Source organism: Arvicola amphibius, chromosome 12, assembly GCF_903992535.2.
Source record: "Arvicola amphibius chromosome 12, mArvAmp1.2, whole genome shotgun sequence".
NCBI classification, from domain to species: domain Eukaryota; kingdom Metazoa; phylum Chordata; class Mammalia; order Rodentia; family Cricetidae; genus Arvicola; species Arvicola amphibius.
In genome coordinates, this window is record NC_052058.2 from 138,269,082 (window position 1) to 138,381,490 (window position 112,409).

The window sequence follows — 112,409 nt, forward strand, 5'->3', positions numbered from 1 at the left end:
GAACAGCTGAGACATCCAGCCTGTGTACCGAGCAACTGCTGGATTCTCAAACTTTCCACTCATAGGCGACCACTGTGGGATTAGCTGGACCACAGCCTGTAATTCATTCTAATAAATCATGTGTGTGTGTGGAGAGAGAGAGAGAGAGAGAGAGAAACAGAGAGAGAGAAAGAGAGAGAGAGAGAGGGGGAGGGAGGGAGACAGAGACAGAGAGACAGAGACAGAGACACAGAGATGATGATGTGGGACTCCCCTCTGTATGCTGTGAAGGTGTTTTGTTAAATGAATAAAGCTGCTTTGGTCCTATACTATAACAAGGCAGACCAGAGCTAAGTAGGAAAACTAAGCTGAATGCTGGGAGAAAGTAGGCGGAGTCAATGAGACACCAGAGTAGCTAGATGCCCAGAGCCTTGCTGGTAAACCAAGAGCCTGGTGGTAAAATATAAAGTATTAGAAATGGGTTAATTTAAGATAAAAGAGCTAGATAGAAATATGCTTAAGCTATTGGCCAAACAGAACTGCAATTAATATAGTTTCTTAGTGATTATTTCAGATCTGGACAGCCCCGAAAAGAACAAGCAGTCTTCACCTACAGAGGAAGATTCATTCAATAAGTTCTGTTACTCTAGAGAGCCATGATTAATGCAGGGTTTGATGAAGATATCCCATTTAAGACTGAGTGCTCCACAGTCTCTCATTCTCTTCACACTGTTAAGTTGTGGGTCTCTGTGTCAATTCCCATCTACTGCTAAAGGAAGCTTCTCTGATGAGTATTGACAAATGTATCGATCTATGAGAATAGCAATACCTCATTAGGCATCTTTTTGGGGGAGGCATATTCAAGCTGAAGATTAGAAAAGCAAAAGAGTTAAGTCACTAGAGAAGTCTTACCTCTACCAAGACTGGGTGACTGCAGACTGAGCCCTGAGACTTTGTCTCCTCCAATCTTACATTCTCCTTTAGTGCCGGGATTAAAGATGTGTGACTGGGATTAAATCACACATCTTTAGATGTGAGTACTGGGATTAAAGGTGTGAGTCACCACCACCTAGATCTGTTTCTGCATTGTATCTTGTGTAACCCAGGGTAGCCTTGAACTCACAGAGATCCATCTGCCTCTGTCTCCCAAATCCTGGAATTAAAGTTATGTGACACCACTGCCTAGCCTCTAGTGGCTTAGTTTTACACTCTGATCTTCAAGCAATCTTTATTTATTAAAAATAAATAAAATATCACTACACTTTATCAATCACAACCATGTTCAAGAGTACAAATCTATTACATGAGCCCCTAAAAAAAAATCAATCTCATTCCAAAATACAATGATACATAACGGCACAGGATAAACATCCCCATCCCGTAAGAGAAGAATAGAAAAATCACAAGAAGTATTGGTGCAAAGCAAGAACGAAGTATAGCACGGCAACTATCAGTTCCTCCAACTTCTTGTTCAGCATCTGCAACACATGATCAACTCACATGGACTCCAAAGTACTTGGGGAGCTGGCCTCTCCAGCTCTGTGTCCTATGAGAGTCTCTCTCTTAACTTGGTTCCACTCCATCCCTGGAACTTTGTCAATGGATGTCTGTGTCAATGATCCTTAGTTGTTAACTTGACTACATATGGTTTTAACCAAAACCCAAGATGTTTTGTACACCCATGAGGGATTTTTCCTGTTTACATCACTTGAAGTAGGAAACACCACCCTAAGTCTAGCTTTTTTTTTTAACTGATTTTATTGAGCTCTACATTTTTCTCTCCTCCTCTCCCTGCTTCCCCCCTCCCCTCCAACCCTCTCCCATGGTCCCCATGCTCCCAATTTACTCAGGAGATCTTGTCTTTTACTACTTCCCATGTAGATTAGATCCATGTATGTCCCTCTTAGGATCCTCATTGTGGTCTAGGTTCTCTGGGATTGTGATTTGTAGGCTGGTTTTCTTTGCTTTATGTTTAAAAACTGCTTATGAGTGAGTACATGTGATAATTGTCTTTCTGGGTCTGGGTTACCTCACTCAAAATGATGTTTTGTTAACTCTACCTACCTAAGAGCATGGGAGATTTTTCCACTTTCTGGTGTCCTCTTCAATTTCTTTCTTCAAAGGTTTAAAGTTCTTGTCATACAAGTCTTCCACTTGTTTGATTAGAGCTACTCTGAGATATTTTATGCTATTTGTGGCTATTGTAAAAGGTGATGTTTCTCTGGTTTCTTTCTCAGTCCATTTATCATCTGTGTACAGGAGGACTACTGATTTTTTTGAGTTAATCTTGTATCCTGATACATTACTGAAAGTGTTTATGAGTTGTAGAAGTTCCTTGGTAGAATTTTTGGGGTCACTTATGTAAACTATTATATCATCAGCAAATAGTGAGAGTTTGACTTCTTTTCTTATTTGTATCCCCTTGATCTCCTTTTGGTGTCTTATTGCTCTTGCTAGGACCTCAAGAACTATATTAAATAGATATGGAGAGAATGAACAATCTTGTCTTGTTCCTGATTTTAGTGGGATCACTAGGAGTTTCTGTAGTGAGGGGCTGCAGGCGGCTTCCCGCCGCCCTGCTCTCGGCCACCGGCTAGCTTAAAACCCGAAATAACAACACACAAATTGTATTCTTTTAAACACTGCCTGGCCCATTATTTTCAGCCTCTTACTCACATCTTGACTAACCCATATCTAATAATCTGTGTAACACCACGAATGGTGTCTTACCGGGAAAGATTCAGCATGTCTGACCTGGTAGCTGGCTTCATCGCATCATCATCTAAGTGAGCGGTCTGTCTCACTTAGGAGAGGTGTGGCATCTGACTGAGCCATCTGCCTCACTTCCTTCTTCCTGTACTGTCTATTCCACCCACCTAAGGGCTGGCCAAGGCAGTTTCTTTATTAATGAATGAAATCAACACAAACAGAAGACTCTCCCACATCAAGTTTCTCTCAATTTAGTTTGATGTTGGCTGTTGGCTTGCTATATATTGCCTTTATTATTTTTCGGTATATTCCTTGTATCCCTGCTCTCTCCAAGACCTTTATCATAAAGGGATATTGTATTTTGTCGAAAGCATTTTCAGCATTTAATAAGATGATCATGTGGTTTTTATTTTTTTCAGCTTGTTTATATGGTGGATTACGTTGACAGATTTTTGTATGTTGAACCATCCCTGCATTTCAGAGATGAAGGTGACTTGATCATGGTGGATGATGGTTCTGAGGTGTTCTTGGATTCAATTTGTCAGTATTTTATTTAGTATGTTTGCATCAATGTTCATGAATGAGATTGGTCTGCAATTCTCTTTCTTAGTAATGTCTTTCTGTGGTTTGGGTATCAGGGTAATTGTAGCCTCATAAAAGAGTTTGGCAATGTTCCTTCTGTTTCTATTGTGTGGAACAATTTAAGGAGTATTAGTATTAGTTCTTCTTTTAAAATATTGTAGAATTCTGAGTTGAAACCATCTTATCAAGGGCTTTTTTTGTTTGGGAGGCTTTTGATGACTATTTCTATTTCTTCAGCAGTTATAGGCCTGTTTAATTTGCTTATCTGGATATAATTTTGGTAAGTGATATTTATCCAGAAAGTTGTCCATTTCCTTTAAGTTTTCCAGTTTTGTGGAGTATAGGCTTTTGAAATATGACCTGATGATTCTCTGGATTTCCTCCGTGTCTGTTGTTATGTCCCCCTTTTCATTTCTGATTTTGTTAATTTGGATATTCGCTCTCTGCCTTTTGGTTAGTTTGGATAAAGGTTTGTCTATTTTCTTGATTTTCTCGAAGAACAAACTCTTTGTCTCATTGATTCTATTGGGTTTTTTGTTGCTGTTGTTTCTATTTTGTTGATTTCAGCTCTTAATTTGATTATTTCCTGCCATCTAGTTCTCCTAAGTGAGTTTGCTTCTTTTTGTTCTAAAGTTTTCAAATGTTCAGTTAATTCACTAGTGTGGGATTTTTCCAACTTCTTTATGTAGGCATTTAGGCTATTAACTTTCATCTTAACACTGCTCTCATTGTGTCCCATAAATTTGGGTATGTTGTGTGGTCATTTTCATTGAATTTTAGGAAGTCTTTAATTTTTCCCTTTATTTCTTTCGTGACCCTTTGATGATTCAGGTGAGCATTGTTTGATTTCCATGTGTTTGTGGACTATCTGGAATTAGTGTTGCTGCTGAATTCTCATTTTCAGCCATGGTGATTCAATAAGATACATGGGGTTATTCCAATTTTTTTGTATCTGTTGAAGTTTGTTTTGTTACCGAGTATGTGGTCAGTTTTTGAGAAGGTTTCATGAGTTGCTGAGAAGAAGGTATATTCTTTTCTGTTTGGATGGAATATTCTATAGATGTCTGTTAAGTCCATTTGAGTCATAATATGTTAGTTCTCTTATTTCTCTGTTCATTTTTTGTCTGACTGACCTGTCCAGTGGTGAGAGGGGAGTGTTGAAGTCTCCCACTATTAGTGTGTGGGGTTTAATGTATGATTTAAGCTTTAGAAGTGTTTCTTTTACATATAAGGGTACCCTTGTCTTTGGGGCATAGATGTTCAGTATTGAGATTTCCTCTTGATGGATCTTTCCTGTGACAAATATGAAATGTCCTTCTTTGTCTCATTTGATTGATTTTAGTTTGAAGTCTATTTTGTTAGATATTAAGATAGCTATACCCACTTGTTTCTTAGATCCATTTGATTGGAATATTTTTTCCCAACCTTTTACTCTGAGACCATGTCTGTCTTTGAAGTTGAGGTGTGTTTCTTGTATGCAGAAGGATGGATTCTGTTTTCATATCCAGTCTGTTAGCCTGTTTTTATAGGTGAGTTGAGTCCATTTGCATTAAGGGACATTAATGACCAGTGATTGCTATCTCCTGTTTAGTTTTCATTGTTGGTGATGTTAATTTGTGCGTTTTTCCCTTTTTTGGGATTTGCTGCTATGAGACTATCAATTTTCTGTGTTTTTGTTGGTGTAACCAACTTCCTTGGGTTGGAGTTTTCCTTCTAGTATTTTGTGTAGGGCTAGGTTTGTGGCTAGGTATTGGTGAAATCTAGATTTGTCATGGAATATCTTGTTTTGTCCTTCTATGGTGATTGACAGTTTTGCTGGGTATAGTTGCCTGGGCTGGCATCCATGGTCTCTTAAATGTATGCATAATGCTTGACCACGACCTTCTGGTTTTCATTGTCTCCAATGAGAAGTCAGGTGTAATTCTGATAGGTCTGCCTTTATATGTTACTTACCCTTTTTCCTTTGCAGCTCTTAATATTCTTTCTTTACTCTGTATGTTTAGTGTTTTGATAATTATGTGGCTAGGGGACTTTTTATTTGGATTCAGTCTATTTGGTGTTCTATAAGCTTCTTGTATCTTCATAGGCATGTCTTTCTTTAGGTTGGGAAAGTTTTCTTCTATGATTTTGTTAAATATATTTTCTGTGCTTTTGAGTTGAACTTCTCCTTCTTCTATACCTTTCCCGATAAGTTTAACCCCCCCCCCCAAATACACCATGAATAAAGGTAATACTATCCCATGAACTGGATTCATGGCCAAACAAAAAAAGAAAGTGAGCTGAAAGCAGCATTCATCTCTCTCTGTCCTGACCGTAGATGCAGTATGACCAGCTGCCTCCAATGGCTACAGTCATGACTTCTATCTACATCATAACCACAGTAATGTTATATGTCTATGTTAATATAAGCCGAAATAAACCTTTCTGTCATTCAGTTTCTTTTACCAGGCAAAAAGCATATCACCTCAGAGTCTCTTGATGCTGAAGCACACTACATGATAGATTAAAACCAAAGACCAAGGGCTAGAGAAAGAGGTCAGCAATGAAGAGTGCTTGCTGCACAAGTAATGAGAAACTGAGTTCAAATACCCAAGACCCACATAAAAAGCCAGGTGTGGTGGTGTGGGCCTATAACCCCAGTGCTGGGGGAGAAAACGGACACTGTAATAGGAGGATTGCTGAGGGGATTGCTCACTGCCAGCCTACCTCTCGGTTCAGTGAGAGACTCTGACTCGAGGGAAGAAGACAGAGTCCTCTACCCCACAGATGCCTACAGGTAGGTGCACCCACAAACACAAATGCATTTACTACACACACACACACAAGTGATGATCATAGCTGGGTGGTGGCGGCACACACCTTTCAGTACTCAAGAGGCAGAGGCAGGTGGATCTCTGAGTTTGAGTCCAACCTGGTCTACATAGTGAGTTCCGGGACAGCCAGGGCTACACAGAGAAACCCTTTCTTTAAAAAAAATCAGCTGTATAGGGGTGAGATGATCCACCTAAGATAGTTATTGACAAGCTAACTGACCAATTAGGAGTATCTAAGTCCCTTTATTAGCCAACAACCAAGAGTGACCTTAGGGTCTCTAGATACTGAAGCTCAGGGGTACAGCATTTTTAAAGACAAAAAGCACTATTACATCAATGTTTGAGGGGGATCAGCAACATCTGCCCTTTTGCAGGACCTAATAGTGTTTTCCAGACACCACAGTACAATTACTTCTGATTTTCACCCCCTCTTAGTTATCTGAGTTTTATATATGGCCTTCACAAACATCAATTATTCTGGTTAATACATCTGGACCATGATCAGGGTCATGGACAGTCCCAAAAGCACTACCAAGGTATGTGACCATCGGAGGGGGAGGGGGAGGGGAAGGGGGAGGGGAAGCTGCCGATCATCTAAGCACAAAACAGAGTCGGGAGAAGAAGCTGTTGCCTTAGCCATTTCAGTGGTGCCTGTCTGTAACCACAGCAGTTGGGGGTCTAAGTTGGGAGGATTGCAGTGACTCACAGGCCAGCCTGAGCTTCAGTGTGGAATCCTGTCTTTGTCTTAGAATAAACAAAGCCAGGTCTGGAGATGTGATTCATTTAGTAGAGTACTTGCCTGAGCATGCACAAAAACTCCGAGTCCATTCCCTTCACTACATAAACTCAATCCAGTAGTTCTAGCGCTTGGAGGTGAAGGCAGGAAGGTGAGATGCTCAAAGTCATCCAATGGCTCCGCCATTAAGAGCGCAGACAGCTCTTTCAGTGAACCTGAGCAACCGCCTATACCTCCAATTTTAGAGGATCTGGCACCTCTGAACTCTGTGGGCATCTGCACCCATGTGCACAAAACCACATAGATATAAAGCTAATATTTTTAAAAAGATTTATTTTGTTTTTTTTTGTTTTTTTTTTTTTTGTTTTTCGAGACAGGGTTTCTCTGTAGCTTTGGAGCCTGTCCTGGAACTAGCTCTTGTAGACCAGGCTGGTCTCGAACTCACAGAGATCCGCCTGCCTCTGCCTCCCGAGTGCTGGGATTAAAGGCGTGCGCCACCACCGCCCGGCTTTAAAAAGATTTAAAGAGGGTTTTTCTGCTCTTGCCAAAGACCGGAGTTCAGCTGGAAGTCCACATGTCCACAGGTCCACAGCCGCTAGCTACAGGGAATTTCAGGCCAGAAGCCTCCCCGGCACCCACACACAGGTGGCATATACACTAATTAATAAGCTGTGATCAAAAATAAGCACACTAGCCGGGCGGTGGTGGCGCAAGCCTTTAATCCCAGCACTCGGGAGGCAGAGGCAGGCGGATCTCTGTGAGTTCGAGGCCAGCCTGGTCTACAAGAGCTAGTTCCAGGACAGGCTCTAAAAAAGCTGCAGAGAAACCCTGTCTCGAAAAACCAAAAAAAAAAAAAAAAAAAAAAAAAAAAATAAGCACACTAATTTGTGGAATTGGGCTCCTGGAAGTCTTTGGGGACAGAGGCCAAGGCTCTTCAGGTGTGTTGTTGATTCACTCTGTGGGCATTCATTAAATGTCAGGCTCCTGAGGTGTGTATTCGCTTGCTCTTGGTATGAATTTTGTCGCTGTTGTTTGTTTGTTTGTTTCAAGACAGGGTTTTTTGTATAGCTCTAGTTGTCCTGGAACTTGCTCTATAGACCGGAAGGACCTGGTCCACAGTCTCACAGATCCAGCCTCCCAAGTGCTGGGATTAAAGGCGTTCCCTGCCACGCCCGGCCTACAATATAAATATCATTTAAGATGTTTTACTTTTATGTGTGTGATAGAGAGAGAGAGAGAGAGAGAGAGAGAGAGAGAGAGAGAGAGAGAGAGAGAGAGAGAGAGAGAGAGAGAGAGAGAGAGAGAGAGAGAGAGAGTGCCTCTCGCGTGTTCTTATCTTTTGGACACAAAAGTCTGGAATCTGGGCTGTCCACACTCCAGGAACACTCCAGCCCGGAACCTAGAAGCAAAGACGACGATCGCAACGCTGGGCAGGGCCTTCGATTGCTTTCGTCTGGTGGTCGAGCTGCGCGCGGTTGCGATTGGTACTGCCTGGCAGCGCGGCGCGGTGCACTGTGGGACTCGGCTCTGGCGGGAGGCGCAGGCCGGTGGCCGAGGTGAGGGTACTCTGGCGGCGGCAGGATGGTGAAGCTGACGGCGGAGCTGATCGAGCAGGCGGCGCAGTACACCAATGCTGTGCGGGACCGCGAGCTGGACCTTCGCGGTGAGTTAGGCGGAGCGCGGGCTGCGTCCCGGCTCGGCGCGCGCCCGAGAGGAGCGGCCCCGCCGCGTGCGCCGAGGCCGGAGCCTGGCCCGTGGGCCTCCCGCCCGGGTCCGGGTCACCTCGCATCAACTCCGTCAGGGCCCTTTGGAGCCGTCTCCTACCCGCTCCAGCTAGCAGACACGGCCCCTCGATCCCTTCCCGGGTCCGTACCCGTTAGGCTTTGCCCGGTTCGTTCAGCAGCCTGAACTGTTTGAGGGCCAGGCAAATAGAAATTGGTGCATACAGGATGGCGACCGGCTGGTTTTTTAACAAGTTCGTTCATATGACACGTGAGGGTAGACTAGATAAAAGTGAAAGTTATCCTAATTATATACACTAATCCCCTTTTGGATTTGTTCATTTGCTTTTGAGTTAGGGTTTCCTGTCCCCAGAGCTGGCTTCAAACCGCTATGTAGTTCAGGGTTCTTTCGAACTTCCGACCTCTTGCCTTCACTTCCCGAGGTCCTGTTGAGTTGGTTTTAAAAAACAGCATTAACCGGATGGTAGTGGTGCACGTCTTTAATCCCAGCACTCAGAAGGTAGTGGCGGGCGGATCTGTGAGTTCGGGGCCAGCCTAGGCTCCTGTCGCGAATAAAACAAGACAACAAGAAGTAACACGGCCTAACATTGAAAGTGTAATTATCAACCTAACTTTTCAAGAGATGGCTTTGAAAGCTATTAGAGTTACCAGGTTTACGATTATATAACTGTGACCTGAGGCAACCACAGTCTCGGGGTACCGTTTGCTAACATCCCTTGCTGCCCTATAGGAAATCCTAGTACGTTTGTTTGTTGAAATTAACGCTCTCAGATAGAAGTCCGTTAGAGGAGCATCTGGACCCTTTTACTGTCTTGGCACATTTTTGGTCTCTGCTGAATCTCCGAAGACCAGGCAGCCTTGAGAAGGGTTATTTTGGTACCATATTTTTTTGGACTCCTTCACTACTGAGTTGTGTGCTAAATGTCTTTTCTTCCTCTGGTGCGCAGCTCGATAATTATGCCCGTTAGATACTTAAGGGGATGCTCGCAGTGTGATTTGTGGTTTATATAAACCGTTTTCAGCTCTGGTGCAGAGGAGAGTGGCCAGGATACATGAGGCTGTACTGTTGAGTTATGTGTTAACTCATCAGGGAGCCTAATAACTCAAGGACTTGAACAGTGTGAGTGACTGTAGGTGTTCTTATAAACAGTGGACACCAGTATTAGGAAGGATGCTCTTGCCCTCAACCTCGTCACTTCTACACAACCACACACTTCGTGGCACTAAAGACCCGTAACTCTTGTTTGTCGTTTCTCTTCAGTATTTTTGTGCAGTACTTGACATGGCACCGGTGCCAGTTTAATACTTCTTGAAAGAATACTTCGAGTCTAATTACCATCAAATACCCCTACTATTTTCAGAAACCTTTCGTTTATATTAATGTCTGTTGTTTGTATTTTTTTCCTTTTCAGGATATAAAATTCCTGTCATTGAAAATCTGGGTGCTACCTTAGACCAATTTGATGCTATTGATTTTTCTGACAATGAGATCAGGAAACTGGATGGTTTTCCTTTATTGAGAAGGCTGAAAACATTATTAGTGAACAACAACAGAATTTGGTGAGTGTCTGCTAGCGAGAATACTTTCTTCTCTGAAGTAGATGTTACAGTGTACCCTGAAGATGGTGTATTATTATTATTATTATTATTATTATTATTATTGATGTGTGTTAGTGCTTTGCCTATAAGTGTGTCTGGTGCCTGGTGCCTTCGGAGGCCAGAAGAGGGTGTTAGTTCCCCTGGAGCTAGAGTTACAGACAGTTGTGAGCTGCCACATGCATGCTAGGAATAGAATCTGGGTCCTCTGGAAGGACAGCCAGCACTCATAAGTTGCTGAGGCACCTCTCCAGCCTTTCCATGTCTCTTCTTACAGGGAGAAATGAATCGAGCACTTTTCCTAAAAGATTGGGAGATTAATGTGGGCATTGGTCTGACCTTACTGTTTACTCTTCAGAGATCTTTAATATTTGTAGTTGATACGAAACTTTGAATTTAAATTTAAAACATGTTGCTATGTATACATTTCAGATTTTAGAGCAGTTATCAACAGCATTGTGATAAAACAATTTCTAAAGGCCAGGTGTAGTGGTGCCCCCCCCCCTTAACCCTAATACTTGGCAGGCTGAGGCACGCCAGCTTATCTCCTTAGCAAGTTCCACCTGGTGCTGCATAGTGAGACCCTGTCTCAGTAAAGTCTTTTTTATTAAATAAAATCACTTTTCACTGAGATGCTATACATCATACACCCTGCTCTTTTTTTTTTCTTTGTAGTTGGCTTCTAGAATATAATTCTGTGAAATTAAGATCCTATTTGTTTCTTTGAGACAGGGTCTCACTATGTAGCCTTGGCTGGCCTGGAACCTGCTATGGATCTGCCTGCCCCTGCTAGCCAAGTGTTGGAATTGAAGGTGTGCAGTACCACTTGGCTTTATCAGCTTTATATAAAGATTGTATTAATATAGTTATTGAAGAAGATTGTTCATTCCTGGTACTGTTAGGGTCTATGGCTCTTGGGAAGAATTGTCAGGGGACTGGGATTGCAGAAGCTTTTATTAAGAAAAGATTCCAGGGGCTGGAGGCATGGCTCAGTGTTCAAGAGTACTGGCTGCTCCTTTTCCAGTTTAGAGGACCTAGGCTCTTCCCGAGACCAGCGTGGCAGCTCACCATTCCAGTTCCAGGAATTCAAGGCCCTTTTCTGGCTTCCACAGGCACCAAGCACATAATTGGTATTCAGACATAAGTGCAGGCAAAACACCCACACACATAGAATACTGAGTGGAGTTTTTAGGTAGAAGCCTTTCATGATTAACACTTTCTTTGGATGAATGTGTTACACCAGCTCTGAGAATGCAGAATCATTGGTTTTTGAGTTTTCTAGGCAAAAAGTTGCAAATTGGCTAAGTAGTTTTTTTTCTGCCCTGGAATCTCACCTTCCTTGAGGTGGGATGTGGGAGAGCTATTCTGACATACTTGCAAGGGTAGAGATAACTGTTAGCTTGTTTATCGCTTTCTTTGAGAGCCTTTCTATTTTTCTTTTAGCCGTATAGGAGAGGGACTTGATCAGGCTCTGCCCTGTCTGACGGAGCTCATCCTCACCAACAACAGTCTAGTGGAACTGGTAGGTTGAATGGCGGTAACTGTAAAGGGTAAGGATGCCTCCTGTTCCTTTTTTGCTTTTGGTTTTGGTTTTTTTCAAAACGAGTTTCTCTGTAGCTTTGGAGCCTGTCCTGGAATTCGCTCTGTAGACCAGGCTGGCCTTGAACCCACAGAGATCCGTCTGCCTCTGCCTCCTAAGTGCTGGGATTAAAGGCATGTGCCACCACCACCCGGCCCAATGATAGGATTTTTTAAGTCCACTATTCTTTTAAATGCATCGCCTATATCCTGTTTGCATTTAATGGTATTATTGGCATATCGTAGCTTGTCTTTGGAGGGGCACTCTTTGTCATCTGTTCTGTTTCTTTATATTGTGTATGTATGTATGTACGTATGTATGTATGTATGTATGCGTGTGCACTGTCTGTGTCTGTCATTCTACTTTCCCTTCAAATGCTTTACAAATCAGTTGCTATATATATATATTTCTATTCATAGTCAGAAACCTCAGTTTAAAGTCTACAATACCTTTACCCTTCTCAACTGCTATTCTTTTTAAATACAACATTTTCATTCTTCAAGAATTTAATACATGTGTACATGGTTTTGGTCGTATTCACTCCCAATTCCTCCCCTATCTGCCCCTACCTTCTCACAATTTGATTTCCTCCCCTTTTTGGTGATATAGGATATTTCTACAGTCCTGGAACTCACAGAGATCCTCCTGCCTCTGCCTCCCAAGTGCTGGGACTAAAGGCATGCACCACCATGCCCAGCCCCCCGCCCCCCTTTTTCTTAACGCATCATGTCCTATTTGTGCTGGCCATATGCTCTGGGGTTTGGAACCATCTACAGGAGAACGGTTGAACTGCCAGGACCCTTCAAGAATACTGACTCTCCCTCCTCCCGTTTCCCCAGCTGTAAAAAGTTCCTCGGGTAGAGGTGGGCACTTGTGAGCCCCTGCCCCCTTCCATGCTGGAATATTGACTGGCTTGGTCTTGTGCAGATGACCACAGCTCTCTGAGTTCATGAACAGTGCAGTGGTCCTGCCTTGTTCAGAAGACACTTGTATTGCCTGGTCTTTTCCCACCTGGAGCTCCTGCGGTCTTTCCACTTGTCCTTCCTCAATAGTCTGGGGGCCTTGGGAGAAGAGGTATGCTAGAGATGTTCCAGTGTGGCTTAGCCCTCCAGAAACACAGGCTCTACACTTTGGCCAGTCGTGAGTTTCTTCATAAAGTGCTATCCACTCCACAAAGAAACTTCTCTGATGAGGTCCAGGAACTGCACTACTAATCTGTGGGGATAGAAATACATACTTAAAGGGCAGTTTGATGCAGTGTCCACTTAGCAAAATATTAATAGTCGGGTCAGCTCTAGGACCTGTGAGCTGCCCAGCCTTGGATTTTTAGCCGGATTCATTATACCAGGCATGCATTTCCTTCAGTTGAGTGGATCTTAGATCAAATCAGAAAATGGCTGTTTATATCATTAATGTTTGTGCCGCTACTACGCCCATGGGTATATTTTGCCACATTGTCGTTACTGAGCTGACAGTATTCATAGCTGGGTATGACTGTTGGTGACATCTTTTCTCAGCAGCCTGCCTGGAATTTCTGGTACTTTGGAAACTAACCAGCTAGTAGGGAGCTTCCTGTTCAATATCAACTCAATTTCTCATGTCCTGTGCTGAGTGTTTGGTGCCTTCACCAACAGGGTCTTATCCTCAAGTAGGCAACCTAGATCAACTATTAGCCTATATTGTATTTTGAAACAATCCCTTAACTTTGTCACTCAGGCTGACTTGTAGCTCCAGGTAGCCTAGGTTGGCCTTGAACTCACTACAGTCTTAGCCTTCCAAATTCTGGGATTACAGTCATGAGCCACTACACCCAGCTTTAAAGCCAGTGCTCTACCAGCATACAGCTGGGGATGTAGAAGGTCCCAACAGGGGTCTTTCTGGAGTCAGTGCCTCTGGTGATATGTTATAGAATCAAAAATTGAATCTAGGACCTTTCGGGTGCTAGTTAAGCCCCCTATGAGCTACAAGCCTAGCTATTCTTTTTCTTAAACCCGTCAGCATGCTGTCAATATGTTCTGTACTGTGATGTATAACAGACACTTTTTATTGCTTTTGGAGTCTTTTTATGTTAGTGAGCCAGTTTTCAAGCTCTAGTGCTTCCTCTGGCAGCATGGAGATAACTGCTTGTTCTCTGAGAACTCTGTTCTCTCTCACTGCTTTTTAAAATTGTGACCCTCTTAGCAAAGGTACATGTCATCCATTTACGGCCACACTGACCTTCTCTGTCCTCCCAGTTTGTTTTATGTGTATGCTGCAGAAGTGAGTACTCCTGCTTCATCTGTGATGTTTCCCAGTGTCCCTCTTGAGTTATTCAATTTAGGTCTCTCAGGTTTTTCCTTCGTGTAGGACTTTGTCCTGGAAGGGACACAGTTTGATCAGCCAGGACTATATAGCAAGACTCTGTACCATGTGGGAGAAAAGACAACAAGCATGAAGATCCACATTGCTGTAGCCTTATCACACCCTATCTGGATCTCCCTGTACATATTATTGGAACATGCAGATCCTTGGGCAACTAGTCTCAAATTGAACATCTGTTGGTTATTATAGAGTTCTGTGGTTTATCATGCACCTTCTTGCCTTTCCTCTACTTTCTGCACAAATGCTGTGCAAGTCCTGTAGCTGGTATCCCTACTTATTCCCAGTATATAGTTTCTAGGAAATACCTTGTCTAGTTTGCTTGTAGCTTTGGATGATGGGTTTTTAGTTTTGCTATCTTTGTTCCATCATGGTTTCCAGGACAGTTTGGGAAGATGAAAATATGTAGCCCTGATTGACCAGAACTCAATATGTAGAATAGGCTGGCCTCAGACTCACTGAGATCTCTCTGTCTCTGCCTCCCAAGTGCTGGGGTAAAGACATGTGCCACCATGACTGGCCACCATAAATTTTGAACTATACTATTCACCTTGTCTTTTAAACTATTTGAAGAGAGGGGGCAGGGGAAGACTAAGATAATAGTGCCTTCTCTCAAAGATAGTATGCTCCCTGGAACCACTTGGGATATACTAACAAGAAGGGACATTTGCACCAGGTTTGGCGGCATATACCCATTATTCCAACACTTGGGAGAATCAGGATTGAAGATCATCCTAGGCTGCATAACAAGTTTAGTGCCAGCCAAGGCTTTAGGAGACTCTGTCTCAAACAACAAAACCCCCACCTTAGACCAAGATCTTGGCTTGAGGTTCCTGTGTGTAAATACCTTGCTCCTAAGTAAGTCACCGATGTTGACATTGGTTTTATTTTTGAATCATTGCTTAGTAGTCATTTTGAGATTGCTATAGGAAATCAATTTTTTTTTGTCTTCTGTTGAAACAAATGCTGTTACCACCAAGAGTTAAAGAAGTTAGAATGTATTCATCAGTTCATTAGGTGGAAGATATTTGGATAGTTGTATTGTATTATTATCTGACTAGGTGCCAGGGCAGTGAAAAAAATAAGTAAATGATAGTGTGGATACTTATTTCAAAGATGCTTGTCACTTCAAAATATCAGAATAGAAGCATGTCTATCAGCCTTGTTCTTACTTTGACCCTTATTTTATAGGGTGATCTGGATCCTTTGGCATCTCTCAAATCACTGACATATCTAAGGTATGGAAATCACTTGTTGTGATAGTTTGACTAGTGAAGTCCTTAACACCGCCAGGCTACTACTGAACTGCTCTTCCCTGGATGTTGTTTCCTGTGACAGTAATGTAGGAAGAGTGGTGTGCTTTCTCTTGATTTATAGTCACTACACTTCAGATGACTTTCTCAAATGGAGTGCTGTGAGTGAGATTGGCACTGTCCCTTTTTTATAGCATCCTAAGAAATCCTGTGACAAATAAGAAGCATTACCGACTTTATGTGATCTACAAAGTCCCACAAGTCAGAGTACTGGACTTTCAGAAAGTGAGACTGAAAGTGAGTACCGCACCCTGGCCGTGAGTCTTTACAGAGTGATCCTTTGTGCTTTCATGACCAGTTTGTAAAGTTGCTTAGTAAGTTTTTACCATTACATTGAAATTTATGTGTGAGAAAGAACACATTAAGTCGGGGTTGTTATTGTTTTTGTTTTTCTCATGACAGTTTATGGCAGGGCATTGTTGGCCGTTCTAGAGCTAGCCAGATGCTCGAACTACACAATGGGTTGTCTGCTTAGATGTGTCCCCAACAAGGAGTGTAGTATAGTCCAGCTGTGAGCAGCTCTGCCTGTTAAAATGGCTTTTCCTCTGTGGGAAGTGCTAATTCTCTGGAGTCCCTTGGGAGTCCCTCTTAGAAACTAGCAGGGTGGGGACTTTTTGAGAGCTTTGCCCGAGAAGGTTGGACCACTGTGTCTCCTAATTTAAAGTTGGCTTTTGGTGTTTTTACCAGCCCAGAATACATCAGGAGAATTCTCTTCCATGTTTTCTAAGGAATGCATCTAAATGCATGTGGTATTCCTATTTCAATTAACTCTGTGTGTGGTGTCGCTGTAGGAGCGTCAGGAAGCAGAGAAAATGTTCAAGGGCAAACGGGGTGCACAGCTTGCAAAGGATATTGCCAGGAGAAGCAAAACGTAAGATACGGATATCCAACTTAACTCCACTTCCCTTCAGAAACACTGTCTGTCTGGCAGTTTGCCTCTTAGAAAAATTAAACCCCAAACTGGTTAGTGTGGTAGTACATTTCAATGATGGTGCTGGCCATCCATGACATTGTGGGAAATTTCTACCCGGTCAGCAGAGCATATATTCTGGTTTACCATCTTAGTTTGGTATTAAACATCCTGCTTTCTCTATTGGAAGATGGATCGGGTGGTGTTTCTGAAGGAGAGAGTTCTTGTATCAGTTTGTTAACAAAGATAAGATACTACACTGGTTGAATTACTTTCAAAAGCTTTTGAAAGTAAGAGAAGCAGCTTGCACCAGTCAGAATGTAACGATTATATTCTCCTTCCCAAGTTTTAATCCAGGTGCTGGTTTGCCAACTGACAAAAAGAAAGGTGGGCCATCTGCAGGGGATGTGGAAGCAATCAAGGTAAGGATGTGTGTCTGAGTTGTCAGACTGGAGAGAGCCCAGATGGGACAGGACAGTGGGTGTCCTAGTGCTAAACACTGTAGATTCCATTATCTCATAGTTCGTAGGAAGACTCTGGTAATTCTAGTTCAGGAAAAGACTACATTAATGTGCCTATTTGACCAGACTTTGAATTAATTGCATGAACTAATCAAAGGCGTCTGTATGTGTCTCCTTCTCCCAGGGACATTTCGCTTCTTTGAGCAGGATTTGCTGGCTGGCACCTCCTGTTGAAGTATCTGTAGAAAATTCTAGTCTCCAGTAACAGAAATCCCAGCAGATACTTAGCTTGGATTTTAGGGCATGAAATGATTGATTGCCGCTTCTCTTTCATAAGAGCCTGAATCTCTTCCTAAATATTGAAAATTGATGGTGTATTTTCTAGGTTAATTTTGTGTGTGTGTGTGTGTGTGTGTGTGTGTGTGTGTGTGTGTGTGTGTGCTTGTTTTCATCCTTTAAAAACTGTGCAATTTTTAAAATCCTCACAAGTCATGTACTAAATTTAGATATCAAACTTCCATCAGAATATTTTTACCTGTATTTAGATATCAAAAAACAAAAAAGAGAAAGAAAAAGATCGAAATAAATTGTTCAAACATACTGAAAGTTAGTATCAGTTTTGAATTTAAATTTTAGTAATTTAATTACCACAAAAATAACACCAAATGTTCAATTCCTAAATTGTACTGCTCTCAAGTACTAAACAAGCTTTTTGAAAAGGACAACAGAATTCTAGCCACACTTAATGAATTATCCAAAGTGTTTGATTGGGAGACTTTTACTGCCCAGCCCAGGCTCCTTACAGGGCATTGTGTCTGTTTGAAGAAACAATCAGATCCTAGGTTGATTTAATATACCAGTACAGTTCTTCCCCCATCACAGAACCATGTGGTTGATGTTCTGTGGGAAAGTTGGTAGGAATTTCTGCAGTGTCTGCTGGGTGGTAGTCATCATCCTTCTCCCTTTTCCTGTGTTTTCCAGAATGCCATAGCAAATGCATCGACGCTGGCTGAGGTTGAGAGGCTGAAGGGCTTGCTGCAGTCTGGCCAAATACCTGGCAGAGAGCGCAGACCAGGTGAGAAAATGTTCTCCGTGGAATTCCAGAACATCACACTTGGAATGATTACAGAAGAATACCTGGCTGGCATGATGACCAGACCTGAAATCCCATATTCAGGAGGTTGAGGCCAGAGATTCAGGAGTTGAAGGTCGTTCTTGGCAAAAAAAAAAAAAAACAAGTTTTGAGATCTGAGATCAGCTTGAGCTACACAAGATCAAGACCTTTTGGGGGTAGGGGAGAAAATAGGAATGAAGGAAAGTAGTAGAAGTAGGGAGGGAAGGGCAATAAAGTTAAGCCACTGGAACATTTATGGGGGTCTTTTCAAGTTGTAGCAAAGCATTTTATAACATGGAAAGAGCAAAGTTCTAGAGGTGATTGTGAACTTCTAAGTCATATGCTACATAATGGACATCTTGGTGAACTGATACATGCATTTACAGTAGTGGTCCCATAAAGTAACAGTTTAAAAATTGCCTTATACTTTTACTGTATGTTGTCCAGGTTCATAGTTTAGAAAAAAATAATTGCCTTCACCATATAGGTAGTTGAAAAGCTTATACCATCTAGTTTGTGTAAGTACACACTCTGTCGTGTTCATCTTCACAAAACAAGATCTCCAGTGCTAAAATTCCTAGAACATAGATTCTTGTAAAGCAAGGTGTGGCTATTGTGGTAATTTAGTAGTTAGCTGCACAGGCTATATAAAGAGCCTGACCAGTACTGTCTTTGGGCAGGTTTCTTCATCTTAGGCAAGTTCAAGATAGGTACTATCATCAAAAGGTTTGGGGGAGGATTGTAATAATTGCACTTAGCACAGGGCAAGTTTTGGGTAGGTGTTAACTAGTGTAATGTTTGAATGCCAAGTTGTGTCAGCAAATTGAGCACTAGAGATACATTATTCAAATAAAGTAAACAGGTATTACACATTTTGATATAAGTATCCCTAGGGATCACTACCACAGCAGCTTCTCAGGGATCATTATCTTTGAGCTGTTTTGGTTTTAGTTTTGTGACCCACTTAGTTTAGTCATGGTTACTTGCATGAGCATGGGGCAGGGGTGTTTACTGGAACAAGGGCAGCTTATAGTGATTACATTCCTGAAGAAAACGATCTCCTGCCTCAGCAGCTATTGTCAGTTGCTCCTCAGGGAGAGGGTGTAGGATAGTTTTAAGAATGGTGACATTGTTGTGTTCTTGGGCCCCTGGGGACATGCAAGGCAAATTATTTCTGTAATAAGTCCAAGGTGTTTGCTCTTTTCATTTAGTAGCATTTGCACTGGTGGGGAAAACCTGGTGCCTCGGCAAGGAGGCCAAGTGATGTACTTGGTGTGTTCTTCCTTGCATCTGCTCCCAGTAAAATTCATGTAATTTCACTCCCTGTCCTAAATGAAGGAATAGAAATGATTTTCTTTGGAACTGAAGATAGAGTTAAGATATCATACTTAAGTCCCTGAGCAATCCTCAGCACCTGACAGTGTTTATTACCAATGATAAAATTGCAGATTCTTAAGCAAAAATTGAAGTTTGGAAAACTTGGGCTGGGATGTAAATCTGGTAGAACATTGCCTAATACACATGAGACCTGGGTTCAAACTTCATTGTTAGTAGAAGGAAAACGTAGACCCACTGGTATAATGTTGATATATTCCTAGTCTTACAAATGTTTCTGGAAAAGTGGGAATATTAATGAAATTTAGTTTTCATGATACCGTGTCATGAAATTACTCAACATTTGAAAGATCTACAAAACAGGGTAAATGAATTTTTCCAAATACTCAAGTGTCTGTATGTATGGGTACAAGATCTGTTCAGACTACAAGGTGGAATTTGAGCTGCAGGTATGAATGGAAAGAGTTCCTTGAGAAAACGTCAAGTTCACTTTGGGAATGTTCTGTGAGAAGTTGCTGTTTGCTTCTGACTGCAGATGTCACAGATAGACTTGAACTTCAGTAGTTTCTCTGCGTATTTGAACGAGGCAACACTGTTTTTAGAGACAGCGTCTCTCTACATAGCCCTGCTGTCCTGGAACTCACTCTCATCAGGCTGGACTAACTCAGACATTCATCTGCCTCTGCCTCCTGGCTGCTGAGATTAAAGGCATATACTACCATGTTCAGCATTTTTGTTTTGTTTTTTTTTTTTCTTTTTTTCAGAATACATTGACCCTCCAAAAAAAAAATATTTATTTGTTTGTTTGGTTTTTGGTTTTTTCGAGTCAGGGTTTCTCTTGTGTAGCCCTGCCTGTCTTGGAATTCAAATCAGGCTGGCCTTGAACTCTGCCTCCAAAGTTCTGGGATTAAAGGTGTATACCACTACCACTCTGCAACCAAAAATCTTAAAAAAAAAAAAAAAAAAAAAAAGATTCTGCCACAGTGCTCGCTTCGGCAGCACATATACTAAAATTGGAACGATACAGAGAAGATTAGCATGGCCCCTGCGCAAGGATGACACGCAAATTCGTGAAGCGTTCCATATTTAAAAAAAAAAAAAAGATTCTGCCACAGAAACACAATTAAAAACTTTGAGTGTATTTATTCACTTTTTGTTTTATTTATGTGTCTGGTGAGTGGACAGGTAATACAAAATTGACATGACTTAAGGTTTTATGGGTTTTTTTCCAGGTCCAAGTGATGATGGTGAAGAAGAGATGGAAGAAGACACAGTCACAAATGGGTCCTGAGCTCTGACAGATAGGCTCTCCAGGGACAAGTCTTGCTTTTTGAGCATGGAGTAACAGCTTTGCTTGTGTCAACAACATGGAATCTGTCAGCATTGCTGAGTGCTCAGAACTACTGCTGATAATTTTTTAATATGAACATCGGTATCTAAATGCCCATTTTCTACAAATGATAAAATAAAGGCCACTTTCTGTGCTGCCAAATTGTCTGCTGTGTGTTTGTGGTGAGGTATAAGGGCATGTTTAAGTTGGAAGTTTGGGAGTATCTTAGTTAGTGTTCCCATTACTGACCAAAAGGCAAGTTGGGAAGAGAAGGGTTTATTTGTCTTACACTTCCATATTGCTGTTCATTACTGAAGGAAATCAGGATAGCAACTCAAACGGCAGGAACCTGGAGGCAGGAGCTGATGCAGAGGCCATGGAGGGGTGCTGCTTACTGGCTTGCTGTTCATGACTAGCAGCCCAGGGATGGCACTACCCATTTTGGACTTGTCCCCTTTGATCACTAAGTGAGGCTCTAGCCTATCTGATGACTCTAGCTTGTGTCAGGTTGTTACAAAAGTACCCAGTGCAGAGAGAATGGGGTTTTTGAATATACATTACTTCCGATTAAGAAATGTTACAGATTCTTTGTAAAGGCAGGCAGAATTTAGGACTGGACAAATAAAACCGAACACATAAGCAGCTAACAAATTTTAAATGATTTTTAAAATTCTAAGTAGGAATGAGAATAATCTTTGTTGGTGCTACAGCACGAGCAGAATAGCCTTCCAGCCTGTGGAACAGACATGGGTCATGGCTCTCTGTGGGGCAGGTTAAGGCACCCTTCTCTTAGCATCTAGCTGTCTTAACTGCATCCCTTATTTAGGAAAGGCTTTTATTGTTAAATATCAGTGCCTTGGTTTCTCTACTCTGCCTTGTTCCCCTAAGAACAATGTCTCTCAGCCTGGAGCTAGGCTAGCAGCCAGTCAGTTCCAGCAGTCCTGTCTCCACCCTACAGTACTGGGGTTGTAGGCATTTTTACAGACCCAGCTTTTTACATGGGTTGCAGGAATTTGAACACAGGTACTCAGACTTGCATAGCAAGCATTCTTAGCCACTGAACCATTTTCCCAGCCCCTGATTGGTTTTTCAAACATCTTTGGTAATTCTGGATGTGACAAGCATATTAAGTAGTCTCTGGATGCTTTTCATCGATGGCTGACAACTAGCTGCTCTTGTAAAGAGATAGAGTGGAACTGGCTTCCTAGGCGTCTTGCTGAGGAGAATGGAGGACAATGGCTTGAATTCAGTTTCCTTCTGTGCTGGATTGGAGTCTGATTTGTAGTATCCTCGGAGGTTGCTGCTCCCGCAGCCCTTCTGTTAATGGACTGGTTCCTATTGCTCATAAGACAGATGAAGTGCTTGCTTCTTATGGCTGTGACTGTGGCTTTATGACAGTCATGCTAAGACTGCACCAAAGAAAAAACGTTTCTGTTTTCCATAGCTTCATTGAGTTCTCTTACTGGATGAGACTCCCATCTTGGTCAACAATCCAAGTGTTGACAAGTTGGTGTCCGGGGTAACTTAGAATTGCGCGTTTTTAACTAAAAGTAACTCGAGTTTGGCACCCAGGCCTGGCCTACACTGTAGTCCTTGAGAATGATGGAGGCTGCTGAGCATGCTCAGAACTGTGAGTACTGGATAGTTTAGTATTTGAGATAGGTGGGAAAAAGCACACCCAGCACACCATTGCGTCCTATATGCCAGTGTCCTGATCGAGGACGTTGCAAAGCTGGCCAGAGGCAAATGAGGCTTCCTCTCTTCCATCTGTGTCTCAGGACCCAAATATTGGTCGGGTTCACTTTAACCCAATCTATTTTCCCTAGAATCCAACGTTTTCAGTGAATAATTTTGTAGAGCATGAGTTTCTTTCAGGCTAATGTTGAGCGTGTGACAGCAGAAATTTGTGTCAACTGATAGTCACACAACAACTACAAGAATGGGTCCTTGGAGCCACATTAACATACTGACTTGAAAAGGTGTCTCCTAGTCCAGGCTGGCTTTCAAGGAGCTGTGCAGCTGAAACTGGCCTTGACCTCCTAATCCTTACACCACCACCTCCCAACAGCTGAGATTATAGGTGAGTCACCACACCTGCCTGACCTTGAATGTTGCTGCTTTAGCATTTGAACGTAATTGGTAAATGTCTTGGCTTTAAGGCTTGAATATGATCAACGAGAGTTGATTAATGATTAACCTGAAGCTTGATCTCTGGATCTACGTGGTACAACTGGTCTCCATACATATGCCCGCATATATATACAAGCACACACAGGAGCAGGAGGGGAAAGATGATTGACTTAGAGGACTTGTTCTCAAAGAGAACTTGGATTTGGTTCTCAGCACCAACACTGCAGTTCACAACCTTCTGAACAGCTCCAGGGAATCCAACACCTTCTTCTGGCCTCCGTGGTCACTGCAGGTGTATGGTGTACTTACATGCTTGCAAAAACACTTATTCAAGTGCCCACAGAGGGCCTAGAGAAATGGCTCAGAGGTTAAGAGCACTGGCTGGTCTTTCAGAGGATCAGGGTTCAACTCCCAGCACCCCTATGGCAACTTTCACCTGTCTGTATCTCCAGTTCCAGGGGATCTGACACAGACATGCATACATGCAGGCAAAACACCAATGCGCATAAAAATAAATTATTTTAAAAAATAAATAAAAAAAAAAGAGTAGCCGGGCAGTGGTTGTGCACGCCTTTAATCCCAGCACTTGGGAGGCAGAGGCAGGAGGTTCTCTGTGAGTTCTAGTTCCATGACAGGCTCCAAAGATACAGAGAAACCCTGTCTCAAAAAAACAAACAAACATACGCATAATGTATTTTATTCTCTCTCTCTCTCTCTCTCTCTCTCTCTCTCTCTCTCACACACACACACACACACTCTCTCTCTCTCTCTCTCCTCTGCCCTTGGGAATATCTCCCCCTCTTCCCAACTAGCCACCCCTTTTCTATGTGCTGGACTTAGTGAGTTAGGGTTGTTTAGGGGAGCACGGGCCCCTTACCGATGGCTGCACCACTGAAGAAATGTTTCTTTTTTTTTTTTTTTTTTTTTTTTTTTGGTTTTTCGAGACAGGGTTTCCCTGTAGTTTCTAGAGCCTGTCCTGTAACTAGCTCTTGTAGACCAGGCTGGCCTCGAACTCAGAGATCCGCCTGCCTCTGCCTCCCAAGTGCTGGTTTTAAAGGCGTGCACCACCACCGCCAGGCTTGAAGAAATGTTTCTTACTCCTCCATCAACTAGCAGTAGTAGAGTCCTGGGGGGCTCAGGTGGGCCTGAATTAGCACCTCCTCCTCTCAGTGGTAGGGTGTTGAGCCCAGTCTTGGGCAGATCTTGTGACATCTGTAATCGACTAGAGTAGCTGGCGTTCTATGCCTACTTCTCCTCAGAAAACTAACTAACCTACTCAGGACTGATAACATTTCTGCTTAGTTGCCATGAACCAAAATAATCCACCTAGCTAAATACAATGGCTGCGGAGATTCACCTAAGCTGAAAGAAGTACCCATGCAAGGATGTGGTTCTAAGAAGTGGCAGAGCTAGGCATTTAGTCTACATAATCAACAGTGGCCTTGTGATTGCTATTCACCTTTGTCCTGTTTCTGCAATTAACACCTGAACTTCTCAAGTGCCAGACCGGAGTGAGTGGGGGCCCTAGATGGTGAGCACTTGATGAAAGGGTTAAACGTAACACAGCTGAGACGTAGGAGCCGTTTCATAGAAACTGGAATAAAAGCCTAAAATCTATGCCCTCAATTCAAAATGCTTTCCATTTTACTGGATTATTATACTGCGCACATCTAAGTGCACTCTGGGATGCCCAAGGGTAACAAAGTGACTTTGTATATATGTTTTATTTATGTGGCTTTGTTGTTTTTGAGAAGGGCTAACTATGTAGCTAGCCTCTGTCTCTTGTGGTTTTGATTTTTGAGGCAGTCTCTCATTGCCCAGTGTGACTTTAGATTCCTGATCCTCTTCCTCACAAACATTGGGATTAGAAGCTTTTGCCACTATAGTCAGTGGATGCAGTGCAGAGCTTAAAACCCAGGGTTTGGACATGCTAGACAAGGAAGTACTTGACCTAAATGAGATACATTCCTAGTACTAATTTGTGTGTGTGTGTGTGTGTGTGTGTGTGTGTGTGTGTGTATGATTTATTTATTATGTACACAACACTCTGCCTCCATGTATGCCTGCACGCCAGAGGAGGGCGCCAGATCTCATTACAGATGGTTGTGAGCCACCATGTGGTTACGGGGAATTGAACTCAGGACCTTTGGAAGAGCAGCCAGTGCTCTTAACCACTGAGCCATCTCTCCAGCCCCTCTTTTGTATATTTTTAATGCATTATCTTTATGAATTACTAGCTTCTATTTTATATTGCAAAATTAAAGTGGAAATGATTCCTTTTTATTGGTGTTGTGTAAAACAATTGATTTTATTATGACATTTTCATATATGTGTATCATGTACTTTGATCATACCCACCCCACCTTTTTGCTTATTTGTTTTTTTGAGATAAGGTTTCTCTTTATAGCCCTGGCTGTCCTGGAACTCACTCCATCAACTAGGCTGGCCTCGAACTCAGAAATAAGTGCTAGGGTTAAAGGTGTGCATCATTAATGCCTGGCATTTTGTTGTTGGTGGTTTTTTTTTCCCACTCCCTTTTAAAGAAACTAAATGTTACTACTTATTTCATCATCATGATTACAGATGTTACGGGACTGGATAAACAGGCAAATTAAGCAACCTCCTCCCTCTTACCCAGATGTTTCTCTTGCATTTGTATGACGAAGCCTAAGTAAGTGAGAAATCATTTTAAACTAAGAGTAATGGTTTAAACTGGGGGGGTGTAGCTCAGAAGTAGAGCATAGGGGGTCCAATGATCAGTACCCCCAATTTTTAAACAGAGGCATCATTTTTTTACCACTAAGAGGAAAACATTGCAAATATAAAACTAATTCAGCAAATTGATGGCTATTGTCATATCCTTAACTGATAATATCCAGTCATCAATTTTCTGATTTGTATAGTCCATTTTCAAGGTGGCTGAAAATGTAAAGCAATTGCAGGCTTTTCTCTCCCACGTTCCATGAACACCAGTCCTTCAGTAGGAAAACCTGCTTTAGTTTTACTACTGTAGTAGGCTACTCGACAGGCTAACTTTATGAAGCAATGGCATTTTGGAGATTCAAAGTCCACAAAACACAGCAAAACTTCGGTCAGGGTCCTTTGACTGTGTCACATCATGGTGGGATGCATATAAATCTGGTTTCCTTTTTCCTGGAGAACTCCATACTGACTTCATATAACCCCGCAAAGGTCCCGCCTTTATACACCACGGATAAAATTGTTGCCTTCTTAATCCCGTTAATCTAAGACTTTTGGAAACTTGATTCCATCAGTTCCATTTCAAATCGTAGCAGTCTCCTCTATTGCTTTCCTAATATGTTGCTGGGAAGCATTACAAAACTGTGGTAATGTGTCACATAGTAAGAGTCTAAACATGTTGGAGTCATTAATAATTAATTAATCCTTCCCTTGGCATCGTGGTTCCTTATAAATAATTTGGGTCAGTGGAGTATTAGGTCGCTTTCCTCATGTTTGTAGAGGGGACCTGTGCTGCAACCCTCACTGGCCCTGTGACAAGGGCGGGATGCAAATCTCATCCCTACGAGGCTCCAAATCCCTTGCTCCCCGCTGTCCAATCAGTATCAAGTACAAGGTCTGTAGGAAATCAGTGCAAGATCAGTTATCCACTTCCAGAGCTTCTAAACGCCGCAGTTCCTTCCCAAAAGTCAAACGCGTTTCCGCCTGGGCGTTCTCAAGCCCCGCCCTCCAGTCACACCCCCTCTGTGATTGGTCGAGCGTCGAGACGAGTCGAGTCATGATAGGTCAGAACCGCCGCGGCCGTGAGCGCCACGTGTACAAAGGGCCGAACCGGAAGCTCCGAGCCGAGAAGAGCGGTGGGCCTGTCGTTGGCAGCGGAGGCCATGGAGCTCCCCGAGGAATCTCTGTCCGCGCGGCCGGCGCTGGAGACCGAGGGCCTGAGATTCCTGCACGTTACAGGTGAAAGGCGGCTGGGCGTGCGGCAGGCGCCGCCATGCTCGGTGGGTCGGCCTCCAGGAGGCCTGGCGTTATCGCCGCGGGCAGGCCGGGACGGCGGGCTGGGCCCGAGCGCAGCTTCCCCGAAGTCAGCCCGCTCTGGCCGGGCACTCGCGGACTTGGCTCGCTGGAGTCCTTCTAACACCTTCCTTTTGCAGTGACTTTAGTCTCCGGCAGGCGTTTTGCTCTGCGCAACCCTAACCCATTGCTGTCTCCTTTACAAAGTGTAGCTCCGGGAGTCTGGGTGGCCTTTGCTGTCCTGAATTGATTGGATAGACACATCCCCCCCTAGTCCTTCAGAACTCCGCTGCTGTATCCTGCACCTTCCAGACTGCCCCGGAGTGTCCTGGTGGTTGAGAAGTTTCTGTACCCAGCCTTTCCGGAATCCTTCCATTCCTGGCCCAGATAGTAACTACTTTAGGGGTCTGTTTTCTCAGCTAGATGAGAAGGTTCTGAAGGCGGGAGCTATGATTTATCTTTGCTGAATATTATTGAAAAACGGCATTCTCCGTTTTTTGAACCTGCTTTCTTTTTTGTCAGTGGGCTCCGTGCTGGCCAGCTATGGCTGGTACATCCTCTTCAGCTGCATCCTTCTCTACGTCGTCATCCAGAAACTCGCAGTCCGACTGAGGGCGTGGAGGCAGAGACAGCTGGACCGGGCTGAAGCTGTTCTGGGTTAGTGTCCTGTGATAGAAATGAAGGCGCCTGTAGCTTACCTGCATGGGTGGCAGCAGTTTATGCCTTTTAGTTTGGATGTTTGAAAGATTTTTACTGAGATGCAAAAATTTCCTAATGGCGTGTAGCATACTCGATGCACATCTTGTTTAGTAGGAGGATCAAAATGAAAACTTAACCGTTTCGTTGGGCTCTAGCTACATCCTTTGAGTTATTGTGAGTGACCAGAAACTCGGCATTAGGATTTTGCATACACTTCATTTTGATTTTTCCCAGACCTCTGATTTCTGCCAGGCGGTGGTGGCGCACGCCTTTAATCCCAGCACTCGGGAGGCAGAGGCAGGCGGATCTCTGTGAGTTCCAGGCCAGCCTGGTCTACAAGAGCTAGCTCCAGGACAGGCTCCAAAGCTACAGAGAAACCATCTCGAAAACAAAAACAAAACAAAACAAAAAAACCTGATTTTCACTTCTCATTTGGTTTTTTAAAAAAAACCTCAAAGCGTAGCCATTCTAGCTAGAAGCTACCTCAGTGGCTGTGCCCAAAAGAAATGTTAAGTATTTTATATTGCAGTATAACTAAAATACAGATCATCTGAATTACCATTGTACTGAGACTGGGGTGGAAAGCCTTGATTTACAGCTAGGCAAAAATGTAAACTAGGATTGGGTATGGGGCACACACCTTTAGTCCCAGCACTCAGGAGGCAGAGGCTGGCAGATCTGTATGAATTTGAGGTCAGCCAGGGCTACATAGTAAGTAAGTCCCTATCTCACAAAAAAGTAAACTGGGGTTGGAGCTGGGACTCAGCTGGTGGAGTGCTTGAGTAGCATACACAAGGCCTGGGGTTTAGTCTCCAGCACCAAATAAAAGTGGGCATGATGGCCAACTTTCGTTGTCCCGCACTGGGAGGTGGAGGATCAGGAGTTTAAGGTCACTCTTTGCCACATAGTGAGTTGGAGACCAGTTGAGGTTACAGGAGACCTTATCTCAACCGGAAGTTAGTTAAGCTGGGACATCCATATTCAATTCATAATGCTAATTGAAAGGACTTGTTTTTTTGTTGGAAGAGGATCTCACACCTCTTTTCATAGACCTGGGCTAGTCCAGTGATAGATGGAGATGCAAAGGCCTTCAGCTTTGCTTTGTGGACCGCTGGTCAGCCTAGAGATGGGGTGGAGTGAGATGTAAGGTGTATATGTTGTACAGTAGAGGCTCGCTCCGCGGCCATCACAGCACTTAGTGCTCCACTCTGAGTGTGCAAGGATATATTTCGTGTTGATTTTCTGATGTTTGAACCTCTCTATATTTATAGGCTATTTTATATGGAGTCATACCCAGTTGTTTTCTCTTGCTATTTTAGAACCTGATGTTGTTGTTAAGCGACAAGAGGCTTTAGCAGCTGCCCGTTTGAGAATGCAGGAAGATCTAAATGCCCAAGTTGAAAAACATAAGGAAAAACTAAGACAGGTATGAACTGGGTTGACTTAATAATTGTGTTGGGTTTTTTCTTTTCTTTGTTTTTTCAGGGCCTTGAGCACACTAGGCAAGGTCTCTATTACCTGTCGATACCTCTACTGAACTGTTCAAGGCTTAGTGCTAATGGTCAGTAAAATATTTGCTGTTATTTGCAAGCATAGAGCAGAGTCGTGTCTCATTAAGTTCCAGATGCATTTCATAGTCTACTAGGTCAGCACTGCCCATGTAGAGGAAATGTGCTGGCTATAAATAGGTTTGTGAATTCATTGCTACTGTGGACAGTGTTTGTGGGTGAGTGAGTGTACGTCTTTTTGGGTGGATATCAAGAATTAATTTCGTTTAGTTTACTGTTGGTCAGCATGCTTGTTTTGTACAATTTTGAACTGTCAAGGGAGAAATACTCTTGAAGAAAGGTATATCTTTTGTTTCTGTCTTGCCTTCAAGTGTTTTCTTAACAGTGTTACTCCACAAGACTGTGTGCTTGGGTCACATTGATGCCAGAGCTGGTGTAGATACCAGCCTGTCTACCTCCCAAGTGCTGGGATTCCAAGCTCCATATTTAGCTTTGTTTGAAGCTGGGTATCACATATGACTTAGTTTAGGGATGGTCAAGCACACAACTGTGGGTTTTAGGAGAGCAAGAAAACGCAGCGTAAGGCTTAGATAAGGATTGTGTTGGTGAAGGTGTGGACTAAAAGATGGGAATTTTGAGTTTGTTTTTTTAAGTCATGGATTTTTCATGGGAGGAAAGGTGGAAAGTGAGGGGAAGGAGGAACCAAGGATTGCTCTGAGCAGCCAGGGGATTTGCGCTGGTCCTCATGGGAATAAGACTTCTGTATTAGGTACTTCTGCTGCTGTGCTGGAATGGTGAGCAACTGGGGAGAAAGGGTTTATTTTGGTGTCCAGCCCCTGGGGGAGGACACAGTCTGTCATGGCAACAGGAACATGAGGCCTGCCTGGCAGTCAGGAAGCAGACAGGGCAGGAAATGGAGCCAGGCTATAAAACCTCAAAGTACCTCCAAGAACATACTTCCTCCAGCAAAGCTGCCCCTCCTAAAGGTTCCATGACATTTGTAAACATTGCTGCCAGCTGGAGACCACGTGTTCACATACTAGTGCCTATGGGTGACATTTATCATTCAGATGACATTTGTACACTAGCATTGAGCTAATCTGTCATTGTCATTTCCAGTCCGATCCAGAAGTTTTCAGCGCCTCTCTCATCTCCCACAAAAAGAACCCTCTGCCAGCTGCGAGGCGCCGGAGAATCTGATCTCAGAATTATCCGCCTCAGTCGTGTCGCTGGCTCCCAGAGGCATGTGCCTCTCGCCACATTGGCAGCTTCTCCTATTTCTGCATGGCTGTCCTTTCTGATGTGCTCTTCCCAGCTTACTGGGACCCAGAAGGAAAGAACATCATAAGATAGAAATGCACACCCTCCCTCCTGAGGCTTTTAGTCCAGTAGTAGCCTTCAGTTGATGTAAGCTAATTGCCAGTCTTTCCCTTAGTCACCAGCCTGACTTTAAAGTTAGGAATTAGAAACCTGTGGTATAGAAGCTCCACTGTCCTTGATTCTTACCCATTGCCTAAATAGTCTGTGTAATGTTAAATTTATTTAGGTGTTTTGTTTGTTTGTTTTGTTTGTTTGTTTAAGACAGGGTTTCTCTGTGTAGCTTTGGAGCCTGTCCTGGAACTCTTGTTGACCAGGCTGGCCTCAAACTCACAGAGATCTTCCTGCCTCTACTTCCCGAGTGCTGGGATTAAAGGTGTGCACCACCACTGCCCAGCTTATTTAGGTATTTTTTACAGATGTACTTTGTCCAGTATTTTATGAGCACATTGTGTGGGTCCCTTTGAATAGAAATGGAAATAGTATGTGCATGTTTTTTCAAATGCCCATCATATCTGCCTGGCTTATGGTTAGTTTAGATCTCTCATAGGTAATGCTAGAATTTATCTACTAAACATTGATTCTGGATGTTTATTATTTGTGTGTTGAGTCAACCATGTACATGCCGTGGTGTGCACTGGGAGATGAGAGGACAATTTACAGGAGTCAGTCTCTTCTTCCATGAGTTCTGGAGCTCAAATAGGTCATAAGCTTGTTTGCTTGTTCAGCAAGCACTTTTGCCTGCTGAACCATCTTTCTGCATCCCACCCCCCATTTTGTTGTTTGTTTTCTTATGATGGATTAGACTTTTTTTTTTTTGAGGCATAGGGTCTCATGGAGCCCTGCCTAGACTAGACGTCTGCCTCTGCCTCCCTAGAGCTGGGGATTCTGGGATTACAGGCATGCATTACCATGCCCCACTCAGTTAGACATTCTTGATGTAACTAAAAGTATAGAGTAACCTTTATGTTAAGAGGTAGTTGGTTCTTTCTGAACTTTCTGTACTTACAAGTGATGGAAGCTTGAAGGGTGCCATGGAGAAATTTGCAGAACATGTGCTTTTAAGCCATCTCATCATTTGTTCTTATGACATCACAATTTAATTAGGACCAGAATAGATTGCATTGGGTTTGAATTCTTTCAGAAGTGAGAGATTGCATGCCCCTGACATGCATGTTCACTGCAATGCTTGGTTGCTTGAAAAAAATGGCTACCGTCCCTGGACTAGGAAGCAGAAGCAAATACCATGTGTTTTGGATCCATACCTACCAGAGGCTTCTTGGGCAGCCATTGCTGAGTGTGGTTTTCTGCTGGGATTCATTTCCCTTATGTTTCCATAGTACCTAACTTTCTAATGCACTTGGCAATCTGTTGTCCTATGACCCAGTGCCTGAGGCACAGCAAGGTAGTGGTAAAACAGGCCTGCCAGCCACACACATCCATTACGGGTCATTTCTTCTGCGTTGCCAAAATGGACTGATAAGGGTGGGTTCAAATAATGGAATCATTGTTTCTTTTTCCACACTTAAAAAAAACTCTATGTACTTTTATTTTATGTGCATTGGTGTTTTGCCTGCATGTATGTGTGGGGATGCAGATGCACTGGAACTGGAGTTACAGACAGTTGTGAGCTGCCATGTGGATGCTAGGTTCTCTAGAAGTCAGTACTCTTAACTGCTTAGCCATCTTTACAGCCTCTTTCATACATTTTAAAACATTTAAATAAAGGTTTTTATGAGATAGGGTCTCTGTGTTTGCCAGGCTGGTTTCAAACTTACAGTTTTCTCATCTTCGAGCACTAGGGTTGGAGGTGTACACCATCATGCCAAGCCTGCACAGCAGCTTTTTGTTGTTTTTTAATAAAATGAAAGTGAGACGTGTTAGGAGAGAAGTTTGAATTAAGAATTCTCCAATGAGCATTTTCCCTGAGACTAGTAGGAGCTTATGAATGCTTCTTCTCTGTGTTCTTTGTGTGTGTGATTCTTTCTTAGCTTGAAGAAGAGAAAAGGAGACAGAAGATTGAAATGTGGGACAGCATGCAAGAAGGCAGAAGTTACCGAAGAAATACAGGAAGGCCTCAGGTAACTAGAGTTGAAGGCAATTAGCTGTGTAGAATACCGGGGCTTGGATTGGGTTTGTGGTTTTGTAAATTAAACCCAGACCATGGCATATTGAACTATACCCCCCTATCCCCAAATAGAATTTATTGATTCTTAAATTTGTGTTTGTTCAAACAGGAAGAAGATGGTCCTGGGCCTTCTACTTCATCTGTCACCCCCAAAGGAAAATCTAACAAAAAGCCTTTGCGGGGAGGTGGTAAGAACCTGGCAATGTGAACCATTTAGAAGTTTTAACACTTACAAGATATATTGTCTTTTTGTCTGTACTTTCTGTGTATGTGTGGTGTGTGTGCACTTCAGTCTGCCAGTGCACGTGCCCATGCTTATACACAGAGGACATTAGGTTCTATCAGTTTCCACCTCATTTCCTGAGACAAGACCTCTCCTTCATCCTATTAGTTGGTTCGGCAGCTGGGAAGCCTCAGCAGTCCTGTCTCTAAGTGGAAACACTGAGCTTACAAGTGTGTGTGCCGCTATGCCTGGCATTATGCATGGGTGCTAGGGGTTTGCACACAGGTCCTTGTGCTTGCTCAGCCCTTTTTCCCACTGAGCCAAATGGAGGCCAGCCTAGGCTACATAGTAAGGAAACAGTCTCTTAGTTTCTAGTCCCCAGTTTAGGGCTGTAGAGATAAGGGAGCAGATACAGAGTGCCTGTGGCTCTTCACTGAGCAATTAGGGTGATGGTGCTGGGGTGCAGAGTCTTTCCTGCTCCTTGATAGGCTGTGACAGGAATGTGAACCAGGATGAGAACAGTCTGTCCTACAGACGGTGTCTGGCAGACACTGTCTTGTCTTGCTCAGTGCTGCCCTGTTTCCTATGAGTAACTTTCTCAAGATAGAAATATGTTCACTCAGCTTTTCCTGTATAATATATGAAGGGATGCTTTAGGTGACACCACGGCAGCACGTCTTCATCTTGTCCCTGAGGGATTTTCCATATCTTGAAGGTGGGACAGACAAATGCAGGAATTAGCAATCTTTTGAGATTCAGGCTGAGTTTGCAGAAATGGAACAATTTATTATGTACCTCCCGTCCTCCAGAGCTAATTACTTTCATCCTGGCCTAACCAACACACATCAGTTTGCACGTGGTCTTGAGCTGGGGCCAACCTAAGCAACCTGGCTTAGCAAATGAGGAAACTAAAACTTAGGGCAAGATTTCATGGTAAGCAAGGAGCAGAACCAGCCCACATGAGACTGACTGTGGAGCCTGGGGCATTTGGCAAGGACCCAGTTATCATATTGGCTGTAAGGATCCAGTGTGGGAGAGAGAGATGGAAAAAGGATGTAGGTGACCCATCTCTGACTACTAGAAGTAGTGGAAGGTTCCATTCTGGTTATTTGGTTTGTTTTTTGTTTGTTTTTGAAACAAGGTCTTAGACCTAGGCTGGCTTCCAGCTCAATATGTAGCCAAGGATGACCTGGACCTCTTGATCCTCTTGCTTCCTCCTCTCAAGGACTAAGATCACAGGCCTGGACCATCACACCCTTTTAAAATGTTCTGCTTTGCTTTTGTTTTGTTTTTGAGACAATGTCTCAAACATAGCCTAGGCTGTTTTGGAAATCACAGTGTAGCCGAAGCTGGCCTTATGCAACCTCCTGAGTGGAACTACAAGTGTGAGCCCCCACATTTGGTCACTTTAATTGTCCTCAAAACAATTTCCATTTTCTGCAGCTTTAATAGCCTTTATTTGGATGTGTGCTTTCTTTTAAGTGCTGTAATTAGTGTAGGGTAAACGTCCAAGCCCATTTCTGTGTTTGAAAACCTACCAAACCCCTCCAGTTCCTGAGCATGAAATCCTACCAATTCCTGGGCTCGAGCCAAGCTCAAGCAGGACTGAAATCACACCAACCCCTACTTTGGAAAACTCCTCCCCAACAAACCCTGTTTAAGCCTGCCTCCTGTCCAGTCCCCTGCTGCTTCTCACCTGAGCAGAGGTAGCCAACTTCTTGTGTCTCTCCCAATAAATCTCTTACGTGAGGTTTGTTGTGTGGTGTGACTTTCTGGTATTCCTTGGCTCCCGATTGCCAAAGATGCCTTTCCCCTCAGAGATGCAACAGTTCTACAGAGGAAAACATTTCCATCAGCTCTGTAACACTTCTGCTAGGGAAACCTTCCCCCTCAGGGCTGCAACACTTCCTTGGGGAAGCCTTCCCCTTAGAGATAACACGAGCATTGGGGATTTCCCCTCAGGGCTGCAACACTTGTATTGAGGAAATTTTCCCCTTAGAGCAGAGCTGTAAAGCTTAAAATTAGAGGCTTCATATAGTTAAATCAGGCTATCAGGTAATTTCTGACTAACATTTTGCATGCCTCTCAAGTACGGGTATTAAAGGCTGCACCACAACTATCACCACCTTATTTTTAATATTAGGCTAAAGTCCCTAGGAAATGGCTATGAGGATGGAATCTTTATCCTTGCAGTGATTTACATGCTAGATTTGTGGTTAGAGTTTTAATATAGAATATTCCCTGATCTCCAGCCATCAAAATGGTTGTTTCCTTTTCACTTCCAGGTTATAATCCTCTGACTGGTGAAGGGGGTGGAACCTGCTCCTGGAGACCCGGACGCAGGGGCCCATCATCTGGTGGATGAAGCTAAGACTCTTGTTAGTGTCACTTGACATTAGCAAGGTGAACCCTTAACCCTCCACTCAATTGCCTTACGCACACTTTCACAGTGACTAGCCAAGAAGAGGTGGGGCTTATTTCCATTGTTAACTACCTGTATTTTAAGGGCTGTGGTCAGTATGAGATGAGACATTGCCATTAGGTCACACTCTACTTAGAGACGAGATAGCCAGTGATTTCATAGCTACTTGCTAGCTGGTAGGTTGAAGGCCTCTTGCTATTTAGCAGACTTTGTGAAGGAGGCCCAATGGTGATCTTTTGGGGGTAGAAGTCCTTTCTGATAGGACAGTCTCTGTGACAGAATGCGTTGAATGATGTCTTCCTTATAAATGGTGAGCCCACCAGTGAGGATTACTGATGTACAGTTGATGGGGTTTGCTTCTGTATATTTATTTTTATGTACAGAACTTTGTAAAAAAGAAAAAGTTAAATACTTGAAAAGTAACATTTTTAACATCTTTATTAAACTCAAGGAAATTTCCTTGTGAGCTTGACTTTGACAGACATTAAATAGCTTTTTTGTCATTCAGTCTCCAATTATTTTGCTTACTTCTCCTGGCTAGTGGCAGATAGTCTTGGTGATTTTAAAGTTGACAGACTCCTTGAGTTTTAGTTGTTACATTAGTAGAATAAACAAATAGCACAGAAGGCCATGGTGGTGTGTGCCTACACCCACACACTGGGGCCTGAGAGTAACTGCAAATTTGAGGCTAACCTTAGTTAGCTACACAGTGAGTTCCAGGCCCATCAGAGCTACAAGTACTCTGTAATAGACTGATAAGACATGTTTAAAAGGAGAACAGAAAAGCATGGTACTTGCCTGTAAACACTTCAGACACCACAGGATTGCCAGACTGGCCTGGGTAGCAAAACCCTACCTCTCCACACACCAACCCAACAACAGAGTCTTGCTTGAGCTCCCAAGACTTCCTTTACGCAAATGACTCATTTGTCCATGAGAGGACCTGCTGGGGATTTTTTGTAAGACTCTGATGATTACGTATGAGTGTATGTGTCACAATTTGACTGCTTTGTTTTTCAAGACAGGTTCTCTATTTGTAGACCTGGGTATCCCGGAACTCACTTTGTAGACCAGCTGGCCATGACCTCAGAAATCCAACAACCTCTCGCTTCCTGAGTGTTGAGCCCAGCTATAGTCTTTGATTTTTATATTATTCAACACTTGTTTTGAGTAGCAAAACTATTCTTAACTCGGACTAGTTTGGGCTTACATGGTGGATGTTGGATGCTCTTGGCATAGAATCAGTCATGGAAAGTAAAAAAAGAAACTAGAATGGCCTATTTGGCTAGTAGGTAGAAAGAAGTCTATAGGAGCAAAATAGTATGTGGTTGTCTGTCTTAACATATACAAGAAAACAAAGTCTTTGTAGGACTTTATTGGGGAGCTTGGTCTGGCAGTACTCATGTGGTAACGGCACTTGGGAGATGGTCAGGAGGATTTCTAGTAAAAGGACAGGCTGAGCAATGTGGAGGCTAAGAAGTCTTGAGGAAGGCTTGAGAGAAGAGTTGGGATGGGTGTAGCACTGGAATTAGAAACAAATAGCTAATTGACTTGGAGTCTAGAGGGACTGAGTTGTGTAAGTGGCTTTCAACTAAGCAGTAGTGTTGATTTGTAGTAGAAACTAAATAGGCGAAAAGGTCCTAGAAGGTTGTGGTTTTGTGTACTAGTAGGTGTTCTGGCAGGTTTGGATGGTGATATACAGAAGTAATGGAGTAACAATGTTACCGGTATACAGATAATGGGTGTTATGTATTGAGATGCCATCTGTATAATAGTTTGGAAAAGCACTTACCATGTCGTATCTGTAGACTTGGTTAATACTCTGCCTGTGAAGCAGGTAGTTTGGTTTTCAGGAACTGAAGCTTAGAGGAGTTAAATAACTTGCTCAATGCTAATCAGTGTAGTCTATTTCATCCTTGTGTTCTGGACCCAAAGCTTAAGCTAATCAAGGTGTGGACAGTGTAGTCCAGCTAAAGAAGCAACTACTCTGTGGAAATTGTGTGTCACAAGTTGAGGGCAGTGAGCACTTCAGATGGGTAGCCTGGCGTCACAAGTTGAGGGCAGTGAGCACTTCAGATGGGTAGCCTGGCACCACTCAAGGTCTGCCTGCTGGAGAAAGAAGGAACTGAGGGCAGGAGTACAAAGGCCAAAACCCAAGTATCACATGGAAGAGTGGACTGAGCCAGTCATAAAACCTGTTTGAAGCTGGGTGGTGGTGACACACACCTTTAATCCCAGCACTCAGGTGTTGTGGAATATAGTTGAAGATGTGTTACATCTGTTTATGCTGTGGAATATTTGTTTAATGATGCAGAGATGTGTTTCATATGTTGCAGTTGTTTGATTCTGTGAAGCTGTGTTACTCTGCCTGCCTAAAACACCTGATTGGTCTAATAAAAAACTGGAGAGAGAAGTAGGCAAGAGAGAGAAATAGGCGGGGCTGGCAGGCAGAGAATAAATAGGAGAAATCTCGGAAGAGAGATGGAAGAGCAAGAAGAGGAGAGGAGGATATTGGGCCAGTCACATGGCCAGCTGCGGAGTGAGAAGAAAAGATTATAGAATAAAAAGATAAAAGTCCAGAGGCAGAAGGTAAATGGGATAATTCAAGCTAAGAAAAGCTGGCCAGAACCAAGCTAAGCTAAGGCTGGGCATTCATAAGAATTAAGATTCCTTGTATTTATTTGGGAGCTGGGTAGAAGGCCCCCAAAGAATAAGAACAAAACCAACTATACTCATGAGGCAGATCTCTGAGTTTGAGATCAGCCTGGCCTACAGAGCAAATTCCAGAGCTACCCAGAGAAACCCTGTCTCAGAAGACAAACAAACACCCATTTGAAACCCAGCTGTGTGTTCTGCCTTACCCTCGTGCTGTCGCCACAGACCACCCTTCTCTTCTGCTGCTCTCCCTCACCTTCCTGACGACTCCAGTGCTGAGCAGTTGTAGACATGTTTACTGTTCAGTGGCTGCATCCTTCTGCGGGGGGGGGGGAGGGGGGGTCCACATGATAGTGTGAAAACAGGCCTTTGTTTTCACACTATCACTAGCCACTTGCCTTTTTTAGCACCCTGAGACTACAGCAAATGTCTGCAGGTGTGGATATGGTCCACTTTATTTTGAAACACCTAATTCAAACCTCAGAGGTCACTTCATACCTGCCTTGGCATCATCAAAGCATCCTGCAGACCCTGGAAGAGAGGGCATGAAACGAAGTGCAGAAGCCAGGATCTCACCACAGTGGCCTGATTTGGGCGGTTTGCCCATTGGCATTCCCTAATCATAAGCCGCCATAAGTAAAATAAGCGCTATCCCCAAGGGACTGTGGCTCATCTAGAAGCTGACTGGGCTGGTGTCATCCCTGATGGCTGTCAGCTGGGCAACAGGTGACTGGCTCTTGTGCTTCCCGGTCTGAAGCAGGCTAGGGCAGCCAGGGCTTGTTCATGTGGCAACTCGAGTCCAAGTTCAGGATGACAAAGTTTAATATTTTTTTTTGTATTTTAATTGTTTCTGTTATGTGTGTTAGCCAGTTTAGGAACAATGTACCACAGTGCATGTGTAGAGGTCAGGGTACAACTTTGAAGAATCAGTTCCTCCTTCCATCTTGTTGAAGCAGGGTCTTATATCTGCCACTGTGTATATCCATTCTAGCTGGCCTATGAGTTTCCATTTGATTCTCCTGTTAACGCCTCTGATTTCATTTGGGATTATGGATGCAAGCCACTATGTCCAATTTTTTGTGGGTTGGAAGGATCACCTTAGGTATTGGGCTTGCTGGGCAAGCATTTTTCCCTACGCCTTCTATCTCATCGCCCACATGCACAGATCTTGCTTCCCGTTTTGCTGCTATCCCATTGACTTAAGCAGTTCATAATTCGAAAGCTAGGAGGAGGCCAACACTCAGTAGGAAGACCTATAAAATCGCATTACAAGGAATAAACGAGGGGAGGGGAAAACGCCAATCCCAGCCAGATGCTGTTAGATGACCTTGTGCAGCCTTTCCACACATTCCTCAGTGTGAATCTGCCCCAGTCTGTAGCAGGCTAGCTCACCTTACAGTTAAGGCTCAGCCCCAAGATTTACAATCAAGACAATGGAGTAGCAATTGTGCATAACCCTGCTCTGACCAATACAGTATATTCCCAGCCTTCAAAGAACCTGAAAATAACCTTAAGTGAGGACATAGACTGGTTGGGATTTGGCAAAGGCACTCTGCAGGCAAGCAGGCCAGGTTTAGGCACAGTACAGTACTGCACAGTGATGTGCCTCACTAGAGACCCACCAATATTGTGAACCCAAGGACGGTTACTAGTATCTGCAGAAGGGATCTGTGGAAAGGGTCACTTGACAGACTTTCAGTAGACTGCCATCTGGCAGAGACCCAGGGAGAATGCCAGCATGTTCTGACCTCTCTCCCATCCACCGCTCTTCTGCCAGTGCTTTCCGTTGACTGATTCTAACTGAAAGCTATCCCCTGGGGATGCTGACATCTGCTAGGTTGGTTAGCCATCATTGCCTTTTAGACTTTCAAGAACATGCTGAAGTTCTGACTCCTACTCCCTATGGATATGACCTTATTTGGAAATAGGGTCTCAGTAGATGTAATCAAGTTCAAGGTGGACATGTGACAGAGTGGGGGTGACATAGCCACAAGCCCCAAACATTTGGCTGACTAGAAACTGAACAAGGAAACATTCCCAGCACCTTCACTGTGGAATTACCACATCTAGAACTAAGAGAATACCTACCCTTCTGTGGCTATAAACAAGTTCATTTCTGGTGATGTGTCACAGTAGCCAGAAGAAGTGACCCATAAGAAAGTTTCACTGAGAGCAACCCCCCCACATACCATGTTGCAAAAGACAGAGTCTGAGGGCTCAGGAGACATAAAAGTTCCACAGAATTTCCACATGGATCTTGCCAGGAGATGGCCTGAAAACATTCCTAAGGCCAATCTTACAAAGGCTATGCGCACCGATGTTCCTGAACAGCACTAGAAGCAAGGTTGATGTGAGGACAAGGAATAGACCCATGTCTGCCTGCCTGCTTTTGCTCCAGAAGGCTGACCTATGAGATGTGGTACCCCAGCCACACAGTCCACTTGGGCCAGCTCCTGAAAGTACTCATATGGCTCCTCAGCAGGCCTGCACTTCTCCAAAGAATGTGTTGGGAAGCTCTGGGAGCTGTGGATTGAGGCCTGAGTGTAAGCATCTCCGGTGAGGAATGTTGCTCCTGGTGCGTGCACTGACGCGCCCATGCAAGTGTTGGTGGAGTGCTGAGACCAAGCGTCCAATTCTTAGCAGCTCTGTGTGATTAGGCTTAGGTTGGGGGACCAGCAGGAGAGAAGAGAAAAACGCCTGCCCTGCCCATCAGTTAGTGTGCTTGCTGCTCATCCCAGAGAACTGAGTTCATTTCTTAGTCTTGTGTCCCGTGGCTTCTCACCCGCTGTAACTCCAGCTCCATGGGATCCATCACACCCTCCCTGACCCCAACAGGCACCTGCGTACGTGTGGAGGACACATACACAAAAATAAAACCTTTTTTTTCTTTCTGAGACAGGGTTTCTCTGTGTAGACCTGGCTGTCCTAGAACTCACTCTGTAGACCAGGCTAGGCTCAAACTCGGAGATCAACTGCCTTTGTCTTCTGAGAGCTGAGATTAAAGGTATGTGCCACCACACCTGGCTAAAACAAATCTTTTTATTTTTTTTTTAAAAAATGAATTTATACCTACTATACCACCCAATGCTAGCTAGCTATTTTCATAAATAGCTAAGGGACATGGATGCTCAAGTTCCTGGAAAGCATACATGTGACAGAAATGTTCACAGCAACTGTGTGTGTCACGGACTACATTGGAATCAATATAGACATCCAGGCACAGGTGAATGGACAGACGTATTCATTCACTGAGTGAAGTGCCACTTAGCAGTAATGGAATGATTGAAACACATGCTACAGCATCATGGACTTCAAAACTCTTACGCTGTGTGCAACAAGACAGGCAAAAGAAGTACACACAGATTCCATTTCTGCAAAACCCCAGTGCAGGCCCATTAAGTCATAGTGATGAAAACCGCATGAGGCTGAGAGAGGTGAGCAGAAGGGGTGGGGTTATAAAGGGGGAACAAGAGTTAAGCCTGGTAGAGCATTGAGAAACCTAAGGCAGGAAGAGAATGATCTCCAGGCCAGTCTGAGCTACACAGTAAGACGTTGGAAACATCACAAACAAAAGCCTAGATGTAGTTGTTCACACCATGATCCCACTGCTCTGAAAACTGAGCCTGAGAGAGAGGTTTGCCGGAAGTTCAAAACCTGGCTGGGCTATAGTGTGATCTCTAACCTCCCTCCAAAAAGGGGGGTTGTGGAAGAATAAATTTGGAGTGATGAATAAGTTCAGTGTTTCAATGGTTGTGATTTTGCTGTCGTAGCTACCATGGCGGTTTAAATGAGAAGGTCTCCATAGGTGTTGGAAGAACTGGTTCCCCAGCTGGTGGTGTTGCTTGGGTAGGCTTAGGAGGTGTTTGTTGGAGGAAGTATACTGGGGGTAGGCTCTGAAGTTTGAAGTCTCAAGCATTCCCAGTACACTCTTAGCTTTGTTCTTGATGCTCCAGCTCTCATGCCTACCTGCTACCCCGCCCCAACAGCCACGATGGACACCTTAGCCCTCTGGAACCATAAGCCCAAATAAATTCTCCCTTCTACTAATTGCTTCTGATCATGATTTATTACAGCAATAGAAAAATAACTAATGCAGTCACATACAGGTGATGAAATCTAAATGTATATTTTTAATTTTTTGTAGTATTAGAGATCAAACCTAAGGCCTCAGGCATGCAGGGCAAGCACTCTGCCCCTGAAGCCATACCTCTTAAATTATACATTTTAGCTGGGTGGTGGTGGTGCATGCCTTTAATACCAGAATTCCAGAGATTACTGTATATTGATGATACCTTGTGTGATTTGAATGAGCATGGTCCCATAGGCTCATATAATTGAATATTTAATGTCCGGTTGGTGGAACTGTTTGGGAAGGATTAGGAGGTGTGACTTTGTTGGAGGAGGTATGTCACTGGGGATGGGCTTTGAGATTTCAAAAGCTCACACCACTGCCAGTTAGCTCTGTCTCATGCTTGTGGATCAGATGCGAACTCTGAGCTACTGCACCAGTGCCATTCTTTTTTTTGAGACAGGGTTTCTCTGCAGCTTTTTTAGAGCCTGTCCTGGAACTAGCTCTTGTAGACCAGGCTGGCCTCGAACTCACAGAGATCTGCCTGCCTCTGCCTCCGGAGTGCTGGGATTAAAGGCATGCGCCACCACCGCCCGGCTACCAGTGCCATTCTTATCTACCTGCTGCCACGCCCTCTCCACCACCATGGTCACAGACTCATCCTCTGAGACTGTAAGCCCCTAGTAAACTTTAGTAACTTGCCTTGGCCATGGTGACTTGACAGCAAAAGTGGCTAAGACATACCACTAAAGTTGTCTTAAAATTCTCAGTGTCAAAATAATTGATGATGTTTCTGTTCCGATTGAACCAAGATGACATAAATGATTCTGCTGTTTTCAGCTGGTGTTGGATCCAGCAATCTCCACTTGGTTCCCTCGGCACCATGGAAGCTGGCACAGGAGCACAGCCGAGGTGGAGGTGCAGGAATGTGCTCTGGGAAAATACACCCAAACCCGAGCCACACAGCTTCTCAGTCTGCTTAAGTGGTAAATGTATTTATTTATTTATTTGGGTTTTCAAGACACGGTTTCTCTGTGTACCCCTGGCTATCCTGGAACTCACTCTGTAGTAGCTGGCTTTAAACTCAGAGATCCACCTTCCTCTGCCTCCCAGGTCATGGGATAAAGGCATGTGGTATCATCACCTGGCACAGGTAGTGAATTTATTATGACCAGATATTTTATAATTAAATACATATTTCAATAGTATAAATATTTGTTTCTAATATTAAAAAGTGACAAAAAGGGTTTATTCCAATTTTTAATTACATGTGTGTGTGTGTGTGTGTGTGTGTATGTGTGTGCGTGTGTGTCAAAGGATAACTTGGAGAAGTCAGTTTTCTCCTTCCACCATGCAGACCTGGGGCATGAACTTAGACCACTTGGTGGCAAGTGCTTTTACTCACTGAGTCATCTCACTGTCTCAAAGTTCTTTTTTTTAATTTAAAATGGTTATGACAAATGTTTACTTGTTTTTAATAAAAAGGTTCTTACAAATCAATAAAAGGAAACACAAATGTCTCATAGAGATATGAACAAATAACAAATGAGACAAGAGTCAAATGTGAGGAGCATGTACATGTCATAAAACAAACAAGTAATAATAAATGAATAAGTATTAAAAACTTAGCAGTGAAAACCATATTAAAATGATGATTGGTGGGTGTGGTGGTACCTGCCTACCATGTCAGGACATAGGCCATAGAGGCAGGACATCGAACATTTATAGTCAGCATTGGACTCACAGTGAGACTGTTTCAACAGAGTAAAAATAAAACGAAGTAAATAAAATGGCAATCGAATCTTATCACGATATGTATCAACTGGATATGTATGCCTTCTCCGTGCGAGCATGAGCAAACACACACGTTGCTGCCTGAAGAAAAGACATTGTCAAGTTCTCCCGGAAGCTTTCCTCTGGGAACCTCAGAAAGAGGCATGCTACGGCTGCCTGAGCTCACCATCTGGCTTCAGAACCTCACCCTAAGCAAAGGAATACACGAGACAGAAGAGGCACTTGACAACTGCTGGCATCAGGCTGGTGCCCGTCCCTTAAGCCAGCACTTCGAGGCCAGCCAGAGCCACACAGGGCTCACGCTCAACACACAAACAACAACAGCAAAAACAAACATTTTGGTGTGCTGGTGGTAGCAGAAAACATGAATTAACTATATAGCCAATAACAAGAGTAGATTATAGATCAAAGTAGAGTATATGTAAATTGCTATTTAAGTATCAATGATAATTTTAGGTGTGTTAATTTTTGGAAATTGGTACTATTATATTGCTGTTTGCTATGACATAAGTTCATAAATTCTATATTGTCAATTCCCCATAATATCCCATTTTATTAAGAATAGTTTGATCAGGCATAGTAACACAGACCTTAAGCCCGGTACCAGAGAGGCGGGGGCAGGAAGATCTGGAATTTAAAATCATCTTTCTCTACATAACAAGTGCGAAGACAGTCTGGGTTACGTGAGACCCTGTCTTAAAAATAAATGCCACACAAAAAGTTGTATGAAAGTGTGCATTGCAAAAAATAATTGCCATAATAAAAGTACTAGTTTCTGTTAAACATGAGGGCAATTACACACTTATCTTGCTACAAATGGTTAACAATAGAAAGACTATATGAGAAGGGGCAATATATGCATGCTTAATATCTGTATATAATATTTTAGTATATAATATTTTGTACTATTCAAAGTTTTTTCTTAAAAAATCTATTTCCTATTGACTGAAAAGTCTCACAAAGGCATGGAGGAGATGCATTAGTGTGTAACGTGCCTGTTGCACAAGCATGAGGACCCGAGTTTTGATGACTAGTACGGATGTGGAAGATGGCACGGTGGCATACGCTTGCAATTCCAGGGTAGACCTAAACAGGCTTCCACAGGCTTGCTAGGCAGCCAGTCTCGCTGAAACAGGAGCTCACAAAATACAAGGTGGAGAGTGACTGAGGAGGGCACACTGTCTTCTGGCCTCCACAAGCATATGTGTGGGCAAGCATGCTCACAGTACATGCATCCCACCCGACCCCAACCCCCCCCCCCCACACACACACAAGATCCAGAGGGATGAGAAGAAAGATTACTTTAGTGCAGTGGAATTTTGGGACTTTAGGTGTGCACAACTGCATTGGACTCATTATTTCAATATTAGTGAACTGTGTTGGATGGTCAGCAGTGGCCGCTGAGCTTCTGGCCACATCCAGCTTATAGTATTAAAGACAGGCTATCTTTTGATTGTCTTTGGATCTATGGAAGTATAGTATGTCATGTCAGGAGCCCACAGCAGAAGAAAGTGCCCACCTCATGCAGCCAGAAAGCAGGGAAAGGGAGAATCCAGGCCCTGACATCCCTCAAAGGGCATGCCTCCAACACTGAACTCACTCAGTAGGACCCTGCCTCTTCAAGGTTCTACCACCTTGAAATCTCACTAGGAATTCACAAGCAAGCATTGAACACACAGACCTTTGCAGGTTATTCCAGATCCAGACTACAGCACCCTTGTGGGGTCAAAGATGTTGCATTGCTGCTGGGGTTGCTGATAAATACACCTCTCTGAGCTTTCGCTCCATCTGCTCCTCCAGCTACACACTAACTGACTCCATGACTATCCAACCTCCAGAAGAAGTGGACTTTCAAGGCTTGGGGAAGGCACTCACAACCAAAAAAATGTGTGTGTGTGTGTGTGTGTGTGTGGCGCAACTGCAGCCATGTAATGTCAGAGATTTGAGATTCTGTAGCAAGAGACTCCTGCTATCCTCTCCCGTGTGCACTGTACTGCACCTTGTGTTCCCAGGAACACGGACTTCTCGGTAGCATCTATACCCATAGGTGATCCTTACGTAGGTTGATATTTTGCATTCACTGGGGGTTGAGAGGCTCATTGAAGAGGCCAGCTGTGGCTCCATACAATGTGGACAGCAGGATCAGTTGGGATAAACTTGCAGAAGCCAACTCCACCTCTCCAGCACTGTTAATTCAGGATGCAGGGGATACATTCTGACTGACAGCTTTCTAAATTTAAACATCTCTCAGTTTACGGTGTCAGCACAAATCCAGAACCAGGACATCGTTTTTGAAAATACTGGATTAGGCAAGATTAGGCAATAATTAAACTAAAATGAACCATGGAACATGTGGCTATTGTTCTCTCTCTGAGACAGAACATCTATAGTCCTGACTGTCCTGGGGCTCGATATAGACCAGTTTGGCCTTGAAATCACAGAAATCCTCCTGCCTCTGCTTCCCAAATGCTGGGGAATGCTGGCATTAAACTTGTATACCCCCCCCACCCCCAAAGTCCAGCTCATTGTTGTTTTATTTGAGACTGAGGATTAAAGAAACCTTGGTTGGACCAGATGGCTCAGTGAGTTAAGGTTCTTACCTGGAAAGCTGAGTAACCTGAGTTTGATCTCCAGAACCCACATGATGGAGCAGGGACCAACTCCTGTTAGTTACCCTCTGACCTCCACAGACACAGCTAAAAAAAAAAACAAAACACCGTCACGAGAACACAGAACAACACAGGAGAGGGCGCTATTGCCCCAAGTTTCAGCAGTGCTGGTGCCCTAACCTTTTTTTTTTTTTTAAATGAACGCGATACTAAGAACATTTTGGAAGACTTTCTTCTACCAGTTTTAAATCTCTAGTATTATAGACAGTTCAAGAATAAAGAACGAAGCAAAGGAAGGTGTGAAGTGGGCAACAGGCAGACAGAGATCCTAAATGGGAGTCAAGTCGTCCTTATTCCAATGCTCACAGGCAAGGGATTCTGACTTCAAAGTGTTTCCGCTGTTGTTTTTGAACTTTTTCATGTATATAATTAGACACATTTGATGTGAGACTAAATTTATATTTCATATACACTTCATTTACTTATTCTGAAAGCAATTCTAGGCAATATTTTAAATTTGTGTACAAAACAAAATTTCATGTTACAGAGTTTTTCACCTGTGGAGTTTCTCATTGTGTCAACAGTTAAGATGTTGCAGAGTTTGCAACATTTGGCCTTGAGGTCTTTCAGATTAGGGATGCTCACCTCCTGTAGGCACTTTAATGATTTAAGAAGTGGTGTTTCCCTACTGGTTTATTAAGGAAATACGAAGCAAAAATGCAATTTATTCTTTGCAGTTTCTGCTTTAGTTGATTGCTGAGAGACAGGAAACAGAAAGTGGCGATTCCCACTTGCAGCCATCAGGTGAAAGGTGAGAAAGATGACCTAGTCTTGTCGCGATGGATGTGTAGATCCACAGGGTGTGTGTAACGTGGGTGGATCAAAGGGTGTACTATACGTATTTTCTTATCTTCAGAACTGTACTTTAGATGTTCATAGATTCAGACAACTGCTGCTCAATTAGTAGCTCAAGCCTTCTTCTGCAGCTTATTAGGCCTCCATTAAAGCAGTTTGAGCTACCTTTCCAGAGTGGCTCCCTGAGCCACCCAAACCTGACCAGAACCGTGGTGAGCCTCTCTCTGGGCCAGCTCACCAAGCACAGCCATGGTTCAGCAGCTGAGCAGCGCTGGGGCTGAGATGCAGAGGGGAGGGGTGTCCTGTGGATAAAAATGTGTGAACTGTCCAGCTGTGGGAATTTATGACAACCAGTGTTTAGTCACTGGCTACAGAAGGATTAAGACTTTGTCATGAGGTATCTTCTAAAACACATTTAGGCTATTTGCCAAGCCTGTCTATGCACCACCATTTCCTAGTCATTCTCTCATTTTGCTAGCTCCCAGATCTCTCTCTCTCTCTCTCTCTCTCTCTCTCTCTCTCTCTCTCTCTCTCTCTCTCTCTCCTCTCTCTCTCTCTCTCTCTCTCTCTCTCTCTCTCTCTCTCTCTCTCTCTCTCTCTCTCTCTCTCTGGTACATATATATGCACATGCCCACAGGCTTGTGTGAAAAAGTGTGTCTCACAAAACCAGACACAGAACTCCTAACTAGACCAAAGATGCACGAGGCACTTGTGATGGCTAATCTTAGTTCTGTCCACTCGACTGTATCTGGAATCAACTAAAACCAAGAACCTGGGCACACCTGTGAGGGACTATCTTTGACTGGATCATATGAGGCTAGAAGATCCACCCTAAATCTGGGCCATAGCCCAGATAAAAGAAGCAAGTTTTTACTGTTTGCCTGCCCACCCTCACTCTTGGCATCAAGTTCATCTAACCTGCTGCTAAGGCATCCCTTTCCTGGTATTAGAACCTACTTCTCTGAGCCGCCAGCACTGACCAAAGACCAGCTAAGACATCCAGCCTCATGGAAGAAACAACCACCAGATTCTTGGACCATCCGTTGAAAGCCAGTCATTGTTGGACTAGCTGGATAAATCCCCTTTTGGCATATATAGATCCTATCCATTCTGTTCCTCTATAACCCTAACTAATGCAGCACTAAGGACAGTCTAGACAACAATGTTGGCTCCATTGGTGTCTGGAAGCTCTAACAAAATACGCAATCGTCATTTCCTGTCTCCGACTGGAAATGCTCCAAATAGAGTGAAATATTGAGGGAAAAAAAGGATGAGTATTGGGAATTGAACCCAAGGCCTTGTGTGTGATAGGCAGACACTGTACCACTCAGCTACACCCACAACCCTTTCTTTCTTTGTTCCTTATTTAAGTTTGAAACGGGATCTCACCAACTTACCCAGGCCTTGAACTGACACTCCTTCTGCCTCAGCCTCTCGAATAAGTGCCAGGATTGCAAGTGTGTGCTGTCATTCCTGCCTAGAAAGATTAATAAGCGGATGAGGCCCTTGCTCATCATTGTAACAGTAGTGTTAGTAATGAGGCAAAGTCTCACTGGATTAACTGATGTTATGTGGCCATATTAGCAGAATGACCACGACAGTTCTTCTTTGCGGGCAACAAACAGAACCCACTGACAGGACAAAAGAGGCATTTCTAAAATTTTTTTTGAAAAGATGACTATTTTTTTCCTGTTTGAGGCTTGAGGCCAGTAGGTGTGTCTTTAAAAAGTCCATACAGGGAACTCTGTCCGTTGTTTGAGGCATGCTGCCAAAAAAAAAAAAAAAAAAATTGAGGTATTTACCAAAGGTTTCCAAGAAATTGCAGCAAATCATAAGAAATGTTATGCCTGTTTTAAACAGGCAATCAATGTATTAGCAGCAGGAAAAAATGTAATGCATGAGAGACCAAAGCTGCAATTAATGAGAACATGTGATGTAGGCAGGGGTTGATTTTCATCACATCATAAAGAATTGCACTCAGGCAAACAGAGACATTGGGGAGCTGTCACTTCTGAAGAAATTCGGAAACCCTCGTCTAGAACCACGACTACAGAGCCCTCATGTGCTCCAGCGGAAAAGACTGACAGAGAAATAAGGGACTGTCAGATTCCGAGACTCCAAGCTTGGCCAAGTAGGGACTCAGTGTAGGACTCACACCCATTCCAGGCTGAACCTGCATCCAGCATGAGCCCCTGCTCAGGGGCATGTGTGCTACTACCAGTCTCCAAGAAGGGGCTAGCAGAATGGCTTAGCAGGTAAAGGCTTGCCACCAAGCCTGCTGACTTAAAAGTTCCGTCGTCAGGCCCCTTGTAGTGCAAAAAGAGAACCAACTCCTGAATATTGGTGCGTCCCATAGCACGGGCATGAACACACAAACAGACACACTCGAAATAAATGTACTAATCTTAAGTCTCCAAGGAGCAGCTCCAGCACACAGCTTCTCTACTCATCAGGGAACTGGGAATAAGATACTCCACATTCTTGGCATACTCCACCACACAGTTGTCTTTTCATTGAACTTGAGTTTACAAAATATAGACGTGTCTAAAGCAGGCTAGAAGAGACTGAAGGCATTGACTGTGTCACAGAGTTGAACATCTGTGTCTCGCCAGATTTGTGCTTTATGTAAATCAGTGTGAATTATGGGGCAGCTGCTGATTTTGGGGACTCTGGTGACTTCTTGGCGTTTGTGGTTTATGGTCTTTACTGGAATCTTTCTCTATGGTTTCCCAGTCTGTAATTCACGGCTGTGTGTTCTGTATTTCCCCAAAGACCACTGTTGGAATCCTGTCTTCACTATTTAATGAATATTTTATTCTTAGATGTGGACCATCTCCTACAGAGGGAGTCTGGGGAGGCAGGTAATGAACTATTTCTGAAATAAATCACAAGGGTCAAAGAAAGTGGCACTATCCAAAGGATAAGCAGGAGTAGCCACCATTCAGCAGCAGAGAAGAATCTGTGCTTTGTCATTTAAATGGGAATATTTCAGCCTATTCATCTATTAATCATGAAATGGAGAAACAGGAATAGCCCCAGACCCACGAATACTTGTTTTCTGTCTTTTTTGTTTGATTAAATGAGAACCTCTCAGGCTCTAGGATCGTAGTTCAGAAGGTAGAATTCAGTCAGGCCTAGCATACTAAACTCAGGGTTTGATCCCTGGCACCCTCTAAACAAGGATGGTGGCACACTGACCTGGAATTCAGCCACTCCAGCTGTATAAACAAGAAGATACAGAGTTGAAGATAATATTCAGCTTCAGCTAGCTTGGGGCTCTACTAGACTCTGTCTCAAAGAAGGACTGAGGCCCAGGTGGCTACTTGGATGTTATAACCCTAACACATTGGTGACTAAGAAATAAAATTGGTATTTACAAACATTGGTCATGCAGGTACCCCTAGCTGCAGTTTTTGTTTGTTTGAAACAAAATGTCTAAAAGTTAAGACTGGGCAAGTCTTAAAAATCCATTCAGCGAGCCTAACCTACTTGGCAACCTCTAAGATGGAGTGATCCTGTCTCAAAAAACGAAGTGGAGCTTCCCGAGGAACAAAACGCGTGTGCGCGCACTCATACACAATCTGTATGTTATAAATCGACCCCTTAAAAATACTGAGGGACTCAGGTGAGAGATACTCTCCATCTCGCTGCCCACGGGGACTCAATACAGGTGTTGATCATCTAACGTTAACCCACGCACCGACTCTTCCATCTCCTTTAAGCCCAGCACTTAAAGGAGGCAGAGGCAGGCGAGTCCACCAGTTCGAGCCCAGCCATTGCCACTCAGCGAATTCACGCGTCGCTCCCGGCCCGCACGCCCCAAGCGTTTCGAGGTGAACTGCGGCTGTATTCGCTCCGGCTCCGCCCGCAGCCCGGCGCGTACAAAGCTGCAGTGTGGACACCACGGCTGCGCTGGCCACGGAGCCGGGAGCTCGGCCTGGGGAGGGAAGGGCGGGCGTGGCGACTCTCGGGGCGCCTGAGGAGCCGGTCAACTCGGTCCACGTGCGGAGCCGGGCCGCGGGCGACGGGGGCGTGGCCGCGGGTTCCGGGCAGCCAGGGCTGGAGTCCCGCCCGCACCGTTCCAGCCGGTCCTCACCCACGCCCCTTCAGCCGGGCCGCAGACTGCGGGGCGGACGCGCTTTTTTTTTTTTTCTGGTTAAACTTTGTCCACGTGAACTGCCCCCCATTCACTTTTGCGCCAATCACGAGGCGCGGACGGATCCCGAGAGGGGCCACGGCACGCCGCCGGCGGGCCGCTTCATAACGCGCGGTGCGTGACGTTGAGGGGCTCCTTTGCAATGGCGCGCTAAGTCGGAGGATGTGCAGCTGCAGTGGCGGCGCAGGGCACCGAGAGGGCGGGCGCAGCGCGAGCCAAGCCGAGCCAGCCGGGGGACGCGAGCCGGAGGAGCCGCTGTCGCCTCGCGCCGGAGTCGCCGGCCGCGCGCGCGGGGCATGGTCCCCTCTTAAAGGCGCAGGCCGCGGCGGTACGGGCGGGCGCGCGGAACAAAGCGCCGGCGCGGGGCCTGCGGGCGGCTCGGGAGCCGCGATGGGCGCGGCGGGCCCGCGGCGGCCTCGGCGCTGCCCGGGCCGGGCCTGGTGGCGCTAGGGCGGGCTGGCCTCCGCGGGCGGGGGCAGCGGACGGAGGACGCGTGGAGCCTGCGGCGGGGACAGCGGCCCGGCGGGCGGAGGGACGCGGGTATGGCCGCGCGCGGCCGGCGCGCCTGGCTCAGCATGCTGCTCGGGCTCGTGCTGGGCTTCGTGCTGGCCTCGCGGCTCGTCCTGCCCCGCGCCTCGGAGCTGAAGCGTGTGGGCCCGCGGCGGCGTCCCAGTCCCGAAGGATGCCGGCCCGGGCAGTCGGCACCGCAGCCTGGCGGTGCGCTAGGCGATGCGCGCGGGGCGCAGCTCTGGCCGCATAGCTCGGACACGGAGGGCATCCCGCGTGACAGGAACTTTCTCTTTGTGGGAGTCATGACCGCCCAGAAATACCTGCAGACCCGCGCCGTGGCCGCCTACAGGTGAGCCCCTTTTTCGTGGACTCCATCTCCAGCATCCAGCTTCCCAGCTGGCGGGGTGGGGGGCGGGCGGCCTGAGGGTTCCCGGGAGGCTTCCCCGGACGAGGAGGAGGGCGAGAGCGACGCTCAAGGGCAAGACTTTGGGATTAGATGGATTAGCCTGGCTTCTCGGGGTGTGCCTCTCACCCGGATCCTCCTGCAAGACGCATAAGCTTTCTACGTCCAGGGCTTCTTTGTTAAAAGGAACGAGTCTCTTCTATAAGATGGTGGGGAAATTCAAAGCGTTGTACTTGTGATAGTGGAGGCAGAGGTTATAATTTGAGTCTCCAAGATAGGCACTTTGTCCTTGCAAAGGGAGAGCCCGCCTAAATTAACCTGGCTAGGATTCTTCCATGCCACGCTTTAGGATTTTTCAGTCACCCCTTTTTTTAGTGAGAGTGCCCACTCTGGTTTGTTAAGTAGAGAGAAAGAATCTTGAGGAAAAACAGCTTACGTGATAGATTCAGTCAGTGCAAGAGACTGCATTCTGATGTTCCCTGGCTCAGTTACAGAGGTGTATGCCAGTACATAAGGAACCGGGCCCTAGGAAACTAATGAAGTGGCTGCGATCTGTTCAGGATTAACAAAGGGATTAGCCAAAGTAGCCTTTAGAAAGGAGATGGTTTGGGAATGGAGGAGGGTTAGAAATGAATTTGCATTGGAGCGAAACTGAAATAGAAGAGAATTGTAGACGCAAGCAAAGGGATTTGGTGGAAGTGTGTGTGTGTGTGTGTGTGTGTGTGTGTGTGTGTGTGTATATACAGAAACCATTACTGTACGGGTGAAGTCTGGAGTTCCTCCAGGCACGGAATCAGAGACAGTGGTTTGAGCACAGATGTTCTGGGGCCGAGCATTTTGAGCAAGGCTGCACTAGTCGCTGTGTGTTTTCAATTTATAACCAGTACTTTGGTAAGTTTGGCTTTTAAGTCCAGTTTCTGGGCCGTTTTCAGGCAGCAGATGGTGAAAGGGAACGAGCATAGCCGGATCTCTCCGTTCTTTAAGCCAAGTGAGGGATTGAGGGGAAGGTGAAAAGGGTTGGAGAGTGACCAGAGGCTGCGCTTGAATGGCTTGCCCACCCTTTCTGCTGCTGAAGTCAAGAGGCTGTATTCTGGGTGCCAGGGAAGCTTAGAGTGCAGGTGGCTGCATATGGGCTAACAACATCGTTCAAGAGCCAGCAGGTCCAAGTTCTCTCCCAGATGTTCTATGACTTAATATCTCCATCAGAAGTCGAGGGCAGATGTGGCACAGGCATTTAATTTCAGCACTTTGGAGGCAGAGCAGGTGGATCTCTGTGAGTTTCAGGCCAGATGTGACTAACAGTGAGACCCTGCCTCAAAAAAAAAAAAAAAAAAATGAAAGGACACCCCCACCCCAGATGGCTTAGTAGGTAAAGGTGTTACTAAACCTCCCAACCTGAGTTTGGTCCCTAGAACGATCCCACATGGTACAAGGAGAGAGCTGACTCCTAAACTGTCTTCTTGACTTTCACAACTGTGCCATCAGGTACGTTTGCCCTTCCACACAACATATACACTATAGATAAATACATGTCCTTTCAGTAATAAAATCAAATTGAGGAAGCACCCACTAAATTGGTTTATGGTTTTGAAAATCTGTAAAACTGCAGTTTAGTGACAGATTACATGAAATCGAAACTCTGGAGACAATTACCAGAGTAGTTTGTTCTCATGGATTATATGACTCCTAGCCCCTCCCTAATACATTTCATGTTTATGAAGTCAAGATATACTAATCATTAGAATCATTATTCCAGCAGTGCCGGGAGATGTGTAGTGTACACTAGTCTGCTATTCTGTGATTGGCCAAGATCTCCCAAAGCCTATCATGAAGTGCAGTGTATGTGGTCCTTTTGGCCTCTTTTTTTTTTTTTTGGCAGTGGGGAAGTAGAAATGCTTTCTGAGCCAAGCAGTGGTGGTGCACATCTTTAATACCAGCGCTGGGGAGGCAGAGGCAGACGGATCTCTGAGTTTGAGGCCAGCCTGATCTCCAAAGCGAGGTCCAGGACAGCCAGGGCTGTTACACAGAGAAAATCAAGAGAGAGAAATGTTTTCTGTTTGGTTTCTTCCTCTCACAAAGAAGGAATCGTTTCCAGGAAGGAAACACTATACCCAGCAGTCATTTCTTCCCTGTAGTGACTTACTCTGTGTTCTGAAGAAAGCAGAACACAGGAAGGGCTTCTTGCTGGTCAGGGTCCTTGCCTGTCAACCCGGTAGTTAGATTGGCTAGCCTTAGGGAACTTTCAGGGAAGGCCTGAATTGGGAGGGAGGTTATTGGGTTGTAAGTTATTATTACAGTTGTACTGTTCTTTGCAGCCTGGGCCAGAAAGTCCACACTGAGCTCTTAAAATGTAACATCCATGTACGGTACAGTGAAAGTAGCTTGATTCTTGGACCTTGAGCACAAGGTGGAACCTGAGTTTGGAAGTGGGTGTGCTCAGTGTGACCTTTCTCCTAAAAAGTAAATTTTGTTTGTTTTTCTGTGTAGTCCAGACTAACTTAGCCTGAACCTTCCAGCCTCGGTCTCCTAGTGCTAGGAATTTGGGGCATGTGCCACCACACCTGGCTTATTCTTCCTCACATGAAAAACTCCCAGCATTCAAGAGGTGGAGGCAGGCAGATTAGAAGTTCAAGGCCAGCCTGGCTAGGTGAGACTTTGCCTTTAAAAACCAAACAAAAGCTCCTTCAGATTGTTGTCCCCATTGTCCCCGTCCTTCGATTTAACAAAACTGTTGGTTGACTTATAGATGAAGGAGAGGCCGACTTCCAGTCAGAGGGCGTGGTGATATAAGAGAGTGAAAATGCCGCAGTTTGTACTTCGGGAATAGTAACTAGCAACTTTTTCCTTCCGAGGACCAAGATCCAGGAGGGAGCTAAGAAGCCCTTGAAAAATCCAGGAAGGTGTGCTTGCATGGACTGTAGTTACTGCAGTGTATTGCTTTGACAGTGGATCTCTTCTTACTTTGTAGACCTGCTGTGCACTTAGAGTGAGACCGCTGGGTACAACATCAGACACGACAGTTTTGAAAGCAGGCAAACTGAAACTCAAAGTGTAGCAGATAGAGACCAGCTGGAGCCAACTTTCCTTGATCCCATGTAGCTGCCAGCAGTTAGGCTCACAGGCGTGATCCTGACTCATTAAAACATCTAGGTGTACGTAGGTACGGTTCAGCCCTTTGTAAAGCAGATGACCTGCATGGCCCTTGTGGATCCAAACCTGAGTCGGAGAGCACAGCAAGACAGATCTTTGTTCTGCTAGTTCTAGGGCTCTACAAAGAAAGGGTTTGGGCTAGTGATGAACGCAGTGGAGAAAATAGAACAGGGGCCCTGCGGGCTGGTGTCCTGTCTGTAGTAGGTGGCTTTAGAGAAAGGGGCATTTATACCACTTGGGTCAGATAGTGAAAGACTGGTTGTGTGAATTTTACTGATAAACATATTGGCAAAGGGAAGGCTAGATGCTGAGGCAGAAGCCAGAAGGCCATAAAAGAAGGAACTGGGTCTGACTGTTCATACTCATGGAATTGTATTGCAAGAGAATGGAAAAACTACTTGAAGCTTTGAGCAGAAAGGGAGATGGGTAGCTGAAATTCCACAAATAAATACGGAAAACAATGCACGTAGGCTCATCTGCAAAGCTCTTTGTCTATTATGTAGTTTACTTTAAACTATGATCCACATGTAGTTTGTTGTTCTAGCAACAGAGTTGATTGGATGTCTGGAGTGACTCACTGTAGTTCGTATTTTCTTCAATTTTTGTATTTTTTCTTAGTTTTTTTTAACATATAGAAGCTAAATGGTCCAATAATTCAACCTGTCTTTCCCTTTTATTGTCATTATTATTTTTAATGTATATGGGTATTTTGTCTGCATGTATATCTGCGTGCCATGTGTGTGCCTGGTTCCCAAGGGAGGCAGAAGAGATCCTCAGATCCCCTGAGACTGGAGTTATAGATGGTTGTGAGCTACCCTGTGGGTGCTGGGAATCAAATTGGGGTCCTCTGAAAGAGCACCCAGTGCTCTTACCTACTGAGCCATCTCTCCAGCCCCATTTTTGTCGTTGATTTGTTTTGTTTTGAGACTCACTTTGTAGTTCAGACTGGCCTTGAATTATTAGTGATTCTCCTGCCTTTCAACCCTCTGAGTGCTGATACTGCAAGCAGAAGTCCCTATTCCCAGCTCCTGATTTTAGATTTCCCTCAAGTTCAGAAAATCAACCTTCAGTTCCTTTGAGTTTTCAAATGAGAGAGGGTCTCCCTATCTTGTCCAGGCTGGCCTTAAGGTTGCGTTAATTTCCAGGTAGCTAAGAGTGTCACCAGGCCAACCCCCTGAGGGTTTCTGTGAAGGAAACCTTTTGAAGGAAAAGATATCCTCAGCCACAAGGGGTGACTCAAAACTGCTTCCGCTCCAGCCTCCAAGGCGTCTATCTGTGCTAATCCAGTTTAAAGTCTTTAAAATCTTGCTTAGTAGCTAAGGATAACTTCAAAGTTCTCCTGCCTCAGCCTCTTGAGTCCTGAGATCACAGGACATATTTGCTGGTATACCCTGCTCCCCACTCACATCTGTTTTGTTTTCTTTTTTCTTTTCTATTTTTCAGGATAGGTTTCTATGTGCAATCTTAGCTATCCTAGAACTTGTTCTGTAGACCAGGCTGGCCTTGCATTCTCAGAGATTCTCCTGCTTCTGTTTCCTAAGTGCTGGGATTAATCCCATCTGTTCTTAATGTTCAGAGCACTGAGCTTCAACTGTGTGGAATAGCCTAGCCAATAAAGTGCTTGAAAGGCACAAGGACCTGAGTTCTAGCCTGGGACCCAGGTACAAAACAAAGCAGGGCAGAGGACTGAATAGGATATCCGGGGTTTACTGGACAGCCAGCTTAGCCTAACTGGTAAGTTCCAGGCCAGTGAGAAACTCTGTTTCAGAAGCAGACAGCATTCTTGAAGTTTCCCAGTTGCTTGCAACATACACACACACACACACACACACACACACACACACACACACACACAAACTGAAAAAACACTGAGCTAACCTAACATATCGCAGTTATTTGGATCTTATTGACCCTGGGGTGGGAAACAGTTGTTTCTTGGTTTCTTTTTTACCTTCCTCTGAAGATGTTGTTGGTTGTCTAGGAGTGGTTGGCATTAGTGTGCAGACAAGTGTGGGAAGAAAAGGGTAGACACACTAGCTTTAGATACAGGACTCTAACTCAAGATAATGTTGTTCATGACTCTTCCTAATGCTTGGGATCTAGGCAGACTGTTCCTCTTCAGCCTTAAAGAGAGTCTCCCCAATATATCTCAGTAATTTCCTTATTTCTTGAGCTCAGTAAACTATGTTTAGCTTGAAATAGCTCACTTGGTCTCTTCCACACAGTTCTGTTTGGCAAATATTAATATGGAAAGTGTTTACATGTACAGTGCAAATAATCAGTTTCTAAATGTACTCTGGAGCACAACTAATTTCAAGGTATGAATTCACTGTAGGGAAACCGCTGAGAGATGTGGTCCTGCAGTGAGTGTCATTCTAGCTATCGTGGTCTGAGGGTTTGTGTTGTCAATAAAATACGCTAAGGTTTGCTGTATGTTCTTGTTCCACTGGCAGTCTGGGATTTTTTGCTGCCATTAACTAAGTTGTTAGTTATTGAAAGATTACTAATAGTAGGCTTCAGTCCCCATAGAGCCCAGTCAAGGTGAAGAAATGAAGACTGTTGACTGGCAAGGGCTCACAAGGTACTGGTAGGAAGGTGTGCAGAAGGGCTAACACTTTGTGCCAAAGGAAGGGTCAAGGTGCTTCTCACCCATACTCCAGCCCTTTCTTCCCTTTTGAGCCTTGAAGAATGAATGAGTAGGAGTTTTGAGGCAGTGACAATAGCAGGTTTTCTAAGTCGTGAAGCAGCAGGGAATGGTGATGGTGGGTGATGAGAAAGAATAGTTCCTTGGAGCTGGGCTGTGAGCGCTAGGCAGGAAAGTAATGGCAAGGATACCAGGGCCAGGCTGAAAAAAGGCACCTATGTGCTGTCTAATGCCGTAGTTAAGGGGAAGGCTTTTTATTGTAGGCAGATATGAGAGAGAGAGAGAGAGAGAGAGAGAGAGAGAGAGAGAGAGAGAGAGAGAGAGAGAGAGAGAGAGAGAAAGAGAGAGAGAGAAGCCAGAGGCATCTGGAAGAGTCCAGAGCAGAGTAAGAAAGAAGTAGACTGAGCATGGGCAGCAAGACTGCACCTGGCCAGGGTTTTCTGTGAGAGAGGGGGGAATAGCAGAGGATAGAGATGAGCCTTTATAGAAAGAATGAGTAGCCGGGGGAGGGAAGCCTGTGAGCTGGAGGGAATTCTGGATGGGAAGGGAGGTGAGAAGGGCTCAGATGCAGCCTGGACTTTGAACTGTGTAACCAGGACTTGTGATACTGAAGGAGACTGGGCCAGCGTGAGCTTTGACATGCGATGGTCATCACAGGGAGCCACTTGTCCTTTTACCAGAGTAAGGGAAATTGCTCCTTCTGGTCGAGGGAAACTCCTGTGGAATGCTGACCTTTGTCTAGATACCAGAAATCTGTAGCAGACTGATCCCACTTCTGAGTACTTAGAGTACCTTTTATAGTTTCGGGAATTGGAGTCCTTTGGATCTGACACGTGCCAGCCTCAGGAACTTGAGTTTTGTAGAGCCGACAGTGGTATTTCAGCGTGAAAGTAGCTTGACAGGATCTGTGTTTGGAGTTCAGCTGACGGTCCTGCTATTTGGAGGCTTTGTTGAGTTTGTTTCTGATGGTGATATCCACAGGTAAGTGTTCAGGATCTGGTACAGTAAACAAGCCCACACTAGAGAGTTTGAATCAAGTTTTTTGCCTTAGAGTTAATTAAGCCCGGTCACAACCCGAAGGAGTTTTATGTTGCGGACAAAGGCAGGCGGAAGTGGTAGAAGTGTGTAAGGCTGCCCTCCTTATCTGAGAGGACTGTTTCTTTGGTTTTTTCAGTGTTCTCGTCCCCACTGTGAAAGAACTGGTGATGACCAGGAAATAGGTGTGGGTGAGAAGATAGAGTGGCCCTGAGAAGCCCCTGTTTGCGTGGCTCATGTCCATTAGCTTTCTGTCCTTACGGGCCCAGAGTTTCCTGTGGATAATGACACTTCAGATTCCTCCATCTGCTAAGAGTGAGTCTGGCTGTTAAGGAGCAGGTTGATTGCAGGTAGCACCTCACAGCACCAGGACACTGATGCTTTTATCATTCCTACCCTCTCTGATTATACTTGTCTAAGATTTGGGACCTTACATTTTGTTCATACATACTCCCCCAGCCCCAGCAAAAACACTTATTTGGGGCTAATGAGAACCGTAGCTCAGGAAATACCTGAGCTTTGCATTTACAGCAGCAGCACAGAAGTTGTTCAGAGGGCTGTGGACTCGGCTGGAGTCTTCAGGAGACTACAGCTTACTGTATGTCATTTATATTCTGCATTTGATTCTTAGGTGTCAAAAAAGGTGTGTTGTGTGTTGTGTCTCTTGGTGAGTGCCCTCATTGTTGGTTGTGAACCTGGGCTCAGGACTGACTCCTCTTAGTGCCTAATAGTTGGAAATGCCTCTGGGTTGTCATCCAGACCATTGTTGAGGGAGGAAGCTGTAATCTACCCTGGCAGCAGCTCAACTGAAGAAGAAGCCCTTCCCCCCTTTTAGGACAAGATTTCAGTATATAATAGTCAAACTGGTTACTTCCTGCCTCAGCTTCCCAAGTGCTTGGGTTGTAAGGAATACTCTTTTATACTTGCTTTCCCACCAAGTCTAAGTTTAAGGATCAGCAGTGAAGACTATAATTTAACCTTTAAAGATAATTTCCCCACTGTTCTCTATTTTTCACTTATTCCATAACACTTTGAAATTACTCATGTCTTGAGGACAGTGAGTCAGTTGACTTAAAAAGAGGAAGCCATGTCCTTTCAGAGATACTAAGGACATTAAAAGTAAAGTTCCTGGTACTGAGGGAGAAGCAGCTCTTGTAGTTATCGAGTGTCCTCAGCCCTGGGAGGCAGCTGTCTTCACAGGTCCCTGTGCTGCTGGGACTGGCAGTAGACAACAGCATCTTCCTCTGTACCCTCTCTAAGGACAGCTAAGACTATTGCCCCTCCAACTGAGATTCCCACGGAGATGCTTTCCTCTTCCTGTAGTGGTCCTGGAGGAGGATTTTCTCCTAGCACTCAATGTCTGACATAGTTTTACACTTAGCCCTGAGCAATAGGACGGTTTTGTGTTTTTGTTTTTGCCTCCTAGACAGCTTGTAGCTGAAAGTGAGCCACAGTTATCACGCATGGGTGGCACTGTGGTCTCAGGTCTGAACACAGGAGTTTGCTCCAGTTTGAGGGGCACCTCCTGGGAGTGCTCTAGCTGTCAGTTTACAGAGCCTCCTTCAGTCACCAAGATTTTGCCCTTGGTGCCTTGCTCTGCGTTACCTTTTCTTCCCTCTCTTTAATGTTGTTCTCTTGCTCACTTTCCCCTCATGTATGCATTTTAGTTACTCGATCTTCAATCCTTTCTGTAGCAGAAAAGATTTATACATTTAATTCCTAGTGTCTGTCAATTCTACAGGACATTCATGTTCCTCCTTAGACCCCCCCAGCCACTTTAACAAGACTGAGAAGCAGTATCTGAGGTGATTCTATCCTTTCAAACTTTGCACTCTGTAACCAGCAGGCAGCGTGTGTAAGAGTGGGTTTGTGGATTAGAAAGTCTCCTCACTTTTTAAGTTTAGAAACTGTAAAAGGAGGAACTCAGTCTTATGCTACTTTTGATTTGCCTGTTGGATAGGTTATTACAAAATAAACTGTTCTTTTTTTCTTTTTTTTTCTTGTTAGCACAAAGCTTCCCCTGGGGAATTTTTTCTTGGTTCTAAATATACATACCTTTTGTAGAAGGTATAGAAAATAAAAAGAGGGCCGGGCGGTGGTGGCGCACGCCTTTAATCCCAGCACTCGGGAGGCAGAGGCAGGCGGATCTCTGAGTTCGAGGCCAGCCTGGTCTACAAGAGCTAGCTCCAGGACAGGCTCTAGAAACTACAGGGAAACCCTGTCTCGAAAAACCAAAAAAAAAAAAAAAAAAAAAAAAAAAAGAGAGAGAGAGAGAATGCTTTTTTTTTTCAAAATATCATTTTTTAACAATTTAAACATTTTTTTGAGGTTATAGCTATATCATTTCCCCCTTCCTCCCTCCAAGCCTTTTATCTCTTTCAAATTCATAGCCTCTTTTTCTTTAAATTGTTGTTAGCATGTGTGTTTGTGTGTATGTGTTTCTAAATACATAACTACAACCTGCTCAGTCTGTATAATGTTACGTACGTGTGTGTGTGTGTGTGTCTGTGTTTAGGGCTGATCTTTTGGTATTGGATAAACTAGTTGGTTTACACTTCCTGAGGAAGACAATTACACCTGCTCTCAACATTTCTCAGTTGCCTGTAGTTCTAGGTAGCCTTGTTGTTAAGACAATTTTATTTTATGTGTGGGAGTGTTTTGCCTAAATGTATGTCTGTGTACCACATGTATGTCTAGTGCCAAGGAAGCCAAAAGAGAGGCCAGTGTTCTTTACTGCTGAGCCATCTTTCTAGCTCCCAATTAAATATTTTTTAGTTCACCATTTAGAAACAACCACAGTGAATACTTTGGGGCCAAGTTGTACATGATTTTTGTGTGTTTAGTAAGCGAGGATATATAAGTGTACTCTTCCCTATCTCTTGATTTCTGTGTGTGTGTGTGTGTGTGTGTGTGTGTGTGTGTGTGTGTGTGTGTAGAATCCAGGCCCTTACACTTGTAAGCACACACTCTACCACTTGCTGCATTCTTCGCCTATGTGGCCTGCTTTGTAAACTTAGGCATATGTTATGGATGTTTACCCAGGACAATGTCTACATTGTAGATGTAGTTTTTCTTACAATGATATTGCCTAGAAGTGGAGACGCATACAAAGCCCTAACTCAACACAGGCATTCCTTGGCCAAGCTGTCAGCTGTCCAGCTGCGTTTCTTAGTTGAGGTTTAATTTGGTACAGGGGATAGCATTTAGAAACTTGGGGAAATAGGAGATTTCCTTGGCACTCTCTCATTTCAGCTGTCTTATCTGGGCTGTAAAAAGAGTTGGGTTTCAGTCTGTTGAAAATTGAGCTTTCTGGCAAGGACCTTTGCAAATGTTCTGTCATTTCCATTGAGAGCTCCAGGCAACAAATGTGTTGATGGCCAAGTACACATTTGCTTATGAGAATCTCAGAACTTGACCTATTTTGATCACAGGAGGGCAGGCTTGCTTGTTCAGTAGCATTGCTTTCAATGTGGAATTATGAATGTGTTTCCCTCCTCCTCCCTCCGGATAGTGAATCAAGTTATGTTCCAGAATACACTCACTTGTGGAACCCTAATTGAAAAGATCATAATTTCTTAAGATTGGAGGGTTTGCAAAGAATTCATGAGAAGATTTTCCTCAAACCACCCTTCAATTAGAATAGAAAAGACAACATGAGGCTTGCCCTGCCTTACCTAAAAAGGACTGGATAATAATTGGGTGGGGTGACTGAAAACGCAGAGGAGCTTTTAAGGAGGGGTTGAGGTTGGATTGTCTGTTTTTAAAATTAATTGCTTTCTCTTCTTGGACAAATTACACCATTTCAAGTCACAGTTGGGACATTAATTGCATCCGTGATGGCTGTGTTACCAGTACATTCTGCATGTATTCTGCCTGGGGCACTGGGAAACATTGCCAGGCAGAAATGAATTTTGATCTTTAGTCTAATATCAAAGAACCTAGTGTCGTAACTAAAAACACTTAAAATTTACATTCTTATTAGAATTCTGCCCTAAAACAGTGTCTGAAATTGGGAGTTAAACACAATTCTTACACGGTCCATGACTTGGGTTTCTGTTTTTAGCCAGATGTGAGATGCACTTTTCTTACTGCCGTCACTGCAGTGCAGTCTTAAATCTCACTCGTCCATGTTCAGCGCACACTTTCCTTTCTCTCTTGCTTCTTTCCTTGTCTTATTTTATTCGCAAGCCTCTGCCTTCTCTAATTAGTCACACTGAGGCAGTGCTGAGAGTGCAGTCAGGACTCCCAGCAGTGCACTCCAGAGCCCAGGCACGACAGAGTGCCTGTCTCTTTTAAGCTGCTTCTTTGAAGACAGGAGTCACCTTAGCTGCCGCCTCTTCCCATAATACCCTCTTTCTCCAGTATCTTCCTGACTTCTGGAATTGACTGCTCTAGTATCACTTTGAACCTGGTCTGTGTTAGTGGTCACATTTTAGTGTAGAGGCGTACAGCGTGCTGATAGCGACAGGCAGACTTAGGTGGCTTTTATTCATTGTCCTTTTACATTCCGCCCTAAGAGGTTGCGCGTTATTTAGCTTTGAGTTACATTTCATGAGCACCACAGTTATAGTGTGTGTCAACACATGGAGCCTCTGACTTTTCCCTCTGAATAATTGTTTTCTTGTTTGTGCTTTGAGTAAATTGATTTTCTTCTGTGGGAACTGTAGGAAGTATGTCTGGGCTGATGGACAGTTGTGTGAAGCTCATCTGGAAGTGATTTTTGTGCTTTGGCAAACACAACACACAGCATCTGTAAGCCACTTGCCGTATAGGAGGGGGCAGTTTTCATTCCACGTCTTCACTAATCTCTGTTATGTGCCAAGCATTGCAGTTATTTACATTTTCAGAGTTACTGTGACCCAAAGAAAACAAGCCCCAGCATTAGCGTGTAAGGGGAACAGAATCAGGGCTCCTTGGCTTAAAGGGATCTGTACACTGGCTTCCTGTGGTTAGAGGAGAGCTGGGAGGGAGGTGGTTTCCCCTGCTCACGTGATCACATCACAAGAGTTCCTGTAGATTGTCATACATTCTGTATGTTGTAGGCATGTGCGAAAGGACTTATCCCTTTATAGGTAGGGGCAGCTTCTCCTTACATTAACAGCTCATCTATTCTGAATTTACTTTACCATCCAGGCTGATCTCAAACTCATTGTCTGAAGTGGTCCTGGTTACCACTGCCTCTGAGTAGGGACTATAGCCATTTGTTGCCATGAATAACTATATTGGTTTTTTTTTTTACAGATTTATTTTTACTTTATGTGTATATATTGAGTCTCTACATGTATGTATATTTGTGTCAATATGTGCTGGTGCTCTTAGAGGCTAGAAGAGGATCTTTTGGAACTAGAGTTATAAACAGTTGTAAGCTGCTGTATATGGGTGCTGGGACCCCAACCTGGTCCTCTGAAAGACAGCACACATTAACCACACCACTGAACGGTGCTGATAGTCATGCAGCATTGAGTGCAGAACACTATGAACTGTGTGTGCACTTAGAGGTGGCTAGGATGATGTTTGGCTGTGGTCACGATCTGCTGAAATACAAGCATGTGATACTTCAAGTCTCCCAACTGTAGAGAAGTGTGAAAGTCTTATCTGCCATGCCTCTAACTCTTCTAATTCCAATTTCCCGACTTCTGTACTGCTTCCCCAGAGACGATGATGATGATTATTTTGAGGCAGTTGCCCTAAGTAGCCCAGACTGACCTCTGGCCTGCTATCCTCCTGTCTCAATCTCTTGATCACTGGGAGTACTCCTCTACCTGGCCTAGAATATTTTTTAATGATACTTTTCTCCTAGTAATCTCCATTAAAAATTATGTAGGTTTATGTAGTGATGGGGCGAGCAGGCCTGCTTTTCATCCTGCCCGGATCCCACATGGCTAGCTTTACACCCGAAATAACAACACACAAACTATATTCATTTCAATACTGCCTGGCCCATTAGCTTCAGTCTCTTACTGACTAACTCTCACATTTTGATTAACCCATATTTAGTAATGTGTGTAGCACCACAAGGGGTGGCTTACTGGGAAGATTCTAGCCTATGTCCATCTTGGGTCGGAGCTTCATGGCATCTGACTCACCTCCCTTCTTCCCAGCATTCTGTTCTGTCTACTCCACCCACCTATGTTCTGACCTATCAGGCCAAGCAGTTTTCTTTATTAATTAAACAATGAAATCAACAGGTTTAGTTGGTTCAAGTCATCTTTTCACTGTAGAAATACAGTTATACTGGTTAAGTAAATTAAAATTTATGAAGAGCAATATCACTTGGAAGCTGGGGGGAGGGAACAGAGACAGCGAGACTGGAATTCAGCTTCTGGCCTTGCGCGTCCTGAGCAAGCACTCTACCACTATCCTGTATCTATATAGTTCATGATTTTATTTCCTTCTCCCTGCCTCACATTCGACAGGGTCTCACTATGTAGCCCTGACTGGCCTGGAAATTAACTATGTTGATCAGGCTGACCTTGAATTTGCAGAGATTTACCCGTCTACCTCTAGAGTGCCAGGATTAAAGGTGTACACCATCATGCGGGAAATTTACTACAAATTCGGCATCTCCAGTGTGGAAATCAAATGCTATAAAATATGAGGCTTTGAGTGAAGTGTTCAATTCTACCAGTGGCAGGTAGATTGGCAGGCATTTGGATATTTGGATTGGGGGTGTGTGACTGGTGAAATCTATACATATATTTTGAAATGTGGAGTAACTCCAGATAAAGACAGCCTCTGTTTTGTTATCGATCATATTTTTTTTTGGAAGTAGACCATATAAATGAGTGGTTACAGCTGAATTACTTAAGTTCTCAGCCGTATGCAAACAAGGGAAAGGACATTATGATTACCTTAAATTAATTCTTCATAATTGGATACTTTGTTTCCATTTCATTGATTACGGATCCTTCCTCTGTCTGACCTGAAGCGGCTCCTTTTAAAACTCAGACCTATACCTCTGGCTTCTTTCATGTCGAATCCACACCTGGAGATTTCCCAGTGCACATTCCTGTTCTTCTGCGGTGTTCTCTTTGGTGCCTTCCAGGGCGTTCATACCGTAGAGGACCACTTGCTGGTGGACCCACCTTTAGCTCTGATGAGTTTTCCTCCATCTTCCCACATAGAAAACTCTTTTGTCCTCTGCACCCTGGGTCAGCCTTAGCATCCTGACTTACCTGCCTTAGGAAGCATTCTCTGTTCTGGCTGTCCTTTGTATGCTCCTTTCTTTCAAAACATGTTAATGCTAATCGCTTACACACGTGTGCCCGTCTGACAATGTCTGGTTGGTGGCTTCTCCGTGACTCGCAACTGTGTTTCAGTTCACCATTGCATCTGTCTTGGTCGGCACTTGAGGAGCTTCACAGCAGGATTTGTTGGCTGGGAAATTTGACTTTGTTTTCACATTTATTTATTTTTTTTTTTCATTTTGTTTACTTTGAGGGTGTATATGGGCATGTGCATGCCATGGCACACATGTAGAGGTCAGAGGACAACTTGTAGGAATCGGTTCTCTCTTTCAGCCATGTGGGCTGTGGGGATCAAACTCAGGTTGGTGATGAGACTTGGCAGCTTGTGCCTTTACTGCTGAGCCGTCCTGATAGAGCTGAGGCGTCTGCTAGTAGAAGGTGATGAAATCCAGAAGCTGACCTGACAGCCTAGATTTTGCCTTGACAATTTGGTTTTCAGCTGTAACAAGAACTTAATGATCCTTTAAAACTTCTCCCTTCCTTTAGTTATGGTTCTTCTGAAAATGAACCTGGGCTTTGTAATACACAGTGAGGGCAAACAGCAGTCACACAGGAATTCAGAATAAGCAGATAAATTCATTTCTGAAAATAACTGTTCTCTAATCACTATTTTATTATTATTTTTATTATTCCAGAACATGGTCCAAGACAATTCCTGGGAAAGTTGAGTTCTTCTCTAGCGAGGGCTCAGACACAACTATACCTATTCCGATAGTGCCCCTGCGGGGTGTGGATGACTCCTATCCGCCCCAGAAGAAGTCTTTCATGATGCTCAAGTACATGCATGACCACTACTTGGACAAATACGAATGGTTTATGAGAGCAGATGATGACGTTTACATCAAAGGAGATCGTCTGGAGAGTTTCCTGAGGAGTCTGAATAGCAGCGAGCCCCTCTTTCTCGGGCAGACGGGACTGGGCACCACAGAAGAGATGGGGAAGCTGGCCCTTGAGCCTGGGGAGAACTTCTGCATGGGAGGGCCTGGTGTGATTCTGAGCCGGGAGGTGCTTCGGAGAATGGCACCACACATTGGCAAGTGTCTCCGGGAAATGTACACCACCCATGAGGATGTCGAGGTGGGAAGATGTGTTCGGAGATTTGCAGGCGTGCAGTGTGTTTGGTCATACGAGGTGAGAGCAGAATTCTTTCTTTCTTTTCTTCCTTTCCTTCCCTTCCTTTTCTCCTTTATTTATTTTTATTTATTATTATTATTATTATTATTTGTTGTTGTTGTTGTTTGTTTGTTTTTCGAGACTGGGTTTTTCTATGTAACTTTGGTTCCTGTCCTGGAACTAGCTCTTGTAAACCAGGCTGGCCTCAAACTCACAGAGATCTGCTTGCCTCTGCCTCCCGAGTGCTGGGATTAAACTCATGCGCCACCACTGCTCAGCCAAGCAGAATTCTTTACCTGGGAAAAACAGTCAATTTTGCCTTTTGAGTTCTGAGTCAGTCATAGGAAGCTAGCAATACTAGCCTATTTAGGGTTAAAGTTAATATAAGTTATTAGTATATGTTTTGACCTTCATTTTTTAAAATTTTTTTGAATTCTTATTGCCCTGATTTCCCCTGGCTCTTCATATTAGGTGGCATGCAATTCTCAGTTATTTTAACACATTAAATCTTTATGGGAATCTTCTTGCAGATATTTTCTTTTTAATAAGGGGATGTGAGTTAATTTTTGGACTTTTCTGTTTTATACCTGTAGTTTCAAGATCTTACAACAGCAGTGTGGTAGTGTGAATATAATTGGCCCCCATAAGTTCATAGGGAATAATGGCACTGTTGAGAGGTGTGGCTTTTTTGAGTAGCTATGACTTTGTTGGAGGAAATGTGTCATCATGGAGGCAGTCTTTGAGGTCTCATATGCTCAAGCCATGGCCAGTGTTTCTGACCACTTCCTGTTGTCTGTGAGTCAAGATATAAGAACTCTCAGCTCCTTCTCTAGCACTGTGTCTGCCTACATGCTGCTTTGTTTCCTACCATGATGGTAATGAACTAAACTCTAAACTCTAAGAAGCCACCACAACTAATTGTGTTTCTTTATGAGAATTACCATGGTTATTGTGTCTTTTACAGCAGTAGAAACTAAGACATGCAGCATGACATGAATTTGTTGTGTTCGGTTTGGTCAACTGTTGGTAGTTATGAAGAGCAGAAGGAACTGCTAGGCCTTTTGCCCATCACAAGAACATGCCCTCTTATGTGAGCTCTTAGCTTTTTCCGAAGCACTTGAGGGAGAAGCCATGCTTTTGCCCATGCCTGCCTCTGCTGACCCACAACTTGCTTTTAAATGTTCTCCGGTCATTTTGTTACTTCCGCTTAAAATTTTAGGGAAGCAGACATTTTTAAATATACAGGAATGGTGTTTGTGTAATTTTTAATTATAAATGAGCAGAAATTAGTATTTTAAATATTAAAATATGATCTGAGGGAGCCCTTTAGTCTCTATGTGCCTTAGCCTCTGTCTGCCTGCCTCCATTGCCTGGTGGTTGTTCACCAGGCCTGGGAGATTTCTTTTGTCATGAAATTTTACAGTGAGGAAAGCTGTCTGTCTATTGTTCTGTTTCTGTGAAGAGACACCATGACCAAGGCAGCTTATAACAGAAATCACTTAACTGCTTATAGTTTGAGAGGTTGAGTCCATGAACAAGACGGTGGAACAAGCAGGCTTGCCTCTGGAGCAGTAGCTGGTCCATAAGCAGCAGGTAGATGGAGAGGAAAAATGGGCTCACAGCTGACCTCCAATGACACACCTCCTCCAACAAGGCCACACTTCTCAGTCTTCCCTAACAGCTCCACTGGCAACCAAGCATCAGACATAGGAGCCTGTGGGGGCATTCTCATCTCAACCATCACAAGAGCCACTTAAGTATTTCATGTTGTGTTAAGTAGATTACAGCTGGCAGTGTTTCTGCATATTCTCCATCCTTAATTAGTTATAACATGACTTACTTCATGCTTTGTATATTTTGGAATGCTTTGTCTTGTTGACATTTTAGAGGACAAGCCTGCTTTTTGTTGTTTTGAGACAGGGTCTCCTTGGTAGCCCAGGCTGATTGACGGTGTGCCTGCTCTATAGCTAAGACGCCTTGAACTGCTGCCTTCTGCCCCCACAGTGTGAGGATTACAGGTATAAACTACCATGCCCAACTCTTTTGTGTGTGGGTTGAGGACAGGGTCTCACTTTGGAGTGCAGGCTGGCCTAGAACTCCCTGATTTCAGGCTTTGGCCACCATTTCCTTGCAGCCCAGGTCTTTTATGAGAATTAAAAAATAATTGTATCTTGATATAGTCATTAATATCTGGTAATACTGGATAAAGTCAGTATCTTGAGTTAGAGCAAGAACTTTGATTTAAAGTCAGTGCCAAATTGTTGGTGTAAAGTGGGGTCTAGAGTTCCAGGACTTGAAAGACATGAATGTTGCAAATGGCATGGGTAGGCGTACCTGTGACCATAGATGTCATGGACACTTGGACTTTACACCTTTTAAATAGCCTTACTGGCTCAGGCTGTGATAGGTAAGCCCCTCTCCTTGGTGTTTCCCTCCTGGTCTAGGGAGCTGGGTAGTAACAGCAGCCACAGGTGACTCTCCCCAGGAGTGTTCCTGCTGCTTTGTAGTTCTCTAAATGCGTTATGACGACACTGATTTTCCTAGATTATATTGCCTGGCCCTCTCCTGGGTCTGTGCCAGATTCTCCTTCCTTCCGCTGTGCTGAGAGTTCTGTTTTCTCTAAGTGACCTGTTCACACAGTTTTGACCCATGTTTCGGATGGAATACTGTTTTAGGATTTTGTTCAAGGGCTTCGTTCTCAGCACCGTGTCTTCTAGACTGTGTGCTCCGTTCCCAGCACGGTGTCTTCTAGACTGTGTGCTTCGTTCCCAGCAGTGTCTTCTAGACTATGCGCTTTGTCTTTTTGCTTTCACTGAATTGTAGAATTTTTAAAACTGGCCAGTTGTGTGCCTAAATCTAATTTAACATAACCTTTCTTTGATGACTTGTCCTTTTTAATTTTTTTTTAATTAACGTGTGTGGGTGTTTGCCTTTGTGTGCATCTACGCTCCATACCTATACATCATTCATGGAGGCTAGAAGAGAGAGTTGGATCCCTCGGAACTGAAGCTGACATGTGATTGCTGGCAGCTGAACCTGGGTCCTCTGGAAGAGCAAATAACCAATGCTCTTAATCATTAAGCCATCTCTCCAGCCCATCTTTGTAGTATTTTAAGGAATTGTTCCTTCTTTTAGCCTGTGTTTTTCTGTGTTTAAAATTTCACCCTTTTACCAATAGTTCTTCATTCTCATTTTAAGACATACATATTTGGAACGTTTGCCATTCGATTAGCTTGCCTGATACCTGCACCTTTCCCCCATCACTAAGAGATTCCATGTTCAATAGTCAGGCAAGATTCCTTAAACTTCCTGTAAGATAATTATGTTAAGCTTTGAGTCGTGGAAGGTACTTATTTTGCTCTATTGTAAGGCTAGCCAGAGGAGTAATTTTTTTTAAAGAAAATTTGCCTTGAAGTAGAAGTAATTTCTCCAGTAATAGCTGTGTAATTAAAATGACTCATGAGGAACAGTTGTCAAAGCCAAAACTTGGATTTATTTCTAAGCTTATTTTTTGTTTGTTATTGCTGGTATTTATTAATCGCCTTTTAAGCGCTTGATTTTTAAATGATTTTAGTTTCACAGAGAAGTTAAAGCAAAGTAAGAACAGGTCTAGGGGCTTAAATGCTGGTTAAATCTGGTGCCCTTCACATGGGATGGGCACTTCCCTCAAATTGCTGAGATGTACTGTTGAAGAGTTGGCAAAAGTTACTTGTTTTAGTTAAACATATATATAGACTATTATTGTCTTAAAAGAGGGAACAAGAAGAAAGTTGACCATAGAACATTCATTTTAACTGTTTGGTTAACATGTACCATTAGAGAAAATAGGAACTTTTTTTTTAAATATCCAGACAAACTAAACAAGTAACTTAGAGGCACCCAGACCCTTTTGTTATTTTAATGGGCACTTAAGCGGGAAGAAAGGAGTTTGGATGAAGAGGGCTCTAACAGCCTTAAAGGTTTTGTTGGCTTTCGTAGTTGGTGCAGTCAGAGTTCACAGTTCTGAGTGCAGCCCCTCCCCACGTCTGAACCACTGCGTCCCCTCCTGAATCGCCACCCCAGGGCATCCTTACAGAGATGGCACATAGAAGCTGTTATGTACCTTCTTATCAAAAACTTGTCTTGGGTGGCATAAACATATGGTCATGAAACAGTGAGAAATTAAGTATGACTCCTCATAAACTTTAAAAATAGTACAAGGAAAGACAAAAATCATTGATGGTCTTTATAGGAAGACATATCAGCTCTTATAGACCAGGCTGGCTTTGACCTCACAGAGATCTGCCCACCTGTCTCTTGAGTGCTGGGGTTAAAGGCATGCACCCCGCCCAGATAAAATCTTTTCTTAGGGAGTCAAGCACATGTACACACAGAGGCTACTGTAAGAAAACAACATCAGCAGTGAGTAGGAGTAGCGTAAGGCAAAAGGGAAAAATGGAGAAAGTGAGACCAGCCATTGCCCTGTGGACCCTTTAATTCCATTTCGCTATGGTTAGGAATGCATTCTGTGTAGTTTTGGTATTTTAAATGCATTGAGACTTTATGATTCAACATATGGCCTATCTTGGAGAATGTTCCATATGTGCTTGAGAGTAATATATCTTCTGTTATTGGTGAATTATGTTTCTATAGATCTGTCAGATTTAATTTAAATGTTCACAGGGGCTGGAGAGATGGTTCAGACTGTAAAGAGTTGTCTGCAAGCATAAGAACCTGAGTTTGGATCCCCAGCATAAAATAAAAGAAAGCAATTAAAGTAGACACCACATATGGACTTGTGACCTCCACATGTACACCTATACCAAACATGCTTCTGTACATATGAGCACACACACAAAAATATTGACCAAATCTTCTGGGGTTTTGTTGTTGTTATTGTTACTGTTTGTTTATATAATTCTATTTATTATTGAAAATGAAACACACACAAAATATTGAACAAATTTTCTGTTTTTTTTTATTTGTTTGTTATTGTTTTTCTCGACACGGGGTTTCTCTGTAACAGTCCTAGCTATTCTAGAACTAGCTCTGTAGCCCAGGCTGACCTCAAACTCAGAGAGATTTGCCTGCCTCTGCCTCCCGAGTGCTGGGATTAAAGGCGTGTGCCACTACATCCAGTTTAGGTGCATATTTTTTTAATTACAATTTTCCTGGCAAATGGATGCTTTTAACATGGTAAAGTTCCATCTTTGCCTTTGTTACAGTTTTGCCTCTCTGTTCTGCCTTACTGAGCATCCCTTGTATGTGATGTCTCTTTACCGTGCTGCTCTTTTGAGAATCTCTGGCTCTCCACAGTGTATGGTGTCTGTGTTCAACCTTGGAGTTTGTTAAGATTCTTGGTTGAATGGTCTGTTTCTTCTTGCTTTTGGGAATTTCTCAGCCATGTTTTTGTAACTGTTCCTTCTTTCCTTCCCCAGCTCCCTCCGTGTCTTCTCCTTCTGTAACTCCCATGTGCGTGTCCTTAGGGCTTAGGCTCTGTTGGTTTTAGTTCATCCTGTTTTCTTTTCCTCGCACAGGGTATCTGACCTGTCTTCAGGTTCACTGGTGGCTCTTCTGCCTGCTCAAATCTGTTAGTTTTCGATTCAGGTATTGTACTTTTCAACTCCAGAATTTGTTTGGCTCTTTAAAAAAGCAATAATTTCTTATCTCTAATAGCATCTCCTTACAAACATCTGTGTATGGACTGTCCATACCTATTTATTTGCATGTTGGTGGAAATTAGACATTTATTCTTAAGTGTGCTAATTGTGGAAATCAGTTTGTCCCTCACTCAGAATGCCAGTGCTGTCTGATGACTTTTCAGAGCTAATCTTGTAACAGTTGCTGTGTTTGATGAGCCACACCTGGTTTGTTCAGGCCTCAGCTAGAGCTGCTCAGGGCTCTGGAACCAGTAAGTCTTGTACTCTGCTGAGGAGATTGCCCACACATAAGTCCATGCATGCCCCAAACCTATCAGACAATTGAAAACTGCAGAGCCTCATGGCCAGCCAGAAACAAGAACTTCCCTGAGGATGTGCACAGCCCGTGCGTGGTTCTGCTCTTCTGGATTTCCAGTGTGTTCTTGGGATCTTTTCAAAGTCTCTTTTGGAACCCTATTATTATTAAAGAGCATATGCCAAGGCATGTGAGTGGTGCGGACCAGCCACAGGATAATTTTATGGGTCCATCTTTCTATGGGCTATGGGGATCCATCTCAGATTATCAGGCTTGCATTGTCAGCTACTGAGCCGTCTTGCCTGCTCCCCCCCACACTTTTTCTTTTTTGAGACAGGGTCTCATTATGTAGCTCTGTCCACCTTAAGTCACTATGTAGGCCAGGCTATGCTCGAACTCACTGTTTTCTGAGTGCTGAGTACTGTAATTAAAGGCATGTGCCACTATGCCTTGTGGTTTTTTGTTTGTTTTTTAAGGTTATTTTATTTATGTGTGTGAATGTTATTGCATGGGTCCTGTGATCTGAACTTAGGTCCTTATGATTGAGCAGCAAGCAGTCTTAACTGCTAACCCATCTTTCCAGCCCCTTGACTGCCCCCTCTTTCTTTTCTTTTATCTTCTCTTCTTTTCTCTCTCTCTTTTTTATTGTTATTGTTTTTTTTAAAGATTTATTTATTATATATACAGTGTTTTGCCTGCATGGCTACCTTCACACCAGATGAAGGCACCAGATCTCATTACAGATGGTTGTGAGCCACCATGTGGTTGCTGGGAATTGAACTCAAGACCTCTAGAAGAGCAGCCAGTGCTCTTAACCACTGAGCCATCTCTCCAGCCCTGTTTTGTTTTTTTCAAGACAGGGTTTCCCTCTGTAGTCCTGGCTGTCTTGGAACTTGCTCTGTAGACCAGTCTGACCTTGAACTCAGATCTGCCTGCCTCTGCCTCCCAAAGTGCTGGCATTAAAGGCATATGCTGCCATGCCAAGCAACTGCCCCTGTTTTATAAAAGCTTTCTCATTAGTCTGTCTGTTGCCTATTAGCTGTGCAGTGGGCAGCGTGATAGTCGTGTGGAGCAAATACTGTCTCTTCACCCTTACGTTAAGCCAAAGATGCTATTTGCGATCAGAAAGCTCAGAGTCTAGTTAAATAAAAACAGCTTTGTAGAATGGAGTCTTTCAGGAAACCTACCGGACAGGACAAATAATGACAGTTCTGTGGGAATGGTGTGTTTAATTATGTGTATGCATGTGTGTCTGTATGTGGTTATGTGCATCCAAGTGCAGGTGCCCATAAAAGCCAGCAGAGGGTATTGGATACTCCTAGAGCAGAGGTTATAGGCAGTTGTGAGCCACTGTGGGTATGGGAATTGAAATTAGGTCCTCTAAAAGAGCAACAAATGCTCTTAGCCATTGGCATCTTTCTAGCTCTAGAGTGGGTTTGAGGAAAATCCATGACACTCTCTGACCCCTCCAGGGACTTGCAGGCTGCTCATTTTCACTCTGGTCATAGTCAAGGCTAGAGTAGATCTGGAAAATGAATCAGATACAGAGTAAGTTCCAAGACCACAGAGCTCACTGTTTGCACAAGTTTGCTGCTTCGCGTGTGTGAATGTTCCCTGGATTACTCGGGTATTTAGGTAAAATTCAGAGTCCTGAAAAGGCTACTTCTGGGCATTTTCATTTGTGCTCTGTGTACTTTTACGGAGGGCAGAAGTTTTTGATGATTTACTCTTCTCTTTTCATATCCTTTTATTGGATGCTGGGTTCACAGCGTAAATAAAGTCTTTTCACTTAGCTACATTATTCTGAATATCTCTGTATTTTAAGAACTCAATTGTGCCCTAAACATTTAGAAGACTCTGAGCAGTGAGTTACAACATGTTCATATAAAGAATAAATTCAGACCTCTTCTGTTCTGGGGACCTGGTGTACAGCAGAGATCCTTGTGGTTGAATGACAATGGCCTCCATCACCTCATGTGTTTGAGTCCTGGGCCCCAGCTGGTGGAACTGTTTGGAAAGGATTGGGAAATGTAGCCTTGTTGGAGGAGGTGCCTCACTGAGAGAGGGCGTTGAAATTTCAAAGGACTCTCTTGCAAATCTCTCCCTGCCTCCGACAGAGATGTAGGTGCCCTGTTGCTCTGCCATCCTGGATTCCAGCCCTCTGAAACCGTAGCCGCATGTTAGATGCTGTCTTCTATAAGTTGCCTTGGTCGTGGTGGTTTTTCACAGCAATAGAACAGTAACTAAGACAACCTGCTCTCTTAGACTCGGGAAGGAATAGGCTCGAGCATAAGAAGCAAACAGCAGAGTGTATGTCTTACGACAGCAAAATGGCTAGCATGAGAAGTGGTGGATAGAGAGGCCAGAATAGCACAGAAACTGAAGCATGGCAAGGACTGGGAGGGTTTTGGACATAAATAGCCCTGGGCCTGAATCACAGTGCTTCTCATTTAGCTGTGTGGTCTTGTGAAACAAGTTACCTAACTTCCCCAAACCTGAGTTCCTTCAGACTGGGACAGTGTAGGAATTGCCCCCGAAGGAGGATGGTTTTAGGGATCGTGATGATGTGTGACTCGAGCAGGGTAAGAGTTGGTTGTGAGATGAGGGCTGGTCCTGGTGTCCTTGGGTACTGGACCACAACCATTCAGAACTCATTCCCGGAGAGCTCTAGCGATACAGAGTTTGATGTGTATAAACAGGTTTTTGACTGTGGTTTGTAAAAACAGCATTGGATTGGAATCCCTCTTCTTGAGCTGTACTTAGAACTGTTAATTGCTTTGACTCTATAATTTGCTCTCAAGGTAAATCTTCAGTAGTGTATCTGAAATGGTGGATAGTGGATTATGCTTGTGAGAAAGGCAGACTGGCACATGTCTTCATGATTCTTGAGTCTGGCAGATATGTGTTACAGGTGTTCTAGGCTTTATTTCTTAGTCACTTTTATTACTGGAAGGTTATCATTTCCTATTCAACTGTTCTGTGTAGTTGACAAGAACGTTCTTTAGCACACTAACAGGAGGGAGAATAGACTCTTTTAGCCTTAATTTGAAATCACAGGTGTTAACATTCTAATTCTTCTAGCAGAATGTATAACTTACCTTTTAATATATACGTTTTCAAAGTCATTTTTAAGATCATAGGAATAAAGTAGTCCCTGAATTCTAAGGATTTCTTATCAACATGGAAATGAACTATTCATATATGGAAAAGTGCTTCAGAGTGTCTACTTGAAAAATGAGCAGTAACCAGGACAGAACACTACAGTGGGCACCGGGAAGCTAGGAGAGCTGTGTAGCAGTTGAGAGGAGCCCTATGAACTAGGGGTGCACTGTAAAGGGCTTTTTCAGTCTGGGTCTGTTTTCTCTAAAGATAATTGGATTTCTGGGATGTTCCAATTTTAGTATATGTATTGTTAAAGCAAGTACATTTTTAGATTGCTTCAAACAAAGTAACTATGAACCTTCCCCACTTTTAAGAGGCCAGATGGCAACAGCAAGTTTAAGTTTCTAGTTCTGATATTTAATCATCTTGATTAGTAAATTAATTTGTTATATTTAGCATAGCAAGTGAGGGGACAAAGGCAAAGATGAATTTGACAGTATAGTATTCGTGGTAAAAGCATTGTTGCCTGGATTAGGGAAATTGGGTAAAATTGCTTAAGGTTTAGAAGTGTGTTGTAAATTGATGTGTCTCAATCTTGTGCAACAGAGGGACTCTGTTTAATGAAGGTGTTGTATATGTGTGTGTATTTCAAGTACTGGGATTGTCTTTAGATCTCATACCAGGTTAGAATTTATCAAAGGTGCACCTTACAGGAGATTTGCTTCAATCACTTGGGAGGAACAGTCTCCAATCCCAAACCTGGATCTTGCTGGATGGGATTTCCCTGTGTACTGTAGTACTTCACTGATGATGCTTAGACCCCTAGGCGATCAGGAATTGTCATCCATTTATACTTAGATAACTTTTTTAGGAGCCAGTGGTGTTTTGGAACTGTGTAGAGGTTAATATTTTATTGGCATTCCAATTTAACCTTTGTCCTGAGAAGCAGAAAGAGTTGACTGGTTTTTCTTTAAGTACTACCTATAATTGGGTTGGGGGAAGCCAGACACGGCACCAGATGTTCCCCTTGGGCTGTGCTTTATAAGGCTATTTACATTCCTTTCTTCTCTGTGAGCCATGCTAACCATTGTGAGACCAAATAAAAACGAGTGCAAATGAAGGACATTAGTAATCTCTGAGTGACAGCATGAGAAGACGTCAGGCACAGGGATGACAAACACTTGGTCTCACCATGTAGCCTAGGCTGGCTTAAATTCCCAGTTCTGCCTCCACCTTCTCAGGGCAGGTATTACAGGGATGTACCACCACAAAGTTAAAACTAAATATTTGTTTACATGATATATTGTTAGTCCCTCTGAAAACCCAGCTTTTTAGACTAGCTACTAAGTAACTTAAAGTTTATCTGTGTTACTAGTTGTTACATGTTTAAGTAGTTGCAAAGTGACTTACTGTGAGTTCAGCATCCACCAGCAGAGTCACAGTGGGAAGGCATGCTCATGTTAGAGTCTCTCCAATGTGATGGAGTGTGAGGACAGCTCTTCCTTAATGTTAAATCTGTAACCCCAGACTAATCAAGACTAAACTAGAAACTAAGATATAGAACTTCCTCCAAGACACTGACCAGTGTTTCTTCCAGTGTTAGGGTCATGGAAAGATGGAGAAACAGAGTATAGACTAAGGGAGACATGAAGACGCCATTCAGTGAGGGACTCTGGAGTGGAAAAGACAGGGGTATGGAAGGGAAGGCTGGTGGATTGTGAACAGAGTCTACGGCTTATTGACGAGTGGTGGTTGAATGTTAATTTCCTCATTTTGATGTGTTTCTCATTAAGTAGGATGCAAAACAGGGTGAGATGTGTGCCTCTCTGTTTACAGCTCTGTAATTAGAAATAGTTTCAGTACATTTTTGTGTGTACGTATATGTATGCCAGCCATGGTGTGTGTGTGTGTGTGTGTGTGTGTGTGTGTGTGTGTGTGTGTGTGTGTAGGTCAGAGGATAACCCATGGAATTGGTTCTCTCCTACCACGTGTGTCCCAGATACTGAGCTCAGGACATCAGACTCGGTGACAAGTGCCTTTATCCACTGAGCCATCTCACCAGCCCCTCTGAAATTATTTTAAAATTTAAAAAGTTAGAGTCCAGAGTGGTGGAGGATGCCTCCACTACTTAGAAGGTAGAGGAAGATCAGAAGTTTAAGGTCATCCTTAGCTACATAGTAAGTTTGAGGACAGCCTGGACTGCTACATGAGTAGCACCCACAGGTGGGGTGAAGGCAATTAGAACGAAGAGCCGTCTAACTGAAAATGAAGGGATTTTGTTGTAGTTTTTGTGTCCTGTGGACTGCTCTGTGCTCTGAGAAACTGGGCAAAGCAACACAAGACTGGATCCTCTGAGTGGATATTGTACAGGATGTGATTTGTAGCTTACTGACTTCTAGGAAATTGCAGACAGAAGATGTCTTTGTTCTAGAAGGCTGCAGACCTTGTAGCTCTCATAAAGAGCTTATCATTGAGCAAGCTTATAATGCGCCATGTCATGACTGTAAAAATGTGTAATGGGACCGTTACAGCCAACCCTTTTCCTGGGTAGCAAACTGCTTTCAGCATTCACATACCAATTGGATGCTAATCCCCTGCTGACATCACAGAGTTAGAGGGGGGGGATGCTAACCTTGCAGGCCTCTGCCACTGTGGAGATAAAACATTTGTGCAATTACTTCTGGCATTTATTTCCTGATCAAAACAATAACAAAACCAGAAAAATATTGCATTACTTTTAGACTTTCGACTTGGGGGCTGAGGGCTTAGCTCTGTAGTAGAGCCTTACCTGATAAGCATGAGGTCTTAAGCACTGTCCTTAGATCCCTTTCCCTCAAAAAAAAAAAAAAAAAAACAAAAACTTAGTTTTAATTGTAACAATGTAATTTAATTAAAGGCAGTAGAAGGCTTGCTGTCCTGGTATATATTTATAGATGGATACTGTAATAATTTGGGATGCTGTTTGCTCTGTTAGAGTACAATGACTATAAATATGAGCACAAACAGGTAATTCAAATATGCATAGCTTTTTGTTTTTCCTGTTTTTATTTTTTTCAAGACAAGGTATTTCTGTGTAGCTCTGGCTGTACAGAAACTCACTCTGTAGACCAGGCTGGCCTTGAACTCAGAGATCTGCCTGCCTCTGCCTCCCAAGTGTTGGGATTAAGTGTGCACCACTGTCAAATTATGTAAAAGCAATGTGCCATCTGCCCTGGTCATGGGGACTATAGCAGTGTGACAGCAGAGCCTGGCAATCACCGTTTCTTAACTTCTCTGTGGAAATGCTGAAAGACAAGAGACTCAGTCCTAAAACAATATATGCCACTTAGAGAACCTGAAGAAGCTTGTTGGAGACGGATGCAGTCTCATGGGGGGAGTCACTTGTTTGTTTGTTTGTTTGTTTGTTTGTATTTTAAATAAGACCATGTGACTCTAAATTATTATAAGGAGGCTGGAGAGATGACTCGGTGGTTAAGACAACCTAGCCTCAATTCCCAACACTTAACAGCTAACAGCCGTCTATAACTGCTCTTCCAGGGAATCTGATGCTCTCTTCTGGCCTCCATGGGCACCAGGCATAAATGTGGTACAGACATACAAAAGCAAACAGCCATACACATAAAATGAAATAAAAAATATTATAAATAAAAATTTTAAATGTCTATGTGAACATCTAATTTCATAGTATGTTAGGTACAGAGGCATGCACCTATGGTACTAGCTACTAAAAGGTGGAAAAATCACAAATTCAAGACCTGCCTGGCATCACACTAAGACCCCATCTTTAAGGAAGGCCAGGGAATAGTGTGAGTAAAATACCTACCACACAGTTTTTGGCTCTGGGCGCTAATCTCCAGCCATCTGTGGCCCAGTGGTCCCTTGGCTGTGGCAAGATGTTTTTATTCTCAAGTTCTGTCCCTTAACTGGTCATTAGCATCACACCATACACTTGTCCAGCACACCCAGGGATTCGTTCCCCTCTTTAAAAAGACATATCACTACATTGCAAGTACCCACATGATGAGTGTGCAGCACTGCTGAGCCCAGACTAGCAAATGTAAACCAAAGATTCCTGAGTCGGAATGTACAGGTGCTCCCTGGTAGGCTATGGCTTGCTGGGCAGCAGATTGCTGAAGTCACTTTTTAAAAAGTGGATCAATAAAATTTCTAAATGGCCCTCAACCAGAAAGACAGAAGTCACTGTAATATCCCAGAGACAATAATGAAATTGGTTCAGTTAGGCCTTTGTTGTAAAGCATATTTTTATGGGTAAATGTCTTTTATTTTTATTTCAATTTCTAAGTTACATTTATTTATTTAATTACTGCATATACATGTACATGCTACAATATACATGTGGAGGTCAGAAGACAGTTGCCAGGAGTTGGTTCTCTCCTTCCACCATGTGGGTCCCAGGGATTAAACTTCTATCATTGTGCTTGGCAGCAAGTACCTTTGCCCCCTGAGCTGTTTCTCTGGCCCTACTCAGATGGTTTTGTTAACAGAGAAGTCACGTTTAGCTCTTCTGTGCCTTAACTATAATGATCGCATTCTTTTTCATATAACATTGTATTTGTGCTCAAATATTGCTTAATTTTTTTTCCTTTTCCCCCTGAGATAGGGTTTCTCTCTGTAGTCCTTGTTGTCCCTGAACTTGCTTTGTAGACAGGCTGGCCTCAAATTCACAGAGATCTGCTTACACCAGCACCTGCTGTGTATTTGGGTTTTATAAGCCAGCAAGCCTGTAGTGATTTGTTACAGTCATCTTTTCAAGGTGGAGCTCTATGGAACCCTGACTGGCCTTTGAACTCTGAGAGATCTTTCTGCCTCTGCCTCCCAAGTACAGGAATTAAAGGCATGTGCCACTATACCCAGCTGTCACAGCAGTCTTAGGAAGTAAAAGAAGTATGTTATCCATAAAAGGAGCCTTCATTAATGCAAGAATAGAGAGGCTCCATCACCCCATTGTGAAGCTGTGGGGCCAAGGGCTGCTCTTGCAGAAGTCACCATCTCTAATAACAGGACCTCTGCCTTACAAGTGTGTTGTTTAAAGTGCCTGGCTCACAATGAGCATTTGACAGTGGCCATTCTTACTGTCGGGTTTGAATAATGCAGAGGTTGTTACAGTGTAGGCCCCAGACCAGCAGACTTTGCCTCATCTGTTCTCAAGGTCTTCCCATGTCCTCTGTCAAAAACCAGAGCGACTGTGTCCCCAGAGTTAAGCATGTTTCAGAGTCATTTAGGGACTTTTTGGTTTTGATTTTTTTGTTTGTTTTGAGAGAGGGATTTACTAAATAGCTCAAGTTTGCCTTAACCTCACAATACTCTTGCTTCCCAAGGCATCACACTGTGCCTCTTCTGTCTTCCCTTTCCTGGCCTTGGGGTAGAACCCAGGGTCCTGTACATGCTAGACAAGTTCTATCATTGAGGTATATCCCCAACCCCAAAGCAAAGGTTACTGGGGGCCCTGCTTCTAGGTCTTATTGAACACATCTAGGTACAGCATGGGGAGGAGTATTTTTTTAATAGTATGTGCATGTGTGCATGCATGTGTGTATGCCACTTGTATGTGGGTACCCATGGATACCAGAAGAAGGTGTTAGATTCCCTGGAGCTGTAGGTAGTTGTGAGCTGCCCAACATAGGTGCTGGGAATCAAACTCAGGTTTTCTGGAAGAGCAGCAAGCCTTTATTAATTACTGAACCATCTCTCCAGAACCCCTTCTCCTTGCCCCCTTTTAAGAAGATAGGTTCTTATAACCCAAGCTGTCCTTAGACTTTCTAAAAGCTAAAGTTAACCTTGACCCTTTTGCCTCCATGTACTGGGGGCTGGGGTTACAGGCATGCCCCCATGCCCAGCTTGGGAAGAGTTTTTCTGACGTGTCCCAGACTGTGCTGTTTCTTCTAACTGAGGCCACACTAGAGAATGACAAATAGAGTTTTTGTTGTTTGATTAACTTTGAGTTTTTTTGATTTTTAAAGTTTTTGTTTTTTTGTTTATGAGTGTTTTGCCTACATGCCTGCAAATGTGTGCCTACATGTGTACCACGTGCATGCCTTGTACCCATGGAAGCCAGAAGAGAGTATTGGATCCCCTAGGATTGAAGGTTTTGATGGTGATGAGCCGTGTGGGTGCTGGGAATCAAAGCCAGGGTCTCTGGAAGAGCAGTCAGTACTCTTTCTAGCCCTTGAAACTTTAGTTTGTGGTAAGCTTTAGATTTGTAGAAAAATAAAAATATGTAAAAATTATTTACATATTGATAGTTTTTTTTTTTGTTTTTCAAATTTAGCCGACTGGCCTGGGATTTAGGTGGTTCTTGCCCCAGCTGCCCTAGTGCTGGGGCATAGACTTAGGTTACCATGCCAGGGTGTACCCACTTCATCATGTCCCCCTTAGGTTCTTCCTGATGTGACAGGGTTTTAGGCTTCCTTATTTTTGATGACCTTGACAGTAACATATTTTGTAGAATTTCCTTAGCTAGAATTTATCTAATGTTTTTTTCATAACTAGACTGGGGTTAGAGGTATTTGAGATCATGGAGACAGAAAGATGTTCTCCTCGTCTTATGTGGAGGAGTATGCTGCCAGCTATACATTGTCACCATCAATGCTGACCTGGCTGAGACTATCAGGCCCCTTCATTAGAAAGTCACCCTTACTCCTGGGTTTGCCCCCCAAGGTTAGTTTTCCAAATCCTTGGATAAAAGGAGTCAGTATATCCTGAAAAGCAGAGTTACCGTCCAGCCTCTTTGAAGCTGGGATAGTGACATATTTTAGAATTCTGTGTGGTGATGTGTTGTGTTTTTTGACAGGGTCCCTTGTTCTGTAGTTTAGACTGACCTGGAATTACCGTCTTCACCCAGGCTAGTCTGAGCCTCACAGCCTTTCTTGTGCCTTAGCCTACCAAGCACTGGGCACATAGGCTGCGAGACACCTAGCTGACATTCTCGCCTGCAGGACATCACTCTGTTCTTCCTACTTTATATCATGGCAGTGCACTATTTTCCACTGAAATTGCCTGTCCTAGAATCTTTAGTTACTAGGAAACTTGGATGTTGATGAGTTGGATGTTGGGTGTTTTCTTCTGTTACTCTCCATACTATCTTTTGAGAAATGTTCTCTCATTCATTGTGGAGTACAGCAGTTCAGCTAGACTAGCTGCCCATTGAGCTTTGGGATCCTTGGGTCTTCACTCCCTCAGTGCTGGGCTATGTGAACATTGCCAGTGTTTTATATGAGAGACTCGGGAGGTGGCTCAGGCCGTAGTGTCCGCTGCACTCTTTCCTGCTGGAGCCGCCTCCAGTCCACATCACCTGTGCTTCACTATTGGTGGGAGGTTTGTTCAGCTGTTTACATGTGACAAAATGAACACATCTTATACACAGTCACCTTTTGACAAGTGTGTGTACCTGCGTTCCCTGATCTAAAGGAAGTCCGTTGTTACTATCTATCACACCGCGTTTCCCCAGGCAACTACTGTTGAGATGATTCTTGCCTCTTGTAGAGCTTCATTTTGTTGAGTCATGTGTGTGTTCTTTGTGTGAAACTTGTTTCACTGTTGCAAAATGGTTTTGAGACTCATCCTGTGGTTACGTATTTTGTAGTCCATCTTTTTGACTGTTCAGCAGGGTTTAATTTTACTATTACAAATGAACAAACGTATATGGATTTTGTGTGGGAATTGTTTCTATTTTTTGAGTAACTATCTAGAAGTAGAATTCCTGGTTTAGAGGGTAGGTGTATTTTATAAGAAATGGCTATGTTTTTCTCTAAGGGTAGTTGTGCCATATTAACTCTTAGTCACACTATATGAAAAATTTGGGTCACTTTGTCTCATATTCCCAATAGTGTTTCTAGTTCCAATTACCTACTTAATGTTTTTGTGGTGTGTGTGTGTGTGTGTGTGTGTGTGTGTGTGTGTGTGTGCGCTCATGTCACAGCATGTGAAAACCAAAGGGCTGTAGGAGTCAGTTTTCTCCATGTGTCATGTGGGTCCAGGGATCAAACTCAGGTTGTACCAGTCTTGACAGTGGGCATCTTTTCTTGCTGAGATCTTGCTAGCTCTGGTTTTGTTCTTTGAGACAGAGCAGTCCAGGCTGGTCTCATCTCTCATCTTCCCGCCTTTATCTCCCAAGTTCTGGGACCACAGGCATGTGCTATCACATCCAGTTTAGTACATTTCATGACTTGGGTTTCTGCTGACACTTTTAGTTGTCACTGGAGTTGTCCATTATGTCATCCTTTCAACGTTTATTACAGTTTTTAAAAGTCTGTATCTGATAACTACTGATCTCATGTCTGTCCTCATCTCAGTTTCCCATTGTTCTTTGTAATAGTAAAGTACTTGTTGGACTAACTGGATTGAGACATTCCTAGGACTCGTAAAGTACACCTGTGTTTACAAGGAGAGGACTTACAGGTGGGACAGAAACTGGAGGAAAGACCCCAACACATGACACACTTCAGATGGAGATCTAGCTAAGATTACTGCTTCTAGTTATTTCTGCTCTGGAAATGTAACTCTCCATTCTTCAGTAGTCTGTATGCATCTCCTCAAGTTTAATAAGCATATACTCCATCCACCATGGAGGGACAACCCTCACCCCTAATCACTAGGTTTTCTGTTTTGTTTTGTTGTTTTATTACAACAAGGGCTGTAATTTTTGTTGAGACACAGAATTTAGTTCTAAAATTGAAGAAAATGGGACTTGAGATTGAAAGGAATCCTATTCCTATCCACCTAGGCACTGCTGCATTTTCAGATTGTCTCTGTCCTTACATTAGTGGGTTTTCTATTCATAGGCTGACAGATGCAGTCTAAGAGGCTGATGCTCAGGTGTAACGGGACCTGTAGTTCCCTTCTGCTGCAGCTTTGCTTTATATGTAAAGCCTGAGTGTGATAATGCCTCACTGACTTCCGGTCCAAGTATTAAAAAACTCCTCTCCAGTGAAAGGTGCTGACTGACTCCGTGTAGTTTAAATAAGTAGTAAGATCTCATATCGAGGTTAAAGCTCATGTCATTTTTGAGCCCCCCACCCCCACACATTAATTAGGGAGCGTTCCTAATTGATGTGCTGAGCTGTTGAAGCAGTCTCAGATATGGCTGTGACCCACCCTGGAAACTCAACACAGGAAGTACAGGTTCTCTCGCCACCTTCACAAACATGTCTTAGCGTTACGTAGCAACTCACCTGTATTGGTTGTTTCCATTCAGTACTCTTTCCCTGCGGGACGTTAAATCCGTATCATTTCCAGTCTCATAGCCATCAATATTTAACCTTTTTTCTTCTTTTTGCTATTTTTTAAATCTGTGTATAAGTCTACATTTTATTAAAGTGAATGGAGTTTTAAATGCCTTGAGTGTTATGTCTCTTATCCTGTGTAGTCTGAAACATGTCCTCAGATTGATTTGTATGCCTGGCACTCTTAGAGTTAGTCAGTTTGGATTGGTTTCCTGTGAGTAGGTTCACAGTGTGCGTTTGGGGTGGGAGAACTACAGAATTGACACCGCCTCATGTTCTCAGTGTGTGGTTTTGATTTGCTCCATTGAGGGTGCTGGTCAGATTCTCCGCTGTAGAGCTACTCTTTTGTAGTAAAATTAGTGTAAAATCAATAAGCATCTCCTTGGCCGTCTCCGCGGAGTTTCCATAAGAACCATGTCCACTTCACACCACACCCGCTGGCCTTAGCACTCTCCAGTGCCCCCAGCGGAGTAAGTGCTGTGGTGTTGGCTAAGTGAGGCTGCAACCCAGCCATTCCTCCTGTTATTAGTTGGAGTAAAGCGTGTTCCTATTCCTGTTTGTTCACCTATGGTTATCCGTGTAGATTCTTGCATTTCCATTTTGCTCAGTGAGTGATGTTCACTGTTGTTTACAGCCATATTCAGTGGACTGAACCAGAGAAAAGAGTTCTTGTGCATCCGAGTTGTTAGTTCATGCTGACATCCCAAACTCGTTTTTTACTATCTCCTTTCTGTGACAGTTGAGGACCATAATTCTCCAATATAGTTATTCACTGCACTCTATGTGAGAACATTCCCGCCATGCTTCCGGGACGTGCTGATGACTGTGTTAGGTCACCCACTACCTTTTTGCTAGAATCTGACACCCCTGTTGGGCTCTTGAGCCTGTCTTCTCCAACCTTGCACCCCAGCCTAGGCCTTTTTACTTCAGAACTAAGGCACATATGGGTCTTAAAAGAAGCCTGAACCTATCTTGGAATCAACTCTCTGCTGCTGGAGACTGAAGCAAGCCAGGGCCCCACACATGCCAAGCATGTGCTCTACCACTGACCCTGAAAATGGGCCCTAGAAAATACCCGACTCTTTCACATGCTAAGATAAGCTTCATTTTATGAGTATGAAGTATGTAATTGCTAAATTTCAATAAAGAAAGCAAAACAATGATTTTATTTCTGTTTTAATAGTTGTTTTTTAAGTTGGGTGTTTGTGCCAGACATTTGTCTTTAGAAAAGTAAAAAGACTTCAGGATTCTTTATGGTTAATGTATTTGATACTTAATTAAAAAATACTTTTATAATTTATATGTTGGGGGATGGAGGGTTTTGCACATCATTGCAGCTGCCTACAGATGCTAGAAGAGGCTGTTGGACATTCTGGATCTGGAGTTATAGGTGGTTGTGAGCTGCCAGATGTGGATGCTGGGGATTGAACTTGGGTCCTCAGCAAGAATAATGAGATCTCTTAACTCCTGAGCCTTCTCTCCAGCTCCATGATACCTAATGTTTGATAAACTTCATGTACAGAGAATGCAATAAAGGTCTCTTGAATTTTAAGAAGATGCTCTGCCAACGCTGAAATGAAATATTATATAAATGGAAGTATTGTTGGCAGCCAGCATCATGAGCTGTTCTCTGACAGTTCCAACCAGTGGTTAATTAAGAGATAAAACTAGTCCTGCCTTTTCGGGGTTTGTATGGTGCAACACTTCCCTTTTGAAGCCATTTGCTGTAGAGGAAAAGCCTTATAGTCCTATGCTACGTAGTGAGTAGTTTCTTTTTGATGGTAGATGTTGTGTTAACATAAACGTATTTGATAGAACCTTTGTAAGAAATACACAGATTTGTTTCAGATGTCTTCTTGGAAGCTTTCCCAATTTTCATGCTGTTTTCTGTTTGAGGCAGTTTGGTTTCTCTTAAGTAAAATTTTGATTTGGAATCAGGTCTCTGCATGACATGAATAGACAGATATGCCCAACTGTAATTTCTACCTGAAGTTTGGGAGAAGGAAGAACATGTTTATAATGGAGCATTACACATTTACACACTTACTTGTATTTATAGGCGTAAGTATGGGGAAAAAAAAAACCTTCCGTCTTTACTGGAACACTGCTTTGGCTATGCCCCCAAACCATGGACATTTATTCTCTTCTCTCTACCATAAGTAGTAGTTTTATGTGGGATGAAATCCATAAAATGGCATGTTTTCTCACAGCTGATAGGCAGCTTTTTCTCTATGCCGTTTCCTTCATGTGGTCCAACACTGCTGCATCTGTTTGCACTCTAGCTCCATGGTTTACTGCTTGCATCTTTCCAAAACATTCTCACAGGAAGCAGGCTCAGTAGTGGCTGTATCCCTGAGCAGGAGTGGTCCTTAGCATCCTTGTTGCTGAATTAAGAGATGAGAACTTGATTCTGGTGGCCAGGAATGTCTTGGGCATCCTCCACCTGGTCTCATTGGCTCAGTTCCTTCTTTCAGTGGATCATGTGACCCTTGAGAAACACACCCCTGGGAATTAGCCCTACCGATTTGAAAACTTCATTTTTTCCTTGCCTGTCTAGTTCAACATGGTGAAACAGGAACTGTTCCTGCTTGTATGGCCTGAGTTCGCAATGCAGATATTATGTGATCTACATCAAAATGTTGTTGTAATTGTTTTAAGGAAGGAACATGGTACTGATTGGTACTTACAATAAAAAATAATAACCTTACTAGGAACACAGGAGGTGGAACATTTTATTAAACCATCTCCAAAATGGGCATTGTTTACTCAGAGCCAAATAACTTTGTGTGTTTGTATTAAATGCTAAATGCTGATGAGAGGCGTACACAGAACTCTGGGACCATTCTGCACTATCTCAGTACTCTCCAGGTTAGAGTACTAACTGAATTTTCTGATAGGAGCTATAAAAACCTGGTAGAGCTGTGTTTTCTCTGCTTCATCGGGAAGCTCTGTACAGTCTTTGCAGGTTGATAGTAAATATGTTTGTATTGAAGGATAAATGAATAAAGGCCAGGCTGATGGGCATACTGACTTTACTTGCATATACTCATTTTTTCCTCTGAATCACCAGTGCATGTGGTGGTAATTTGGTGACTAGAAGGCACAGTAAATTATTGGCTATAATAGATTGATGTCATACCCACAGAATGGCAAGCAAGAGAATGAATTAGGGACAGAAATAGTAATGGTTTTGTCCAGGAAACCTCAAAGCATATACTGAGATATTACCACATCGATTCCATTTTTAAAAGAGGAGGAGGAAAAGAGATCCAAAAGACAAAATTTAAAACTTTAAGTGTAGTAAAACAGATTACAGATCAAAAACGTGTTGCTTTATGTTTTTGGAAATCTCTTTGAGTAGTTTAAGAACCTTTAAGAAGTCTGGTCCTGATTTGCTGTCTGGTGGAGGAAGGAAAAACTGCAAAAGGCAGTGATGTTTCTGAATAGCTATGTGTAGCTTCTCTGGGTCATTTTTAAAGAAAGGGTGTGTGTGTGTGTGTGTGTGTGTGTGTGTGTGTGTGTGTGTGTGTGTGTGAGATCTGTCTTGTCTATGTCTGTATCACTACATGCATGCATGTGCCCTCACAGGCAAGAGAGCATCAGATCCCCTGGGAGTTGGAGTTGCCAGCCTGTGAGCTGCCTGATGTGGGTGCTGGGTCTTGCGCAAGAGCAGTGTTCTCTTGACTCTTGAGCCGTCACTGCAGCTCCCCAGATAGTCACTTTTAACTTCTCTTTTCTTTGTAAAATTTTAAGATTTTGAAATCACTTAAGTTTAACAGAAAATGGCACCTCTAAACCGTTTACCTAGGTACCCCGATTACTGACTCTTAGCATATTAGCTTTTTAGTGCTTTTGGTTTTTTTCTTGACCTTCATGTCAGTTACATATTTAAATATTGCTTGGTTTTGCCCTTAAATACCTCAGTGACATAAACACCGTGCAGTAATCAAAATTGGCACATTAACATTGCTCTGTTTAATCCACAGACTATTCATTATTTCATCACTTATTCCAACAGCATCTCTCATAGGAAATAAACAAAGGTTTCCAGAATGCTGCCTAGAATCCAGGTCCCATGAAGTGTGTAGCTGGTATGCTTCAAGCATCCTAAGTTTTGACCTTGATTTTGCTATCTGAACTTTATATTAAGAATTATAGGTGAGGCTGCCTTGGTGGCACATGATTACTAGAATTGCAGCACTTAGGGGGTCTCAGGCAGAGGGAGCACTAGTTCCAGGCCAGCCTGCCCCCATCCCATCCCCCAAAAGGTACTGGAAACGTATTTTGCAGAACATTCCTAAATTTAGATTTCTGTTACTCCGTATTGAGTGGTGGTCTTCTGTTCTCGGAGCATTACACCAGCAGCATGGCTGCTGTCCTGTCTATGTGGGGCCTGAGCACCTGCCAGATCTCTCCAGTTTAAATGGCTCTTTCCTTGTTTAATTAGTAAATATCTCTTATAGTTTCTCCTCTCATTGTCATCCAATTTTAACACCCATTGATAATTATTCTCATTCTTAGAATTAGCTTGGGTGTCTTATAAACTTGAGAAGCAATTATATTGAAGTAGAGTAGTGTCTCTTCAGTGTGTGGCCTCAACTGCATCAGGTGGCCCAAAGGGAAAATGCACATGGCCTGTCAGGAGTGGGGACGGGGAATATTGAATACAATCTGGGCACTTGTTTTGCATTGTATACTCCGCGCCATCCTCCAGTTTAAGGGGCTGTGGCTTCTGTAAACTAGCACATTCTACTTAAAAACAATTGGTAATAGAATCGATCTGTGTTATTCTCTTGTTTCATTTACTTCAGAAGCTCTTATTGACCTATTGTCACATACTTTTCATTTTTATAACAGGTGCTTCGTGGGTTAATGTGTTACACATCAGGGCCAGTGATGTTGAGATGTGAAAGAACTTTGAGAGGTGGGGGCTTACTGGGAAATCAGTGGCCTGGCCCCTTCCCCAGCTTTGATATTTCCCCTGCCATTGACAACCCTCCACCAGAAAGTGAGCAGGTCGGGACCCTCTGCAGAGCCTGCAACCTTGTGAGCCGAACACTGTTTTTATAAGTATCCAGCTGAGGTGCTTTCTTAGAGTGATAACTAGGAAGGATGAGGAAAATGCTAGTAGTTTTATTTCAGAAGCAAGTGGCAGTCTAGGTGGTAGAAATGCATGTAAGAACATGGACTCTAGAACGCTGAACAAAATGCTGAATATTTGTACCATAAAGGTGTCTTTGAGGAGATATATTTAACCTAGTTGTAAACATTGTAACCTGAGTATATTATACAATGTATTATAAAAACTGTATCATACATGTGTGTACATATATATATGTATATATATATATATACTGTTCTATATATTGATTTAGAAATGAATTTAAATGAAAAACATGAATTCCATTCTGTCCTCTTTAAAGCCCAAAGACAAATGGTATTTACCCTAATATCCAATTTATAGTTTTATAAGTGGTTTGTGGTAGGTTTTTTGTTTTGTTTTTAAAGCTGCCTAAAACAATTTATCTCACTTATACTTTTTTCTAATAGTATCTTTATTATTTTAAGTATTACTGTATTTTAAATTATTCAATATTTTTATGTGTGGTTTTTTTAGACAGTGCCTTAGTTTATTTAAAGTATACAAGCTAGTATTTTTAGATCCATCTTTTTAAAATTAAGCATCCCTCCACTGGAGTCCTGCATCTCTTGCACACTAATGTGTGCTGCAGTGGTCAGCTTTGTTCCAAGTCACCCCCTCCGGACAGTGTTGCTGAGTCCAACACCCAGTGCCTTACAAACTCTGTTGCTTCCTCCCTCCCTGGCATGCTCGGTAATATGAACATGCCACTGGCATCCTGACGTTGCTGAAGCTAATGACAAGCTGGTCAATTACATGAGCTCAGATTAAAAGTTGCTGAAGCATGTTCAGAGGTCCAAGGGTTGACCTCATCAGCTAAGGGATATATATGTCGAATCCTTCCCTGACTGGCTTGCTCTGGCTTGACATTGCTCCAACTCCTACTTGTTCCGCAATTAGGAGGACATAGAAGCAACCTCCCATCCTGTCTTGGGCACAGTTCAGGAAAGCTGGCTAGTGACACAATATTCATTTTTTCTTCCTTTGTGTCGAGTTCACCTGGCCTATTTACAGTTACACAGGCTAAGGTTAGAAAGGGACTGGAGCAGCTCCTATCAGCCAGGGCTCCGGACGCTTCCAGGGACTGCCTCTCTGTGCTTCTTCCTACGGCTTCTGCTAGCCTGCATCCGAAACTCCAGCCTTTGCTAAGACTTGGCTCTTCTGTCTGCTCTCCCACCTCCCCAGTGGCTCCCTTCTGTTTGTCCATCAGCTGGGTCAGTTGGCACTGAAGGACACTGCGGAGTATGCTGGGGCTGCCCACTCACTCCCACCTGTTCTTAGGCATCGTCTTGGGGAGCAGAGTGCAGGGTTTGCTGTGATGTCCAGGCTGACCACGGACTCCTAGGGAACCCTGATTCCTGTACTTCCATTTTTTTTCATTATTTTCTTTATCGAATTGAGGTTCCCAGGGACTTCCGTGGGTTGGGTAGATTAAATTTTTCTTTGCATGTCAGCAATATGGCTAGGCTCCTGTATCAAAAGAATTCTCTGCCAGCTTCAAGAAGAGGCCAAAGCTAAGGTGGGAAGGACAGAGGAAGTCTGTACAGCATACAGTTGAGAAGTGAGGAGGTCAGCCTTGTTCACAGGCTACAGGAGGTGTTTGTGGGAAAGACCCAGTTGCATTCCAAGTGGGTGGACCCTCACTGATCCTGGGAGCAGGGAAGTCACAAAGCAGCCAGGTGTCTTCATTGGAGTGGAACAGACTGGAGTTCATACTGTACTTTGCCCAAACTGTAACCTCTGAATATGTTTTTAATTTAGCCTAAACTGAGACCATGTTGGTAGGGAAACTTGGACAGAAACACACACACCTGAGAAGCAGAGCTGGCTCTAGCTTCTCATTCTATGTAGTATCTGTTAAGCGTAATGGCACCATGAACCCAAGTAATCTTGTGTATAGCCAACATCATTGTGTAAAGACTTCTATTTTTATCTTGATAATTATAAAAATGAAATAAAAATAATTTTGGTTCATGAAATGACTTCATGTAATGACTGCTTTTCTCTTATTCTGCCTAGATGATCATTACTGCCTGAATATCATGAGAGCTTGAAATTAAGATACTTCTTTCATGCCATGGTTGTGGCTTAGCCACACACTGTGTCAGGCATGTGGCGGGTACTGACAATATGCTGTGTGAAGTTACTTTCTTGTATCTTATTCAGAATGACTCTTCTCAGCTTTGTGGTTTATAAGATGCCGATGTAGCTGTAATACTGGTTAGAAGCAGGGATACAGTGAACATACTTGGCTCTTTGAGGTCGCCGAGGGTTCTACTTTTAGGAGTGCTATGTCTGTTTTTAGTTTTTCGAAACTGCTTTTTATTCATGAAACCAAAGAAGATTGAATGTATGCCACAGAGTCAAGGCCATGCAGAACTTGATGCCGCATGTTTTCTGTTTCCTGAATCGTTACTTTCAGGTTTTTAGTTGGCTTACAGTAAAATTTCAATTTGATAGTTTCCTATTTGTTTACTTTGTAGGTGAAGCTGGTCTCAAAACTCAGCAGTCCTCCTGCCTCAGACTCCCAAGTGCTGGGATTACAGGTGTGCCCCACCATGCCCAGCAACTTTCTGGTTTGGTTCAGTTATAAAATACATATAATAATTTTGTTACCATATCCATTAATTCAGTAGTGTTAAGTATATTGTAATACAATCTCTGGGATTTTTCTGGATTTTTTTCTTACCTGAGATTACATTTTCCCCTGAAAGTGTTCTGTTAGGAGTAACAAGGTAGAACTGGAAAGCAGAGGTGTAACATCCCAGATAAAACAAGGTACCTTGGCATTGACCGAACTGGTCTAGAAACTAGGCATTAAAGAGCCAAGGAGAAGCTTAGCTGTGGGTGTGAAGGCCAACTGCTTAGGGAGAAATACCACATTAGGACCCTTGTGTTCTTTGGCAAAGTTTGCATGCCCCAGAAACTCTAGATAAAGGGTCAGTAGACTTTCTCTGAAGGGCCATTTAGTAAATGTCTCAGTGTCTGTGGCCCACAGGCTCTCAGTTCCAGCGGTGTGTTTAGGAACTAGGTGAGACCAGCTGTGGACATATACTGATCCTGCTCCATGTTTGCATGATGCTTTTGAAGTTGAGCCTCAGTTACTGGCAGTTTCCGTATTGAGCTTCTCTGTTTCTTAGAGCTCCCCACTACCTCAGAATGGGAACAGTGTGACTGCCTAGGGCTGGCATGCAGTTAGCAGAAATATGTGATGTGATTGTGCGATTTTTGTGAGATATAATTCTGAAGTGTCATTTAAGAAATGGTTACTATGACATGACTTAGGAAGAGACTAACCAATACAGCAGTCACCCAAGAATTGCATTAGAAATAGAAATTTTTTTACATCCGTACTGGCTGACTCCTCTAGGGATTCTGGGTTGGCAAGAGCTGTTTCCAGGATTGGGGATGGGGTGGCTCTGAGTTCTTTGGGGATGGGGTGGGCTCTGAGTTCTTTGGGGATGGGGTGGGCTCTGAGTTCTTTGCTGTCTCCTGTGACGTTGCTCTTGGTGGAGAAGGATGGCATGCTGCGGTCCAGCAGAGCAGCAGGGTTTGGAGGGGCACAGGCGAAAGATGTCCTACTCCCCTGGAGAAGACGGGCATATGCTCACTCCTAACAGCGGGTGGAGGACAGACCTTGGCCGTGAGGTCACAATCTATAAATACCCTAAACAGCCTGTGTTGGGGCGGGGAGAGGTTGTTGTTTGTTTGTGTGTTAGAGTTTTATTCCTTAGGTTGCAAGGGCAGATCACTTGGATGTTACAGTTTATGGCAGTGCACTGAGGTCAGGTACTTAGCACAGTAGAACAGTGCAGTTTAATTGGCTTTCAAGCTTAAAAGATCCTAATTTTAGAATAAACCTATAGCACTTCCATCAAGCGAGAAGCCTTGGTTGTTAGAAGCCAGTCATCCATATATTCTATTTCTAATTTTGGTTTTGTGTGTTGTGATATTAACATAAATTTATAATTTGGTGTTATAAATGGCATAATTTGGAATTATCCTTATATATGTGACCTAAATTTTTCTGTTCTGGAAAGTGAATCTGACCTTAATAACAAATCTAACAACTTGGGAATGCTATCAGAATGTAGCTGGTCCATCAGTCCAGATGGGAGTGTTCTTTGCAGGGCAGCCCTGTAAGTTTTTGTTAGGCCTGTAGCAGAGTTTGGGAGTGCATTTGTGGTGGAGCCTGTATTTGGGAGGGTTGGAAGTGGCGGACTGTGGGTCCACCACCCTTAAAAGAAAGAAGACATTTTGCTTGACCTGCAGTCACATTGTCAGTGATTTGAGGGGAGATCTCAGATTGGATCTTTTCTGCCTTCTTTAGGAAGATATGAAGCAAAATCAGCTCAGGATTATTTACATAGGTACATACTTAGGTAAATCAAAGATGGAAATAAGTAAATATGCGTATGCTGTGTTCCATTCATCTTGGTAGTTCACTGTTGAGGTGCCAGGGTCACACACACACATCCCGTGTGTGTGACAAAGACCCTTGAAGAGAAGCCAAGGCATCTGCATGTGGATCATGGCGTCCTGCTTGTTCTAGTCCACTGCTGTGTAGTTCATTGTCATGGATTTAGAATTCTGCTGCTCATGATGGTGTTGTGGCTTTTACCAGTTGTGTTGTCATTGAGTGGATCCTAAAGTAATAAAAGTGGTTACTTTTAAGTTGTAATTCTGGCTAGTTCTGGTATTTCTGAAGTTAATAATTGCCTTTTGCTTTTCTGTTGGTAAACATGGATTGACTATTGTTTATCCCCATGAGCATTCACCCCCATGTGCACATAGACGCATAATTTTTTAAAAATCTTTAAAAAATGTTAGTTTTCCAGTCCATGAGTATGGGAGATCTTCCCATTTTCTAGTGTCTTTTCAGTTTCTTTCTTCAGTGTTTTAACATTTTCATCATAGAAATCTAAATTTCCTTGGTCTAGATTTTTCCAGTTTGATGGAATATAAGTTTTTAAAGATGTAACCTAATGATTTTCTGAGTTTCTTCAATATCTTTTAACAAGTCACCTTTTCATCTCTCATTGGGTTAGTATGAATCTTCCCTGTCTTCGTTCAGCTACCTGTGTGTCTCTTCAAAGGGCCCCCAAAGAAACCCAGGGCTCAGTGTGTTCATGGCATTCGTGTGCCGAAGCATCCTGCTGGGGTGACAGGCGTGAAGCGCCACTCTCAGCTCTGCTTTTATATCTATGCATAACTGATACCGACTAACGAAGTCAAGATGCCTGAAAATGGAATTTGAGTCTGTATGGTTTTCTGTTGCTGTTACCCTGCTTCTCACCATTTTTCATGAAAGAAAAATGTTCTAGTCTTGGGCTGATGCATAATTTACTTCTTTGCCATTAATATTTAAGTTGTCTCGCTTCTGTGAATTTCTCACTGTTCTTATACCTTATAATTTTAGTGCATCTTTTATATAGCCAGTACTTCCTGGGAGAAGTACTGTTGTTTGTTTCTGGACATTAAGGTGGTCAGAAGGAGAATGTCATGATTGAACACTGCAATAGTTTGCATAATGTAATTGGTTTTTTTGTTTTAATATTGGTATGTACTTTCCTTAAAAATTTTAGAGATTAATTTTTACTTTATGTGTTTTAGTGTTTGCCTTCATGTGCATGTCATATCACGCATGTGGAGGTCAGAAGACAGTTTGCAGGAGTCACTTCTCTCGCAGCAGGGGCCCACGAAGCCATCTTACCACTTAGTATTATAAGTGATGTAACTTCCTACACATGCATGCTAAAAACCACATGCCTTACAGTCATCGACTTCAAAACACTGCAAGGGTTGTATGTATGCCTCAGCACTTAAGTTTAGTTCATGCTCCTGGTCTCCATAGATACCACACATACATGTGGTGTACAAACATATATGTATGTACTCACGCACATAAAATAAACAAAACTTTTTTAAAACAACAAAACAAAACACACCTCACTCATGGAGTCCCATTTTGGTTTTGTGAAGCCAGCTTTAGTTTAGTGTGGGTTTTAGTTTCAGAACTCTGGGGAAGGAAGTACATGAGAGTCTCTGTCCTTTCAGCCCCCCTTCCAGAAGTGTGTTGGAATAGGATTTTGAGTTTTTAAGTTGCTGCTGTTTACCCTCCCACCCTTCACAGCTCTCTGTTGTTCTTCCCCCAGTGCACTCACACATGGCACACGGTACCAACATCTGAACAGGACATTAACAGGACTTTAAGGCCAAAATGGGTAGCTAGATACTTGTTCTGACCATGTAATTCAGAGATTAAAGTTACTATGGAAGGTAGAGCTTATACAGGATACTGAAATACAGAGTTAAAATACTTGAGTGTCTTCAAGCTTACCATACGCTTTCTCGGGTGAAGTACCTACTTAAGATGTGTGTGTACAGTGATCAAGGTAAGAAACAAACAGAACGACATGTGTAATTGAGGTGAGATGGGCTTACCATGAATGGACATTGTGCTTTAGGTTAGAAGCACTTGGCACAGTTCCTGCATTGTTAATAAAATATTAGTTGCCCATTTGCTCTCTTTCTTATTTAAAGATTAATTCTTTGAATAATGACTTCCCTGTGGAAGACTCCATTACCACAGAGGGCAAATGGCTTGGTGCTTTTGAGTACTCTCATTTGGACGAAGTGCAGCACAGTCTCTGGTTCTGGCCTAGGCGGGCAACTGACTGCAGTAAGTGCCAGGAAAAAAGCGAGAGGAAGGAAGCTGTTTTCGTCATGATGTTCCTTCTTCCAGGGGTCCTTGGTTGCAGAGACTCTGGCCTACCCCCCCCCCCAGACAGAGAATAGATTTTCCTAGGAAAAGAAGGTGCCTGAAGGTATAGATCATCCAACATAGAAGACTGGCTCTATTTAATGCTGGGAATGTTTGTTGTACACATCACATAGGTTGCTTTTCGACCCTTCTTAAACTTTAACTTCAAGTTCATTGGAGTTGCTAAACGTTTGTTTGAGAAATTTTAAGTAGCATTCCTAACTGAAATCCTAAACTGATGATACTGTTAAAATCTGTATGTGTCTTGTCTGGAGCCTAACGTTGACCCCGTGCAAGGCCGCCCTCCATGGTACTTTTTTGTGGCTGCTGGCTACACAAGTATGTGGTCGGTCAGTGTGGAGGCTAGCCCTGGCTACTCTTTGCTCCTGGAAGTACTGTTATGCAGACATGAATATATGAATGCCCATCTTTTCACTCCCTCCCCCTCACTGCCAGTAGATCTGTGTTTAGAGTTCAGCCTGCCTTTTCAGACTGTACCCATCTTTGCTACGGCTTTTATTTCTTTATAGTTCTTCAAAGCTCTAGTCACTATCTGAGATGCTATTAATTATTATAGGAGTTCTTGGCGAGCAGGCCCTCACTTCCTGTCCTCTGGGTGAACCCAGGTCTGGAGACATGGTTAAATATGTCCTGATTTCAAGGGCCAGCCCTGACCAAGTCAGGCAGTAACTGTGGCTGTGTTCAAGGGTGAACCCAGACATATCATCACACCCATCATGTAAAACATGGGCAGTCAGGTATATACCTCATAGGTGGTTTTTAATACATGGTAGCAAGTGTTTGATGTAGGTCCCAAGAAGTGTCACTTGTTACGGTGTCTTTATAGAGTAGCATCAGTTGTAAGTCCAGTTGGAGTGAGGGAGTGGTGATGACCTTTTTTTTTATAAACTTCTGAATGCTAATAGGGCCAACAGTCAGTGCCAAAAGGTTGTCCCCTGTAAAACCAAAGGAAGGAAGGGCTGTGTTGAGCGATTATTCAGGGTGACCTTCCTTCTAATTAGTATACCATTCATTCTCAAGATCACAGACCTGTGTCTACCATGCTTAGCCATCTCACTGTTTTGATTTGTATATTCCTATTGACATAGGTATCTTTTTGTGTCATTATTTGCCCGAATGTCATCTTTAACTACTTTAGAGTTGGTTCTCTTGTCAAACTTTAGGAACCCTGAGTGTTTGGGACTTGGACAAGTAACTTACCTAGTAATTCTTATTCAGATATTTTTTCTGTTCTGACTTACTTGTCTTACTATGTAGCTCTGGCTGGCCTGGAACTCACTGTATAAACCAGACTGGCTCACAGAGATCCAGGCTCTGATCCAGGAGAAATGGCATAATTATTTTAATTTCAAATATATGTGTGTGTGTGTGTGTGTGTGTGTGTGTGTGTGTGTGTGTGTATGTGTGTGCATGCATTAAACAAAAATGCAGGCAACTAATAAAGGCACAAAGGCAACCTACAAGGGCACCACACCAGAAAAAAAGAAATTTAACAAATAATACCGGAACTGGACATTCACATAGACAAAACAACAACAGCTAGCTCCTCTTCACAAAAAGTAATTCAAAACAGATCACAGACCTAAAAGGAAAATATAAAACTACAAAATGAAATAAGAAATTCTAGATGATACTGTCTTTTTAGGATAGAAGTTTCTGACTTTATAAAATCTAGTTTATCAATTCTTTCTTATCAAGGGTTGTATTCTATCCATTTGGTCATTGCTGAGTCATCTAGAATTTCTCCTTTTCCCTCTCCATCCAGCCCTTCCCATAACTCCCTTTTATATCCTTAGATATATAAATACAGTCTGTTTAGTCTGTATAATGTTACTTGTACATATGTGATCTCAAGGCTGACCATTTGGTATTAGATAATCAATTTGGAGGCTTTTCTCTGGGGAAGACTATTCCTTCCATTCTCAACATTCTTAGTTGTTTGTAATTCTTTGTGTAGGGCTGAGGCCTCCTGAGCTTTCCTCCTTCCATATCGGTCTGCCTGTCTGTTGGTGCTGTTCTTACTCAGGTCTTGTTTAGGCAGCCAATGTTGATGAGGCTTTATGGGTGTAACTTCTGACATTTCTGTGAGATAAAATCTCACAGCAGACTTTCCGTTTCTTTGACTCTTAGACTATTTCCACACCTCCTGCCATAATTGAGCCTTGGGTACAAGAGTTGTGCTGTAGATGCACCAGCAAGATACCCCATAGCCATTTGTTCTCTGCATTTTGATTGGTTTTGTTTTTCTGTAATGGTCACTACCTGTTGTAAAGAGAGGTTTTCTTCATGAGGGGAGAGGACTACACTTACCTGTGGGTATAAAGACAAATATTTAGAGTGATGTTAGTGATTGTGCTGGTTTAATTGAAAGATTGTTAATAGGTTTCCTTCCAAGATCTGTGACTTCACTAGCCTTAGGTACTTGGCTAGGTTTCCACTACTAAGCATGATTTCCCTCTTGTTGAGTAGGCCTGAAATCCAATTAGAGAGCTCTTGGTTACCACCAAGGTTTGTGTGCCATATTGCACCTTAGGGCTATTGAGACATGCTGGTCATTGTTTTAGTTTGTAGGCTCATAACTGGATATGACTCTTGGTTTCTTCCCTCCTGTAGAAGCTTGCATGGTGCCTTCTGGTACCTCCGGATCCTGTGTCCAAAGTACATGGTATCTTGAGCAAAATAGACTTAGCATCAGCCTTTGGGAGGCAACCAAGGGCAACAAGGCAACCAACAGCTTGAAGCAGGTGGGGGGGGGGATCTTATGCTTGGTGTTGGGATTTTGTTATATAGTCTATGGTCCTTAAAGTCTATGGTCTTTAAGGGGAACACTCTCAGCCCAGATGGAAACACTTCATTTATTCAGTCTCTCTCTGTAGTGAAGAGCTGCCGGCTGCATTCCTGCCGCCCAGATCCTGGCCACCTGGCTAGCTTATGCCCCGAAATAATTACACGGAAACTGTATTCTTTTAAATACTGCCTGGCCCATTAGCTCTAGCCTCTTACTGACTAACTCACATTTTGCTTAACCCATTTCTAATAATCAGTGTAGCACCACAGGTGGTGGCTTACCAGGAAGATTCTAACCCACGTCCATCTTGGGCCGGAGCTTCATCACGTCTGCCTAACTTCCCTTCTTCCTAGCATTCTGTTCTGTCTACTCCACCTATCTAAATCCTGCCCTATCAAAAAGCCAAGGCAGTTTCTTTATTAACCAATGACAGTCCTCCATCCTCCCCCCCCCCCCCATGTGTGTGCAGACTTACATGTTTTATATGTAATTTTAGGTATATGGATAATATGATTCCTTATGACCTTTTCAGACATCCTTACTATTATGTTGCCCTCTTCCTTCCTTCTATGTCAGTATCCCTTCCCTGTCAGTTTTTCCTGTTTCCCCCTTCAGATCACTTGCGCCCTGCTAATCTACTCACTGTTGCTTTCTCACCCCCACCTCCCTTTTACTTTCTAGTTTTTGTAGCTACTATAGATACTTCACATGAAGACTTGGATCTAGGAGCAGCAAATGAGATAGAACATGGAGTATCTTTCTGTGTCTGGATTGTCTTACTCAGTATGATCTTTTTCCTTCTTTTTTAATTAATTTTTGTTTTTTTAAAAAAGAAAAAACCTATCATTTTTTATTTAACATACCAATCCCAATTCCCACTCCCTTCCCTACTCCCATTCCTCCCACCTTCCCTCCCACCCTACCCCCCATCTACCTAGAGAAATTCCCAGGAATCTACAAGGATGACCCCAGCGAAGACCTTAAGCAATAGAGGAGAGGGTGCCCAAATTGGCCTTGCCCTGTAGTCAGACTGATGAATATCTTAAATGTCACCATAGAACTTTCATCCAGCAACTGATGGAAACAGAGGCAGAGACCCACATTGGAGCACTGGACTGAGCTCCCAACATCAAGTTGAAGAATGGGAGGAGTGAGAATTTGAGCAAAGAGGTCAAGACCATGATGGGAACACCCACTGAAACAGTTTACTAAGCTAATGGGAACTCACATACTCCAGATGAATAGGAAAGGAACTAGCATAGGGCCACACAAGACTTTCTGAATGTGGGTGACAGTTGTATGGCTGGGGCAGACTGAGGGATCACTGACAGTGGCACCAGGATTTATCCCTACTGCTTGTTCTGACTTTTTAGGAGCCTGTTCTCTTTGGATGGATACCTTGCCCAGCCTAGATATAGGAGGGAGGGCCTTGGATCTTCCCCCAAATCAATATGATCTTTTCTAGTTCTATCCATTTACCTGCAAGTTTCGTGTTTGCAGTTTTCTCTATAGCTGAATTGTATTCTATGTGTACATGTAGATTTTGAAGGATTGTGGGTTTTTCCATTCCTAGCTATTGTGAATAGAGTGGCCATGAAATATGACTAAGTGTGTGTAGAGTAGAATGTGAATCTTTTGGGCACATGCCTAGGAGTGGTATAGTTAGTTGGGGCTTACCATAGGCTTATTTTTAGATTTTTGAGCAGTGGTTCTCAGCCTTTCTAATGCTGTGATACAGTTCCTCATCTTGTGGCAACCCCAACCATAAAGTTATTTTCGTTGCTACTCCATAGCTCTAATTTTGCTACTGTTAATGAATCGTAATGTAAATAGTTTTGGAGATAGAGGTTTTTCAAAAGGGATGCAACCCACAGGTTGAGAACCAATGTTTTTGAGGGTCCTCCAAACTCATTTCCAGAGTAGCTAAACCAGTTTCACTCTGCCACAGCAAATGAGAATTTTCTTTCCCCACACCCTCTCCAGCCATTCTGGTTGGGGCTGTAATGATCTGTTCCGTCTCCTTAAGAGTCAAGCCACACCCCCTCCCTTCTGCTGAGACAGGCTGATCTTCAGAGACCTGTATGCAGTCCCGTGCTCTTGGGACCCGCTACCCCCTGCCTGCCACCACATGACCCACTGCCTGCAACCTCACTCTGCATGGTGTGCCTATCCATCTGTCTCTGTCTCTTGCCCGCCGCCATGTGGCTTACTACCCAGGATCAGCTGCTTTCGGAGACCTGCAGCATGGTCTCATGCACTGTCCCTGGGACTGGCTGCTCTCAGGACCCGCTGACACCACTTGGGGACCTGCAGCGTTTTTTAATAATCCATTACATTGATGCCGTGACTCGGATAGGCTTTCCTGCCCCAAGTCCCTCTCCCAGGGTAGGGATACCTTCAGAGACCTGCAACATGGTCTCGTGTGCAGTAGTCCTTGCTCTCGGGACCCACTGCCTCCTGCCTGCCACCACATGACCCTGTGCCTGCCACCGCTTGGGGGGATCTGTAGCAATTTTTAATAATCCATTACAGGGGTAAGATAAAAATCTCAAAGTTGTTTAGATTTGGTTGCTGTCAGGGGCCAGCCTCAACAAAAATACCTTTCTCCAGGTGGAGGTGTGGGAATTTAGAAATATAGTAAGAAATATGAAGACATGAATGAAGATAATAAAAGGCAGAAACATACAGGATAGTATCAGGAAGAAATTCCAGTGAATACTGAAAATTTGCCTGTGTTTAATTTTCCAGCAGCTTAATATACCCCTGACCTCAAAATGTAAAACAAAAGACTGCATTAACATACAAATTGAAAGTCACGGGCTACATTCACCGCCCATACCCTAGACTCACATCCTAGACCAAACACTCTTGTAGGCTAACCACTCACTGAGTGGAATCCCAAGTTATTTCCATAAAGGGAACTGGAACTTAGTTTGATCCTTAGACTTTTGTTTTATGTAGAAACCAACTACTTCCCTATTCTTGGAGCACAAGGTCTGGCAATTAGCCACACCTGTTGATAATAGCCTTGCCAGAGCAGAACCCGATGTTTTATGACTAGGTGGGACCTTTGAGAGAAACAAGCTCCAAACTCTCTACCTTTGGCCTCTTTGGCCTCCACAGGTTGCCTGTGTTTTAAAAGCCATTTTTATAGCTTCTCTGGGAATTCTACACCATGGAATTGAAAGTTTTTTAAGATTTTTTTAATTTTGCATATATATGTGTGTTTGTATGAGTATATTCACACATGAGTGCAGTTGCCTGAGTAGGCCAGAAGGAGGGCCTGGATCTCTTGAAGCAGGAGCTGCAGGAGGTTGTAGGCCATGCAGCATGCAGTGCACAGTGCACATTCTTATGCACTAAGCCACCTCTCCAGCCCCAGAAAAAAAAAAGCTGTAATTGTCCCACCACCACCAGACTCCCACCCCATCCTTCCTTACTTTTCTTCTCAAAACCTTTTGTAATGATCAGTCCTGTCCCTTTAAGAAACAAGTCCTGCCCACTCCCCCTCCACTGAGGCAGACAGATCTTCCTTCCTGCTTGCAGCCTGAGTCTCTTCCTTTTCCCTCTCCTTCTCGAAGAGGCTTCTGTCTCTCCCCCACTTCTCTCCTTCCCCACTTCTGTCTGTCGTCCCCCCCCCTTCTCTCTCCTCCCCTTCTCCCTTTCTCCTCCATAACCCACTAAATAAATATTCTCACTCTGCATGGTAAGCCTATCCATGTCTCTGGTCTCTCACCCGCCGTGTGGCTCCCTGCCCAGGACCAGCTGCCTTCAGAGACCTGTGGTGTAGTCTCATGGCATGCCTGTCTGTCTGTCTCTCCTTATGAGACTGGCTGCCCCATCATCTCCCACCACACGGCTTCCTGCCTGGGAGTCATGGCCCACTGCAGCCACTCAAGGAACTGTGCTGTCCCTGCCTGGGACTGACTGCTCTGAGAACCCGCTGCCCCCTGCCGCTGCTTTGGGACCTGCAGCGTTTCTGCCGCTGCAGCCACTGGGGGATCCACAGCATTTTACTTAATCTGTTACACCTTTCCTTTTGATCTTTTGTGAAATCAAAGAACTCTTGGAGCTGTAGAGATGATGTAGAGGTTAAGAGCATGTCATAGGGGTTCTGTTGCTGTGACAAAACACCAAGACCAAAAGCAACTTGGGAAGAAAGGATTTATTTTAGCTTAGTTTGTAATTCATCACCTGCAGAGTCAAATCAGGAACTCAAAACAGGAACTGGGAGGCAGAAACCAATGCAGAGGCCATGGAGGAGTGCTGCTTACTGGCTTGCTTCCCATGGCTTGCTTATTCTACTTTCATATATACCCCAAGATCACCTAATCACAGGTGGCACCACCCACAGTGGGCTGGGCCCTCCAGCATCAATCACTAGTTAAGAAAATGCTTCCATAGGCCAGTGTGTTGGGGCAGTTTAGGTTCCATCTTCTCAAATGACTCTAGCTTATGTCAAGTTGGAAAAAAATAATAATAAAATAAAATCCAGGACAGAACACTTAACTGCTTTTGCAGAAGACCCATGTTTGGTTCCCAGCAACCACATGATGGCTCATAACCTCTTCTGACCTCTGAGGGCTATTTCATGCATGTGGTACTCAGGCATACACAGCATAAAATGTTTTTTCTTAGAAAAGGAACTCTGCTTTTGAATTGTAGCTGAAATAAGAACCACCGTTCCCCTTAGACTAGTGCATTGGTGGTGACAGATGGAGACATTAATCTCCTATGGATCATGCTCAGGACTTAGCTATCCAGAATTATAGTTCACATGCACGCATGTATTATACACACATATACACGGGCATGTGTGATCCTGTGTAGGGTATAAAAACTCATTAAATGATAGAAGTATTTGTTGGTAGTTCTGATTTTAATGTGTGAAATTGTAAAGGGAGCTTTTGAGGCAAGAGCTGGGCTCTAGCAGCCTCTACAACCTATTTGGCCACCTATTCCAATATGCCAGTTAAAGAGATAAGCAGAAGAAACTTACTTGGTGTTGCCATACTGTTGAAATGGAAAAGGGAGTTCAGGGACCCCCCCCCCCCCAAGTCCTTCTTTGGAGTGCTGACATTTCTCTGGGTTTAAGTAGAAGAAGAAAAAAAATTGCGTGAGGGGACAAAATGCTTCATGAAAGGTTATTGCTTCTGCTGCAGGGTGTGCAGTCTGCCCTATGGGTCTGTTGTGGAAATCAAAGGCAGCTGGAAAGGAAAGGTTGAGGAGATAATTAACAGACACAAGACAAGGCAGAGATTCCCTAAACACTTTCAGTTCCCCTGCTGGTGCCAAGTGGAGAGAATGCTTCAGCAAAATCAGCTCCAAAATGCTTGTTTCTAAACAAAGTGGGGTGCATATCTCTAGTGTGTGCCGTGCATGGGAGTAGAGCTGGGGTGTGCTCTCAGGGTCCTAACTCAGTAAGTCTTAAGATGCAAATGCTGTGTATATCTTTATCTTTTTTTCAGTTGGTTAGTTTTGGATTGGGATATAATACTACTTGATAAAGTCTATAAACTAAAATAGCACAAAGTATTTATGTAGAGTGATATTTTACAATAAAAATCCTGGTGAGAAATTACCTTGTTAGGTCATAGTATTTGACCTATAGATTTCCTTTGTCTTTTTATCTTTTTCATCCCTCCCTCCCCATTATACTTCCTAACTTGAGAGTTCTCTGCAGAAGAACTAGAGAGTTCCACCTTCTGTCCATTCATGTATTCCCCACCCCCAAGTCTCCCCACCTCGTTTACCCCAGTACGCTCTTGCTCAGTTTCGCTTTGTTTGGCAGTCCTTGTGCTAGAACTTGAGTCATTTACCCATATAGAAATGTTTGCTGTGTTGCTCCATGACCCATATTGACTAGAGTTCTGACATGGTGCCTGGGGGAAGCTCTGAGGATTGGATCCTGGCACTGTGGTGAGTTCTGGTAAGACCCTTGCTAGGTGCCCTTTTCTTTTTCTTTCTTTTCCTTTTAGTTTCTAAATCCTTGTTTTAATTGTTTGGATAGGAATGTGCTATATGTATTTTTTCCCTACTCCCCTTCCCTTCTCTCCTCTCCCTTTCCACCCTCCCCCCTGCCCACCATGTTCCCAATTTACTCAGGAGATTTTGTCTTTTTTCCCTTTCCTAGGTGGATTCATGTATGTCTCTCTTATGGTTCTTGGTGCTCTTTTCAGCAAGCCTGGATTCACCTTATCCCTTTTCTTTGCTGGGCCTTTTGGATTCTCACTCTGCATAGTGCCATCCACAAGAGTGGAGTAAACATTTGATGCCACATCTGGATAGGACTTTTCATTAGAAGATAGTTCTGTGTATAATTCATTCCACACAACATGGCCATAATTGCTTCTTTAGTTACAAATGATGATGGGGTAGAGGAGAAAAGGACACATGTACATTTCCTCTCACATGGAATCTGGGTTAAAGAAAAAAATACTCCGGTGACATGAAAGCAGAGGGTGTAATACACTTGGAAGAAAGGAGGAGGAGCAGGGCTGGGTGAGGACAAGAGGAGGGTGCTGGGGGGTGGGTGTCAACAAAGCCCAACAGTACATTGTGTATACGCACAGGTGAGCCCAGCATTGTCTACCCTGACCAACTAAGAGACCAGGCTTTGTAAGGAGCAGAGATGAGCCCGTGCAGTTTCCTGACTGTAGATAAGGGTTTTCCAAACCTCCACTCACAAAACCTTTGTTGTCGTCTCTTCTACACAGAGGACTTAAGTTCTACCAGCGGATTTTGTTTAACTTGGCCAAGCTCAATTCTCGGTGACTTTGAAATGGGCCAACCTAGACAGCCTAAAAGCCAAACTGGCCCTCCCTGTCCCTTGCCTATTGCTGCAAGGGGTGAGCTAACATGGCAGTGCTGGAAGACTCACCCTGGTGGTGCGGACAGCGGAGAACTGCTGGGCTGACTAGCCCTGCATCTAACCACCTAGGTCCAGAACCAGCGCACCCCTTTAATCCCAGCACTCAGGAAACACAGGCTGGTGGATCTCTGTGAGTTTGAGGCCAGCCTGATCTACAAAAGCGAGTTCTAGTACAGCCAGGACTGTTTCACAGAAAAACCCTGTGTCAAAAAAACAACAAAAAATAACAGAACCAGGGCTAAGAGTTGGCCCACCCCCAGCCTTCACCCCGTCCAGTATCTGCAGGAGCACATGAAGGGGCTGGTCCTGCAGACCTAAAGCTGCTGGATTCCACTACACAGGGCAACAATAGGATACCCAAGAGGAGTCCCAGTGAGGGCCCAGCATTGATGATGGTGCGGGACCAGAAGCCTCGAATCAGATCAATGGCTCTTTGCAATGAACAGTTGCAAATAAAGATACCTGGACAAAAGGGTTTACTGCGTGTCTTGCTGTGCCACACTACAGCTTCAATGATGAGATTTTTCCTTTTCCTTTTTCCTCTTAAATTTTGTTTTTTCTTGGGGGATGAGAGTTGCATGGGCAGAGGGCAGATACAAAAGAACAGGGAAATTAATGGGATCAAGATAACATGATGTGAAAGACACAAAGAATAAATAAGAAGAAAGTTTAAAAAGTTCTGCTCTGAAGCATGAATTGAGATGCCTGTGGCTATATAAGAATATTAATTTAAATATTTTAAGTGTGGGAGTGGCTATTGAAATCCTTTTTTATTTTCAATTTTATGTGCACATTTGTCTGTGTGAGGGTGTCAGATTCCCTGGAACTAGAGTAACAGTTGTGAGCTGCCCTGTGGGTGCTGAGATTTGAACCTGAGTCCTCTGAAGAACAGCCAGTGTTCTTAACTGCTGAGCCAGCTCTCCTATTTAAATTATTTTAGCTAGAGTTATGATAGTTTGACATTGTTTTAAAACCATTTCTTTAAAAAACAGAAGGCTAAGAAAGTTTGGGCAATGGAGCTCTAATTCAGACACTGGTCATCTGTAGCAGTGAATGTCTGCTGATGTACGGTGTTTAATGAGGGCAGTAATGAAAACACTAGCAGGAAGAACAAGGGCCTAGCAAGGATGTTGGCATTTGTTGTGGTGGACAGAGGATACTTGCTAATGAGAACTCTAGAAGGCATTTGTATGGGAGATTAGATGTGGGTAGATGATGGCTGTGCCCAGCTGCACTAGAAGTTCCTGGGAATAACATGACCTTGGAATTAGCCCCGTTTGGTTTACAGCAGAATGGCACAGGATCTTGAGGTATCTTAGAGCAGGGAGATGCCTCTGCTGGAGCCAAAATGGTCGAGCTGCTTTGTTGAACAAAGAATAAGGGCTGATTCCACACTGGAACTGGAACTGTCAGTTTTAAATATTGTATGTATATAGAGCAGATTCTGCACTGTTTTTAATAACAGATTTTTATTAGCTTGTTTTCTTTAAGGACCTTCTAACTTTGTGTTATGGTATTCTTCTTTGACTTTTCAAGACAGGGTTTCTCTATGTAGCCCTAGCTGTCCTGGAACTCGCTTTGTAGACCAGGCTGGCTTCAAACTCACAGAGATGCCTGCCTCTGCTTCCCGAGCACAGGTGGTGTTGAAATAGAAAGAAAATGCCCCATCTGCAGAGGGTTGCTCTGCAGATCCGTAGCTGTGGCCCTCGTAATTCTGGTCAGGGTCTTTCGCCCTTAGCCATTCACTGCCCAGCATTTCATTGAAGTGTTTCGTAAGCCTTTCGTATCTATTCACTTCTGTTTTCAGATTCGTCCTCAAGTTAGCAGTTGTTTGAGGAGATGACAGGATGGAATGACACTTGAGCAGTGCTAAACCAGGAGTCTTTTCTTCCCTTGACAGATGCAGCAGCTGTTTTACGAGAATTATGAACAGAACAAGAAGGGGTACATTAGAGATCTCCATAGCAGTAAAATCCACCGAGCAATCACCTTACACCCCAACAAAAACCCACCCTACCAATACAGGCTACACAGTTACATGCTCAGCCGCAAGATTGCCGAGCTGCGCCATCGCACAATCCAGTTGCACCGGGAAATCGTCCTGATGAGCAAGTACAGCAGCACAGAGGTCCACAAGGAAGACCTCCAGCTGGGCATCCCTCCCTCCTTTATGCGCTTTCAAGCCCGCCAGCGAGAGGAGATCCTGGAGTGGGAGTTTCTGACTGGAAAATACTTATATTCAGCCACTGACGGCCAGCCTCCCCGGAGAGGGATGGACTCGGCACAGAAGGAGGCCTTGGACGACATCGTCATGCAGGTGATGGAGATGATTAACGCCAACGCCAAGACCCGAGGGCGCATCATCGACTTCAAGGAGATCCAGTATGGCTACCGGCGCGTGAACCCCATGTACGGGGCCGAGTACATCCTGGACCTGCTGCTCCTGTATAAGAAGCACAAAGGGAAGAAGATGACAGTCCCTGTGAGGAGGCATGCGTACCTGCAGCAGACCTTCAGTAAGATCCAGTTTGTGGAGCACGAGGAGCTGGATGCGCAGGAGCTGGCCGACAGAATCAACCAGGACTCTGGGTCCCTGTCCTTCCTGTCCAATTCCCTGAAGAAGCTTGTTCCCTTCCAGCTACCTGGGTCCAAAATTGAGCACAAAGAGCCCAAAGAAAAGAAGATAAACATTCTGATCCCTTTGTCCGGACGCTTTGACATGTTTGCAAGGTTCATGGGAAACTTTGAGAAGACATGTCTCATTCCAAATCATAACGTCAAGCTCGTCGTTCTGCTCTTCAATTCTGACTCCAACCCTGACAAGGCCAAACAGGTTGAACTGATGAGAGATTACCGAGTCAAGTACCCTAAAGCTGACATGCAGGTTTTACCTGTGTCCGGAGGGTTTTCAAGAGCGCTGGCCCTAGAAGTAGGATCTTCCCAGTTTAACAATGACTCTTTGCTCTTCTTCTGTGATGTTGACCTGGTATTTACTGTGGAATTCCTACAACGGTGTCGCGCAAACACAGTGCTGGGTCAGCAGATCTATTTCCCAATCATTTTTAGCCAGTACGATCCAAAGATTGTTTATAGTGGGAAGGTTCCCAGTGACAACCATTTTGCCTTTACTCAAAAAACCGGCTTCTGGAGAAACTATGGGTTTGGCATTACTTGTATTTATAAGGGAGATCTTGTGAGAGTGGGAGGCTTTGACGTCTCCATCCAAGGCTGGGGTCTAGAGGACGTGGACCTCTTTAACAAGGTTGTCCAGGCCGGGTTGAAGATATTCAGGAGCCAGGAGGTTGGAGTCGTCCACATCCACCACCCTGTCTTCTGTGACCCCAATCTGGATCCCAAACAATATAAAATGTGCTTGGGGTCGAAAGCATCGACATATGGGTCCACACAGCAGCTGGCCGAGATGTGGCTGGAAAAGAACGACCCCAGTTACAGCAAAAGCGGCAGTAACGGCTCTGCCAGGACAGCCTGATCCCAGCCCCACTGGGAAGGACGTTTTTAATTGCCTAATTTATTTTTCAAAAACTTTTTTGTATGATGAGTTTTTTGAAATCCGTACAAGGATATATTTTCCAAGTGGTTTTCTTACACAGGACTCCTTTAAGATTAAGCTTTTTGAACAAAAATGTGATCAATGTTTGCCTTTGAACACATCTTGCTGAACATGATGTAGCACCTGCTTAATCCTGACTTGAAACATACCTGGTGAACAAAACTTTTATAATGAGTTTTTGGTTTTATACATTTCCAGACAACCCCTCCCTCCTCTGTAGTCCTATGGCAGAAACCGTGAACATTCCTAAGAAGTATTATTGTGGCAAACACACTGTAACTCTGGTAAATGCTCTGTTGTGACTGTTAACTTTGCACAAATTCTACCTTTTTTATCTTTTTTTAAACAATTTTTTAAGACATCTTTAGTTCCAGTCACAAAGTAAGCAGACATGATGATAGCTGTATTGTCACTGTCTACAGGACAGCTCTCCAGATTGGTCATCTGCCCCAGGCTGGTCTCCCACCGTGGCCACCTGGGCTTTACTAGCCGGGGGCCCAGGAGAGCACAGCTATGGCTGACTCCACTGTAATTCGTTGGCCAAAGCAGACCCGGCACTGAAGCCCAAGGCGAACTTGGCATTCTCTCTGCCCTGCCCCTTCTTTAGGGTACAGTGTTATTTAGGGTGACAGAGAATGGCTGTTAGTAGCATAATGGACACAAGCTACACAGCAAACCCCTAATGAAAATGTGAGGGGCAAAGTTGGGGTTCTGTTCTCTTGATCCTGTGTTGTGGGGGGAGATAGATGGTCGCTTCATTTTTTAATTGCTGTTTTGTTCTATCTTGTTTATCTGAAGTACCTTTAATTTATTTAATACCCATTGTTTAGATCTCTTCCATTTTGAGTACTTGTCAGTTACTAGTATTTATGTGTACCGTGGGTGTGATTAGAATGTTTTATTTGCGGTAAACCGATCTCCAAAGATTTCCTTTTGAAAACACTTTTTCCTCATCCTTAATTTGTACATTCCCATCTTGCTAAATATTAAGTGTTCTTTGATAATTTTGGTGCTCATGTGTTTTTTGGACAGAAGTGAAATGACTCTCCTGTTACACCAGAATGTTTGTTTTCAACTCACAGATCAAACGTGCCTTAATAATTTGTTTTCATTTAGATTACAAACAGTTGATAGATTTGCCATTTTTAATATACATCGTTGGAGATCTGCTTATTTGTAAATAGCCTATTGCACATTTGAACAAATAAACCAGTGGACAGTATTTTTCTATTGTACTTTGCAGGCCCATTTTGTCTCATTATTTTTGTGTTAGTTGAGGAATTGAATTACATTTGGAGAGTAAAACACTGAAACCTGACTCGGCCTTTTCAGTTATTTGAGCCAGCGCTTCTGTGGACTGCAGGTGGGAGTGGCGTGCGCCTGCTTCGCGTTTAGGGTAAACACATCCCTTTTCCCCCATCAGCTTGCTGATTGAATGCAAAATAAATAAATAAATAAATAAAACAAAAAACACAGTGATTCAGCCCCGGCAGGCCCAGGCCCTTGTCTGGCTCCTGACTGTATGTACACCCTCATCAGCTAGCGGTTAAGCAGTGTCCCATGTGAAATAATCAACACTGATTCCTTGGGGTTTTAGGTTTGCTCTAACCAGAGGGAAAAATGCACAGAGTTGCTATAGTATCCAGAAATCAAAAGGTGGCCTCTGGTGCTATCAGCAAGGTTCTGTGGATGAGAACTCCCCCCATCCAGGAGAGGCATCTGCAGTATGATGACACTGTGCTCTCGGAATTGCTGTAATC

At 43.6% G+C, this 112,409-nt stretch overlaps 3 protein-coding genes and 1 non-coding gene across 4 annotated transcripts; all 4 read left to right on the top strand.

The window, feature by feature from the left end:
* The first annotated feature begins 8,193 nt into the window (after window positions 1-8,193).
* Window positions 8,194-20,719, top strand: Snrpa1 (small nuclear ribonucleoprotein polypeptide A'). The gene is made up of 9 exons (XM_038313959.1): window positions 8,194-8,482; window positions 9,974-10,121; window positions 11,601-11,679; window positions 15,286-15,332; window positions 15,542-15,644; window positions 16,199-16,278; window positions 16,664-16,739; window positions 17,760-17,853; window positions 20,460-20,719. Exons 1-9 carry the CDS (start codon window positions 8,401-8,403, stop codon window positions 20,516-20,518), a joined length of 768 nt encoding a protein of 255 aa, XP_038169887.1. The 5' UTR covers window positions 8,194-8,400; the 3' UTR covers window positions 20,519-20,719.
* Window positions 20,211-20,317, top strand: LOC119803162. Its single transcript, XR_005283572.1, has one exon. It is a non-coding gene; the product is annotated as a U6 spliceosomal RNA (small nuclear RNA).
* A 5,762-nt stretch (window positions 20,720-26,481) lies between the features above and the next one.
* Window positions 26,482-35,480, top strand: Selenos (selenoprotein S). The gene is made up of 6 exons (XM_038313947.2): window positions 26,482-26,626; window positions 27,203-27,337; window positions 28,699-28,805; window positions 32,196-32,285; window positions 32,442-32,520; window positions 34,841-35,480. The coding sequence occupies exons 1-6, from the start codon at window positions 26,551-26,553 to the stop codon at window positions 34,918-34,920; spliced, it is 567 nt and encodes a 188-aa protein (XP_038169875.1). The 5' UTR covers window positions 26,482-26,550; the 3' UTR covers window positions 34,921-35,480.
* Window positions 35,481-51,657: 16,177 nt separating this feature from the next.
* Window positions 51,658-111,884, top strand: Chsy1 (chondroitin sulfate synthase 1). The gene is made up of 3 exons (XM_038313719.2): window positions 51,658-51,974; window positions 66,740-67,235; window positions 108,979-111,884. The coding sequence occupies exons 1-3, from the start codon at window positions 51,658-51,660 to the stop codon at window positions 110,566-110,568; spliced, it is 2,403 nt and encodes an 800-aa protein (XP_038169647.1). The 3' UTR covers window positions 110,569-111,884.
* Window positions 111,885-112,409: the final 525 nt, after the last annotated feature.

What these genes read in the sequence shown, in the direction of transcription:
- Snrpa1 (XM_038313959.1), top strand. Translation starts at nt 8,401, where the DNA reads ATGGTGAAGCTGACGGCGGAGCTGATCGAGCAGGCGGCGCAGTACACC. An exon ending in CCGCGAGCTGGACCTTCGCG is followed by an intron (nt 8,483 to 9,973) that starts GTGAGTTAGGCG and finishes TTTCCTTTTCAG; the next exon opens with GATATAAAATTCCTGTCATT. An exon ending in ATTGCCAGGAGAAGCAAAAC is followed by an intron (nt 16,279 to 16,663) that starts GTAAGATACGGA and finishes CTCCTTCCCAAG; the next exon opens with TTTTAATCCAGGTGCTGGTT.
- Selenos (XM_038313947.2), top strand. Translation starts at nt 26,551, where the DNA reads ATGGAGCTCCCCGAGGAATCTCTGTCCGCGCGGCCGGCGCTGGAGACC. An exon ending in CCGGGCTGAAGCTGTTCTGG is followed by an intron (nt 27,338 to 28,698) that starts GTTAGTGTCCTG and finishes TTGCTATTTTAG; the next exon opens with AACCTGATGTTGTTGTTAAG. An exon ending in AAAGCCTTTGCGGGGAGGTG is followed by an intron (nt 32,521 to 34,840) that starts GTAAGAACCTGG and finishes TTTCACTTCCAG; the next exon opens with GTTATAATCCTCTGACTGGT.
- Chsy1 (XM_038313719.2), top strand. Translation starts at nt 51,658, where the DNA reads ATGGCCGCGCGCGGCCGGCGCGCCTGGCTCAGCATGCTGCTCGGGCTC. An exon ending in CGCGCCGTGGCCGCCTACAG is followed by an intron (nt 51,975 to 66,739) that starts GTGAGCCCCTTT and finishes TTATTATTCCAG; the next exon opens with AACATGGTCCAAGACAATTC. An exon ending in AGTGTGTTTGGTCATACGAG is followed by an intron (nt 67,236 to 108,978) that starts GTGAGAGCAGAA and finishes TTCCCTTGACAG; the next exon opens with ATGCAGCAGCTGTTTTACGA.